Source organism: Sander vitreus, chromosome 20 (assembly GCF_031162955.1).
Source record: "Sander vitreus isolate 19-12246 chromosome 20, sanVit1, whole genome shotgun sequence".
NCBI classification, from domain to species: Eukaryota; Metazoa; Chordata; class Actinopteri; order Perciformes; family Percidae; genus Sander; species Sander vitreus.
The window spans coordinates 20,646,590-20,771,700 of NC_135874.1; the positions used below are offsets into that span (position 1 = coordinate 20,646,590).

A 125,111-nucleotide genomic window follows, 5' to 3' on the forward strand; every position below is an offset into this window, starting at 1 on the left:
TAAAAAGAATACAATGCAAAATGTTACCCTAAATGGGCAATGTATCTCAGGAGATACAGAGTGTAACTTAGGCCCTGTTTACACGAATATGCTCGCAGGTGAAAACGAAAAAATATTTTATCAAATGTGCCTTTCGTTTAGACAGCGACGGCATTTTTGGGGCTTAAAAACGCTAAAAAGTGAAACCACCCTCCAGAGTGGAAATCTTAAAAAACGCTCCACTGTCGTGTTCCCGTCTAAAGGGGTGTGTGTGTGTGTGTGTGTGTGTGTGTGTGTGTGTGTGTGTGTGTGTGCGCCGTGTGTGAGTCTGTGTGTGCATTGTTTGGAGCAATAACTCCACCTCCTCGTCTGTCCAGACAAAATTGTCAGCTTTTGTTGTTCGCTTCGAGAGGGAGACAAGTACAAGGAAGGTTCTACGCAAGCGCGCAGACTTGGTGGATCGCATTTCACACACTTTTGCGTCACCATATGCACGCAGAAAAAGTGAGAACGCAACGCCACTGTTGCGTTTTCTCTTCAGATCGTTTCCGTCTAAACATAGCCTTAGAAAATAAAGATCATATTTTTGAAAAAAAACATGAACTTGTGTCATTTTAGTCTATATACATTATAAAATAGCAATGAATATTTTTTCCATCAAATTTATTTATGCTTGCCCCTTTAACGGTTAAACAACTAATTCTATTGTTGTCTATTGTTTGCTGAATATACTTAGGCAGTTTGGACTTTCAGGACTTTCATCCAGGAGACTGGTGTTTGTGTCTTGTGTGAAACCAAAATTCAACAGACGTTTTTTCATCTTAAAGCAACACTATGTAACTTTTCCTGCTTTGGTCCCCCTACAGGTTGTGTCATTGGAACTACAGCTTGCGCGGCTGTAGTTCCAATGAGACAACCTGTAGGGGGACCAAAGCGGGAAAAGTTACATAGTGTTGCTTTAACCGACTTTGTTATGAACCTAAGTCCGTGACTTGTTTTAAGCCAATCCATGATCTTTTCTTAACCCTAAGTCTTTTTGTTGCCTAAACCTAAACTTAAGTAGTTCCGTTTCACAACGTTAAATAGAATGATCATGTGTTACGGTGACATGATTACAACTTCCACCGAGGTCGCATGTTTAAAACTGCCAGTGTGACCGTTAAATAGAACAATCTTATATGTCATTTTTGGAGCCATTGGGAATTGCCCTGTCATTTAGATATGACAGATATAGGGCAATAAAAAAATATGGCTTCCTCCTTCTGGAAAAAATGTTTTGGCGCCACAGCTCTACTTCTTGAGAAATGTGAAAGTAAACATTTCCTGATAATAATCAGCAATCCAACACATGGCAATCATGGCTTGAGTAGGAAGACTTTTGGCTGTGAAATGGAGAGAGAAAAGACGTTCTAGTAAGCAACAGTGAAATTAAGGAATAACAACATGCGGGAGAAGCATAAAATGTTGAAATGAGGAGTCAAAGAATAATTGTATGATACATTTTGATATGTGAATTATTTTCTCTAACTTTTACTTCTCTCACTATTGTGTGGCAGTTGAAACATTATATTAAATATCTCTGACAGTTAGTGGACTGAAGTATGGATATACTGGAACCTATCATCAGTTCTTTCCTCAGTTCTTTGTATTAAAATCAATTATTGCTAATTCAAAGAGGACAGCTGTTGGCTGCATCTCAACTCATTGGCTAATTTTAATTTTGAATCATTACTGTAATGACAATCACAGGGTATCTGTCATCTGTATAAGTCTATGTGAAGAAAAATGGACCTGACCTTTATCACAGTCTCAAACCTTTTGTAAACACTGGCAGTCAACAGCCAGATGGTAGTGCTTTCGTTTTGCAAGCAGCCAGTACTGTTAATGTGACAGCTTTTTGTCTTGACTAATAATTGACAAACAGTAAAGATCGGATCTGAAGATAAATGTGCATATAATAAACTCATAAACAAACCAGATCAAAAAGAGTTCATGCTAAATATATGAACTCTCTCTCTGTCTTTCTCTTTTTTCTACTGTAGCTTAGAGCCGTTCTAGATCACGCTTCAGGTGACCACAGCCAGTGTTTATTCAAAGATAAAGGCAAGTTGTTCCTTGTCAGCCAAGGTAGCCTCAGGCATTTACAGACAAAGCCTTTCCATCTCTTACCTGCAGGTCCAACCACACGTTCTCTTTCGAGTTGTTGAGGTAAGATCTTCAAAAGTGGTTGATTCAGATTTCACATTTTAGCAGATTGCGGCATATTGACATATATCCTAGCATAGTGCAATAACTTTTGCTGCAGAGAACCAGGCATAATAACAAGTTCTAGTTTACATTTTAAGAGACTGAAGTGTTGTCTATAGTGACAGGGTAGTCTAAGGAATAAATGCTGTACGTTTGCACTTTGCACTGTATGTTATGAAGATATTGTTTCAAATATACTTTTATATCTATATCTTCTATTTATTTTACTAATAGTATTAATGGTAATATGTTTTATAAATTACAGGAAGAATAGTTTTTCTTTTGGACTGCAGTGATTTTTGTATAGTTCTAAGTCACTTGTCTCTTGAAAGAAGTTGTTACGTATCTGATACAGACAGGTGACAAATTAAATGCAGATGTTTCTACAGGTCACTGAATAGTAATAAAATAATATGAATATGAAATGTTGGACCTAAGTGAAAGATGATAACAAAAAAACTTACTTTTACTCCTCCTCACAACCGATTTATTACATTTCTTATTACTTAAAAATAATCCTAGACTTAATTTGATTAAGAAAAGATCCTAGATGGCTGCAGTACAAAAACAGAGGTGTGCCCATACCATCATAATAATACTATGATGACTAATATTCTTGCTCATAATATATAACTTTTAAATACTAATTTGAAAGCAATAGTATTTTCAAATTAGGCTAGCCTATTATTTGCATTTCATTTGTAGATTTGATACATACAATGTGACACCATTTGTCGTCTATTTTATTTTTTTTAGGAGCGCAGACAACATTAATTTAAGTGGCTCAGTGGTTAGACTACAAGATCTGATTGATATTTTTTAACAAACTGTAAATAAAATATAACTAAGACAACCCTTTGCACTAACACTAAAACGCTTATCAAAGTTATAGTATCATTTTGTAAAAGTGTGAAACATTGTTTAGGCAGAATATCAGAACAATTTACATTCTATTCCTAAACCTGCCAGTTTCTGACCTACTTATTTTCCTACCTTCCCATCCACCTATCACTATCTGCCATCTGTGCTGTCCTATTTTATACAGTCTATGGTGCAGTGAAGTCGCTTCGTCTTTTTTTTCTGTTTATGGCGGGTGGCAACCAGAGTTAAGGTGTATAACCACCACCTAGACTGAGGTCGCTGACCAGGCTCAGTAGCTTGCAAGCAAATCCCTTTGACAGAAAAAAAGAAAGCCCCGTGATAGTTCTGATTTCCTTTGATTTCTCAACCATCTCTCAAATTTGTATGCAAAATAATTGTAAATGTCAAAATGGTTCTGGATCTTATTTTACTTAACAGAGCCCAAACACTGCAGCAATGCCTCCTCCAGGTGTGTGTCTGAACATTATGGAGGCTCGTCAAAAGCAAGAGGGTTATGGTAGCTTCGCCAACCCTGACAGGTTCTTCAACCAAAACTACCAGGAGCTGATACAGTGCTGTGTCGCCCAAGGAGTAAAATACATCGATCAAACGTTCCCCCCGGACAGGAACTCCATCGGCCAAGGGATACTGAAACCCTCTGACCTGGCCCGTGTTGTGTGGCTGAGACCAGAGGTGAGTGCTTTGCACGGGTTACACAGAAGCAGAAGAGAGCCCATATAACAATAAATGTTTAATCACGTATGTTATTAATCGTAGTCTGTCACCAGCAGGCCACTAAACTGATACAGCCAAGATAACATCTTTCAGTGATTCACTGTGTAGCATTTTTGACTCAGGTTCTGAGTTCAAAATCAACCTAATTGACAGGTTAGAGTGAAAATGGCATGTTGTCCCTCTGTTCAAATGATTTGCCTCCCACAGTGCAAACACAGGTAAGTGTCTGGCTATGTATGTTTTTTACATTTTTTGAATGACTGCTGTACTAGTTGCTGATTGAGGCTATACGAAAACCAGAAGTTCAAAAAACAAACTTGACATTTCTTCAACACACCATTTTAATAGTGTATGTTTAGGGACCGTACTGTACACAAAGGATTGGTGTCGGGTGGGGGGGGCTAAACCTCGTATTTTACATTTTAAAATGTCATGGCCCTCCCCACTATTATTACAGTTTCTTTGGTACTTCCTCTGACTTAGAAAAAACTGCAACGCCATCCCTTAAATATCCTAAAACGATAACAGTACAAAAATAATAATATCCAATCATTAATAACTAAAAAACTAAGTGTCTTGGTTGCAGATTAGCTAGCTCTGGAAGAACAAACGATAAAGGATGTGTGGTCAGATCTCCTGTGAAATAAATCTTATCTGATTATATCAGCAATAGCTAGCAATATTAGCAATATTCTTTTTATGTCTATGCTAATAAAATACTCACATGCACATTTCTGCATATAAAGAATCATTAGTAATTGTATTGTATTAGGATATAAAATGTGAACCTATCCTCTTTTTTCAAAGTCATTTTTGACTGTTAACACTCCCTCCGTTTCAGAAAATTGCTCCTTGTCCAGCCTTCGTACTTGATGGCGTCTCCAGGTTTGACTTTGCTCAAGGAGTACTTGGTAGCGAAATTTCTTTATTCATCACTTTTTACTGTTATGCCTTCTTGTCTCTCTAACAACATTTTTTTTACTCAGGAAACTGCTGGTTTCTTGCTTCTATTGGAGCTCTAACATTCCAGAACGACATCCTTGGACAAGTTGTTCCTCTTGAGCAAAAATTTGATGAGAAATACTGCGGGCTGTTCCACTTCAGGGTAAATACTAACATATACTAGCATAACTGGTAGTTATTTTAAGTACTATATTTTCATTGAACATTGATTGAAGTCAGACTTACTGTGCTGAGTATGTGATGTCACTTTCCACATTCTTATGGACTGCATTTAACATTTTTAACATTTCATTTGCGGAAATTCATTTTTTACTGTGAATAATGTGAAAAAGAAATATTTTTGCACACCTAAAAATAATGACTGACCACACGTTAACATTTAACTTCAGTCATGACACATACAGTGCCATGCTTTACTTGTAAATGTATCTTTTTTTTTTTTTTTTTTGTACTTGTCAACCTTTATATTCTCATCTTTTTTAACGAATTCAGTTCTGGAGATTTGGAAGGTGGATGGATGTTGTCATTGATGACATGCTACCGACAATCAATGGGAAACTAATCTTTGTTCACTCTAAAGACCAAAATGAGTTCTGGCCTGCTTTGATGGAGAAAGCCTATGCCAAGTATGAAACAAAAGCACATTGTTTCTCAGACATATTTGTTTTGTTAGCATGAGTGTTGTCCTATATCTGGAGTATCTGTAACAATAATATCACATCCATTTGTGTCAGAGTGTGTGGTTCCTATACCGACATGAATGCTGGAACTCCTGCAGAGGCTATGATGGACTTCACAGGTGGTGTTCACATGTGTATCAATCTGTCAGATCCCCCTGCAAACCTGTGGACGCTAATGTGCAGAGCTGGCCTATCCAAGTCACTGATGGGCTCTGGCACACCCCAAGGGGTAAGCACAAATATACCACACAAAACCAACCATGGCTGGTTCTTTTGTCATCTCACTTTACCAAGTCACTTGTTTCCAAATGCTCTTGTATAGTTTCTATTTTTTATTCTACTGGAACAAAAGCACCAACATATCACTGACAGTATGATAATAACGTCCAAAACACAAGATTCACTTTCAGTGGTTTCTGTGATGACAAATACAATATATGAAAAAAATACTTTCAAATAACAAAAATAAAAAATAAAACAGCTAAAATACACAGAGCTACCTATAGCTGTGACATCGTGGACAAAGCAACCGAATGAGTATGTTCTTCCAACACATTCTCACTCTCCCATCACGTAAAATAAGGACGCTTGGTCATTTGCCTTTGGCGTTTGTTATTCAGGCTAAAAGTCTCCTTTAGCGTCGAGACTCTTGACGTCCCTTTGGCGCTCTGGGTCGGGTCGTACGTACGTTTAACTGACATACGGCACAAGAATGGGACAGTTAGGTTTAGGAAAAGATCGTGGATGGGGTTATGCAATGTACGTTTCAGTGACACACAGCACAAGAACAGGACACGAACCCCCGTCTCCTGGGTTAAAGTCTTATGTTGTTTGACCCATCCACCACCCCAACCACCCTCCTTACGCAGCATTTCGGTCTTTCATGCTACTCGCTATCGTTGTCGCTCTTAATACTACGTCATCTTACAGCGCCGAGGTCGTGCTGCTGCTCTGCCCGGTGCGTTCCATACATACGCTGAAGGGTGCTTTTTGCGTCGTACCTGATGCTGAGAGCCACCGACCAAGCGTCCGTATTTTACGAGTTGGGAGTGAGAACGGATTGGTACTTCCGCTTATGCACAGGACGTCAGTTGAGCAGGCGGTCCTTCAATGTGGCCAGGACACATTGGCATGACCACCTCAGAATGTGGTCTGAGCGATCGGGTCTCAATCCATCCTCAATACATCTCGGGTAATATTCCCACCTGTACTTAGAGCTGTCCACTTGTGATCACTTAGGAAGCATGTTATTAGCAGGTCTGAACAGGGCCATAGACTAGTTAGAAAGATGCTGAAGAATAAACTGAACTTCAACTTGAACAAAAATACATGTTGAAATTGAAGTTATATTCCTCAAGTGAAGAGCTGCACTGGAGGCAAAAAGAGCCAGAGCAAGCCTGGTCACTTGATGGGTTCATATTCTTCCTGCACAAATTGTTGAAGAAACATGTTTACCTTCTTTGTGTCCACACTTACTTAGCCATTAAAGCTGAAGAAACTTTTGGCGGAAAGAAGAAATTTCTTCTTCTCAAAATTTTTTTACCACTCTCATTTCTGTCTATGAAATATGAAGCTACAGCCAGTAGTTGGTTAGCTTAGCTTAGCACAAAAACTGGAACGGGCAAACAACTAGCCTGGCTTAGCAAGTTTTTATTTCAAAAATTGGGCGCTATCTTAAGGTCCAGTATCCAGTTCTCATGGTCGAGAGCATCCTGTTTCCAGTCTTTGTGCTAAGCTAGCTGTCGGCTGTATCTTCGCATTTAAGTACAGACATGAGAGTGTACTATCTAACTCTAAAGCAAAAAGTGGATTTCCCAAAATGTTGAAATATTGTTTAAACTGACCTCAAGTTGTTCGTAATTTAGCCATTAGCTAACGTCCATTTTCGTTTATTGTAACGGAGACATGAAAATCACTGTTGTGTCTACAACACATATACTGCATTGTTTTTTTGTCAGTCAACTTTTATTAACGACAAATGTTTCTGGCTTGTAGGAGACACCTGCCAACAATAAACTGCCAAATGGGTTGATCCAAGGCCATGCCTACACTGTCACGGGTGTGAAACAGGTGAAGAATTATACTTAAGATTGCACTTGGAATTGGAAGTTACAACACAACAACCACTTATTAAAAAGTTATCATGAAGATTGTATGATCAACAGCTAGCAATCAGGTTTTTAAACTTCTTCAGAAGCATACCTTTGCAAATGATTAATGGAATACATGCTGTTATGATTGCTGGTCAGGTGATAAGCCGAGGGAAACCAGTAAACCTGGTGCGTTTGTGGAACCCCTGGGGCCAAGGAGAGTGGATTGGAGACTGGAGTGATCGGTGAGTACGACTGCCACTCAGTGACTCTCTCACAGAGACATGACTCTGATTTTCAGAAATATTTTGATTATTTTCTAATGACAAGATAAGTGAAGATGTATTTATTGTCACGTCATGTCTTTAATATTCTTATCATGTACGCAACAATTGCAGAGAAGCAGTTGTTGGCAATGAAAATCTTAGGCCTCAGACACAACCCAGCAATGCTCATTCTTTCATTCATCTACTTTTAGCTGAAAGCCAACAGGTTGGTAACAGCGAGGGGTCATCTGCTTTTCTTTTACAGTACACATAAAAGACTTAAACAGGTCATTTGGAAGAGGTGCATGAGAAGCCTGTGAAACTGTCCTGAAAATCTCCCTCCAGTTATTCTAAACTGGTTTTGCCATTTACAGTGAAGTAATCTGCTGTAATGGCCTGCCTTAAAGGCAACTTAAAACAATTTTGTTTTCATTCACAGAAAATACCACCTGTACTGTATTTGCATACTGTATGTGTTGAGAAGAAAATTGAGAGGCAGCGTTTTCTAAGCCTCAGGACGTATGTTAGAACTTGCCTCTGAATGCTCCCTTCTTACTTCACAAACTGTCTTCAAGGTCATCTCTGTGGGAAACCGTGAGTGCTAAAGATCGTGAAATGTGCCAATCAGTGGATGATGATGGAGAGTTTTGGTAAGCAAATTCAACCCAATGTTGGAAACTTTTCTAAGCATCTGGATGTTTTCTGTCCCACTCATACCCACCATACAAAGTAACTACTACAAAACCGTGCTATGTATTTAAAAAGTAAGATATTCCCAAACAATGCTTTACAATGGCAACAAATAAAACAGTACTACTTATGTAGCATTATAAAATATAACATATTTCAACATTCGAGAAATTGAGCCAATTTCTATTGTAAATAGATTTTACTGTGGTGGTTAAGATATATTTCTGATTTTAGTGTGATGTCACACTAAAATCACAAATATATCTAGCATATGCTAGGTAAAATGCAGCTTGCATACTGTGTAGAAAAGAATGACAGTTGTCCGTTACAGGATTGTGAAAATATTGTGAAAGCACCTTGAAGAACTTGCTTGTTTGTCGTTCCTTCACAAACTCACTAATTCACAAATACACAGAGGGAGCTGTCGTTCAGTAGTAGACGTACAGTAGGTATGTTTGCTGTATTGTGAATGTAAAATATTCCATCTACACTCCTAAAAAATTGAAATTTCCCAAGAGGGATTAATAATAAAAGTACTTCTAACCCATACTGAAACAGACGGAATATATTTATCTTTATGAATCGTATACTGTATTTCTCAAGGTCAGGGTTTCAGCATTATCCTAAATCAATATCTGATGTCAACAGGATGACCCTGGAAGACTTCTGTAAGTTCTACTCAGATCTTGACATCTGCTCCCTATATCCCAACTTCCTTGATGGAAATTCTTCTCACTGGAAGACCTCCATGTATGAGGGCAGATGGGTTGCAGGAACAACTGCTGGAGGTTGCATGAATAATAAAGGTACTTCCAGGATGTCTGGACTCAAATTTAATAAGAACTGATATTATTTGTCATACCATGTGTTTGATAACACTATAAAATACTAGTACGTGGCACCTGCCATATCAACATTAACCACAATCTGTCACTGCAACAGACGTGAATATCCTTTTAACCCTCTTAGATTTGCATTTGCCTTTTGTCTAGGAGGTTACTTATTCAAAAGTAAAAGCAAAATGCAGCAGGGGAGAGTTCTGCACAGAGAAAGCTGGACTAAATGAGAGTGGAGCAACAACCAAATCATCCTTCATATTCCCGACTCCCTTCGAGCCTTCAAAAAATAAATGAATAAACACTAGAATAAACCATAATTAAAAATTATAGAACACATTGTTAATAATACAAATAATAATAGCATGTCTGTACTGAACCAATAGATTATCACTGAAATTCTGCACCAAGGTGTTTTGGGCAAGGGCCATTATCCACACTTAATATTTATAAAAAACACAGTTCTCTTCTTATCTTATAATATATAATGCAATGTATGGATTTATGAGAAATCCATGTTGAAAAAATTAAGAGACTAATCAAGGCTTTAAGAGCCCGGATGCTCAAGTTATCAGTGCAACTGTGCAGCACTGTCAAACTTGTTTTTATTTCTGTAGCTTCAGCCATTGCTTTTTCAGTTATGATCCCAGCAGAGTTAGGACCGAGATCTTGAAATGCTGTCACTTACAACAGGTCCAAGGGGGCGACAAGTTATCAAATTATCAACCTAATTTGCTTTATTAACAATTCCTCTGAAATGATACATATGTTCCACACAGTTAAGACTAGATTAGATACGGACCTTGCTCACAGTCACATCAATAATTAACATCATGCTGTAAAAGCAGGACAGTTTAAATTTGGATTTAGAGCTGGTAGAGAGGAGAGGCAGGTGTGTTTACGCGAACAGCTAACTTTACAAGAATTTGTTCAAATTTCAAGAATCGCGGCAGACTAAGATAAACAAAAAAATAAACTGACAGCTTTTATTTAAGATTGTTTGTAAAAAAGAATCGCTATTTGCAGAGTAGCATGCTGTTTGTGTAAATTACAAAACTTATACAACTACGTTACTTTGTTATATAGTACAGAATATAAAAACTCACAAATCCTCTACTGCTGCAAGCGATGATACTGTAGATTCAATAATAGATAAGTTGACATTTTGAGAACAATTCAAACTTAGTGAGATTGCTGAGTAAGACTTGCTTTGCTTTCAATTTTTCAGTTCATTAGTAATAACTAAAATACATTCAATTTTAAACCTGATAATCAAATCACTTACCCTACTCTTTGCCAAATGATACAATGCAAAAATATGTTACTCCTCTCTTTGTCTTCCAGACAGTTTCTGGACTAATCCTCAGTTTCGGGTCAAGATTGACGGTGAATATTTGGAGAGAGATGGAGAGAAAAACGTGCTGGTATCTCTCATGCAAAAGTCTGACAAGAGGAACAGACACCTGGTCCAAAATCTCCACATTGGTTTTGCTGTATTTGAGGTAAATATTAGCCTTTGTAATATTATATAAAATATACCCATTGTGTCTGACACATTATGAGGACTATCATGGACAGTAGATATAAAAGGTAGCTGAAGTTGTCAGTTTAAGTAAAAAACAACACAGAATTTTGGTGTAGACCACAGAGCATTTAGTGCCATGTTGAATTTATGGGAATACTACTGCTGGAGCAGAGAAAATATCTAAAAAATAAAATCTAAAATAGAATAATTATACCCCCTGTAACCTGGAATACTGGACAAAAACATCCTATTTAGTTTAGGCACCAAAACGACTTGGTTAAGATTAGAAAAAGTTTGGGTTTTTGGTTTCAAATAACTACTTCTTGGACACAAACACCGGTCCCCCATGTGAAAGTCCTGTGTTTTGGGACACCACCCTGACGTCCACCTTACACAGAGTTTGGCGCTCTAACTGTATACTAAGTGACATGATTTCCTTTTTTGCTCCTGTCATAATAACTACGGATGTGGGATGACCAGGATATGTGCCTGTCACAAAATGCCAGCTTCACTTGTATGATACCACACGTGTGGCTCTAAGTCAATAAGACTAATTGTGGGTTGTAAGAATTTCAGAAGAATAGAAATAATAAGAGAATGAATAAGTGACTTAATTAGGGTTAGAAGGCTTAGGAATTATATTCTAGGACATGCGTTTGGCGGAATTTGCTGCAGCACCGGAGCAATCGCGGAAGTGAAACGTCAAAGATATAGACTAGACAACAGTTGGCTAGCAATGCTAAAGGCTAATTCAGAGTTTGCTTTTTATTTGCCGGAACTGTATGTATGCATACAATAATAATACATGATTTTAACTGAAAATTTGACACTCATTTATTGTTGTTTTTTTGTCCCTAATATGAACTCATCTTCCACTGATTTTCCTCAAGGTGAAGGACAACGTAAGAAACATTTTTTTTTATCTTAATCTCTATCCCATAGTAAACCTTCTCCATCCACATTGTGCAGCTCAGGTGAATGATATAAACTGCAGAAAACTGAAAATAATATATTTTTTATTACAGTACAAGGCGCAGAAGGGAAAATTCCCAGCCTCTTTCTTCAGCAGCCACGTGCCTGTTGGCCAAACTAAAACCTACATGAATGCACGTGATGTGATGGCGTTCCTTTTGCTAAAGCCTGGTGAATACGTGATTGTGCCGTCCACCTTCAATCCCAATGAGATATCCTCCTTCATCCTGACCATCCTCTCCAAGGAAGAGACCCACGGCTAGTATGCTCACTCTCTTCACCACCCACTGCTTGTCTCACTGTTTGTATTAAAAATGACAGACATGACACCATAATGCAAAATCATCCCAAAATAATCTGCATGGCATATGTCACAGATTACTGGTGTTTTATATTTGGTCTTTCCTGACAGTGAGAATTCTGCTGACCATAAGCATGAGCCAATCAGGAAGGTGCGCAAAATTTATATTCATATTATACTGATATTGTGCTACATTTTCTTATACTTTATGTGAAATAATGCTTTGACAGATTTTATTTGGGGTAAAATGACTTTCTCTTTCAATTCCTCTTCTTTTATTTCCCAGTTCAAAAAAGTCATGAATGTTCAGGAAGACGAAAATAAGAGAAAGCTTTTCAGCCAATACTCCGACAAGGTAATATTTGTATACTTGCTAACTAGCACATTTCTATTGAGTTTGATTACTACTTGGAACCTCTTATTAAAAATGTATTAAAAATCTATCCATTTTCTCACTGCAGTAATCAATATTTTTATATGAACTCAGTCAAATAACTATGTATATAGTGTACTTCTTATCACTAATGTAATATATATATATATATATATATATATATATATATATATATATATACAGTATATACTGTATATAATACATACATATAAATAATACATATGTGTGTGTGTGTGTGTGTGTGTGTGTGTGTGTGTGTGTGTGTGTGTGTGTGTGTCTACTGACTAATGAAAGCTTAAAAGAAAGTTTGCCACAGTGTATTATACCTTGTTTTTATTCATTTGTAGTATGAAGAAGTGGATGCTGAGCAGCTTCAAAGGCTTCTAAATGAAAAAATCCTGAAAGGTTTGAACTGTTAAATAACAACCCAAATAATATGAATAGCATTGGCAAACAGCATAAGAGCTCAACAAATAAATGAATGAATACATTATATGTGCATTGCTATATTGCCAGGTTTAGGCCAAAGTATGTCTCATACAAATTTGTCTTCTTATTTTTTAGGAGACTTGAAATCTGGAGGCTTCAGCATTGATGCCTGTCGCAGCATGGTTGCTCTGATGGATGTATCCTGTTGTGATGCATGTGACATTGATTATGATTTGGTATAGCTTACCCTGTAAATAATAGATTTATACTTTTTTTTTTAATTTTCCTCTATTCAAGCTGCTTAAATGTTAAAAGAAAATACCTCACAGTGATTGTAGCTACACATTACATAGAATATATGTAATGTATTGATGTCAGATTTGTGAACGAATTGTTCTTTTTTTTTACTCTAAAAGAGAAACTTTCGCATTGGGCTGATGGCTATTTTGCTTGTGTTTTTTTAAATAATTGTGGCATGTTATTACAGAGTTACCCATCTTCTTATGTAATGCACATGAAAAACAGTGCCAAAACCTGCCTGCCCTTTTGTCTATTTTAAACACACAAATAGATTTAAAGTTTAGGCTAAGACATGAAACAACATATACAGCGCTTATACCTTAATGTTGGGTTAGACATCAATCACCGGCAAACTGAACGGTGAGGAATTTGTCCGTTTGTGGAGAAAGGTCATCACATACAAGGTAACATGAACCAAGTCCAGGTTAAACACAACTGTTTTTGCATTACTGTATAGCAGCCTCTTAATTCTACCATTAATACACATTGATATGGAAGATTGGCCTGATCATTGTTGGTGTTTTCTCTTATTCACCAGGACATTTTCTTCTGCACTGATGTATCGCGAACTGGAACACTGTCACTGAATGAGCTGAGGAATGCTTTCTTAGCTTCAGGTAGACCAGTTTAGGATTCATTCATTCCCTTGAATATAAATATATTGAATGGCTTACAACAACAGAAGTAAATGGCTGTGCCATTTACAAGTCAGTGCCAAACAACACTGGGAAACATAACAAAGTTGACCAAAATGACCAGATTTGCAGCAGCCTACCTACCTACAATTTGCAGCTGGGAAATCCAGATTGTTTAAAAAAAAAATTCTATATAGCATCTTTCAGCTAATTGTTTTGGCTTAACAGCCTGCAAACTTAACGTTTGGGTTCAGTCTTGCTACTCTCATACTAGTCGTATTGTATACAACATCATCACAGTAGGCAGCTGTTTTGAGCAAAAAATCTCTAATAAACCCAATTTACACCACAAGCTCAGCATTAAACAGCAGACAGACAAAGTTAGCGACTAGCTGGTTAACATAGTGGAGCATTTAGCGGCTAAAGAGCCAGATATTTTCCCCAGGAATTGGTGGAGACCAAAACAGAGCTAAAACGGATTAAATATTTGACTTACATGTGCCAGGTGGCCAGAAACACAATTCCAAATAACTGCTCCGTATCCACTCGATGTGTCAACTGTGTGGCAACTGTTTGCTAACAAGGTGATAATAATTTGCCAGTAATGTGTTCACAGCTTGTTTCTGCTGCTAGGAAAACAAACTCCTTTCCACTATTGTTACAGTGATGAACACTATTTATTTTGTCTTGTAAGTGTTTCTTAAGCTCATTATGCAAACATTTATATAATCAGAAAGTATTTATTCCAGTTTGATAATTGTTTGCAGAACATTGTTAAAAATGTTGCAAGACCTTGTACATATTGCTGGGATTTGCAGAGTGCCAGACCACTGACAGCATAAGACTGATGTATTTCCAAACAATGGTTGAATATGTTTGTGTTTGATGCTGACATGCATTTGTGGCTAATTGTGTAAGATGGAACTTGGCTTGTGCAAACATGTGATTTTACCCTAAAATGCTAGAAGAATAAACTAAATTCCAAAACTTCTCCTAAGCTCTTGCTGTGTGTATGTTTAACAGGAGTCAGTATCAGTGATGACATGCTCAATTTGATGGCTCTGCGCTACGGGGCCTCTTCTGGACACATGACGCTGGAGAGCTTCATCAGTCTCATCCTTCGCTTGGACTGCATGTACAGTAAGTGAAGTCAAGTGGGACAAATTATGACAATAAATGACACTATGTACTGTAAGAAGTAACTGTCCACCACTCTTGCTGTGTAAATATGTTAAAATAAAATACATATCTTCATATTGGAAAGATTAAAAGTTGTAAAAAAAATTATTACAAATGTATCAAGCTTATGGCATAAGGTGATGCAATTTATTCACAATTTGTGTGTTGCTCAACAGAAATCTTTAAACAACTGTCTAACGGAAAAGCCTTGAATCTTCAAGAGTCAGAGGTAATATAACTTCTACTTCTTGTCAGAAATTCATGTTTGAACTTTAAACGCGCAGCTGTTGATCTAGAAGACAGAGAAAATAAATACTTGTCTTAGAATTACACAATTACATAATGTAACTTAATTATATGTCCTGTGATAAAAGGTATATCATTGCTTATATGTTCTACTTCATTAATAACCTGTCTCTTCTTTATTTTCAGTGGATCTGCATTTCAATGTACACTTAACCCAACAAGGGAGATGGATGGTACAAAATCATCAGGAAATACAGGAGTACATATTTCAAAAGAGTGTTTTCTTTTCATTTGCCAAATTGCATATTAGAAAACAAAGATGTATTCCTCTGTGAATGAGCCATTAGACCCTATTTAACTAAAGAGCATTTTCTTTTTACTATTTTGTTAATGCATTGCATTGTGAAAACATTACATAACCAATCTTATAACAAAAAGCAGAATCTTATAACATGTTAAAATGATAGACTGGGTGAATTATAATTGTAACGTTTGATTATCTCATCACTAAGTGCTATAGAAAACGAACACATTATACAAATACATTTGAGATTTCAGTACAAACTATACGACATGGCTTTATTTTTACTGCAAAAACTATGTAGACTAAAAATATGTGAGAATGTGTGTACCTGTAAAGGGTTGGAGTGTGATTTGGACTTTCACCTTTATCATACTGTATGTCAACCGCCTGTTTTCTGCAATCAATTATTAATTATTAGTAGTAGTTCATTATTAACAAATTGATTTTATCACACAGAAGAATATCAACCTTTAATCACATTTATTCAGTCGAAACCCAAAGGTCTTTCTTTTTTTTTATTGGAAAAGCATCCTGGTCCAGTTTACTAATCACATTAGCATGTAGTGTTTGACTTGACAGTGATGGGTAAAATAATTCATCTAAATCATAATGAATACTTTCTTGCTCCATGAGATTTTTCAATCACAAAGTGTTACAATGTAAAATTAAACTACATTGAAAAATGCCCATTTTGTGTGCTCTTCCAGCAAAGAATTGAGAAGTATGATGTTCTCCTCTCAAACTATTAGATGTTGCAAACAAAGGTTCAAAGGTGGAAGTCTAGCCTGGTTAGGATAAAAAGGTGTATAATTCAAGTTTTCATAAAGACTGCTCTCTTGTGGCTGAAAACAGCAAGGGTACAATCTGAAGATTTTTATTTTTATTTTTGCTTTATTGGACAAGTAGGCATTTGACTCTGGCTTTTTGTTGCTCTCAGCGTACACACACACAACATACACAGAAATGTACAGCTAAAACAATGGCAACAAAGCTGAACAAGGTAAACAAAATTTCCTACTATGTACAGATATAAATATGAATAAAAAAGTAAACGAGATGAAGTGCCCTATAGGGTGCCCTTCTAGTGGAGAAAACGTGGTAAAGCGTCCTTACAGTGCCCTACCATTCTCTAGCGCTGACACAGAACTGTGGAGATAGGTCTGGCAATGTGAGATACAATCTATTCCAACTTCTCCAACTCGAATATTTACAGATAGAACATTTGCAAATCGAAGTACACTTGTATATCTGAATACAGATCTGGAGTTTTTGTTTTTTACACATTAACCAATCTGATTATGTCAGGAGTGGGGGACAGAACTCAAGCGCAGAATCAGATTTTATTGAAACAGAGTGTGAGCTGGCAGTGGGGGTGCTGGGTCCGAATATGGCTTGTGGTCTGGGCTGTGTTCCTCAGTGCGGCTGCAGACTTGATGAGCCAGTGCGTGGCGTGGCTTATTTGTAGCAGATGATTCCGAAGGTGGGTTATTTCTGAGGACAGAAATCTTCCAGTTAGACACGTCAGGAAACAGGACAAGACAGGTGAGTACGAAGACAAAAAAAACTAGACTAGGCATAAATATCAAAGGCTGGTGAATGCGCATACGCAGTGGTAAGCAACAATCTATCAGGGAGAGAAAAGTCAGACTGGTATTTGAAGGCAGATAATGGCGCAGGATGGGTCTGCAGGTGCGCTGATTGGTGCCAGGTGTGGGGAGAGTCAGCAGTAGCGATGGCAAAAGTACTCACTTCCCGTACTCAAGTAGAAGTACAGATACTTGTGACAAAAACGACTTTTCAAAATAAAAGCTTGCGTCTGGTTCGCTATGTTTTCGTACTATGTTTGGATGTTTTTGAACTAAACAGTACGGCAATCATGCTAATGAATACAATACTTTAAGCAGATGTCTTAGTTACAACACGATGGAGCTAGCAAAGTAGTTTTGTATTTATATGTGCGAGCGGGAATTATTCAGTTTGGGAAATCCCACGGTCTCTAAAGCTACAGTTCAAATTGTCTGGCTGACTAAACAGGGGGGACCCATCTGTTAGCGATAGGGGCCGAGACTGAGAGAGCTACATGGAGCTACATGGATAAATATGCACCAAACAAGCCATTTTGATATGTTGCTGTTCTCATGAATACAAAAGTTGGGTGACCCTCTCTTAGACTAAAAAAATGGGATGACCCTCCCATCAACAAAGAATAAAACGACATGACCCTCCCCTATTTTCCACCGGTGGTCCATTCCATAAATACCGAACGGTCCCTTAGTTTGTAAATACATTTGTCTAGTCCGGTTGACTTGGTCATCGAGTGTATACATTTGTTTTCGTTAACTTTCATACACTACTGATATACAATTGGAAGAAATATTTTGGCTATAGAGTATACATACACATTTTTTTACCGGCCATAAGCAATTTATTTACAGTGGGTAAATGTGTACTGTTAATTAGAAGCCAGTTGTTGTTGCTCACCTTTTGTTGTTGTCCCTGTAGTGGTCAGGGTTGGCATTGAGCTGCCTGTGGTTCCTGTGGATGAGATCCAGTCTAGTTAGACGGTGCATTGTAAAACCAGTCAACATCCTGCAGTGTTACTTCATGCACATTATTAACAAGAAACACCAAATCTTGTGGGAAATTGGCCAGCTATGGGAGCCATGCTAAAGATATACAAGGTGAATAATTTTGACATTGTCACTAACATTCTTGTTGTCACTAAAATGTTCACAAACATAGACTGATGCACACTGGTGTCCTCCTGTAGCACAAACTTAGATACATAAAGTGCTAGCTTGTGGGTCCTTGTAGGCAACACTTTTAATTAGTATGCTATTTGTTTAGTCCAGTTGACTTGGTTACAGTCTATAAATGCATCCTATTTGTTAACTTTCATACACTACTGATATACAACTGGAAGAAGTATACAAAAGCAATTTTTTTTTTGGTTTCTACTCCAGGATTAGTTTGCTATGTCACTGGCGAATCAGAATTGAATTCATGTTATTTTATCCAATCTGATTGATTCTCGACACCTGTTGGGTATATGTGTGTGTGTGTGTGTGTGTGTGTGTGCGTGAGTGCTTGCGTGCATGTGTGTGTTACTGAGAAGATGTGACTTCCACAGAACACTTCTGAGGGTGGGAACGTGTGTACAGCAGCAAAATTCCCAGTTAGTGACCAGAGATAACATTGTGTGTGTGTGTATGTGTGTGTTAATTTTTTCTTACTTTCTTGGTCCTTACTTCTTCTTCAAAGCCCTGCCCAGGGGAAGGTTGGTCTATTAACAAAGAAAGTGCCTAATCAAACTTCTTGGGAAAACACTTGTGTGTGTTCAGCAAAGAAATTACTAGTCAGATTCATCGCTTATCAAAATAAATCTCATTGTAGGCAATATTGGCATCACTGAGTACCTGTGTGTCTACCAGTGTTGTTAAATTATTTTGTTGATAATTATTGATACTCTGGTAATAATGGCAGGAGGAGAGACAATATTATTTATGGTATCAAATAAAACCTTGGGGTTTCTCTTGGAAGAAGAGATTAAATTAGAAAAATAGGCAGACCTGGATTTCTTGACTAAATTATTAAAGTCCTGCATAAGTTCCTTAAGAAACAGACGGTGTGCTTCAAGCCCAGTGGATTTCCACAGATGTTCAGTCATGCGGCACCTCCTCCTTAGACAACGCACATCGTCCATCATCCAAGGCGAGGCATTACAAATGGGCTTAGATTTTATCTTTAAAGGAGCCACTTCGTCCAACACAGAAGAGCAGAGGTTGTTAAAAGACTGCATTAACAGCTCAACATCATTACTACCAATAGTATTAAAGTCACAGCCAAACCGAGAGATGATTTGCTTGACAGTTGTTTGAGTAATAATGTGCAAATGTGCCAGACATTTCTGGCAGGGGGGCTCATTGTTTTTGCTTAACAGCCTGCAATCTTAACGTTTGGGTTCAGTCTCACTACCCTCATACAAGTCGTATTGTATACAACATCATCACAGTAGGCGGCTGCTTTTAGAAAAACATTTCAAATAAACCCAATTTACACCACAAGCTCAGCATTAAAGAGCAGACAGGCAAAGTTAGCGACTAGCTGGTTAACATAGTGGAGCATTTAGCAGCTAAAGAGCCAGATATTTTCGGCCGGAATTGGTGGAGACCAAAACAGAGCTAAAACGGGTTAAATATTTGACCAGGTGGCCAGAAACACAATTCCAAATAACTTCTCCGTATCCACTCAATGTGTCGGCAACTGTTTGCTAACAAGGTGATAGTAATTTGCCAGTAATGTGTTCACAGTGTGTTTCTGCTGCCCACAGGTGGCCTTTACTTTAATGCTTCCCACCATGCCATGTAGCACTATCGAGAAAAACACCTAAAAGTTATATTTACATATTAGATTTGAATTAGTTCAATAACTTTAATTAATAATGGTTAATCGGAGTGATACATAGCCTAGGTGCAATCACTGTTTGACATGACAAGTGCTAGGGAAACAAACTCCTTTCCACTATTGTTACAATGATGAACAATATTTATTTTCGGAGATTGAAGCCTGATTTGTATTTGACTTGTCTTGTAAGTGTTTCTTAAGCTCATTATGCAAACATTTGTATAATCAGAAAGCATTTATTCCAGTTTGATAATTGTTTGCAGAAAATCATTAAAAATGTTGCAAGACCTTGTACATATTGCTGGGATTTGCAGAGTGCCAGACCATTGACAGCATAAGACTGATGTATTTCCAAACAATGGTTGAATATGTTTGTGTTTGATGCTGACATGCATTTGTGGCTTCTATATTTATACAAGGGTGTTGCGTGACAGCAATGATCATACACAGGGGTTTTAGTCTTAGGCCTACAATGAATGAAACGCATTTGGTCCTACTGGCACTATGTTTGCAGATTTTGCTGCGCTAGGCCAGAATAAGCATGTAGCAGAAAATTCTAAAGGAATGTTTAGTAAAGTTTGGCGAGTGTTTTATTGGCTATACTCCCCAACTTTAATTCCTCAGGTCAGGAGTAATAATAGTACACCAGGCTTGTCTGTCAACTATAAAAAATACTGAGCTGTAGTTCAATTGTGTAATGTTAATCACCTGCTTTGTGTTTAACTGACATTGATGATGAACATTTATTTACTTAAACAGATTCCAGCCACTTTTAAATCGTTCAAATGCAAACACAGGTGTTACTAATCACACTAATTATGGTTCTATTCACGTGTCCCAGTAGGCCAGTGACAGTGTCAGTGTCATGTCTTAACAAATTGAAAAATAATCAGCAAATTAGTTTCAGCCCTAATATAAATCATACTTAAACTTTTGTCCCATATACGTATGTTGTTCAGGAAAGAGGATCAGAGATGACATGCTGAATCTGATGGCTCTGCGCTACGGTGCCTCCTCTGGACAAATAACGCTGGAGAGCTTCATCAGTCTAATGCTTCGCTTTGACTGCATGAACCGTAAGTAAATTTAGGCAGCTGATGACAGTAGAAAATAGTAAAAAAAAAATATATATATATATATATATATATATATATATATATATATATATATATATATATATATAAACAAATCATTAGCATTTAAAGCTACATACACAGAAATGGCACGTCCCTAAGGAAAGCTTATTGTGGGACCGGCTCGTAGTGGCTGTAATTCTGCACCAAGGCTGAATTTCGGGAAAGAGACTTCAGATACAGTATTAGGGGACCACTAAGGCCTATATAAAAGAGACTTCAGATACAGTATTAGGGGACCACTAAGGTCTATATAAAAGAGACTTCAGATACAGTATTAGGGGACCACTAAGGCCTATATAAAAGAGACTTCAGATACAGTATTAGGGGACCACTAAGGCCTATATAAAAGAGACTTCAGATACAGTATTAGGGGACCACTAAGGCCTATATAAAAGAGACTTCAGATACAGTATTAGGGGTATACTAAGGCCTATATAAAAGCATCCAAAAAGCAGCATGTCATAGGACCTTTTAAAAGGAAACTATTTCAGGACTTTGTTAGTTTTGGTTTATGTTTTTCTATATATTTAGGCAGGTTTATCAGCAACAGAAACATAGTCAGATCAGGCACACAAACCGAAAAGGCAGTTCACATAGCCTACATGATCTGGGTAAAACTAAGTGTGGACTGTCCGATACCTACCTACCTACCTACTCAGGCTAATTGGTGATGAGGCGCAGCTGGGTAGTGAGGTGATTAACTCAGGTGATAGATCAGACTACTTAACGGGAGCTGCTAGTGGGAAGGTAAAGACCAGGGGTCTCGTTTATAAACGTGGCGTACGCACAAAACGGGGCTGAAAATGTGCGTACGCCACTTCCCACGCAAAGGTTGTGATTTATAAAAAACAAACTTGATGGGAGAATGTGCAGTCCTCCACACAAACTCTGACCCATGCGTTCACACATTTTGGAGACAAAATAGGAATTTAAGACGCAGATGGTGAGGTGGTGAACTGAAGTCAGACTGCAGAAACTAAATGGGGGAAAAACGATTACTCGTAATATTTTCAAGTATTGATATGCCTCACGCACATTTTTTCACTCTATCATCCACGTTACCATGAAGATTAAATCCAGCAGTGTTATTTGCGCTTGTACTTAGTGATACTTGTTCCATAAACACATTGTAAAATCCAACTCAAATCTTTAATAAAAATGTGTTCTTAATGTTTAATTGGCGCTGTCTCGCCGTCACGTTGTCCGCTATGGAGCGCAGGAGGAGGGGATAGCCCGACTGCATGGAATACAGGATAGCATCAAATACCCTTGCATTAGATAATTGCAGAACACAGTGTAAATAACTAAATATGTCTTTAAAACTGTGCATATATCATCAAATGTCAAAGTCTAGAAATACAACCGTTAAGCTCTCGCGCAATCGTTACACTTATCGGTCCTAACTTTAATGCTGTTCGTGACAAAACCTGCTTGAAGAAAAGTGTGTTTGCCTATTAGACTTTCTTTCGTCTTCAAATTGTATCTCGGGGTGGGGATACCACTAGTTGATGCTGTGTTGGCAAGGTGTTAACAATCACAAATTGTTGTAAACAAATACTGTGGTGAACCCATGCGTAATGCTGCATGATGGCACTGCTGGGACTGCAGGAGGACGACGCTAATGGAAGAATCAGGAGAGAAAGAGACTTCAGGGACCATGACGATGACTGGCTAATATGCCGATTTAGATTCCCTAAAGCTGAGCTCTTGGATCTATGTATTGAATTGGGTCCAGTAGGGCAACGCGCCGGAACCGTGCCATCCCGGTCCAAATACAGGTCCTCGCCACTCTGGGGAAAACTGGCTGTTTCCAGAGGGAAATGTCAGACAGCTAAGTGTTTTTTTAAAATAGATATTATATATATATAATCTTCAACTTGCTTGTTTGGATATAATATATAGATCAGGTTTCCCTACACTGTGCAAGAACAGGCCGAAATTATAATTCAATTTGCAGCAATTTCTGAACGTCTGAGAAGTTTTTTGCTTTTTCTCCGCCAGTCATCATGATTCGGTCTAACAACTACCAGTGTCATTCATATACTGATCAGCATTCACGAGGTGCTTTGCATTGACTATTTATGGTTAAAAATGGGCGTGTACAGGGCGGGATAAGAGGCGGATTCAAGTACGCACACTTGTAGGTAATCTCTGATTTATAAAGGGAACTTTGCTTACAGGTGTGCGTACACACGGTTTTATAAATCAGACTTTTTTTGGCGTTCGTCATTTTGGGCTTTTGGGCGTACGTACACTTATAGTAAGGATCCTACGCACAGTTTTATAAATGAGACCCCTGCAGAGAACAGAATATGTTAATGTACAAGACTGTGAGGATCTGGATGTAGATTAGTGAGGAGAAGCTAACACAGCAGCTGGAAGTGTTTCCATTATTATTGTGCTACATTAATTAGTGATAAGATGTAGCAAAAGAAAAGTCATGTGAAAATGCCACTAAATATTGTCATAATAAAGCCAGTTTGACACCCAAACATTCCCAGACATATCTTATTTATTCATTCATTTAGTCATTCCATTGACAAAACATGAAATGAATGTCTGTCAATCCAGTGCCACCATGAGGTTCACATTTGTGGTTTAAAGTAAAATTTCTCAAAAACCTTTGGATGGTTTGCCATGAAATGCGGTATATACATTCATATTCCCCGCAGGATTAATTGTAATTACTTTTCACATCCTCTTTTTATTCATTTGTGCAGTGCTAATTGGCAAATGTTAGCAAGCTATCACACTACACTAAGATGCTGAACATGGCAAACATTATACCTGCTAAACAGCTGCACGTTAACATTGATTGACTAATGCACTGCCTGTTCAAAACGTGCCGATTGTACCCCAAAATCACTTACAGAAGGCCCCCAAAGCAACTCAACTGTTTACTACTGACTTACTGTGTACTGTTCTACTTCAGAGGAAAACATTGCCTATTTGTTCCGCGTAGTGTGGTTATGCGGATGTCGGGGACAATATTAACTTCTGTGATGGCAAATGACAGACATGTCTAACTCCCACTCCTTGCCTTCATAGTTTCTGAAGTAATAAGAATTTGTGTCTTTCTCAATAGAAATCTTCAGCCAGTTGTCTGACGGGACGAACATGACTCTTCATGAATCAGAGGTAATAAAAGTTCTTTAGATGTGTACACTAGGACACATTCTTAAAACGTGTTGGTAATTTAAGTTTTTAACCAATCACAGCCTGCACAGCGGTTGATCTGAAACAGAGGGAGGAACATGTCTTATTGGTAGGCTAATGGTACTGATGCAAAAAAGTCTTTGTTTCAAATACAATCCCCTTATTGTGTTGAAGGTGATGTTCTAGGAATTATGGTATTCTTGTACTACATTATTAGTTTTCTGTGATAAAATAATCCTGTTTTTAACCAGTACTACACATACATTGAAGCGCAAGAATAATCTAACCCTTTTTAATTTGCAGTGGATGTACCTTTCAATGTACACCTAAGAGAGGATGGACTGCAGGATTCATTTGGAATTACAACAGTAGATGATGTAAAGGAAATACAAAAGGTGTTGTTCCGCAAATTAACTATTACCTGGTATGAAACAGGGTATTCATTTCTAAATTTGCTAATATTAGGGGAGTAACAAACATTGTGTCCTCCTCTCTGACTTGTTGCCTTTCCTGTGTCTCTCTTTTCTACTGCAAAGTAGAGTGGAAGAACTGGAAGGAACATGCACAGTGTGGCTACTTTTGCTTCCCTGTTATAGATAGAAAAAACTGATACTCTTCTTCTCTCTGTTAGTATTAAACTGTTTGCATAACAACTAGCCAAAATACTGCTGACATTCTCACGAGAAAAATCTTGGGAGCCACTTCCTGACCTTGCGGGAGACAACAACATCATTTCATATTATGACTTCATTTTCACTCATAGAAAGCTGCTGTAGAAGGCTTTCGTCAGTCATTTTTCTGTGCTTATGCTGTGAAGTGCTGTAAAATTTGACTCTACTTGCAAGTTAACGAACTTTGATTTGATCAGTGATTCTGTCTCTTGATAAATAATTATAACAGTACCCAAAATGCACATAGCATTGAATACTACAAAATACAATTTTTGGACTGTATCTCATGAGTGCGCTGTTATTCTAACTAAGGTTCAAAATGTTACATTTGTTACAAATGCTGTTTAGAAGTGAAATATATTTTGTTACTTAAAGTGAATACAAGTGTAGGGCACTATAGCACAGTGGTGTCAAAAACACAAGTGGATCATAAACACAAAAATTGTATGAACTCAATATTTGTTTTTATTGTTACATCCCTAGTAAATGTAATGTTAAATAGAAAATATGTCAAAATATGACCCTTTTTAAGTCTAACTTTAAGTCTCTCAGATGTAAGCTACTTTTTTCACTCTGTACTTACTTACAAAATAAAGACATTATGCAAACAGTTGTAGTATATCCATATTTCTTTCAAACCTTATAAATGCCTTACAGACAAAAAATGGGCTTCATAAATATGGAATACACACGTATCATAGCTTTGGAGATGTGTAGTTTGTTTTCAACAAAAAGGTCAGGATTAAAAAAATGAATGATGATGTGTTGCCTTTTGATCAGACTAAAAAAACATTGTCACTAGTGTCCAAAGTGACAATGCACACTGTCTTCTTTTTCAATGCACACTCTTTGGAGACTATTCAAAAGTAGTGTTGGATTTGATTGTTGTAGGTCAAATCCATAAAAAATCAGGTCAGATATATTGAGATATACCATCGGCTCCAAGAGACTGAAACACAAATGTCCAGTATTTATCTGTATGCATTTATTTATTTCAGCAATAGCAGTGCCGTTTAAAGTATAATCATATATAATGCAGTCAATTTAAGAAGTTGATTTTTCTTTCTTTTTAACTTGACATATTAATTGAAAGTAAATGTTAGAATTAGCAGTGCTTCATTTAAAATTATTTAAGTATAAATAGTATAATTCAGATCACCAAAACACTTTTTTTTAGATTTTTTTTTATTTATTTGTTGTGTGTGATTAATTGCGTTAAATGTAAAATAAGATTTGTATTTTTTAAATGTTGTGTAATATGAAGTAATGTCTTGTGCGTATGGTGTGTAATGTGATGTGTAAATTGTATTGTCACATGATAGATTGTAGCACCCCAAGAAGAATAGCTTTTAGCTTATGCTTAAGCTAATGGGGATCCAAATAAAACAAACAAACATGTTTACAACATGACGAGATAGTTATGTGGTAGTTAAGCAGTTGCAATCAAGCAATTTTCTCTAGGCATGGATAAATAACTATCAATATTAGTAACTCTCAAGATGTAAGCTTTACTGAAAAATTGATTAGTGTTTTGATTAGAATTGATCGATTAGTTTGATTAGAAGTCACACTGTATTTAGGCTGGTTGTTGTAGTATTTGCAGCACAGTTGCCAGCAGTGCAGTCAGGAATATGGATGTAGGGTGTTTTGCAAGCTCTGCTACCCCACTAGTGGTATCAGCTAGAAATCAAAAGCTTTAATTTATACTGTGATTACATCTATCACATAGCAGAATTGTGTTCTCATCCGTTGAAAATATGTAAAGCAAAGATTAAGCAAATAAATGTCAGTTAAAGCAATGCCACATCATTTATTTACAGTGGGTGAACTTAAATTAGAAGCCAGTTGTTGTTGCTCACCTTTTGTTGTTGTCCCTGTAGTGGTCAGGGTTGGCATTGAGCTGCCTGTGGTTCCTGTGGATGAGATTCAATCTAGTTAGACGGTGCATTGTTAAACCAGTTCAGCTCACAGCAGTGATACTTCATCTGCTGTAAATCCACTTTGTTGCATATCCTTAAATAGATGTGAATTCAAATGGTGCCATAAACAATAAACACCAAATCTTGTGGGAAATCTGCTATGGGAGCCATTCTAAATATATACAAGGTGAAAAATCTTGACATTGTCACTAACATTCTCGTTGTCACTAAAATGTTCACAAACACAGACTGTTGCACACTGGTGTCCTCCTGTGGCTGAAAACCGAACAGGGGGAGGACGCTAACATTTATTAAGTCCGGTTGACTTAATTGGTCATAGAGTGTATACATTTGTTCTCGTTAACTTTATACACTACTGATATACAATTGGAAGAAATCTTTTTACCGAAGTACAAAGACATGTCACCAAGCTTGCCCTCATTTCTACAATGAATTTGGAAATGTAAAATGTCCTCCCAAAATGAAATGTGAATCCTTTTATTTCGAGAAAAACATCACCCTCATCAGAAATGCAGGTGAACGAGACACCATCTTGAACCTGACCTTGATGACCCTGAATTTGAAGAATTTTAGCCTGAAGACTTTGAGCGGTGGTTCCAGGTCAATTTGGCTCCTGTGATGGCGAGCCTCCATCCTGGCAGCTGGGTGGTGATCCCCAGTAACATCAGCTGTGCATCCTGCGCAGCTATGTAAGAGTTGATATTTTTGAAGTCCACAGCTAGACATTTTGAGTTTGCATGATGGTGTCAAACTTTGGCTCCAGAAAAGTCACAATGATTTCTGTTTTCTTCCTTCAGACTCACTAGTCTTCTGCAAAGTTCGGAATCCCTGCCACTGCAGCTTTCACAGGGTGTGAGATCAAGCATAAAGTCGTTCAAGGAGACATTCACACGTACGTGGCAAAATGCTCTGCTAACAAACCTTTTCAGAAAAGCTGATTACCAATACTGTGATAATAGCTGTATTGACGCTATTCCTTCATTTCAATTTTCCCTCAAACAGGTTGCTCGGTTCCAGATTCCTTAATGGTGAGTTCATTTCTATGGGTGTATGACATGGATAATACAATATTGGTTAACAATTTACAAGACGCAAGTTTGGCACATTAACTTTGTTAAGACATTAAGGTATTTTAACTTTAAGTAGCTTTTGCAACTTTACTAACAATTATGCGCTTGTCTCCAGTGCAAGGAGACCCCGTTGGATGGTAAGTCTGTAAATTACCAGACATTTAAACTTTGACAACAAGATTGCATTCTGAAGGTACAATATCTGATACATGAATATTAATCTTTCCACAGAGGACCTAATTTGTGCTGCAGTCGATAGATAGGTGAATTACTGATTTGTCCGGTGCTGAGTTTGTGTAGGTAAAGTTCTTTTACACAATGTAACTGAGTTGACAATGTTTATCGTTTCCTCAGATCACAACTCGAACAAACCCTGTCTGTTGCCAATTCCTCTGAAGCCCTGTGCAATTTAACCAGGTAAGCGACGGACAGAGCCACAGTGCCTCTGCAAAATAGCCTCGGGAAGGAACTTGTTTTGGTGGAATGTGTACGTTCAAAAGTTGTTTTAGTCGTGCAACAATAAACTCAGATTGGACAGATAGTCTAGCTAGCTGTCTGGATTTACCCTGCAGAGATCTGAGGAGCAGTTAACCATAGTCCTCATAAATCCACCGGAGTTTAAAATTCCAACACAAAGAAAGCAGAAGGTAACGGACATCCTGGCGAGCATGGTCCGGCGGAATTTCCGGCAGCACCAGAGCATCCCGGAAATGGAACGTCGTGGATGTAGACTATGTGCGGTCTAATAATACTAATTATGCTTAGACTTAGCTTATTCTTTTTGACACCAGAGAAGATAAATATACACACTCAATTAGAAGCATTAAAGTGCAGCATGACCGGCACCTTCATTCCCCGTAATTTTATATCTCTACATACATACTGATGGTGTGATGATGACGCAGGATGACAATCACCACAATCAAGCATACATACATACAAGAGAAACAAAACTTAAAAAATAGATAACTTACAGTTATGTCATGTTCGGCTCTCAGGTTACACTGCAAGGCAGACCAGGACACAAGTAACAGGAATAACTTTCCCGTTTTTATTATAGGTGGTTTATCAGATCATGTTTCTGCTGCTTTATTAGCAATAACTTTTCTGAAGAAAATATTGCACGATGAGCTAGCGTATGAGAACTATCACAGTGTCATAGTGATTTATTAAAAATGTGCGAAAATGTTGTTTTCGGAAGCTGATATCGACATCTTATAAAAAAAATAGTTATGCCATGTTAAGAATGGTAAAAGCTGCACTGAAAAAGTCATTTCAAATAAAGCCTTGTATAAATTGTGCAACGTACTGTAAGAAAAGAATGACGAAAATGGCTGGCATTTAAAGTTAGGTGTATATATTTTTATTGAGCAAAATTCAACTTACTGCAATTAAAGTTAAAGTCTACCAAATATAAAACAGGTTAAAGAATAGTAGCAGTTAGTATTAAAATTAAAATAAGGTTTGATTTAAACAAAAATGTCTTATTCCATTTTTAAAGAAAACATACTGTTAGTCAACAAAATCATTTTCCAGCAATGTTTTCCTGAGGTTTCTTTTGGTTATATAACTTGAAGCATTTCTTGATCCGCTGCATTCTCAACAACTTAGTGATGATTCCCTGTAAAAACAAACCTAATGATAGTGATTTCAGTCAACCATACCATAACACGAACATGTCTCTCCCCTTAGCTTGCATACTTTCATATAACTCACAAAGACAGACAGAGGCTGTGTTGTAATGTTAACACCCAACTCACCTGAGTAAACTGAAAAATACATGATGTCTCCAAAGAACAATTTGTCACTGGATCCCATGCATTAAGATGTTTGTCGTCGTTGATTTAGTATTGAATTGTGTAACCCTGTATGTAGGGTGATTCAGTAACAGTAGTGCGGTGAAACCTGCTATACAGTACACAGAAACCTAACTAAGAATTATGAGCGACATTAGAATTTTTCTCCCTCACTGTTGCGAAATAAAATATCTTGTAATTTAAAATAAAAATGATATTTGGATAATCAGTAACAAGTAATCTGTCAAAATGTTGTTTATTAAAGACCCATTCGCTATTGGGTGTTGCTGGGAAAGCCCTGGGATCCAAGTGAACTTTATGCCAGCTGTTGATAAAAGCAACAGTTCAACAGGAAATAAACTTGGAGCCATCAATGTTGTTTGTTGGGAAATTATCTACGGGAAGAGACTGGCAGAGTAATTTCAAGTAGATCGAAAGCAACTTTGTTTGAGTGCCTGAACAATTTGAGCGACTTCAGATGCCCAAGCAATTCTGACGTATTAAAGATCTGCCTGTTTCTCAGTGACATCGATGACGATCAATCATCAATAACAATGCCTGACTAAGGAGCTAGTACAAGCTCAGCTTGTCAAATCAAGGTTTGTGATCATTATTTGTGTGCTTGTTTTTTTTTCTTTTGTCATCATTATCTCATTGAAATGTAACAATTAACATTCATCTCATAGTTTCCCTAGAATTGTTTGGTCAAATCATTATGAAAAATGTCTCTTTAGTGAACGCAGTGTGATTGCCTAGGTTTTTATATTGATTGATGGATGTGATTTTTCCACATTCCCACAAAGACCTGAAACCACTATCGAAAAAAGGTTTTTAAATCAATCCCTGCTCTGAACTGCGTTACCACTCAGTGATCAACCTTTACTAAATTTGAAAAGACATTCTGTTTACTGTGATAGATTGGCTGCTTGAAAAGGTGGTTAAACTGATTCACAATCTCTTGCCTGACATGAAAAATGGGTGGCATTCAAGTGCTGCAGGTGCGATTTAATAATTGCAGAGACTTTGACTCATTGGCAGATGGTTCAAAACTATGGTTCAAAATCATAAAGCAGCCGTATTCCCAATATTTTTCCTATTGGAACATTTACATTTCTCCATCAGTACCAGCAGATGGCAGTAAAGCTCCAGTCAGACAAGAGCACTAAAGTACTGCATGTCCAAGGATAAATGTGTGCTGGGTTATGATTGTGGTTTATAACCAAATCCTTTCAAGGCTGATCTGTATATGTTTCAATATGCAGCAGTTCATACAATCAGGATAAGATAGCGGACACTGGAATTTCCCTTTTTAAGTTAAACTACTTCACATAGACAGCATGGCAGTCATTACAAACAAATGGTATGAAACAAATCCATGGCAAAAATAGTTCATGTACCTTTACATTGTGGGGCTGGATCACTCCACCGATATCCCTCACAAACTATTGCAGCAGCACCCTTTAACTTGAAACCATGGTAACAGGAGTACAAAGCGACCAGTTTGCCATATGCAGAGGACAAAATAAAATCCCCATTCTTTATCTTTCTTGGAGTACCACACTGTTCTAAGTCTGGAATTGAGAGATAAAAGTTTTTTTTGTTTTTATGTTAATGTGTAGAAGAATAATAGAATTCAAAGAAATGTATATGAATATTGGGACGAGGACTAGCCCGAAAATTTCTTAAGCCCACCTTGACTCTTCTCCTCTCTCCAGGCATCCAGATTAATTGATGGCATTTGATCACAAGAGATGTAATCATAGGGGTAATTCCCAAACCTGAAAGAATCAGGAGGAACTTCCCTTATGTCGCTGTTGTCACAGATGATGCGAGACAAAGAACCTTTAATAAGCTCAGCCTTCTGTTGCTGGCTGAATATTCCTTCAGCCTCCCACCAAAACCTGAAAAATACAAACGGTTTATTTCAAATCAAACATTTCAATAAATCTTCAAAAGGTACACCAAGAAATTTACTTTAAAATATGGTACAAGTACACATTTTGGTACAAGTTGAGGTTCATAATAATGATAAATAGCATTTTTTTTTTAAATCAAGCAAATATTTATGTACCTATCCCCATCACGAAGTGCTTTCATTTGCTTTCCAATCAGACAAGCAAAGAGGGGACCAGTTCTTGAGCCTGGCGACATGTTCTCAACAAGCCCTCCAAGCCATACATCGATATTGTCAAGATGTTTGTATATTTGTGCTATCTTCTCAGCAACCCTGTTGTCTCTTACAACCTCTTTGAAACCATCCAGTGTCTTGATGCGCTTCAGTCCACAGAATGATCTCCAATCATTGTATCCTGAAAAGTAATTTTATCACAATACAGTTTAAAAGTAAGCACACTAATTTGCTTATTTTGTCATTTGCATTAACTAAGTTGTGGTTGACAGAGGGTTATGTGCTGGACTAAATCTTGGCTAGCACAGATTCAAATTCAAATCAATTTTGATGCAGCAGAATCAGATAGGTCATCTTCTTCCTTGTCGAAACCTGGCACCTACGTTACCCAAAAGACCCGCTTCGAATGGGGTGCTCCACACCCCCAGTTTTTTTTAGCAATTTTCAAACTTGTAGTCTTCAGCCCTAACCTGCTGACTCAAGTGATAATCACTAGAGGCAATTTTTCAGACTTCACACAGCTCCCACTGGAAATAAAAAAGGCTTCTCTTTTACATATAATGTAGTAACGTCACTCCCCAGGACCTGTAAACAGACTTTGATGTATGAAATTGGTCATTATTGCGAATAGAACGCTGACAGGGTGATGCAGGACCCCAACCCCAAGCGGAGAGGTCTTGAATCAGCCCAAAAGGGTTAAATTTGCAATAACAACAGGCTCGCTCTAGAATATCCTACTTATTACACACTGCTTATAACACACCTCATTTCATGGCTACTCATAAAGAGGTTACCCACTGATGACGCCTGCGACCTGGTTAAACTTAACCAGGTCACCCCGGTGAGTGAGCTAAACATAGAGCTAACTGATGCTCTGTTTGCACTGTTGCCATTGGCGCTCCTCCACCCTCTCTCTCACTTTGTAATCTGCTGATAGATATATATATATATATACTGTATATTTAAAAATAGTCCGCCAGAGTCTATGATCACAAGTCAGTCCATTCTGTACTGTTATACAGTACAGAAATAGCAAACCGCAGACCAATCACAATCAAGGATTTTAAAAAGCCATGTAATAAGATAATTTATAGTTTGAGAACAGACGACAGTAAGTCTTAAGTTAATATGTGCATTTCCCAAAATGTGAAACAGTACTTTTCAAAATCAATGTGAATAGCTTTTCAGTCAGTCAGTAAAATGGATTCTAGGAGTTCTGTAAGTAGGCCTACACCTGTTTGTATGACGTGACCATCAGCTCATAGTCAATTCTGTTGAGATAATAGTTGAACTGTTTTTGTGGATTTTTTGTCCTCCAATGGGGAGCAATTTCAAGCTGTTTGTAACCCAGTTTAGTTTGGTGTCTTGTGACCTTTGAGCTACAAAACTGTTTACAGGAGTTGGCATAGCATTGTTTAGTTGTTCAGTTCCCATTATCATGTTGTCTACTACTCAAATAAGTGAATATTTCCTCTAAACATCACCTTGTTTGTGAATAGTTTGACAGACAAATAGTTTGTCATTAAAAACATATTTAAGCGTGTTAACAAAGGAAAGGATAAGGAAACTGGTTTTTATTCTTAGGATTAAACGGCATGGTTGTTGTCACTCTGATTTGACAGGCATGACTGGATGGCACTGACTCAGCCCAGCCCTTACCTGGGAGAGCGTGATCACGTCCTCTCTGCAGGTTCAATGAAGCCAGGTCCATGTGCTGTGACACGTTCAAGAGTAACAGCCTCTCTGTTAACTCCTCTGTCATCAGCATGTTTGCGCTGACAGCTGATGCTGCAGTTCCAATTGAACCTCTCAGAGTTGGTTCAATTCCACCTAGACACAAAAACAGAAACAACATTGCTTAATTGCTTTGCATATTCAGTAGAAAATTAATTTCTTTACTCTATAATCCAAGTGCACATAACAAGATAAGTTTCTTGTTAACATTTCATTTTTGAAAAATGTGGACATCAAAACTAAGAGATCAAGTGAGTTGGTGTCACAAAACTGCAAACGGCATCCCTTATCCTCAACAGACAAGAAAACCATAGTATATATTGTTTGTGAGTACAGTTTTTTGCTGTTCAGAAAACAGACTTGTATACCACTCCTTAGTTTGGATTTTCTGCTTCCCCTGGGCTCACTGTTGTCTAAACAATTTCATTTGAGCAAACATGATGAATGGGCTGTTGGGGATAAATACACTGTTTACCATAACACATAGTTTCATAAAAGGAATAGACCTGTGCTCAGTGGTAACAATCCTGAACACATCCCTTGGTATCATTGCAGCAAACATGCACCCATGTAAAAATGTCAGCCACTGAAGGTCAGCAGAAAATCCCTGTGGTGTTAGGTTACTATGTAAGGTAGAGGAATCCATTTAAATGTAAATGATATTATTTACATTCTGTAAAAGTTAAGAATGAACCACTTTTTATTCACAGAGATAATGCATCATGAAATAAATAGAGAGCAATAGAAGAATCATGTACAGTATGTGCTGGCACTTTTAACCTATCCTATTCATAATCTCAAGGACAGCTACCTTGTGACATGTGTTATGGAAATAGCACAATTGCATTGCATACACAAACCATTTTCTTAAACTTCCCAGGCAGTTTACCAGTGAAGAAAAGAAAAATGGAGAGATATAAATGCAACATGAAATGAACTTGAAATTATTTTTTAAGACATACCATACCACATACCATATTTTCAATGATACTTTGAACAATTGAAAAAGTTATATTACATAGTACAAATTTTCAAATTTCCATCTACTCCTTTCTCTGCATTACTGGGTTTTGCCTCAGAAACAGCATTTCTGATGTCACCCCACAAGTTTTCTATGGGATTGAGGTCTGGGGATTGGGCTGGCCACGCCATAACATCAATCTTGTTCATCTGGAACCAAGACTTTGCTCGCTTACTGGTGTGTTTTGGGTCATTGTCTTGTTGAAAGACCCATTTCAAAGGCATTTCCTCTTCAGCATAAGGCAACATGACCTCTTCAAGTATTTTGATGTATTGAAACTGATCGATGATCCCTGGTATGTGATAAATAGGCCCAACACCACAGTATGAGAAACATCCCCATAACATGATAACATGTGGCTTGAATTCAGTGCATGGGTGTTGTCAGACAAACTGTTTGCGGGCCCTTGACCCAAAAAGAACAATTTTTCTCTCATCAGTCCACAGAATGTTGCCCCATTTCTCCTTTGGCCAGTCAATGTGTCCTTTGGCAAATTTCAACCTATTCAGTACATGTCTTTTTTTCAGCAATGGGACTTGTGGCTTCTAGCTGATAGTTTTGCTTCACATAGCCTTCTTCTGATCGTAACAGTACTCACAGGTAACTTTAAGTCTTCTTTCATTTTCCTGGAGCTGATCATTGGTTGAGCCTTTGCCATTTTGGCTATTCTTCGATCCATTCGAATGGTAGTTGACCGTTTTTTCCTACATCGTTCAGGCTTTGGATGCCATTTCAAGGCATTTGAAATCATTTTGGCTGAGCAGCCTATCATTTTCTGCACTTCTTTATATGTTTTCCCCTCTCCAATCAACATTTTAATCAAAGTCTGCTGTTCCTCAGAGCAATGTCTGGAACGACCCATTTTGCTGAGTATTTCAGTGTGAAACGCACTATAACTAGCATGCACAACATTTGCTTCCTTCCTTCCTTAAATATGGGCCATAATTGACAACTGTTTCTTCACAGAATCAATAACCTCACTAATTGAACACAACACTGCTATTATTTTGAACATGCCCCTTTCAATTACAGATTCCATTACACAGAATGAGTAGCATGCATGTCATGACTGTTGGGTCAGTTGGTTTTCTATGACTCCACAACACTTACTAGTAAATTATTTGCCATGTAGAAATATCACTTCTACCAAAAAAAATTTATTTATGAGGTAAGTGATGTTGGACTGCTATTATTTTGAACACGACTATATATATATATATATATTTAACAGTATATATATATTAACAGTGTTAAACTCTGCAAATACAGTACATCAGGGAAGTTTATTTGGTAAGCTTTTGGAGGTTTGCATTAATTGGTCACAATAATAAGAAATGAGGTTAAAAGAAATCACCGTTCTTTGCTATAAGTACGCCTTTAACTGTGCATCTCCTGCATATGACAGATAAAGTACTGTCTTATACATAAGTATGAAATAAGTAATGTATATTTATTGGAAAAGGTCCCAGGTGTGTTAGATGAATTATTGCACCTTGTGCAATGAGTCTCCTATGACTAGGAGCACACGTCATAGCACAGGCAGTGCTAGGCTATTTTTAGGGGTGCTGAAGCTCAGCACCCCTGAAAAATAAAGTCCTTATCATTGTGATTTTGCGAAATCGTTTAGTGCTCAAACCTTATTACTTTTGCAAACCTGATTTTAGCGATGGAATAGGATAAATGACGACAGACTCAGCTCAGTTGAAGCCTAAAGTCAACAGCCTATCTGCGATAACCTGAACGAGGGCGCCTCGCCTACTGTTCAGTCTGCGCAGATAACTTTGGGGAATTCAGTCGTCAGAGTATGGCTACTTTCAACCACTAAAAAGGTATGGCTAATGGAGTGAAAATCTAAATCTAATCGAATGAACACGTTAAGTAGGCTACAGGTGTAGTATTTGTGGAACCAATCTGTGATTCCCTGATCACAATGATGGCAATCATATCTGAGTTAGCCTAGCTTATTTACCACAGAGTCCAATTTTGTTGTGCAACGTTAGACAAATTGCTAACTGTAGGCAAATGTAGCTTAGGAGTAGCCTACAACGAGTTTTTAAAGTGTGCTATTAATAGCCTGCCGTAACGGCTTGAGCGCCAAAACAGCCTAGCGCCGCCGCTGCAGTTACCTCCCTACCAGACACTTTCTTATTTTTAACTGTCAATGCCAATGAAAAATAAATAATTCGACCTGACGGATCATCAGACTCATTCATATCAGAACTGAAACACTGGAACAACAAACCCTGACTCACAGTCCGTTTCCCCATAGATGGATATACGTTTCTTTTTTTTAAAGAAAACAGCCAGGTTCAGGTGAGAAAGTATAAGATAAGCCTTTAACATTATCCCACTGCACTGAACAGCAACCCCATATTCACATATGTTATAAATAGGTGAATGTATAACCTTTGGTAGCCTACACGATACATTCTCTGTTGATTAGTTGATTACATTTGCCTTCTGGTTGACAGCACAAAGGAGTGAGGAGAATAGAGAGGGAGAAGGGCAGAGAGAGCAAGATGAGAAAATGGCTAGGTAGCCTATAAGACATATACATATATATATATATACATATATATATATATATATATATATATATATATACACACACTACATATACATATACATATATATATATATATATATACATATATACATACATACATATATATATATATACATACATATATATATATATATATATATATATATATATAGATAGTAGGACTACTGTGTTTTCTCTTTTATTTGAAGATTATTTTCTAGTTGATTACAAAATGTTTTGTATGTGATTGTCAGTGATATGACGGAGGGAGGGGGATAGAGGGAGAGAGGAGGATGGAGAGAGAGCAGGATGGAGAGAGAGTGGACAAAGAGAGGGACTTGGAAGAACCAGGTGAGAAAGTGGACATATATTGTACGGGCAAAAACACTTAAAAACACTTAAAATATTCCATTCACATTATAATTACATATGCATTTCATGAAGGACTAGTTTTTTGTTTTTTTTGCTATATACATCCTATTCCTGTATTGCATAATATTGTTTTGTGGCTCATCATTAAAGTTGGTCTTTTCAGATTTATTGATGTCTTACTTATCATATAATGTAGTTGTTGTATTAGAGTAAATGCTTTTATTATCAGGCCCAGGCTCTTAAGAAAAAGAGATGTTGGATTTTCCCCATCTGGTTCAGAGGCATTATTAGATTAGATTATTCATCATTTAGCTGTATAACCATATCAGTTTCTATCAATGATGTAAATGAAAAAGTTGAAAATGAACAGCAGAAAAACATGAATAATCCTGTCTAAAAATATGTTAAGGCTTATTTTACCAGTTCAAGGTATGTGCAGGGGCGTAGCTAAAAATTCTGGGCCATGTAGAAAGGCATTTTCTATGGGCCCCTCCCTGCATCCACAGCTATTCATTCAAGCATATTTTTGGGCCCTCCTCACATGAGGGCCCTGGGTACTCAGTCCCCTTTTTCCCCCCAGTCCGACGCCCCCGGGTATGTGCTGCAATAATCATGCTTAGCTGCTAACAATTGCTCATTAGGGGCTGAGCCCCCCCAAAGGTCAGATCCTAGAATCACCCCTGCGTCATAGACTGTACTAGGTCAGTAGAATTGCATGCAAGTAATTATTACACTAAGACAGACATTAATGCTGAACAAAGTCATAAAAAAGCTGACCTAAACAGAGTATTGTTTAGTGTTAAGTGCTTGTAGGATACATATTTAATCCCAATAGACAGCTCCATAAGAGTGTACTGACCTTCTTTGACTATTCTCCATGGACTGAAAAAAGTGTCGTCCAATCTCAAGTGGGGGAAGTGCTCATGCTTCTGGAAGCTCTCGTTCAGTCTGCTGAGGATCGGAGAGATGGTAGCGTGGCCGAACCTGAACGCAGCGGTGGCAAACACATTGGCGGCTGAGGGGTCTGTAGTTGGATCATATCCACCATAGGGTCCAATGTAATGTTCAAAAGCCTCCTGGCCAATTATTTTTGGAATATAATCTCGCATAGTTATGATCTGGGAGTCAGAAAAGAGAGAGGGGGATCACAAAGAAGCAAAAAGAATGTCTCAGATAGTCATGAAAGAAAAATGTTTGTAACAAACATGCCATGAAGTCAAGAGAGATTGAATAAGAACGTGGTTCAACAGATTACTAAAACATATGCCACCAGTAAATTATTAACAATATATTGTGGATGTGTAGGTCTACAGCTAAAAGAATTTCCCATAGGTTTTCCATTAAGATGAGTATTTCTGTAATATCCCAAGCTTGAACAAATGATTGCACATTTGTTCCCTCACAGTTCACTGCAGAGAATTTCATCCATCCTCATCACTATTTATGAAGACCTCAGTTCACCACCTGAATCTTAACACTAATGCACACGCACACACACACACACACACACACAAACACGAGTGGGATCACATGATCCTACACATCATGATACTAATATTACAACATCTAGTAAAGGCAAGAATCATGGCATACACTGTGTAATTTAACTGCATTAGCTGAATTGACTCACTGAATAGCAAGAGTCTCAGACTGCAGTGTGACTGAAAAGGGTTTGAAGTCAGACTTTCAGATTGATACAATTAAAAACAGTCCTAACTGGAAACCTGCAAAGAGAAAATATATTCTCTTAAAATATATTAAAATATAGCATTCTAATATGAGTTTATTATGTTTTAGTGACATGCAAGCAGCATTCTGCACAAACTGAAGCCGAGCCACAACATGTCAACTGTAACAAGAAAACACAGCTTAGACTGACTCAGTCCAAAGCCACAGTTGTGGAGATAATCCTGCTCCCATTCGAGGAGCAGTCAGACTGCAATGTCAGTCTTTCTGAGATGAGCAGTCTTTTTATTCCACGATTTAAAGTAAGGGGAACAGTCATGGATGCATTGGTGGAAAGTTACTCAGTACATTTACTCAAATACTGTATACTTAAGTACAATTTTAAGTACTTGTACTTTATTTGAGTATATTTATTTTGTGCTGCTTAAATTGGGAATATTGTAGTTTTTCTCCAATACATTTACCTGACAACTAGTTACTTTTCAGATCAGTGTTTTACATTAAAACATTAAACATGTGATACGCTTATAATATTTAAGATTAAACCAGTGGTTTTTGGCTTTGACCCCTTAAAAAATGTCTCGGAAAGTGTCAAATTTGGGGCCCTTTCTCACATCTCAGATGAGTTGTACGCCTTCAACTTTGCATCCCCCGTATATGGCAGATGATTTATATTCTATAAATAAGTATAGCTATAGAGAAGTATGAAATAAGTAAAGTATTTAATGGAATATACACTCTTAGGTAATTAACTGAAACACTCCAAACAGAACAGGTTTGGTGCTTAAAACTGTTACTTTTAAAGCTTTTTTACAATAATCCTACTAACAATAATGTCCTGAGCACTTAAAAACTAAATGGAACCTATCATGTTGTCCCCTTACACTACAAACTGAATAAGAGACAGCCTCGACTACTGTGGACCAAGATTGAGATGCAGGTCAGCATTAAACCAGATACTGTTAGTTGATCATTTTTATTTCCTGTTTCCTGTAAATAATAGGATTTTACTCTGTACTAAAATGGCTTCTGACCTTTCCATTTGTTTTCAGCAAGCCACGTAGAGTGCCACATTCCCCCACTGTTTTCAAGAGGTTTCACCTGCCTGCCTGCCTCCCTCCCTCCCTCTCTTACTCTCCGACCGACTCGAGGAGTAGGTTACTTTTTATACATGGCAAATATATAATGCTTCAAATAATAACAGAAAGCTTCTTGCTGACACTAACGTGTACCCATGATGCTATTTAGGTGGTAATTTATGCATAAAGAACAAAACAAGCATTCATGGATTAAAATGTTCCCTTAGTGACCTATTTAAGTGTTAAGTGCATCAAAACATAGCTACTGTGTCTTTTTTAATTATGCAATAGCCAATGATAAAAGCAACAATTGTGCCACAAGATGGTGTAACACGTTGGGTTTGGGTTTTCAGATGTTACTGTTTGAATTTGTGACGGTTTGACCAAACAAAAATATCTGTATTAATATTAATTTTTTAATTTTATATATATATATATATATATAAATAAATGTGATTAGATTGTATTGTAAATGTTTTTTACATTACAAGCAAAAGGAAAGATCCAATAGTACTCAGTGTATTGTATTATATTCAACTAAACTCCTGGGCACTGCCAAGGTGCTCTTGAGCAAGGCACCAAACCCCCAACTGCTTGGGGCGCTCCTCCAAGTAGCAGCCCCCTCACTCTGACATCTCTCCATTAGTGTGTTTAGCATGTGTAGGTCCTGAGCATCTTAGTAATTCAGGCCTGTGTTCAATGTGTGTGTAACTGTACTAACAAAGTGAAAATTGTTTATTTCCCCCTTGCGGAATAAATAAAGGCATTCTTCTTCTTCTTCTAATAGATTCTTCAGAGAACAGAAGTTTGGTGTCTGACATACAGTAAACCTTTGAAGTTGTGTCTGACATACACAGTAGAAAATTCCATAAACAGGTACACATCCACGTCATAGCACTAGCATGAAAACACTTATAACAGTGTAACTTTTTAATTTCCTGCCTAATCACACATTACCCTTGGCCAGTAATTATACTGCCATAGCACGTATTTTAATGCATTAAAGCAGTTCTTTTACAGTAACTTGTCAAACAGCATTCAACATTACATTCACCCTGTGTGAGCTTGTTTGCTGGGAACAGCTGCCTGAGGATTTAAACGAGGGGGGGTGGGGAGCTGTTGGGATTCAACCATATGGGCCGACAAACCACAACAATGAGCTGGAAGCTGCTCAGAGCTGTGAAGGGCTGCAGAGTTGGATGTTTTTTTTCTAAGTGGAATTGGATAACTAGCAAACTTTTCTCATTACAGGCAGACATTTCAACATTAATTATAAAATATTATACAGAAACCCAACTAAGCTACATTAGGCATCATCATCTAATATTTTGTTATGTTTATGAATTAACAGTAGTGGGGGGGTTGTTATTGGTGTAACATGAGACGGCTTTCTGATTGGAACCCAACATCGTTGGTAGTTAGAGTCATGTTATTATCATGAATGGTGGTTTAGCTTAGTGGGTGACCACCACAATGCCAAGTTAAGTTAATTGCATTGTTTAATTAGTTGAGCTGCCGAAGAGATCCTGTTCTACTAATAATTGAACTCACCTGGTTTATTGTTGAGTAAGAATGAAATGTTGCATACTTTGGGCACAGTTTTGGGCCATAAATATGCCTGGTATGCTTGTATTTTAATCATAAAATACCATGTAATCACATTAATTTAATTTATACTGTTTATTGATCCCCAGTGGGGAAATTACAATTGACACTATTTGTTAGAAATCACTACACACAGGCCTGAAATACACACACACACACACACATGCTCAGGACCTATTCATGCACAAATGGAGAGATGTCAGAGTGAGTGGGCTGCCAGTGCCCTGAGCGGTTGGGGGTACGGTACCTTGCTCAAGAGCACCTGGCAGTGCCCAGGAGGTGAACTGGCATCTCTCCAGCTACCAATCCACACTCTGTACTTTTTTTGGTCCGTACTGGGACTTGAACCGGCGACCCTCCGGTTCCCAATCCAACTCCCTACGGACTGAGCTACTGCCACCCCTAATTACCATAACTTAGTGGTTTAAAAAAAAAAAAAGATAAGAAAAAGATCCTGTTGCTTCTCTAAATTAGCTTGTTGTTCTGAGCATCTAATCAACAAATTCTCAAACTAACTGAACTAACTCGTCCAAAGCTGTAAATCAAATAATAAAGCTAAAGGCAAGACTGTTTGTGTTATGCTCATTTTATCATCGCACATTGGAATTCACCTTATCAGAACAATCACTTTTACACGTAACATTACTGGATCAAATTCCACACAAGCCGTTTTATCTCAACATCTCAATTAACAGTAGTCTGCCATGATGGTTTTAGCATTATTTGACTAACTGGAGTTTTCTAGTAAGCCTTTTTCATGGCCATTCCTGTGTTACAGTAATTTGCGTCCCAGAACAATGAAATTTGCATAGAAATGAAATGCACAGCCACAAGGGGCACTGTCTGTAGCTTACCCTGACCTCACTGAGTGGAGGGGGAAGACAAAGAGATAATACTGTAACAAAATGGAAGATGTGGGGGAAAAAAACGGAGCTTTAGTGCTTCTTTAAGTCTTCATCTCAGCTTTGACTTTTTCTATGAAAAAAAATCGATAACGTTACAGTCTGCTGGTTTGCAGGCTGGTCAGACCAGATAGTGCCTCACATTTTACTCCACTTCCAATACAGGGATTTTCCAAGCTGGTCATGGTTATAGCTACAGTATGTAAATCCTCTACCTGCCTTTAACACTTCATCCTCACAAATTATTTAAAGAACCCTTCCACCTTAGACCCATCTCTTTTTAATTCTGTAAATCTCTTTCATTTGGCATTGTCCCTGAGTCACCTGAAAAAAGCAGTTGTTAATCCACTGCTGTGGTCAAATGTCAGCCCCCAAAGTCTGATAGATTGCAGACTTATTTTTACTCTGCTCAGAAATGCTGTAGAAACTGTAGAGCCGTGTACCAGGGTCCCCTTGTCCCCTCCACTAAGCAATAAATCATTTCCATTAAAACTTTCCATTCAATAATTATTTATGTAGAATTTACAGTACCCAACATTTATTTCACCTTTAATAATGCCCCCAGCCTACAGCTAATAGAACTTCTATCAACAGTCAGTCCAATCAGTCATCGCTGCACAACCTGCCTCCAATGCATCACTACTAAGAGGCTGACAACTACAAAAAGGTAGCAACAAAACCTACCTTTCTACATCAAGAAATAAACACAGAGACAATAGCAAGTTGACAGAGAAATCCTTTGTGTTAACTGGTATGACACTTGAGTGTTTTTTTTGCACAGAGACTGTTTATATGATGGATTAGGACTTGTCTCCACTTGGCTCTGATGGCTGCCCTGCTATGAAGAGCCTCATGTTATCCAAACAAAAATGCGTCTGGGTTTTTCACTGAGCAAAGCAGAGCCACATTAGCTGCACTCTGGTTCAAATGGATACACATAACTAAGAAGAAGAGACCGTTCAAAGACACAAATTAGAAACCACTGAGGTAGTTGTTTCTGATTTACAAAAGAAAAGAAGAAAAATATACAGAGAAAGGGAAAAAAAAAAGCCAAGGATAACTAACACAATGTCTACACAGGAATAAAAGAAGTGACTTTTTAAGCCAATCCCTGATGTTTCACTATCCCTACCCAAGGTATTTTTGTTGCCTACACTTAACTAGTTCTGTTTCACAACGTTTACTACGTGTATAAACTGTGCGTGTTACGGTAAATAGAAAGGTCACATGACTACGGTCACATGATTTAACCGGTACCATGTGGCCGTAAATAGAGCGGTCGTATGTGTTGTTTTGTCTTTTTGGAAATCAACCTATGATGTTTAGGCATGAGGATGTTTTGGTTCACCAGCTAATTTCTAACTGGGTTTCTCTGCTGTTTAGTGTTGAGCAGATAGTGTACAGTGGGTTTTTGGGCCTTTTTCTGTGAAAACAGCTGCCAGCTGATGCCAAAAACGATGCTATGATAGCAGTGATAGTGAACTAAAACACTAACGTTTAGGGCAGTAAAAACCAAAACAATGAGTTTAAACCCTCAGTAGAGCTGAGCGGAACTGCTTGGGTTCGTCACTACGATTTTCACCATCATTGTTAATACAAAAATATTGGTTAAAGCTCATTTAAACAATAATGGGCTCATAGAGGAATAGTTGGAAGCCAACTTTGCCTCCAAGTTTAGAAACTACACCATCATCACTCAGGTGATTTGTATAAGATCCTTCTGAGAGTTTGCAATGACAGCAAAGCAGTGGGTTCCACGGCTGGCTGATTCTTACAGTCATCACACTTAAAACTGTTTTTTTCCCCCCATACAGTGAAAGTAGTTTTTCCTTCTATCCTTCTTCCTCCTATCATTTCTTGATCAACTTACATGTGAGTTGTCATTTTTATACATACATGTTACTAAAACTTCATTCATCACACACTTTAGCCAGCATGTGTGTAATCAGTTTCTGTTCGTTACACTGAACAGGCTGTTCTCATGAACCATTCGTACATATAGCTACGAAAAGTAAAGCCCTGTTATTCGTATTTACTCCACGTATTTATTGTTTGCACAATGTTGAACAGTGGTGTATAAGACCGCTCTGGACCGCGTAGGCAGAAGGTTAGGGTGGATGGGTGGCTCATAAAACAGAGGGTTTTCAACGAGGGGGAGCGGAGTTCGTGTCCCGGGGAAAACACAAGACTTTCACCCAGGAAACGCTTGTTCGTGTTCCGGGAGTACTTCTTAAGGAGACTGGTTGTTTTAATCCAAAGCACAATATTTTTTCTAAACTTAACTAGTCGTTTTGGTGTCTAAACTTAACTGTCATCGCCGTTTTGTCGGTTGAACTTAACTGTAACGGCCACTGAAAGGACCTGTCACCTCACAGTGCTCTGTAGTTGTGCACGATTCAGAAAATGTCACGATTCGATATTGATTTTCAGGCTCAAGATTCGATTCAAAATCGATTTTCGATAAAAAAAAACGATTCACAGTATGTAAATGTAATTACTTTTACCATGTAATTGCAGTAGACATATGATAAAAAAAGAAATAAAAAAAATGAATCAATTTTTGGAATTCTATGAATCGATTTTGAATCGGTAGAGCTTGAATCGCTCTACGATTTTTTTTAATCAATTTCTTTGCACACCCCTAGTGCTCTGTACCCGGCCCAAAGTCACCTTTTGTCAGCTAAACTCAACTGCAACAGCCTCTGAAACGATAGGCACCTCACGGTGACGGTACCTGGCTCACAGTTACATGTGAACATTTGTCAAGTGACCAGCCAGCGGTCACCCATTTCATAGGATATCATACGAATTGTTGTGCATAACTTTTCGTATGTTAATATATCTGAGGTTCAAAGTTATTGTCCTTGGAATCTATTCAGTAGCTGCTCTAGAGCGTTTGATCATATCATCTGATCATCCTCAAAATATGTCCAGTTTTCATTGAGTAGTAGATGGTTAAATTTACATTTCTCTAAAACATTTTAAGTACTTTTTGTCCAAATTGGCTCAAAAGCTGTGGTTCAAATTGACCATTCTGAAGAAACAGGACAGAAAGTAACTGAAATAAAGATGCTGTTCTGAGGCTAAAGCTAGTGAGTGTTTTTCTTTTGAATTTTTTTACAAGTTTTGCATGTATAGAAAGAGGTAATTATGTGGTCCCTCAAGTGATACTGAGAATGTGATGTGTGAAGTACCTGACCCCAATTCAAAACTAGGTGAATAGCCGGCTTTATGAATTCAACACATCGGCACAGTGATTTAGTAAAGCTTTACTGTACTTCATTTCTGTGCAATTTACAATCAACAATACATGCAAGAGTTCTTTTTTGCAAAAGCTCCAATCAAGGCTTATTTTTCTCTGCCTTGAGAACACTGTAATGACCCTAAGTCAGTATTCACCTCATAAGAGAAAGAACCTATTGATGTCCTCACTACATCTTACATCTTATCAGTCTGCCTTTCTCTAATAACATGTAATTGCCACATGTGAGCACTCCTGACATCTCCTCAATATAAAATCACCACGCTCATAAATGCTAGATTAGTATGTTTCCCCTCAGACATCATTTGTGTTTCTCCAAAGAAACATTGGCCTTTATTTTCACCATGTGTCTCCTGCCTTTTCCAACAGTATCTACTGTGCAGGGAGAGCAACAGCAATGGTCCAGCAGTAAGGAATGTCCAGATTGTAGGGTACAATATGACCATAATCTGCATTATAGACTTTATATATTTAGTAGTAAATAGCAGGTCTGTACAGTTGTGTAAAACCAGTCCATGGTTAACCTCACTGCAGCACAGTGACTACAGACGTTAGAAGAAACACGGAGTGATGACTGCAATGTCACTAAAGAGACGTTCTTCCACCAACCACTGCCGTCAGAAGTCAGTGATGTCAGTGGTTGCAGCAGGAAACTACTGTAAGCTGCCACAGCTGGTTGCCGCAAGATTGTGAACTATACATTATAGATTTACTAACCCTAAGAATGTGACTACATGGGAAGAAGGATGGAAAACACATTTTTTTTCTTCTGTGACAATCTCAGGTAACGAGATTTGAAGCATTAAAATAGGGTACATAGGCTGTTTTATGAAAACTGAAGGCTGAGCAAAAGGCACTTTTTTTAAAGAAATTTTTGCCCTTAAAAGGTGTTGTACTCGAAGTAATGTCGCGGCCCTCCGCGTCAGATACCGCCGCATAAGGGACACCCGCGCACGTGCGGCAGTAGGACCAGCTATCAACACAAAGAAGCTCAGATAACAACACGCGCAGAGGGAGTGTGACTTTATTCTCTGCTGAGGACGTCATTTCTCCACCATATCTTTACATAGCATTACATCGCTTTTTGCTCGCAGGTTTCTCTATAGAGCTCCCCCTACAGCTTCGGAATAGATATTTGGCAGCTCCTACATTTACTTGTGTCTGACTCCTCACTCGGTCAGTCTGCCGTTTCCTCTTTCTCTGTTCCTCCAACAATGCTTTCCTAGGTTTCTGCTTCTTTTTTGGCGGCTCAGCCATGACGATAGTGTGAAAAACTCCATCGCTACCTTGTTAGCCGGTTCCTGAATGGGCGTATGTGTGCAGTGCCGTTGCATCGCAAGACCTGATATCACGCGATACTTCCTGACGCTGAGGCCAGTGACTCGCCGGCCCAAAGTTGCAAGGGTGGTTTTTCAGCTCACAGGCGCTAGGGGGAGCGAGACGACCACCATTCAACTCGAAAAAAAGTCATATAACCATTCCAATGACTCCGAAACTGTTCAGTAAATTAAGCTAAAAAAAACTGCATAGTTCCCTTTTAATGTAATGTCTAATTTTCTTTTAAATGCATTAACTTGTGTCACACTTTTGACATTTTATAAACAAAATCAAGCAGATAAATAGATAAGAAAAAAATGTATACTGGTAGTTGTTGCCCTAATTGTGTCAGCATGTCAGCCCAGTGCAGTTTCAGTTCAATTAGCGTAAAGAGGGTTTTACTTTGGCATACTGAAACAATTTGAGTTACTAGTCACATACCTGATGCAGAGCTCCAATAATTTTACGAGTTTCTTGGTAAATAGTCTCTGAGTTCCAGTGACCATTAATGTGTTTCAGTGCCTCTGCAATCCGATTGTGTTCCCTAAGCCACAATGTATGCAGAACGATCAGGGGAAGATCCTCATTACAGCGAGTGTCTCCAGCATTGAAACAATCCACTCTCTCCCCGTGCGGGTTCTGGTTGCAGGCTGATGGCAGAGAGGCTACGAATGGAAGGTAGGGTCTTCCTTTGGGGTCTCTGAATTGATCGTTGACAGCAAGATTCCCATTGAGGCCAGAGAGGTCACGAAGGAAGCCAGCCCGCCTTGGAGTGTCGCCATACACAAGTGAAGCATCGATGAATGATGTGATGGCATTTATCTGTTGTAACTGCAGAGCTTGACGAATACTTGATCCAAAATTGACTATGCAGGCTGGTCTGGAGCGATGAAAAGGCATGCAGCCTTGTGCACCAGTGATAGTATCACCTGTCTGTGGAGAACACAAAACTATTTATCACAAGGTGCTTCAAAATCATTTTTAACTTCTGATCTATCAAATCAAATGTATTGTTTTTGTGATTTAAAAATTGTATATTGAAATACGCTTATTTGCTTTTTTGCCCAGTTAGACTCAATTTTTATGTTTGTCCCTTTAATATGAGACTGGAGCCAGCAGTTAGTTAGCTTAGCATAACGATTTGAAACAGGGGGAAACCGCTAGCATGGCTTTGTCCAAAGGTGACAATATTCACCTATCAACCCCTTTAAAGCTCACTAATTAACACTTTATATCTCGTTTGTTTAATCTGTACAGAAAACGATTGTGTAAAATTGGTTTGATGTGGTTTACCGGGGTTATGTGCCACGTTGTTCCGCCTAGTCCATCCTACTGTGCTGTGATATTCTTGGTCAAGAACAGAGCAGTTTATATTCAACAGACACATTTGAGAGTGGTATTGAACTTCTCATCTAACTCTTGACAAAAAAGCAAATAAGTCTACTTCCCAAAATGTGGAACTAATTCTTTAAATATAGGATTGTTACCAGAGAGCAAGCAAGATACAGTACATGTACTGTACCTGCAGGAAAGCAAAATGTCCATACAATGTTAAGCTTTTAGTTTACCTCAATGGGAAAGCATGGATGCACATTTTGACATGTGTTAAAACAGTCCACCTCAGCACTGCCTTTGCTTTGAAGGGTAAAGGTTATGTCATGGTCGATGTACTGGCCCCAATCCACCAGCATGTGAGAATAGACATCATCTGGCCGTTTAACGGAGCTCCTCAATATTTTCTTGCTGACTTCCCACGGCTGTTAACACAGTAGGAATTGTTATTTGGGATGACAGTGAGAACTACTTTTTACAGTGTGCAATTGCATTTCCCCCCAGCCATCTCTGCAGTGACTTGCCATTTATCAGTCAGTGTTTTTCTTATCTCATCATTAACAGAAATGAACATATTTTCTAGGGAAGGCCTATTTTGTCCCAGTCAGGGGTTATGATGGATGATAGCTTTCTTGTTTGTGTGACCTAGTTCATTCTTTAATTCATTAGGTTATGTTATGAATAGAAAAATGGCCTAAACTCAACAAAGGGGCTCCGACATATTGTGGAAAACCTAATTTCTCCAACATTAAGGACTTTGGCAACTGATTAAAAATGAGGTATATGCAAGATATTATTTAGTTGACCTGTTTTTATAAGAAATCGATAGTTAGGATCAAATATTATTAATGATCTAAAACACTTAGTAATCATATCACCTATACAGTGCATGGAGGTACAGTAAACTGCATGCCGGATACAACTGATGCATATTTGAGGAGTTCCTCCATTACAAGCCCTCACTCTATGTAATGAGTGCATGAATAAACATTGAAATCCAATGCAAATATCAGTTCACGAAATAATGTTTATTTACCAACTTCTTTCAGGCTATAACAAATAATGTATTTTAAAGCACAGGGCACAACATGCAAATGCAACTGTAATCTGTGTCATCTCACACACACTTCTGCTGTTCCTAAATTGCTGTGGACTTTATCTGCTGTAAAACAGGTTAGAAAAATAAATGGAAAGCTACATTAACTTGGGTTTGCAGGGTGAGCTCGCTTCATTTCTAATTTCTTCAGCAAGACGTTTGTGTCCATCAGACCAGCATTTTGTAGATTACCGAGGGAAGTTGGAATCCATTATGGAGCCGTCCTCGGTTCCAACCCTTGGGTTCTCTCCCTCCGTCTTCATATTCAGCTGGAAGCCACCTGACCAAGGGAGTGTTGGCTGCTCCCCAGAGAGGATTTTGCCTGACAAAAAGAATCATGAAGCGTGTCCAAAAATACTGCAATACAAAACCGAGTGTGCCTTCACTGAAAGCAACATCATCTGTTTTTCTCGAAGGTCATCAAGAGTTCAGGATACTACATTTTTACCAATACGCAATAGTGATTTTGGGTGTAGTCGGTTCATGAATGTGTTTATTGGCTGTAAGAACAGGTTTCATGTTCTGTGTCCTATGTGTTGTGTTAGGTTTCAGCAGCAAAAGCATGTTGGTTGATTTTGAAGATTAGGGAAATAATGGGGTTTGGGTTCAATTTTAATAAACATGCTTTATCTTGTGCTTCAAGTCACTGTGGAATTTTCTGTATTGAACTACAAAAAATAACTTTCCCCAACCTTAACCTGTTAGCTTATATTGGAAAACAAATTAGATACATTGTCAGTGAAAATTGTACAAAGTTCAAAATAATGTTTTACAACTTGCTAGATACATTTATTAACATTTTCTAATTATGTTGATCAAGAACGTAATCCAGACTGAATTGTAACGTAATTTCAAGGAGACAGGCTTGGGTAGAGGCAGATTATACAGTAGCCGATAGGATCTATGGAAGTTCATAACTGTCAATTTTAACATGAAATTAACATTTTTGTATGTAAATTATGTATGACACAATCTCAGTTTAATTTAAAAAGAATGGGTTTACATTAATTTTGATGTTGTTTTGATGTGTTGAAGTGAAAATGCGTGGTGTGGGTTGGGGTTACCAAAATGGTGAGAAGTGGCTTTTACCTCCTCTCACTTTTCAGAACTTCCTTCATTAGTGGTTACCAGATGCTTATTTATTCACTTTACATCGGTTACCAAAAAAATGTATTAAAGTAACAATATAGTCATTGTTATTTGACTTTAAGGTAAGAATTTACCTGTTGTTGCAGATGCCAGATATAGAGCGGTACTTGTTGAGATGACTTTGCAGACAGATGGCTGGATGTGTTGGAGGAGGACAATGAGAAAGCTCTGCAATCAGCTCCACATCCTCCCAGGAAAGCAACTCTAGCATTGTGACATAAAGTTAACACAAGAAAAATGTGATGGAGTGTAATTGAAAATGACCCTCTTTTGACTTTTTAAATTTCCTTTATTAGGACTTTGGTGATCGATTAGTTTAACCCTTGTATTGCCGTCCCGTCGACCATGCACCCGTTTTCCTCTTCTGTTTTGCTTTTTTACAAGTATACAGTATATATAGTATAGTATACATTATTATGTGTTACTCCTTCTTAGCCACCTTTATTCTTACAGATTACCACTAGTGTTACACTTCTTTTTGGAATACATGGTCAATAAACCTTATATATATATATGAAATCATACAACATATTTGAAATGATGAAGTATTTTGACTAATAATTAACATCAGAGGAAGATTTGTTGATGGATAATCACAGACTGGTATACATCAAAGTTTAGTCAGGATACTGTTCGCGCCTTGGTTTGCCTGTTTGTAAGGCGTACTCATAAAGTATCAACCAATTCTGTGTTAAACGTAGGCTTCTAGCCAACCTCATTGTCATTTTTGGGCAATTTGGTTAAATGAAACCCAAATTTCTGATGGAGACATTTTGAAAACAGATCACATTTTACCCAAGGACAACAGGAGGGTTAAAGTATCCAGTGTTTTGGTGGACTATTAAAATGGTTAGAGAAAGTGGACCAATTAGACATTTTGGTTATGTTGAAGTTGTTTTGACTCTATGGTGTCCAACTACCTCTAAAGGTTTCTTTCAAGGTGAGATCCTGATAGTTGAGAAAAAGAAAGCAATTCTACCTGTTGCCGTGACATCCCTTTTATATCTCTGTCTCACGCTGTTCTTCAGGACTTGCAGAGTTGTTTGAAAAACCTCTGCAGCTCGGGAAATCTCCAGGGTCTCAGGGTCAGGTTGTCGAAGGAAAGTAAATACATGCGTGGAAGACGAGGGTGACTTTTGTCTGGGCGCAGAAATTGTCAGATAAAAGGAAGAACCTTAAAAGTGATTCTGTCCTTTCTTGGACAGGTTTTGTTTCAGTTAAACCAGAGACAGACAATTTGATAACACATTTGATAGTGTATTACCGTTTTCGAGTGTGGAGTGAGGCTGCGTCTTGATATGAGGCGATAAGCAGTTCTCTGACAGAGCGGGCTAGAAGATATAGAGTATCAACAGAACAGCATCAAAAATCTGTGACTAGAGTATCATCTATATAAAGTGGTGGAAAGTAAATATTTACACACAGGTACAGTACGTGTACTTTACTTGAGAATGTGATAGTCTTCACAACTGCTTCTACTCTACATTTGGAGAAACATATTGTATTTTTTTTACTATCAGATTATGATTTTACATTTTTTTTTTTTAAACACTGGATAAGTCTATAAAATACAATGCACTATGTTATATATAATAAACCAGTTGTTGAAACCTTTTTGTATGCCTTTTTTCCTGGTTTTCACTGGCAATATGTAAACAAACTGGCATTTAAAAGATTTATGAATATTTGGTGGTGATGATCAGGACTGATGTGGGTTAAATATATTATAAAACCTCTATTTTACTCAGTAAAAGTGGAAAATAGTATAAATATATAGCATGTATTTGTATGGCAGTTTTAGGATGGGGACATTTCTGTCTTCTAAGGTAACAAGTGGGAGGTGTTTTATTACACAAAAAATGCACAAGAAATTAAAATGCATACAAATCTGTGTTGTTGCTAATCATTGACATATCCCAGACTGGGAAACATATAAATATAAATAATAAAAAAATCCCCCTAGCACTTAGTATATAGAAAATAATTACATTTTTTGGGATGCAGGTGAGTAAAAAACTTTTGATGATCAAACATTTGAGATGAAAATAAATTTAAGCAAAAAACATTTAAAAAAAATGTTTTACTTACAGTTTATATGACTGGCTTCATCAGTTGAAAACCTTGGGAGAATACTGCAGAGCAACGTAACAAGGGAAATTAAATTAAAATAACAAGCCATTTTTTTTGTGGGCAGTTTACTACAGAAGAGTCAACTTTCACATATAAAGACGTATCTAAGTGCTGTGTGCACTGTCAAACCTGGCCTTATATACAGATAAAGCAGGAAGCACGTTACGGAGGTTAGGTTAACCAGCCCACATTAGAGTAACTCAGAAATTCAGTGTTTCTCTTGTCCTTGGTTGACTGGTTTGAAGAATAACATTTTTTTTCCCGTCCATTATCTCAGCCACTTGGATATTTGGCAGGTCCTGCCAGCAAATCCACCAAAAGCAGCAATTCCGAGCGAATGAATAGATTTGGCCGCAACATTCCATTGTTGTAAATAACAATGAATCCCACCACTAATTAAATAAATTCAAACTTACAGTGAAAAATATTTTAGCCCTTGGATAGTCTTTGGGCTACTATTCTATGTACTATAATACACCTTAGTCTAAAAACGCTTTTGAGTGTAACTATTTATTGGATTTTTAGGACTTCTCCCTACCCTTCTGTCACACTTTACTTCAAGGACATAAAACAAAAGAGCAGCAGCAGCATTCATTGCAGTCTTTTAATTGGTTTGTGGTCCAGCTTCCTTCGATGTGCCTTCATCCTCCCAAGCCTATTTTCAAAGTTTTAGATGCAGACTGTAGGGATTACTAATAATGAGAAAGGCCATGGCAGCGGTCCTGAAGTTGCCCTGGAAACTTCCTCTCATCAAAAATACTTCAGTTAGCATCCAGGGTCTGATGCCGCCAGCGGAGTCAACTGTGAGAGTCACGGCCCATTGATAGTTGAGCAGTGTACTTGAAATTCATGCTTGACATGGTGCTGATGCAACTTGATGATGCTGTGTGTGTGTGTGTGTGTGTGTGTGTGTGTGTGTGTGTGTGTGTGTGTGTGTGTGTGTGTGTGTGTGTGTGTGTGTGTGTCAGCAGCAGCAGGCTGGAACTTCAGTTGTGGGTGTCTTGTTGTGGGTGTCTTGTTGTCATGGTGCCTGGTTTAGCTTCAACGCAAAACTGTTTCAGACAAACTTTCAACAAATAAATCTCAGTGTGTAGAGTATGAGGCAAATGACATTGGAAAAAAAGTTATGGCATATGATATCTGAATATTTTGTGCACAATGTGGTATCAGGCAGACCATTTTGAAATACTAGTATGAGTATTTAAAATTATTTTTAAATAAAGGATATACAAAATAACCCCCTGTACAGTATAATGCAATTTAATAGCCTACTATGCAGGTGCAATAAATGCTACCTTTCCGAAATTTTTTACTGTGTCAGTAGGTGTTGAATCCACTTCAGAGACATTTCTGCTATTGTAGTCTGTTGTGTTGTTATTGCTATTACAATATCCCTTAAAATGTCCTGAAGTCAGTTTTGGTGACAGCCTCTTTCTGACCACGGTTGCTTTTTGCAAAGACTTGTGAATGACATGACTTGGAAAGTGAATGTTTAAGAATAATACACCCGCATCAAGCAGCAACTCTCTGGCCTCTTTGTTAACCTGTAAGTTGCATAATGATGCCTTCAAAAAAAATCACAACTATATGGTGACTGAAACCTGAAGCACACTGCAAATTGGTGCTCAAAAAAAATCTGCTTGTCTCACATTGCCAGACCTTCCTCGACAGCGCTGCAAAGGACGGTCTGGCTAGTCCACACAGCATTCCGGGATGGGAGAAAAACATGCTCTGGTTTATTGGCATTTCTTTAAACCAATCACAATCGTCGCTAACTACACATGTTCCACCAAAACAAGTTCCTTCCCGAGGCTATTTTGCAGCGGCACCGTGGCTCTGTCTGGCGCTTAGCGCCACCCAAGGATATTGTGATTGGTTTAAAGAAATGCCAATAAACTAGAACGTTTTTCTCCCATCCTGGAATGCTGTGTGGACTAGCCGGACCCTCCTCCGCAGCGCTGTGGAGGAAGGTCTGGCAAAGCGAGACTAACATCAGTACAACAGCATGCTGCGTATTAAGTCTTTTGCACATGCAGGTAAGATAATGGAGACGGACTGACTCACAGAAATTCCTACCTTTACAGTGGGTGCCTTTTAAACCGCTATATACAATAAATGTATTTTTATTAGGGCTGTCAGCATTAACGCGTTAATCGCGATGTGATTAAGGGCCGAGCATAACACGTACATTTTTTTAAAATCGCATTAATCGCATGCCGCCATTTATTAATTTATTTTACACTTCACTCAGCTTCTCGTTGTGCCTAACAGGCTACTATTTTGACCCTTTGCCGCACCGTTACTTATCATCAAGCTGCCATACTAACTCGTAGCACATCCTACTGCTGCAGGCTGCAGACATGATGGAGACCTCAGTCTTAAGGGGGGCATATGAAATGCATGGGAGGGCACAATTATTATTAGCCTACAGTACGTATATTTATAATAATCGTATACGCTATTCGCGCATCACGTAATCATCACGTTAAACATAACCAACAGCAATATGACCAGGTAGCCTATAGCCTACACCACATTACATAGAAGCAATGTTATGAATATCCATAAAACACTTGACTATACAACATATTAGATGTAAGAAGCATCTCTCAAACATTGCATTTTAAAGCAGTCAACAGAGGGATATGCATTGCCATGAGAGAGAGAGAGAGACACACACACACACACACACACACACACACACACACACACACACACACGGTACTTTGAGTGGAGGCAGCGCTGTCCTCTCTCCAGTCCCTCCTGTCAGTACAGCGGGAGGCGGCGTTTCTCCGAGCAGAACCTCCTCATCAAAGTATCCTTCCACTCGGACTTAAACTTGTGAGTGAGGTCCTTTTCAAAAGCAAGCTGAATCAGCTGGGCCTTGCGTCTGTGCAGCATACTGCGCCAATGCTCTGAGAAGACACTTTTGAGCGTGGAAAATGAGTTTTCATTAGGGCTGTCAAAATAACGCGTTAATTTCGATTAATTAATCTGAGAAAAAATAACGCGATAAAAAAATTAACGCAGATTAATCCATTCCATATTGACGTTTGCATACAGACGCAAATCTGGTGCCACTGATATGTCTGCGCTTCTCTCTGCTGAAACAGACGTTACAGGAAACACAAACACCGCTGTATGTGACGCTAGTTAACACAATACTCAACAGCAGCTAACGTTAGCCTACCGCTAGCTAGTAGCTGGATTAAACACGGTTAAAATGCTGACAGCTAACGCTAAACGGTGTAAAGTTTGACTGTGTTTTACTGTAGAGCAGGGGTGTCAAACTCAACTTTACTAAGGGCCACATTGGAAAAGGAGAATCGCATCAAGGGCCAGATATATAGAGTTTATTTTCATGCTTTTATTTCGAAAAAAGTCAAATATCTTTGACTGTATTAGTCCATGTCTCATATAGTCTTCTCACTTACAGTTTGGTCCACATAAAGCCCTTAAAAAGGCAGCAAATAGTTCCTTAGAAATCTTAGAATTTAGCAAATCAAGCAAAACAAAGATTACATTTTAAAAGTCGACTCACAGCAACCTGTTTCCCAGCTTTAATTTCGAAAACTCTCTTCTGTGGGAATTTCTGGGAGTCTCAAAGTCGGCAAATCTACCAAATTCTGCTCGTGTGTCGTGTTGTCGTTTGAAAAACAGTTTCCTGTCTTTTTGTTTTGGTGCACAAATAGGCGGGCCAACATTTATTGTGAACCTAAATTGATATGCGGGCCTGATCAAAACCTGCCAGGGGCCGGGTTCGGCCGCGGTCCTTGAGTTTAACACGTGCTGTAGAGGATTCAACACCGGGATGTAACAATCTGCAGCTGCCGTCGGAGAAACAACACAGACGGTGCGTTCAATGAAACTGGTAAACTACAGCCTCGTGGTGCATTTGAAGTTATTGTAAATGTCCTTTTCCTATCTGGTGGTTGTTTTTGTCGTTCAACAGCAATTTACTAGTGAAATAAGTTATTGTTATTGTTATACATTATTATTATTAAATCATTTAATTTTGACCATATGGCCTTAGCAATAAACAAGCCGTTCTTTGATGTCACCAACTGTTGTTTAGTACCCTTTTTTTTTTTCTTACTTTCTTAAAAAGTATCGGTTCAGGCACTGTTAGTTATGTATGCGATTAATTTCGATTAATTAATCACAGAGTATGTAATTAATTAGATTACATTTTTTAATCGATTGACAGCCCTAGTTTTCACACATTGCTGTGGAAGCTCCTAAAGTTAGGGCAAGGGTGTAGGCTGTGAGAACAGTCGGCATAGCCTGGAGTGCACAGTTGAACGTGCTGAGGATGTTGGCTATTGTCCATTTTCCATCTTCGGGGGGAACCGGGGTGTCAGTCATTTTCTTCACCAGGAACTCACAGTATATTCAGATTCAACCACATCAGTTCCAGCTAATACCAGGAGAGGGGTTACCTTTGATGGGTCCAGGAAATTATCCTCGGCCTCTGGGTTCAAAGCAGCCAGTGCGCCAATGAGCTCGCTACTGCGCTCTCCAAAACGCGCATTCATCTCTCCTTGCACAGCATCGATAACACTGTAAAACAATCTCATGAACTCAGTCTTTTCGTCTATGTCACTTTGTGGCTGACCAACTGTTTCTTCAACTGCAAATCCGCGGAGGTTCTTGTTAATTGTGCGTCTTCTCTTGCTTGGACCAGGGTCGGTCACCGGCACAGCCTCGGTGGCCGATGCTGGAGGAGCGCAGAGATCCCGCAGTGCAGAAGCGCTGTTCACAAGTGTCACCGCAGTGAACAAGTCCATATCTTCAGCCTGCAGTAGTCTGTTAGGCGGCTCGACAACAGTGACAACAGTTTCATAACAAGGTGCGCAATGAAAAGAAAACTGCGCTGTGGAATGGCACGAAGCAGCCCCGTTGCCTCGACGCGCACCTCCGCTCCAAGGCCTCGTGCATTTTCCACCTTGGTCAGTAATGTGGATATGTCGTGAAAACTCTTCACTACAACTTTGACCGTTGCCAAGTGGCCAGTCCATCTCTGGTCCAAGAGACGTTTCAGGGTATCGCCTTTGTACAGAATAGCCACGGTTAGCTTCCTGATGAAGTTGTAGAGCATGTTGCATACTCCAAAAAAGTCCTTGACCGCTGCTTCACTGGACGTGGCATGAATCACGACCAGATGAAGTTGGTGATTAAAGCAGTGAATATATGGTATGTTACAATCCAGCTTGTTTTGGAGCAATTTCCGCACACCACCATGCCTGCCAGACATGAGTGATGCGCCATCATAAACCTGACTCAGGATTTTGTCCGTGCTGAGTCCGGCGCTGGTGAGCTCATCAATGATGACACCTGTCAGAGCCTCTGCATCACCTTTCTCAGATGTGGCCATTACCAAGAGGCGCTCTCACACACCATAGTTTTTCGTCAACAAAACGCACAACTACAGATATATTTTCTTGGCCTAAAGGATCCCGTGTGCCATCCACTTTAATTGAATACCAGCTATCGCCAACTTGTCTCACTATCTCCTCTGTCACAAGTTTGCTCATCATTTCAATAATCTCGTTTTGTATCTGTGGGCTGGTATAGCGTGCATTCTGTGGGATTGTTTTCGGAATCCTTGTCAGTTCGGGATCTTTGCGCATGGTGTACTCAAAGAGAGACAAAAACAGCCCCATGGAGCTATTATCATCTAGCACATTGGCAAAACCAGCATTATCTCCACGTAACGGCAATTGATTCACCACTAAAAACTCCAGCATATCAATTACGGCTGATATCTGTTGCGAGCCAGTTGCTCTGGATTTAAGAGAGTGGAAATCTCTTTTCCTGTCTCTCTACGTTTTTCTGAATCTCTCCACATTGCTTCACAGGCTAAATGTTCTTTTGAAGCTGCATGCTTATTTAAGCCCTTGCCCATTTCAATTGCATGTTTCCAATCATTAAATCCCTTAATGGAGAAGGTCGCGTCCAATGATACAGATTTGAATTTCCTGCAGGCATAACAAAATGCGGAGTCCTTTTCCACCGAGTACTCAAGCCAGTCCCTGTTCAAATACCAGCTAGAGGAAAATGATCGTTTTTTTTAACCAAACATTTGTGACTGGATATTTCCTCAACACAACCTGTTTGGGTTTGTCTGTGCCGAGGTCACTCACACCCACTGATTCAACAGGCAGTTGTGGCCCAAATGCTGCCCCAGTCGTGGTTGTACTTGACCTGCAGGTCTGGCCAGGCCCAGGGTCGGGATCCACGGAGCTACTAGCATCAGGCTCAGACTGTCGTCCAGGGTCTCCTTCTCCAGCTACATCATCAGGAGGCGTCGGTGTATCCAATTTGGCCGAGGAGACTGTTGGTGGGCTTTTCAACCACTTACGAATATCCATGATGAACTGAAGCGCGTAAGCCGGTGAAAACTCATCCAGCTTTCAAAAATGCGCGGTAACTGTTGAGCGGCTACACTGACGTAGGCTACGTCATGTACGTAACCTAACTTTCTTTTTAGAAAAGGCCGTGATAGGCTGTTGCAGTGTAGATTCCCATCAATCAAACAAAATCACACCATTGTTTCTTTATATTTTTTATGTTTTAATGATAAAAAATGCAATATTAATGCAACATAAAATTAGCAACTATGATATTATAAAATTAAAGTAATTTTTTTAAGAGATCTGTACCTCAAGTGGGGGGGGCACAAGCATTTCTGGGGGCGGGCCCGGCCCCCTATGGCCTGCACATAGCGATGGGTGTGCATATATAAAATACCCGTTGAAAGGATTTTCAGTATCAACATATCTGTGGGAAAACAGAGGTGAGTAATGAACCCATCAGACAGGTTTGAGCATAACTGATCCAGTGTTATGATCAATCCTTTGAGCTACGTCTGCCGTAATTCATGACTTCCAGGCTCATATTTTTGTGGGTGACAGAAAGAAATGAACAGCCACTGGCAATGACACCCAGCTGAATGTTTCTCGCCTCTCTTTGAATTATTACAGAATTAATTAGAAAATAATGCAGTATTATATATCATTTTCTGCGAACACAGCAGTGTTGTGACCAAGTTATCGTTGCTCAAGTCCCAAGTAAGTCTCAAGTCGTTTGGTCCAAGTCTCAAGTTATTTTTTTGAGTCCAGTGCTGGCGTGATGGGGGGGAATAAGGGGGCAATGTCTGCCCAGATGAGATTTTGTGCCCCCCCCCCCAAAATTCTCAAAATTAATTATATTAAATTACATTAAATATGTTAAACATAAATTGACCAATAATTAAAACATGTAAACAAATAAGTTAAAAATTACATTCAATAAAATTATGGTTAGGCCAGAATCAGGTATGCCACCCTTTCCTAAATGAAATTCGACATTGGTGCTGCCTGACTGGCTGCGCTGCTAACATTAGCCACACTGCTAAGTCGTTAGTTACGGGAGGGGGGTGGTGGTACTGTACAACATTGTAAACTGGGCTATATGGATTATCAGTTTTTGGCAGAATGCCAGAATTAGAAATGAACTGAGGACTAATGTGAGATAAGAGACTTTCTCTCATGCCTGAATTGAACTGAAAAATACACTGGACTTTTGCTGATATCGTGGAGCATTTCGCACGAGTCGTGGAACTACAGTTGTGTTCAGAATAACAGCAGTGTGTTTAAAAAAGTGAATAATGCTCAAAATCCTTAATAGCTTTTAATTCCATAATAACATTGCATTGGGAACACTGCACATTCAATTCCAAATCAAAACATGACCAAAATTGATCAAGTTTGTGTTATACCTTTACAGAAAGTGGAGAAAAAGGAATATTAGGTTGTTAAAAAAATAGCAGTATTTGCATTTTTCTTTACAAACTCAAACATTTACTGTATAAGCTGAAAAATGTCTCAAGGGTTTGCTTTACTTTGAATCACTGCACTAATACTTAGTTGCATAACCATTATTTCTGAGAACTGCTTCACATCTGTGTTGCATGGAGTCGACCAACTTCTGGCACCTGTGAACAGGTATTCCAGCCCAGGACCATTGAACTACATTCCACAATTCCTCTGCATTACTGGGTTTTGCCTCAGAAAAAGCATTTTTGATGTCACCCCACAAGTTGTCTATGGGATTGAGGTCTGGGGATTGGGCTGGCCACTCCATAACATCAATCTTTGCTCGCTTACTGGTGCGTTTTAGGTCATTGTCTTGTTGAAAGACCCATTTCAAAGGCATTTCCTCTTCAGCATAAGGCAACATGACCTCTTCAAGTATTTTGATGTATTGAAACTGATCCACGATCCCTGGTATGCAATAAATAGGCCCAACACCACAGTATGAGAAACATCCCCATAACATGATTTTTGCACCACCATGCTTTACTGTCTTCACAGTGTACTGTGGCTTGAATTCAGTGCATGGGTGTTGTCAGACAAACTGTTTGCGGCCCCTTGACCCAAAAAGAACAATTTTTCTCTCATCAGTCCACAGAATGTTGCCCCATTTCTCCTTTGGCCAGTCAATGTGTTCTTTGGCAAATTTCAACCTATTCAGTACATGTCTTTTTTTCAGCAATGGGACTTGTGGCTTCTAGCTGATAGCTTTGCTTCACATAGCCTTCTTCTGATCGTAACAGTACTCAGAGGTAACTTTAACTCATTTTCCTGGAGCTGATCATTGGTTGAGCCTTTGCCATTTTGGCTATTCTTTGATCCATTCGAATGGTAGTTGACCGTCCCACGTCGTTCAGGCTTTGGATGCCATTTCAAGGCATTTGAAATCATTTTGGCTGAGCAGCCTATCATTTTCTGCACTTCTTTATATGTTTTCCCCTCTCCAATCAACTTTTTAATCAAAGTCTGCTGTTCCTCAGAGCAATGTCTGGAACGACCCATTTTGCTGAGTATTTCAGTGTGAAATGCACTATAACCAGCATGCACAACATTTGCTTTCTTCCTTCCTTAAATATGGGCCATAATTGACAACTGTTTCTTCACAGAATCAATAACCTCACTAATTGAACACAACACTGCTATTATTTTGAACATGCCCCTTTCAATTACAGATTCAATTACACAGAATGAGCAGCATGCATGTCATGACTGTTGGGTCTGTTGGTTTTCTATGACTCTACAACACTTACTAGTAAATTATTTGCCATGTAGAAATATCACTTCTACCAAAAAAAAAGTATTTATGAGGTAAGTGATGTTGGACTGCTATTATTTTGAACACAACTATATATATATATATATATATATATATATATATATATATATATATATATATATATATATATATATATATACACACGTTTCTCTAATTTGTGGTTGAGAGTGGCTTATCTGGTGTATATTGTTTATGAGCTGTTGGCTTTGAGTATATGCACTGCAAATCCTGTGTTGTTGAGATAAAGGTGAATTCATTTATTTTGCTGGGTTCAGGTAAATCCTACTGAGATATGCATGTCTTGCACCTCTCCCTCCGTGCTGTTTGCTCGTTGCATTGGCTGGACGAAGTGTGAGTCTTATTTTTGTTTCAGAGCTGGAGTTAAATGTCAGAGATAACTTTTGTAGTAGGCCTACTATAGTGAGTAGTTCTTGTCCCCAACATGGCATCGTATACATACCCACATACACTGAGATCCCACTTCTGTCTTTAAGATAACGCAGCTCATCGTGGCAATAACTTATAAAAAAGATGCCCACTTGTGAAAACCCTGTGCCCCCTTATTGACATTTGTCTGACCCCGGCGCAGGTCGAGTCATTTGTTAAGCCAAGTCCAAAATCAAGTCACTTTTTAATCACCAGATTACATTCAGCAGTTCGCTTTTTTTCCTTCTTGTGTGTACATTTTAAATCCAAAAGTGATTACTCGTGGCACAGATGCAGCCATTGTGGTGGTCTGGTCTGACTAATGAGGCTTCAACAGGGGTCAAGTCGACTCGAGTCCAAAACACCAAGTCTCAAGTTCACATCTCTGGAATACAGTGCAAAATATGACATTTTTAATGGCAGTGTCGTATACCATTCTCTTTAATTTGGCTTGTGGATTTTAAAAAAGTCTTTGAAACAGAATATTCTTTCTTGACATTTTAGCCAATGTTCTTGCTTTGTTATAAAAGTTCTCTACATTGCTGGAGGCAGTGTCTGCCATTTCTGCCAAATATGCAAATGTACTGAGAAAATGATGCATGTAGGGTAAAAATCACAACAGAAAGCCAGGGTTCAATCTCCTGCAGCAACACCTTAAGCTTGGCCAGGTGCCACTCACCAGTGGGAGATCATGTCCTTCATGGTTCACTAGCAACACATAGCCTGTTGTGTCAGACTGACTCTGGAGAGTTGGGACGGGGGGGTGACCAGAAGCAGCTGGTGACTTGTATCAAAGGAAAATCATCCCAGACACCAACAGCAGCAGTTGGTAGCACCAAGGACAGTAGGAAGAGAAATATTACAATCCAAAGAAAATAAATAAATACACACCAGGGTTAATGTGCCCTGACTGCTTCGGTTTGTTTTTAGCTTACTTCTTAGCATTGACTACAATTACGTTACCCATCTTACTTCTTAAGATATCGCTACGCTTACGAAACACGTACCGAAAGAATTGTCACATTTTAACAAATACGCTTATTTGCTTTCTTGCGGGGTTATATACAGTAAACCATCAATACCACACTTGTATCTGTCAATTAAATATGAAGCTACAGCGAAGAGAGGGTTATTTCATCTTAGCATAAAGACTGGAGTGCCTAGCCTGGTCCTATCCCAATTGAACAATATATTAATCTGACGCGCCAGAATCTGAGAAGCCCTCATTGGAAACTGTTTGGGAAAAGGGCAGGCACTTTCAAATGCTTGGCAGGTGAGAAGAGTGAAAACACATTCTCCGTCGAGAAAAGCCTTCAGTGCCGATTTTTGCTCTTCTTTCAATGAAGAAATACTGTCCAGTTCTGATATGACTGATGCTATTGTACCATCTATGCTAACATCTTTAGGAGCCATCATTGTTGTTTCGAACAAACAGTTGCACACACCTAAACCACGACCCTTGCTGCCAGCCAGTAGCTCCTCACAGGATGCCGATTAGTCGTAACAAATGGTGGTTCGGACACAAACGCATTGTGCAACTGAAGCCTGACAAGATGGATTTTCACGTGATCTTGTCAGAATCCAGAAAGTCGTGCAAGTTAAACAAAATCGGCCTACCAGCCCCTTTTGAGCTCATGTCTACTTTAATTCACACAAAAACCAAAGTGTAAAAACAACAGATTATGGTTTTACGATGGGTTATGTTGAGTCTCGGGTTGCCTTTCAACCTTATGGTGACAAAGCAGAAAGTCATTGTGCCCGTCCAATCAACAGTCCAGCACATAGCCCCCGTAACACCTGTGTTATTGTCAAACTAATGCTTTAAAATAAACTGTAAGCTAATGTTAAGTACAGAGTGGAATGATAGAAATCACCTGGATGAAAGAAGTACTACGTGTCAGCTCAGCTCATTTTATACCAAAAAATAACTAATAAATGACTAAGACAGACTCATTGAGTACAATCAGACAAACTCAAGCAAACAAATAATGTCAACTTATATTTTGAGTTTAGCAGCCAACAGGCTAGTGAGGTAGCGCTAAGCAGAAGATTAGCAGTTTAGTGGCTGGGCTAAAGCTACATCCACCGCCACCCCTCCACTTTCAAAGCAGCTGTACAAACGCACAGGGAGCTGTGAGAGGCAGTTATGCTTTATGAGCAATTTATTGGAAACACAGCAAATATGCATTTTCAGACTAAAACCATTACAGAAAGCAACTGAAGAAAGACAGTGTGTTCACTGTATTAGAATTGGAGTTGATAAAAGTGGGAATTTAAAGCTATAGTGCGTAATTTCTGTCGCCCCCATGAGGAATTCTAAGTAATGAACAAAACTGTCAGCGCAGGCACATGGATTACACTGAGGATTAAAAAACATGATGGACTCTTCAGAAGAGGTAATTATTTCGCTCGAGTTTCTGCGCAGGAAAGTCACCAGACGCCACAATCTTCTGAACATAGTCGTACTGAGAAATACAGAGAGAGTTGTGTGGAGCTGATGGTCTTAATTAGCTTTGTAGCAACTGATTTGGCAACGGCTTGAATGTAACGGACGTTCATTAATATCAAAAAGGTACGCACTAAAGCTTTAACAATCCTTTGAAGCTAAAATGTCACATTTCAGTCAAATGTCCTCATTGGTCAGAGAGATTGTAAACTCAGGAATGTAGCCTTTATTAGATACAAAAGATGGTCACAATAGCACAAACATCATACAATTTAATCTAAGCCAATAAAGTAGCCCAAATGCTGACTTATGTTCGATTTGAGTTGGGACCATATCAGAGAGGTGTTGATTCAATGCAATGGTTATTTGGAGGCTTATTAGACGGCATTCTATTGTAAGGTGTTTGTGTTCACAGACATGACAAAAGACTGGGAACAGAGAAAGGTTAGCATTTTCATTTCTGTTCAACTGTAAATTCAAAATAAAATAAATCTCTGTCAAAGACCTGTGGCAAATGTGAGTCTCCCCCCATGACAGTAAACCAGCATAAGATTAATGTCTGTTAAAATGTACTTACTAGATTTAGGTACGGCATCATTATTCTTCATAGATACAGCATCAGCTGAGAATTTCTGCTAGAAACAGTGGCAGTTGATATGTTTAGCCATTCGTGTCCTGTTGTCAAATGTATGGCGGTTATACACCATATGGTTGCACGGGTGATGCCTTTCAAAGTGACAAGTAGACAGATAACCTGCGATCAGAATCAATGTCCATTATGTAATGGGAGAAAACATTAAATAAATGGAAGAACTGTGAATCCGTTTGGATTGTGTTTTTTTTTTCCTACATGTGAAAAATGAAATAACATCTTCCTTCCGCCATTATTTTTCACACATTTACCTTTACAGTCTTTTACAAATAGTAGTTCATACAAAAATAGCAAGAACAAGATATACATTTCAATTGGCTCTGTGCCCAAAATACTGCCGATTTTCCACAGGTGCACATGACGATGAGGACGAGTCAACTGTTCATGTAATTTCCAGGGAAGGGAAGGGAAGGGAAGAGAGGGTCCATGGAGGCCACTTTGGCAGCGATAAAAGAATGTATACAGTGAAGGACGGCTGTTAAATTGGCAAACTCTAGTTCCTGGAAAGAAAAAAAAAAAAAAAAGACAGAAAGACATCAATTAGTACATCAGGTTCATACTTTAAATAACAACTTCAAACTTAAGATCTCTTAAAAAATGTATTTACCACACTAGTCACCAGACACTTGGGAGGAAAAGTCTCTCACAAGATCTTCAGTAAATTTGCGTGTTAGCTCATTGGTATCAGCGAGCAAAAACTGGTGTAAAATATAATAAAAATTCGACAGGTCATTATCTACCTTTGATGTTGATGTAAAAAAAACAACAACATGTCATTACCTTCATCTCTATTTGGTTGCTTTCAGCATTCTTGAAAAGGAGTTTTACCCTGGTTTTCCCATCATCAGAGGAGCCTTTAAGTTGAGAGAACTTATAACGCCACAGTGCGGTCTACAAAGGAGGAGGGGATTATAAAGCACAGCAGAACAGGGATTTCAATAATGAGGACAGCATTTAAATACCATGTCTAACAAAAGGAAATCAGTGCTGTAACATTGTTGCAGTGATTCAGTGACCACCCATTTAAAATGTAGTGCACTCAGACAGTTGTATAGTACATTTTATTGCAGAAAACATATTTGATATCTGTGACCTCGTAACACTGTTTTGCGCAGATGCGCTCTCTGTTGCCGTCATGTTAAATAAACAGAACAGTACCCAAGGACAGTCTGAGTAAACAGGACGGTTGGAATACTAAAATTGGGATGAGACCATCCTGTTATTGATTAACTAAGGAGCGGAGGAAAGAAGTGGGAGGGGAATGACACCATGTAACATGTTCCTGTAACCAGTTTAATTTAGTTCTTTTTTCTGCAGAGAAAAACTCAGGACTTTGTGTATACAATATTTTTGTGTGTGCAATAAAGTACTTAGGGGGTTAGGGTTAACTTTAATTAATGACACCACTGTAGCAAGGCTGCGAAAATAATCTAACAATGTACCTTTTCTAACAATAGCATACCATTCTCTGAAGATACAGTAATTCTCCACTTTATTCTGGAAAGTTCATTGTGACATTTGAGATACTCTCTTTATATTTCAGAGTTATTTAAAATATGTTTTCAAATATAATGGAAGCCTAAGTGAATAAGGACAAGTACAATATAAAAATATCAAGAAGCCAAACTGCAGGAACAGGAGCTATTAAGGGAAGAACATAACAGAACCAGGATGTCAACAACAATTGATCTCATTAATACTTCACCTTTGAAGTGCCTTCTGAGCAGATGAAGCCTAATCCAAAATCTATGGTGAAGCACAGCACATTCCCCTGGCTGCTGCACATGTAACTTTTGGACTGTTGAGAGAGAATTGATAACCATTAACATATTGATTTCATATTTCTGTAATGACATACTGTGCAAATATTACTCTCTGCATGAACAGCCAAGACAACAACCATACAATAAGACCATAGAAGCACATATTATACATATTACTTAAGTATGGCTGTTCTGTATGGAAATCAATTGTACCTTAATTGTGTTCCCTATTTGTGGAAGCGAATGCAGCCCACTATTACCAGGGGATGAATATATTATTCACTTAGTATTCTTCAAACATCTCAGTCTTAGCCCTCATTTACGGTCTTCTTAAATAACACAAAATATTTGTTTCCCCCTTGCAACACTGTGACTTGTTATAGCAGAAAAAAAACACAGGTCTAACTATTATTTACAATGGCTATATTTTATTTAGGTGTGTGAGAGTAGGCCAAGCCAGTGAGGCAGCGTTCATAATTGCACTGGCACACCTGAGTGGAATGTTATTAGTTAACAACTCAAAATGTCCACAGTGGCAGAGGTCTATAAGGAAGTTATAATTAATTGAATAATTAGGCTGAAGAATGAATTGTAAAATGATCCTTCATTTCATTGAGGTACCAACGCGTGGTCACACCTGAATGTGAAACAGCAAAATAAAACTCATTTTGACAACTTTGCATCGTTGACTGATGTCTTGGCAGAACTTGAGAGCCCAAAATGGAGAAAGCTATCGATTACTAGCTGTGTTGCTACCGTTTAAAAAAAATAAAAATACTCATACCTTTGTGCCTACCTTCATTCAAATTAAATAATGCTGCTTGAGGCTGCATAAGTTGCTTGGTTTTCATTACTACCACTATGGAGGCAGCTACTGTATGTGTGCAGCATTTGAGTGCAAGACAAATTTCCATTCGGGGACAATAAAGAAAAAAACAAAAAAACAAATATGATCTTGTATCATCCATCTTTATTTATCCTCCTCTGCTGGAGTATACTGTACACTTCTCAGATTCGGATGCAGAAAAATGAGTTACCTTGCTACAGCAGCCTGGACAATAAATAATAATAATGTGCAGTGTTTTAGCTAAAATAGACCCTCTAAATAATAAAAACAAACAACCTAAAACCTATAATAAATAGAATACTTGTCAACACTGGATCTTGTATATTGTGTACAGTTGTTCTTGGCACTGAGTGTAAATACACAGAGCTACAGGAAACATGAGACAAATTCCTGGCATGCTTACACATGCTTGGCCAAAAGGTTATGTATTATCGCTTATCCTCCCATCCCTTTTTTGAACTATGTTAATGAAGCTTCACAAACTAGTTTGGCATCCATAAAGCAGCAAGTTCAAGGCAAACCGTCTATGTTGTATTCTATTCTGTGTAAGTAAAAAAAAAGAGCAGTAATATGTGAACCCATTTTGAAGAAAGCAACCACTAATCTAGTAAACATCCATTGTTTCATCCAGCTCTCAGCGTTTGAACAAGTTGCTGTAGGTTTGTGTCTCGGATCCCCATACAGACAGAGTGTGCTTGTCCTTTTAATTGTATTTTCTGCTCATACTATTCTTTTTTTTTAATACTCACAATATTATTTTCCCCATATATACATATAATGTGTTCACATGAGAGTTGGAAAAAGCAGCATCCTAATTATGACAAGACACATGACAGAGGAAACCCATTATGGACGCCATAAATCGTTACCATTTATTTTGCTGCTACGACACAAACAATATGTCTCACAATTCTTTTCACAGGTCTTTTGAAAGCACTGATGTGTAAGCTTTCTACTCTCTGTGGAGCAATATCCCTCTAAAGGCTTTTCTTGCCACATGACTTCATTTCTGTGTCATCCACTCCGTTGGAATACCAAGAAGTGTACGCCAATTTTTTGTTCCCGTTATACATGCCTTTTATTTCCACCTCTGTTTTTTCTTTCACTTGAGAACACAGCGGGGACATGGTGATTTCAATTATAGAGTGCAGTGGAAATGGCATGGGACTGTACAGTCCTTTCACTGAAAGTGTTTTCTGCTCACAGCCCTCAACCCTACTGTCTCTAGTGGTGTCGGGAATTCAGCTGTGACGGGCATAAGAAACAGCGGCAGGCCAGCCGCTAAGTTCTTCCTGTCACCACATGCAAGACTGTGTTGTGACATGGTGAGCTGTGACTACACTTCACTAATTGGAAGGGATTTTTACTGGGGGGGATTAGCAACATGAAATGGCATTTTTTAAGAAAAATAGCTAAGTCTGACAGAAGTATAGGGCATGTGTAGGAAATAAAGCGGGTGTAGTATTGCACTGCATCGGTCTTTTCATAACTTGGTCACAAAGAGTGAGACAAAATAAAAGGTAAGGAGACAGTTAAAGGTAGGTATCTGGGATGTGAGACCCACAGCTGCATCTTTTGAAATTGTAAAAAAGGAAGCTAATAAATACATATTGATATCTGTCGCACCTGGAGACACACCCAACAATGTCCCGAGCACTAACCACAACTGAGGAATTTGCGTGTCATCCTTGCCCAGGGGCTTCATGCCTCTGTATCGATTCCAATTTTTGGAATGCACTCTGTGCACCTCACCGCAGCAATATGAGAACTTCAGGCACTGGATGTCAGCAAAAGACATTCTGCTGCCGTTAAGTTGCTCTTAAAATGCGAGATGGGCTATTATTTACATTTCTTTATCTCGGTTCCCCACTGATACTAGCTAAAATAATTGTGTGAAAGTGAACTTACACCTACCATAACGCACTGCGCTGCACAGGACCAATAAACACTCCCTTTGTTGGGTGTCATAACGCGAGCACTTCACAGAATCAATATGGTGGCCAGCTGGTAACAAACAGTTAGCTAAAATATGTTTTTGAAAAAATTTTTTTTTTTTTTTTTTAGACATTTAGACGAGAAACAGGCAATGCAGTAACATAATCTTGGTTTATATTTGATCGGTGTTGCCTTGTTTTACAGTTTAATCTGAGTTTGGTCTGAGTTTAAGAGAGAAGAAGAGAAGGGCAGCTCTCTCTCTCTCTATCCACTTCAATACTCTTTGTGTCTGTACACGGATGTAGAATCTGTAGTTTGATCAACAGCCCTTAAGCCAGCGAAAGCGTTTCGCTACGGAGATCTGGGCGCTGGCAAGATGGAAGTAAGTTTACCATTGTTGCTTTACACATACTACCCACATTGTTCTGATACAAAGCGTAAAGCGCAAAGTATCCCTTTAAGACTCGTAGAGGAAGACAAGCCAAGGTAATACCTTCTACCGTTTTAAGAAGTGCCACCTGTTGACAACCATTTTTCTATTTGTAGCTTCTGTGAGTTGGTATTATACGCTATATCTTAAACCTGTAATAAGTACGATTTTTGCCACTTGAGGGCAGTGGGCACAAGCTGTGAAGACAACACTTGCCTGGTAACAAACAGTTTATTTATACATCCAGCTCATACAGAGTTACATTTATTGGGTTTGGGGCAGTTTATCACGTAAAGCTTTGGGCTCAGACTGGATCTTAAATTGTAACAGACAATTCTGTCTCTCTCTCACTGACACTGCCATTCGTTTGTGTCCCATTCAGAATCATTATGCATTAAGCATTATGAGAACAGTGGGACTGAACCAAAACAGAGTTGTGCGGGCCGTAAACCAGAACAATGAAAAACATTGTAAAGCTTTGTAGAGCTAATGGGAACTGCAGGGTAGGGTGACAATTCTCTGGTAGTTTGTCACTCCAAGCAAATCCTTTCACAGTAGACACAGTCATTTGATCCATTGTTATTATGAAATTATTAATAACAGCCACTAAACTTTTATTTATATATGAAAAATATATATGAAAAATATGAGCTCAGTGTCCGTGTCAGTCTCCTGCTGGAGTGTTGTGCTGGTTATTTCAAAGACAAAATGAGAGGGATCTTAGCCAGAGACCCCAAAAGTGGAATATGAAACAACGTGACTGCTTGCTGTGAGCTAAAAGACCCCATCAATGCCATGTTGGGCTCCATCATCTCCACACACAAAAAAGAACAAAAAGAAAATAAGTAGGGCAGATGAGAGCGAAAACGCAGGCTGGACAGTTTTGTCAGTTACACCCCCTACTTCTACCCCATCAGCAATGTTTATGTAATGCTCACATCCAGTCAATGTGAAGGTTATCCTAAGTTGGACTGTGCTGCGTGTTCCTTAGAAGCCACAGGAGGCCAGCCTAATTGGCTGGAGAACATAGAATCACAAGCAAATTGAAATGCTTCATCACTTTCATTGGTTTCCCAAAGGATGGTGTCCCACATTTGCATCATTAAAGACTGAAAAAATGCTACATTATCATATTTCATACTTTTACTGGTAAGGGGGGGAAACTGCCCATGCAGATCAGTCTTAGTTAGAAGTGTAGTCACCTACAGAGGACAGAGTTATTAAACACCACTTCTATTATTGATGTGGGCCGATCATGAATGTTGACTGTATTCAGGATGCACAAATCATTAAAACACATTCAAATACACCCAGAAGTCAGATTTTGCGACGTTAAGACGATCTGGAATACAAGTAACTGTGTGACTGCAGCATCAAACACTTTTGCATAATATCATTCCCCCTTTGAAGCTAATGTTGTTTTGTGCAGCAGAGGAGTTCTGCATCGGGACTTGATACTGTTACAGCAAAAGAGAAAAAGGGTAACATGTCCATCCTTTACCTGCTGCTGCAGCTTGTTTTTGCCTCTGTTCTGGAAAAACACACCACCAGCTTTTGCTGTTGACAGCAAGCGATGCAAATAGATTAACATTACCTAAACACACATCCAACCAGTTCACTTGGACTTTCTGACTGACTTTCTTCCTTTCTCTCAGGAGGTAATCCTTCATCCAAGACTCTTATCGTGGTGAGTGCTTTGCTCCTGTGCTTCTTTTTTTTATCCTACTGTACTGGATCCATATATCAAGTAGCACACAAGGTGCACAGAGGAGACAAACTCTGGACAATCTAATTAATGTTCAGTTACTTGGGGGTCCACTGCCAAGTTTACAATCTAATCTTAAGATGGCAAATATATATTATATTTCACCATTAACATTCTAATTAATGATAAACTAGACTGCATTATTTTATGGAGACTTGGCTAGCGTCTGACAGTCAAGCTTCACTAACCACCCAACTCCAACTTTGCACAAGCAAATGAAAATTAAAGTATAAGATTTCAGCTTTCATAAAAGCACCTACATGGATTACCATAAATCTAGTTATTGGAATTTTTTATATTATATATATATATATATATATATATATATATATATATATATATATATATACATACATACATACACACACACACACACACACATTTGTTGAAGGCCTTTTGTGGTTCTGTTGTTGTGAAGCGCAACTGCGAGTTAATTTCTTCAAACATTAACTGCATATGGAATTTTGTAAATCCATTGTGAAATAGCTTACTCATAAAATAAGAGTTTTAAGCTTTAAAATCGATGGTCTGCCCTCTTTACTTGGTTGGTTTGTGAGCAGTACATTTTTTTCCCCATTCACAGTGCTGAGGGAAATTACAGCATGCAGTGCTTGGATAGTGCAGTGCCCACAGAGCATTGAGCATGAGGGAAATACAATGTGTTTGTAGCTGCTAAGTCAACACATCAATTAAATATTTTGTTCAGTATGGAGTTATATTACTATCTTTATTCAAGAGCGCATTATTTCAATTTCTCAGTGATATTACGTTCAGATTTCTTGCTCTCACACTCAAATAGCCACTGCTCGCGCTTGGATTTGCTCTGCTTGTGCTCAAACTTTCTGCTTCCAAGCAAATCCAAGCGCGAGCAGTGGCTATTTGAGTGTGAGAGTTATCCTCTATTTATGACTCAGAGTACATTTATAGGGTGTCTACAGTACTGCAGTACCTTCCTCCACAGCGCAGCGGAGGAAGGTCTGGCTAGTCCACACAGCATTCCTGAATGGGAGAAAAATGTGCTCTGGTTTATTGGGATTTCTTTAAACCAATAATCGCCTTGGATGACGTGACGGTGCCTCTGCAAAATAGCCTCGGGAAGGAACATGTTTTGGTGGAACGTGTGTACATTCAAAAGTTGTTTTAGTCATGCAACAGAAAACAGATTTGACCGAGCTAGCTGTCTCGATTTATCCTGTAGAGATAGCAGTAAACCATTGTCCTCATAAATCGAGCAGAGTTTAGAATGCCAACACAGAGAAAGCGGAAGGTGTGGGACATCCTGAACAATCCTGGAAGTGGAACGTTGTCGATATAGACTAACAGTACTGTAATGGCCATTACACTGGGTCTTCAAGAGTAGGTTCTTAGATTGAATAGACATTTATCAACAGAACTACCCTCAGAAAGTCGATGGCTAAGGTCAGTCGGACAATTTGACAAAAAACAAACAAACACAAAACTACAAAATAGGCTAAAAAAAAGCTTGCCACACATAAACAAGACAGCAGAGGCAAATGTAGCATGAGAGATTAGAGCTGCACAGATTAATCGATTAGTTGTCAACTTTTAAATTAATCGCCAACTATTTTGATAGTCGATTAGTCGGTTTGAGTAATTCTTTAAGAGACAAGTAAAAATTCTTGATTGCAGCTTCTTAAATGTGAATATTTTCTAGTTTTCTTCAATGCTTTTGGGAAACACTGATCCACATTTTATAGACCAAACAACTAATCGAATAATCGAGAAAATAATCAACAGATTAATCGACTATGAAAATAGTCGTTAGTTGCTGCCCTATAAGAGATATCAATAATTGTTTCTGCATGAGGTTAGTTTCACTTGTACACTAATACAAATGTCATGTTGCTGTATATAAAACATATAGGTCCCCTCTACATTTAAACATGTTTAAGATGTAGGATTAGCATGTGCAGAAATAACTAGAGGATGTAACTGAGTCCAGTAGAATTATGACTCTAAACTCTCAGTGACCACATGAGCCATCTGAACATAAAGGGATTATAAATGGCCCAAAAGACTTTGAGATTGACGGTTTTTGCTAAAGAGCCAGTGTCCCGTGCCAGAGTCAACCATGCTGCTAGTATAATACTCACATACTATTCCAAAGGACAACTGGTTAAGCCATTTAATTATATTTGGCTCCCATGTTGACCCAGAAAGGATTTTGGTCTGCTAGTGATTGGAATATCTTCTGACAGGTGCTCTGCTGCAATATTTATAAATCCCTTTTTAAAAAGGGTCCTGAGCACCAAGGGCCTCAGGCTTCATAGCTTTTTTAGCCTTTATCTTTGGTTGGCCGCACTTGAGGAGTGAAAGGGTGGGAAAGGGGTTAAAATATAAAAGGCACCGCTGGCCATTTCATCAAGAGTCTGATCTGACGTGTGATCATGGCAATGTGGAAGCTTAAAAAGCTAATTACCAAAAATAATTCCAGTTGTGCTTTTAGCAAGGAACCCTACGTCTGTGCTTATGATTGAGCTACTTACAGTAGGTGACTCATTAAAAAAAAAAGGAGAAAAAAAAAAAAGTCTACCAATGTAGCTCTTACCAGCTTTGTCACCCTTCCTTCCTTCTTCCTTCCATTTCTATACATGTTTGTATTATTGATGGTATCATTTTTCTTGTTGTCTTAGTTTAGTTTGTATGTTCTGCTATGTATATTTTAATTATGCAGTTGCAAGTTGTAGTGTTTTATCTGTCGTGTACTCTTTATTGGTCAAATAAAAAGTTGATTACAAACATGTATATACATTTGTAGAGATTAAAATTGACCTACAATTTGTTTATAATGATCTCATGTGTGTATTCTCAGACTTAATGTGTGAATGTCATGAGTTAAGTCAAGAAGTTCCAGCTCCATTATTTACAATGAATACAGAAAACCTCTAGGCAACTGTAAAGACTAATCAAGATGTTTAGCGTAGTTAATTATATAGTCAGAGGGTAATCTGCTTAACGAGATACATAACACATATCATAGAAGCTTTAAGGATATTTACACACACACACACACAAATAAACTGGCATAATTATGTCGGGAAAGAACAGGAAAATCCATGTACTGTATTTGTGTAATTTGACTGCTGTGACATAGGGAATGAAACCGTGTAATAACCGTGTATGTGTACTCCTAAATTAGGCTTTGGAAACAAAAACAAATCACACATATACTTGTTACTATTGGTATGAGGTATTTCCCAGTTGTATTCACAGAGTAAGTGTGTACTGAAAGAAGCATCAGAGTTTTTGAGCGAACTGACTTCACGGCAGTTAAAAATAATAAGTAATAGCACAGGTAGACAGGTATCAAGCATAAATAATAAGTCATAAATTGTATGCAGGCTAATTTAACTGCAGTGCAAGGTGGTGTGTTTGGCCATGCATGTAAGTGCTGGACTGTAAATGGAAGCGTAGTGAAGTTAATAATGAAAAATTAAACACAATCGAACGTGAAGACAACGAAACCTGGAAAAATAATCCTGGACTCATATATTTTACAAAGAGTGTTTGTGTTGGAGCCTATTGACGGACACGAGACAGCTGTTGCTGAGAACTGCTTAACAATGCACTCCACAACAGTTGATAGCCTTTACACTTTTAAACATATTTGCTTAAGAGGCAATTTAATGGCTCATTGATGTGAGGACTAATTCTTTAGGTGACTTAAGCTAAATACATTTAAAGTGACAATAACATTTATGGAAAACTGAGTGCTGCCTAGCTGTCAATTTTAAATTCAATTAATTTCTTAATAAGAACATTTAAAAGCACATAACCTATGATGTGTCAACAGAAAAGACTTTTTGTCACATGAAATCACTTCTCACTGATGAAGCATTAAATTGGTAGGAAGGAACATTACTGATTAGGAATGTTCTGAAAAACTGCCTGCGTGGCGTGAGCGTGGCTTTTCGGTTGCGTGTCAGTTGCGTGGCGGCTGCGTGGCGTTTTCTATGTCTTTGTACACCAGAAACGTGTCTGACGCGGCGCTGCTGCTGCTGCTGCTAGCCCTGTCTGATTTACTGCACTCAAGCAGTAGTATACTTCATGTTAAACATAAATATATACTGGAAAGACAAGAAAGTCCAGGGTGCTCAGGAAGTTCAATCAAATGCTTGAAGGTGCTCTTTGGGGTCGGGAATTCAATTGAATGTAGAGAAAAAGAAAAATTACTTAAAAAGCCTTTATTTTACTGGCTATTTCATGATAGAAAATTGAAAAGACATTGGGAGAAGCAACCATAAATATATAATGATTTGATTACAGCAAAGACAACGTCGGCAGTATCGACGGCAAAATAGGCTACATAATATTTCATTCTGTATTAAGAGGTGCAATATTTGAAAATCAATAATTTTCTTCTTTTTTTTTAAGTTACATTTATATCTGCAAAACCTAGAGACTTTCAAACATCAACATGTCATTTATTAATATGCAATTGTGTCAAAATGACATATAAACATCTTTTTGTATTCTATTTTGCCTGGAAACGCTTCCAACTAGAGGTGTGAATCTTTAATGATCTCCCGATTCAATTATGATTATCATGTCAGCGATTTGATTTGATATCTCGATGCATCACGATGCGTCAAACACATTCCTTTGTTAAAGCCATATAGGATATTTAATTCATAGCTTTTCTTTTTTTAGATTATTTTTGGGGGCATTTTTAGGCCTTTATTTCCACAGGACAGATGAAGACATGGAAGGGGAGAGAGGGGGGGAATGACATGCAACAAAGGGCCGCAGGTCGGAGTCCAACCCGCAGCCGCTGCGTCAAGGAGTAAACCTCTATACATACGCGCCCGCTCCACCAACTGAGCCAACCCGGCCACAATTCATAGCTTTTCAAGCTTCAAAAACAAAACATTCTGCAGTGCTCTAATACTAAATAAATTGGATACATAAAACTACAGCACTGAGCACATGGCACTTCCTGCAAAACATAACAGAATATGTAAACAGAAAGGTTGTTAGGCCTACATTAAATTGTAAACCGAAATAATCGATTATGGCCCGGCCGATTATCGATGCAGCATCGTCCATGTCCACGATTCGATGCATCGATTTGATTAATTTCAACACCTCTACTTCCAACACGCTTGCGTGTCGTGTGAAAAAATAGGCGTCGGTCCTATTTATAGCATGCACGCGTTTCCGGCGCGAGCCGCGCCTGAGACGTGCGTGTCATGCAGGCAGTGTGCAAACTCTAACCTGTTAACATGGGAGCCGAAATAAAAACTGACACGCCAGGCAGCTGACACGCTCACGCCACACAGCCAGTGTACTATGGTTAAATAGAGTGTAAGCAACACTATCATTCAGAAAAACATCTTAACTTCAACACTAACTAAAGTTTATATAATGGCTGGTTTGTTAGCTATATTTTTTTTTTCTTCTAATATCTAATATCTAATCTGCTTTTTCATATCAATGTAATCAATCAATCAACTTTTGTTCGAATTATAAGTTGCAGTTGATAATTGTACTTTTTCCTGATAGATTAGCCAATTTGTGACATAATAGGGTACTGGCCAGCATAAGGCTAAAAGGGCAACACACATCACAGAGCTCGGAGTCAGCCGACGGTCATTACATAGAAGTAGTCAAGTTACAGCACGGGGGTGAGCCAGGAACAGTTTTTACAAATAATTGTCACGGATAATATTTATTCTAAGTACAGCGCGTCAATACCTGTAATGTGACAACGCCAGCCTCCCTGCCATTAGGTGTCCCTGTTTTGTTTTGGGGTCTCTGCCGTGTTGCAGGTGCTGATTGCCACTGACGAGCTGCACCTGGGTCAGGGTGCTACTACTGGCTCCTGTTGTCAGCAGTTGTTGAGGGCAGGCCTGTGACATGATGGCAGCTGCATGTTTCCTTATTTAGTCCTATTGTTTAGGCTATGTTTCTTATGTTGATTATTAATTTGGCTATAATAAACACATTTGTTTGATAGCTTACCCTCGTGTTCTCCCCGTTTTTGTCGCAGCCTAGGAGCCGGGCTGGGACAGAAGAAAAACTGATCACCTGATCCATGATAGTAGGGGTTTAGCATTGAGTGAATCCACTTTAATTGTGAAGTGCATCTTGCACCAGCCAATATCACACACTCACAAATAAAATCTCTACACATCTGTCCTTTGATGAAACAGCTGACCACAATCTGAACGATGAAACAGCAGTAGCTGAATAAAAAAAGTTGACCCCATGGAGACAATGGGGAAATAAGACTGGAGAATCTGCACGCATTGACGGACGTCAAGCCGAAGTGACTTGTGTTGATTCGGTGCCAGGGTGTAGACCTACCTACAGAACAATGGCATACCCTTGCCCTAATGACAATTAAAAACTATTTGTGTCTGTACGTGCTGGGAGAGGAGTACGAAGATCTGGGTGCTTGCAACATGGGGTGAAGTTTACCATAGCTCATTCACACATACTAACCACATTGTTATGATACAAAGCTGGTTAAAAATCGGCAAAGTATATCTCTAAAGCACACGTAGTGCCGTGGTCTTAAGTTCCACCTTCAAGGCTAGGAAAAGGTGTTGGTCAGAGGCTCTCCTTCTTTGAGAACTCATTTAATCCAGGTAGTATTTAGCAAGTTTTAAAAACCAACATCTAAAACAGGTTGTCTCTTAAAGGGATATTTCACTGTTGGAAAGATGAATATATCTTTAAATTGGGTCACTTATGTAGTAGAAATGTGAACACTTTTTAGAAATTGGTGGCTTCTAGGCCGAGAAAAGCCAGAAAATGTGTTTTTGGCTCATGTGGATGAAAGACACCAAATCCCAGAATGTACTTGCTTCGCTGCTTTAGCGTCTACTCCCAAGCCACACCTACCATTTACAGACAGACAGACAGACGATCAACTCAACAAGTGTTTCATTGTCATTTCAACCATATACACGAAACAAAGTTGGTTCAATTGGTTACACAATTAAAATATATAAAAACATTATATAAAAACGACATACGAAACAGGCTACATTTAGTGCACACACATGATATGCTCCGTAAACTTCAGCTAACACATAGCTACTAGCATTAGTGCTTGGTGGGCTGTATCACCGAGTATAAAATATTGCGTGGAATGTAGAATGGTTGGCATTTAACAGTCACAAACTCCATCAGCATTTAGCAGTTAGTTGGATACAAGCACCCGCATTTCTGCATGAATAAATCTACCGTATCTATCTATCTAAAGTTTTGATGCTGAGAAGCCACTAAGGTACGCAAGGATTCAAGATGGCCGACACTCGTTTTGGTTCGTGAAATATCGGAGAATGCCGACAGTCCAACCCCCTATGGGCGGGTTGGAAATATGCGGAAGTAGGGCTGTAGTCCATTGCCTCTGGTCGTTTTACGTCATTGGAAGATTTTTTCTAGATCCACAATACAGAGATCTCTCCTCTCAGGGGAACATGAGAGAGGGACGCACGTTCATTCAAAAATACTACCGACTAAATACTATCTACTGAGACAAAGCTTAATGCTAAATCAGTGACATATCCCTTTAAGTTTAGCAACCGAAGAATTTGCCATGTTATACATGGAAATACTCACTCGTATTCGCTGCACCTCCAAGAAGACCGCTCTTTGGAAGGACTTCTCCCAGATAGCCAGGTCCGTGGCCAGCTCTACCCTGAAGGTGTGGCTCTGGCCGTGGCCGACCAGAATACTGAAGCACAGAGACTCATTGTCTTGCTGCTCAGGAGAATGTTCGAGCCCCAAGTAGAGCCTCGCCTGGAGCCAGCAGTCTTCTGCCATCCACAGCTGTAACACATTTTAATTATTACATGTTGGGAAAAAGATTTTGCTGTCGCTTTACTTTTTTTTAATGCATAATTAAAATAAACCTTAATTCTCAGGTTAAACAAAGGAACCTTCACTGTGTACATTCCCTTGTTTGTAGATCAGGAATATCACATCAGGTCAAGAGAGGCTCCCTGAAACACTATTCTATCTGATAAAAAGCAGCCATCTATACGGAGATAATAAAAAAAACTGCAGCGATCAAATTTTGATCATCCCTGATGCACATCACAGCACCCTGCCATTAACGTACCTTGTGGACCTTGAAAAGAACCTCATAGAGGTTATATGTTGTTTCAGCTTGTCCCCAGTCAGCGGCACTGATCTAAGAAACAAACATCAAGGAATGTGAGATGGAGGGGCAGCATATCAAAACAAGCTGTTTTGCAATTGTTAGCAGTACCTCCAAATACTAAATGCAAATAAAAGCTCCGCAGGTAGATTGGCTGCGTGAATGCCTGGATGACTGCCAGTGCCAGGGAACAAAATAGATGTATCCTGTTGCACTTTGCACAGGTATATACACACACATCATATATAATAACACATTTTATTTATATAGTGCTTTACATGGTACTCAGACATTTTACAGTAAAACCAGCACATATAGCACATTAAAAACAGACAATTAAACCAACACATAAAACAAGCATATTAAAAGCAATTAAAAACAATGAAACCAGTAACTATCAGGTGAGAAATGTAAGACTATTGTATGTGGAAAGCTAATCTGAAGAGGTGTGTTTTGATTAGTGTTTTGAATGTGTCCAGGTCAGTACAGTCACGGATGTGTATGGGTAGGGAGTTCCAGAGGGAGGGGGCTGCAATGGTGAAAGCTCTGTCACCCCAGGTACAGTGCTTAGTCCTGAGTGGTGGGGAGAGGAGGTTTGCGTCAGAGGAGCGGAGGTTACGGAGGTTACGGAGGGGGGATTGTGGCGGTGGAGCAGGTCTGTGAGGTAGGAAGGAGCCTGGTTATGGAGGGCTTTGTGGGTGAGGAGAAGGACTTTAAACTGGATGTGTTGGGAAACAGGGAGCCAGTGGAGGTTCTGAAGGACGGGAGTGATGTGATCACAGGAACGTGTGTGTGTGTGTGTGTGAGGAGACAGGCAGCAGAGTTTTGGATGTATTGGAGTTTATTTAAGGCTTTTGCAGATGAACCATAGAGGATGCTGTTGCAGTAGTCAATTCTGGAAGTGATGAAGGCGTTAATCAAAGTTCCGGCAGCTGTGAAGGTAAGTGATGGGCGGAGACAGACATTGTTTTTGAGGTGAATGAAGGCAGTTCTGGTTATTTGGTTGATGTGGTTTTAAAAAGTAAGGCTGCTGTCGAAGATGACTCCCAGGTCATGGATGTGTGGGGATGGAGACCGGGTGGAGTTGTTGACAGTGAGACCAAAGTTGTGGGTGTTCTTTGTGAGGGATTTCGGGCTGATGATGATCAAGTCGGATTTATTGTAGTTGCGTTGGAGGAAGTTGGTTTGCATCCAGGTTTGAATATCAGTGAGGCAGTTGGTCAGGGTGGAGGATGTAGCTGTGGTGATGGATTTGGAAGAAATGAAGATCTGGACATCGGTGTAGCAGTGGAAGTGAAGGCCATGTTTGCGTATGATATTTCCAAGTGGCAGGATGTTAAGGATGAAATACATTAAGAAAGTAACATTTGCGTTATCTACAAAAACTAAGGTATCCCAACAATGTAACAAGTAACATACATGTATAGACACACAGTACTATTGTAGTAACACAACTTATTTAAAAGATCCCACATCACATATTTTTTACTATAGAGGGATGTGTAAAAACCAGGTTTTGTTTTAGATGCAAGAAAATCAAATCGTCAATCATACAAACATCTTTAGGTTAAAATGAATGCTAAAAGTTTGCAGCACGCTACAATGAGCACTTTCTCTTTTATATAGCACGCACACTAAGACAAGAGGCCACTCAGAGGATTTTGTTTTTTCCAGGGCGTGTTTCATTTAAGCACATGCAGTTATGCTATTCTTTTATATATTCAAGTCCTCTCTGCCTCAGGGATATTGGCTAATGCCATATTTCAACAAAAGCCGGTGGACAGTTCTGGCATTACACAACCCTCCAGCTGCATAATGCTTTCAGTTCACGGAACCAAAATTTCAACGACTTGACAATGCATCCATTATGTTTAATGCAATCCATTAGAATTATGGCTAATGACTTCTCTCACTAACACCTCGTCAACATGATTTGTTAGTCCCGTTTGATTGGTCTGTGTCAAGTAAAACAACTGCTCTGCATTCACATATTTTACTGCTGCTCTCACCAGATCCCAGTCTTTAGTTATGTTCTTTTTAGTTAAAGCTACCAACAAAAAAGTACCAACTTCACAGACTTTAGTCTCTGCATCGGAAAAAAATAAATAAAATTGTTGTCTGTGGCATGTTCAGTTTAAAAGAGAAATCAGAAACATTTCCTGCAGCAGTTAGACAACTTTTGTACCATACATCACTCCTTTAGGAGCATTCCTTTATGTTAACATGTGTCTTTGAAGAGATGTTGATGCTGGTTTAGAAAGAGCAATAAGGAGTTTACTTACAACTAAGTATGCACATTAGTACATATATTATGTACATATATAATAATTTTTTTTAACAAAGGACATTTAAATCCAACAAGAATGTGGACATTTTTGTACAGTACATTGATAACTGAGGTCCCTCAGAATACACCGGCACCACCCACAATGCTGTTAAAATATCTTCAACATTGGTAGTTTTCTCTTTGCTGTGGCGATGCCCCATGCAGAGCGAAAGGCAGCCTGCCTCCAAACTGGCCTGTTTGATGGTATCAATAAGCTCAGTTTGAGAGTCTGCCACTGAACCAAACAGTTGGAGTTAACATCTCTAATCTTACACACAGCAAAAATATGTAGAGAGAGAGTTGCCAACGTGTGCCGTACTGACAGGCGTCCTATTCTACACAGGGAAGTCATTGGTAAGCCAGTGTTGGAGACTGTTGAAGAATATAAAACTCAAGATGCAATGCGTTGGTTCACAGCAGGCACATAATCCATGTTCACTTACGTTACTCGTGGATACAAAAGTTGCATCAAGCATTCACGTTATCCTTGTGAGACGAAGCACTTCATTTCCTCCAAAGAGGACAGTGTCATTGGCATGTAAAAGGGATGGATTGGCAGAATTCGCCAAAGGAAAATGGACTGCTGGCTGAGAAACAGCAACCCTCTTAGCTCTGTGTCACAGAACCCATGAGGGGTCCATCTTTAAGAAAGGTTTGACATTTTGGGAAATGTGCTTTCTTGCTGTGAGTGAAATAAGATCAAAACCACGCTCATGTCTATACGGTTCATATGAAGCTACAGCCAGCAGCCAGTTAGCTTAGCACAAATACTAGAAATAGGTTTCATATTGTTAGTTTCATCCGTAAGAAAACAGAAATGCAAAAAACCCCTCAACTTATGGTTTTCTGGGTGATGATGTCCCAGACAATTTGTTTAGGCCGGGCACAGTAGCTTCTTCGTTTCGTTGTCACCATGAGGTTGCCAGGCAACCAGTGGAGACTGCAGGAAGTAACTTTGCCCAGTTTTGCTGAACTAAGCTATCCATCCCAAGCAGGGCCTTTATATTAACAGTACAGAAATAAGAGTGCTATCATTCTCTCAGCAAGAAAGCAAATAAGAATTTTACAAAATGTCTTACTATTCCCTTAAACTAGCAATCATCTCAGATTAGTCTCTCTGAAAGACTGCACATTGGATGGCCATCATCCCACACTATTAAGGCCATGAAATTTGAGTTTTCATTTTTATAGACCAATCATCTTTATCATCCTTGTCAGCTTTCCTGATTTAAGAGGGTAGAAGCAGCATCATATCCTTGAGACACTGAGGTGAGAGGTCCCTCTTGAGAGACAAAGTCCTGAAAATTACATTGACAGAACCTCACAAAGAGTGATAGGAAACACTTGGGCTGAAGTCTGCCCTCACCCTACAGTCACATTCGCTACGAAAGAGAGCGACACGCACTCGCTTGTGGGCGCTCCTGGGTGTGCCTAGCCTACTCCTGGTTGCTTGGCAACAATAAACCGAAATTCTCCAGTCCTTCAAGCACGTTTTAAAAGTCACTTCAGAGGTATAGTTAAATCACAAGAACGATGTTTTTGGATTTAAAAGCATTTATTTCTCGATAGAAGTAACAAAATATATGAGATAAAATGCCAAACATATCAGATATATACAGAAATATGATCTCCTGAAGCATTTGCGCCATCTTGAATGATTTTCTTCGACTCGAGCAACCAACGTACATACGTCACGCTGCCTCACTCCGATTGGCAGTCGTTTTGTCGCATCGCTCAGCATTTGCATAAAATAGACTTGTCTATTTCGGCCCCGCCTTGCTCGTGGCAGCGGCAAGCTCGTCGCTGGTAAACGGCCACTCCAATTGAAAATGAATGGCAGCCTGTTGCTTTGTCGCTGTCTCTTGTAGCTAATGTGACTGTAGGGTTAATGTGCAGCTTAGAGCATCACTGAAACCCGGTCTTTAAAATCTACAAGAGACAAATAGGCAGACAAAAGCTGCTGGGTAACCTTCAAAACAGAGAAGGTGAGGCATAATACCTTGTCAAACAGTGTTAAAGTATGACAAAAGCTCTCGAACAGGTGGAAGGATAGACCAACAGAGACTAAACAACTAATGTGCACAGCCACCGTGGCACAACAAATCACAGCGTCCAGAGAGTAAACATGATTAACCTGTGGAAACACTTGCCAAATGAAGTAAGAAGATGAAAGAAGCACATTTTGGACTACAGTGGTTTTTATACCAATGGGAGAACAGAGCTTATGTCATATCACAAACTAACACAGCACAAAAGGCTACATTCACTTTGTTCACTAGCTGATACTGAACCTGTATTAAAAGGAACACGCCGACTTATTGGGACTTTAGGTTATTCACCGTAACCCCCAGAGTAAGACAAGTCCATACATACCCTTCTCGTGTCCGTGCGTGTTGTAACGCTGTCTGAAGGTTCCACTGGTAGCTTAGCCTAGCACAGAACCTGCAGGTAACTGGTTCCAACTAGCCTACTGCTCCGAATAAGTGACAAAATAACGCCAACATGTTCCCATTTACATGTTGTGATTTGTAGAGTCACAGCGTGTACAAATAGCAAGGTCACATGAGACACAGCCATCTTCTAACCGTAAACAAACCGGGAACTTGGCTTGCTGCAAAGCAAATCACTCCGCCCAAGTAGCAGAGCTTCGCCTTTCTGAGAATATAGTTCCCAGTTTGTTTACGGTTAGAAGATGGCTGTGTCTCATGTTAAGTTGTTTTTTGTACACGCTGTGACTCTACAAAATCACATGTGACATGTAAATAGGAACATGTTGGCGTTATTTTGTTACTTATTCGGATCAGTAGGCTAGTTGGAACCAGTTACCTGCAGGTTCTGTGCTAGGCTAAGCTAGCGGTGGAACCGTCAGACAGCGTTACAACACGCACGGACACGAGAAGGGTATGTATCGACTTGTCTTAATTTGGGGGTTACGGTGAATAAGCTAAAGTCCCAATAAGTCGGCGTGTTCCTTTAAGTATCATCTAATGGCCAGTGTCGGCCACTTTGGATTTCTCTCAGACTACTTGGAGATAGGACAGCTACAGCACACTTCATTACTCAAGACTGGCGCCTGAAATATTGTGTTAGACACAACAAAAATGGATGAAAGTCACACAGCAGGGCATAGTAACACTTAAAGACATAATTTCTGCCATTATTCACCCACATTCCAAGAAGCTTTCTTTTTTTCCTCAGATGAACAACAGAACAAGGCCTTTACAGCGGTGGCAAATCTAGCTGAAAGTCTAGCTGACAGGCCTGTCCAGGAGGAAAGCGATGACAGTGACTTGGTGGAGGAGAGTGAGCCCACAGGTCTCCAAAACAGAAAGAGAAGGACCAGGTGATGTCAATGCTGCTGTCCAGTGATGAAGAAGAGGAACAGCTGAATGAAGAGGGCGTGAGGTGAAGGCTTACAGTATATAAAAGGACCACAAAATAAGCGATACAGGACAGCTGGAATGGTGGCAAAAGAACAAGGAGAGATACCCAAAGCTGTCCAGCCGTGAAAAGAATCCACAGCATCCCATCCACCTCCACGACATCAGAGAGTGAATTCTCCAAGGCAGGTTTTATTGTCAGCAAAACCAGGAGCGCACTTCTCCCGGGCAATGTGAACAAGTTGGTTTTCCTCGCACACAATTTGAAAATAACCAAGCAGACAGTGAAAGACTAGCTATTCTGGTTTGTGATTGAAATTATTTCAAAACCTTTTAGCTAGTTTCAATTTGATTTTTGGACATTGTGAAGTACTCACTGCAGTGCTTGGAGCCAGTTAGGTCTCTCTCTCTCTTGTTTTTTTGCATCTTCTGACGACCTACTTGATTTGACTTTTATTTTGTTTGTTTATTTATTTATTTATTTATTTGGCAGGCTTATTCTATTCTGATTTAAGTCTATATTTTGTGTTTGTTTTTTGATTGGATGTTGCTCTGGACTTCACGGCATGCTTGAACACAAATTAAAATCAAGTGAGAGGCAGACACACGCAATTTCAGCCAATTTAAATTTGATTTGCAGACATTATGAAATTGTTGAGCCAAGTGATTATGCCTATCTGCAGTGATCAGAGCACATTAGGTATGTCTGCAGTTATTTATAAGGTTTATCCCATTCTATTTAATCCATAACGTTGTACCTATCTGTTGATGACCTTCTCTGGTTTCTTTTTTCCTGTAAGCTATGCCTTCTATTTTCTAAATGGGCATATCTATTATTGCTATGAGGTCACCATAATGCAGAAATTTGAGTTAAAAAAAGATTGGAACGCATCCAATTGTAACATACATTTTTATGTCAAGTCAAGAAGACAACATTTTTGGTGTTTCAGGTCATCTGTCTTGTGTGGAAAAAAATTGAAGCCAATGTCAAATGAGAATATGGATCAAAACAAGAATTACCACCTCGTGGTTGTATGCCTTCACCAACCAGTCAAGTTGCAGTTACATTGCAGTTACATGCAGGGGGGGGACATTACGCCGTGGGGGTCTTGGGGTCGTCCCCCAGGAAATTTTGAGCGTAAAAGACTTCAATTCCTGCATTCTGATACATTTTTAGGCACCAATTTACAGTAAAAACGGCTATATTTATGGCAAGGAAATCACAAAATTCTGGTTGTAAGTAACAACTCAAAATATTATATTCAGTATTAGAGTAAGGGAGCTTCCACATCCGGGACATGGGCCCGCATAGACTACACATGACCCCAAAGTCCAGTTGTTTAAATAGTAGGCCTATGAACAGGGCTTATGGTCTTTTTTCCTCACCAAGGAGAACGTTTTGCTCCCGAGTTAACAAATATAGGATTGACTTACATTGGCTACTGCTTTCACTGCTAATTTGTACAATAATACAATCATGTTCTGGATACAAAACTTTATGAAGTGTAATGTTTTCTACATTATATTGATAAAAAAAATTATCAGTAATGTTGAGCCTACAGTGTAACGGACCACCACAGTTCATGCATATATGTGAACCATGGATAAATTGCAGAGTTTAACCTTCCTAGCGAAAAAGTGACACTACGTGAATGAGGCACAGCAGAAAGACGGCGCAAAACGACGACGCTTGTTCAGGGTTTTCATGAGTAGGCCTACACTTCACATCAGGTGTTAAAACCAACTGTACCAAAACACCAAATTGGACTACTTTTTAACGCGACTACGTGACGTTTTTAACCGTTTATGAAACTGACTCAATTTAATACTGATACTGTCAGACAGTCGCACGGACAGACAGCAGTCGGAGCTCCAGCGGAGCGTTTTAATTTAAAATAGGGCTGTCAAAATAACGCGTTAATTTCGATTAATTAATCTGAGAAAAGATAACGCGATAAAAAAATTAACGCAGATTAATCCATTCCATTGACGTCTGCATACAGACGAAAATCTGGTGCCACTGATATGTCTGCGCTTCTCTCTGCTGCTCTGAAACAGACGTTACAGGAAACACAAACACCGCTGCATGTGACGCTAGTTAACACAATACTCAACAGCAGCTAACGTTAGCCTACCGCTAGCTAGTAGCTGGATTAAACACGGTTACAATGCTGACAGCTAACGCTAAACGGTGTAAAGTTTGACTGTGTTTTACTGTAGAGGATTCAACACCTGTATGTAACAATCTGCAGCTACCATCGGAGAAACAACACAGACGGTGCGTTCAATGAAACTGGTAAACTACAGCCTCGTGGTGCATTTGAAGTTATTGTAAATGTCCTTTTCCTATCTGGTTGTCGTTTTTGTCGTTCAACAGCAATTTACTAGTGAAATAAGTTATTGTTATACATTATTATTAAATCATTTAATTTTGACCATATGGCCTTAGCAATAAACAAGCCGTTCTTTAATGTCACCAACTGTTGTTTAGTACCCTTTTTTTTTCTCTTTTCTTTTTTTACTTTCTTAAAAAGTATCGGTTCAGGCACCGTTAATTATGTATGTGATTAATTAGTCACAGTATGTAATTAATTAGATTACATTTTTTAATCGATTGACAGCCCTAATTTAAAACGATGCAGTTTAGCGGTCTTCTCAGCGCCAGCCGCATGTGTAAAATATATCAGCTGTGGATGAGAGCGAGGCTAGCTGCTGAAAATCAGACGTTTTGGCGATTTTCTTTTTTGTCTCTGGCTATAAAATTCTCTCTATGCACGAAAAACCCTGGAGACTTGGAAGCAATTTAATAAAAGGGTATTAAGTGATTTTTTTATGTTTCTGAATCCGACCAATTGTCTCCCCCTTCTGTTCCTGAGGTATGGCCTTGAATAATAGCCAGAAAAGCATTCATGCAGAACATTATGATTTCACAGTGAAGTTGACCTTTTGGTTTTGAAATGTTATCATTTCATTTTATCCTATTAGACATTTGTGTGAAATGTTGTCGTAATTTGGGTACGAGTTCTTTAAGTTATGGGCAAAAATAAGTTTAGGGGAGTCACCGTGACCTTGACCTTTGACCTGCAAAATCAAATCAATTCATCCTTGAGTCCAAGTAGATGTTTGTGCCAAATTTGAAGACATTCCCTCCAGAGGGTCCTGAGATATCACAGTCACCAAAATTAGCGGGACGGACGGACAACTAAAGCTTAGATCGGGCCCAAAATATCAAGCCCGACCAACCCTGAGCCCGTGCACGTTGTGTCCGAGCCCAGCCCATTAACTGTAAATATGAGCCCCAGCCCGATTTAAACCCAAACATTTTTTAATACGTGGGCCGTTATAACCGATAGTGACAACTACAATTCCTTTTACTTGTGAGTAACAGATCAAGGCAGCGACATAATCAAAGCCCTGGAACCATATAGGAGACTTTCTTGTCTCGATCACCTAATACTGTCCTTCGGCACGGTCTGCGATCTGCGGTCTGAGACCATATCTGCTGCTTAAGGACTAGCGAGATATCTGAAACAATCTAGCCTGGTTGCTCAATTATCAAAGACAGTACTACAGATGGGGGAGACACGATTTAGCACAGTTTACCTCACACTCAAGTCAGTGCAGGACATATAGGCTACCCAGAGCTACGGAAGAAGCTGGAGAGGCGTCGCTTTCTCCCCACCAAATTAGGCTAAAAAAGTAATGATTAAAAAAACACAAATGCTTGATCAAGGGCCCGGCCCGAGGATAGTGGCGGGACATATCGGCCCCGGGCTCCGGCAGAGAATCTAAACCCTACGGACAACCCGAATGACAACAACAACATATAATGACTCAGACCACAGCTGTTGCTGATTCGACAATAGGCAAGACTTCACCAATCAGGTTAACTATATCAATTCTTAGTTGGGAACACCCCTATAAATTGTACAATAAAGTTTAGGTTCATTTCACATTTGATATGTTCATTCATATTTAACAATGCATAATATATTTGATATCAGTGAGTCTCAGGTCTCAGGTCTTCTGACAAGTTAACCCAAAAAGGATTTATTTAAAGTTGGTTTCAGTGGAGATATAAAGTATCTCATTGTATAAAACTTACAGGCTTAGAGGCTTTTCCACCCCTGGCAAGAGTATAAATTGTAAGGTCCTCAGTGAATACAGTTTTTGGCCAAAACTGGTCAAATGTAAATACAATGAATATTAGACATATAATATTGCCCATCATAGGCTATAGTCTAAAAATATATACTCACCTAAAGGATTATTAGGAACACTTGTTAAATTTCCCGTTAATGCAATTATCTAATCAACCAGTCACATGGCAGCTGCTTCAATGCATTTAGGGGTGTGGTCTTGGTCAAGACAATCTCCTGAACTCCAAACTGAATGACAGAATGGGAAAAAAGGTGATCTAAGCAACTTTGAGCATGACATGGTTGTTGGTGCCAGACAGGCTGGTCTGAGTATTTCACAATCTGCTCAGTTACTGGGATTTTTACGCACAACCATTTCTAGGGTTTGCAAAGAATGGTCTGAAAAAGGAAAAACATCCAGTATGCGGCAGTCCTGTGGGCGAAAATGCCTTGTTGATGCTAGAGGTCAGAGGAGAATGGGCCGGTGCTGCTGGTGGTGTAATGGTGTGGGGGATGCTATCCTATCAATATGGGCCAACATTTCTAAAGAATGCTTCCAGCACCTTGTTGAATCAATGCCACAAAGAATTAAGGCAGTTCTGAAGGCAAAAGGGGGTCAAACACGGTATTAGTATGGTGTTCCTAATAATCCTTTAGGTGAGTGTATGTACTTGCTTAACCATGCAAAGACTCATTAAGCCCATTACAAAAACTCATGAAATGTTTTATACATGTATTGTAACCACATTTAAATATTAAGGCTAGAAAATCCTTGAGGGCATTAATTACTGTGACTGTGGGTACTTTGATGATGAGCTGCATCTTGCACGTACTTTACTGCGTCACCATTGTCGCAGTGGTGAACACTTTTTTGAATGTCAGGAAGGACAGAATGCAAATGCAACCAAAAAAAGTGATTGGCTGAAACTATCAGTGAGATTAAGTTACATTAAAAAGGTTTTAGGCAGGTTTTAGCAATATTTCCGGCAGTCTAACTAAACACTGAATCAGCTAATACTACTTATCATTAATATTCAAGCCGGTATAGTTTAGCTGAAAAAAAATAAACCCTGCAATGTGCTAGGGGCCTTTAATACTTAAACCTCTTGCTTAACTAGTAATTCAATGCATCCACTGTGATACATGTTGACAGAGCTTATTAACATTATATTGTAAAAATTAAAACAATGAACCTTGTTTCACTGTCACATAACAGTCAGCCATGATCACAACAAATATAAATTCAGCACCAGTTACTGCATGCCTGTCTTCTCTTATTCAATGATAACTGAAGCATACAGTATTTTACAGATGCTGCCAACTTTCTTCAACAACACAGACCATACAGCACTGTGGGGGACAATCACAAATCAGTGAGCAGCAGCATAAAATCATCACACTTGTTACGTTCAAAAACAATTTAAAAAAGGCCCTGAACACATTCTTATGCTGAGCTGAATCCACAGTTTAAATCATTTGAACAAAACCTTTTCAATGAGCTTAAAATCAGATCTGAATAAAAAAATTAAAAGTTAATCAACTAGGAAAATGATTAAAACAAATAAAAATATTTAAAAAAAATAAATAAAAAAACTTAGTTACCGGGGGGCTTCTGAAGATATAAAAATATGGTCCTCTCAGTGCCAGGAACTTGAATGCTGAGGTTCTATCAGCAGCGTTTCCCTCGGAGCTTTCACATGCCCAGCCCATGTGAACAATCTGCGGAGATGGAGGATGAGATTGACACGTTTACTATTTGAGAGAACTTTGAAAAAAAATATACATCTGTACTTGCTCAAACAGACCAGAATAGGAAAATGTGAACAATCGAAGGGGTTGACTTAAAGAACTGCAGTGAGGCATCTTTGACAGGATACATCTAACAGATACTGCTCACATTGGTGCTGCAGTCTCAGCTGAAATGCAACAGTTAACCTCTTATCTACCTCAGATTGACTTGGAATGTTTCTCTGCTTTCCTTTTAGCAGCATATCTGTGCTGTATGTGCTGCTTCATCTTCCTTACTCCATCTACACTACATCTTGTGATGAATAATGCACATCAATTTCCACATGCTGGTCCTGACTCCTTCCTAACTATCTGACTGAATAAAGGCTAATTTAAGGTTCTGCCGAGGCTCCACACAGAGCTTTCGCCGTAGCTTATGTAAGTAGCCCGAAGTTTACACTTGTGCATTGTTGTGTGCGTCGATCTCTTTAAGAGAATAGCAGGGCCGGCATGTGTGTGTGGAGACATTTTTTGAGACGTGCACGTCAGGCTACGGCGTAGGGTTGGTATCTCCACGTACCTACATACATACCCACGGTGTCGATTTAACGCAGAAGCATAAATCGGCTTTAACTGTTCCAAAATTGTTTCCAAGCTGTTTATTGCCTATGGATACATTCAGAGCTGCCAGGACAGCTGCGGTTGTATGCAGATGATGCAATTTTGTACATGTGTATAACATTTCCTGCAAAGAAGGCTGTGCAGGCTATGAGTGGACAGCCTGAACAGGGATCTCCACCATATCTCTCCATCTGGAGATATAAATTAAACATTTTCTTTGAGCCATTGAGTCAATAAGTCCATGATACTGTTAAGGAGAGATTCAATTATGACCTCTCAAAGCCTTTCCTGTCTGATTCTCTACCAGCAGTACCAAATAAAAGGTATACTTAGAACTGCCAACAGTGATATAATGTGACGGTTGTAATTATGCATCTGGTTTCAAAAAGATATGTTGGACTGGTATGCCGAGTTAGGCTACTGTCAGCATACCTGATCATCTGAAGTGCAGTATTTGTTGACGATTTTTATCTGTAAGAGAAAAGAAAAAGAAAAACATTAGTGACATATGAAGTTTTCCAAAAATCTATTAAATATGCAATTACATAAAAGGTATCTTCCTGAACCCGTAAATCATCTGGGAATGATATGGTTGAGAGATAGTCATGAGTTAGTCATAACACACCATCACCACAACCTAATTATACATTTTTGCTATGAATCTGCAGATCTAAAGAAGCTTGACAGATAAAGATATAACAATTTTCAATTTTGTGTAAATAATTCACACATTTATGTATATATTTTGTCTATCCAGTGAGTTTAGGTTTGCTAACCACTTGAGTACTAAATAGCAACTAACATTCATTTCTACATGTGAAATTTTGTGCCATAATAAAATTCAAGTTTTTCATTTAATTTGTTTTTTAAATATAATGGCTAGTATTAATTCAATAAAATGCAATAATCTCTTTAATCTCAAGTAATAACATTTATTTGATTGTACTGTATAACATTTGACTATTTAGATTAAAAAACCTAAAAGACAACAGTGCATGAACTGGCAGCAAAGAATTACCTGGGAAAGCAGTTTCACTAATTATACACACACACACACACACACACACACACACACACACACACACACACACACACACACACACTAGTAGCTGTGTAGATTTCTCGCAAATTATCTAGACTTTACAATAAGGGATACACAAATAATGGCTAAACATATATACAGTATAATATAGTATGTACAGTATATAAATGGTTATGAATATATGCTGGGGTTTTTTCATTTAAAAAAGGTTCAGTCAGCAGAAAGACTTAAAAGTTTGTGAGATGAAAAATGTAATGTGAAAACTACCTTGAGGCTCCAAGAAAGTATAAAGTTAGAGTCTTAGAAACATCATTTACCTTTTGTAATGTGTATCTTGGAGGTTATGATGATGAAAAATGTTGCAAACTAGTGTAAAACATTTTCAGACTGAATAGAACCCTGCTGTGTCAGCATATCACGCTCAGCATGATCTCTGCTCCTGTCTCGCCTCACCTCAGTTACAAAGGGAAGGTAAATTGTCACATGAAATCCTTATATAATTAGGCTCTAACAAGCTGTCCAATTCGTTCTGCTTTAGTCCATCTAAAAGAACATCAAACCACATAAAGTAGTCCTCCACCCTGCCAGATGACAGTCATCCACATAAAAAGCACATGACGGACCCCAAGGGTGTCACAAAGTCTATTTGAAGGTTGAAGGTCATTAAAACAAAAGTTCTGCTCTCTCCCAAAGCCGGCATACAATTACATCCTGATTGGCCATTTAGCAATCACACTCCACGTCCGTAATTAGGTGATGCAGGCATGAATTAATCACACTTTTTAAAAAAGGCAGCTGTGCAATCGACAAGCACGGGCATACAGTACGTCTGCATCCTTACCAAAAATGCATCACATCATCAGTGTGATAATCAAAGTGAAATAGGAGGAAATGAGATAGAGAGGCACATGCAGAATGACTACTTTGCAGTCATTAATTAGGCATGAGAGAGGCTCTTTTTTGTCAGCAGAGAGGGAGAGGTGCCACTGTGACTCAATGAGTGCTTGACAGGAATAGTCTATTAAAACCATGTTGCACTGTTGCCTTTGTGGCTATGAAAAATCATAAGGGGAAATAACCTGTAATAACTGTGGGCAAAACATTTATTGTATGCTTTTAGGTTTTCTTTATTAAGATGGTGTTATCGACTTTAAAAGGCCACAAGTGGATAAAAGGATGAAATTCACTATCTGAAATGTTGTAATTCCATAAACTAATAATCTGCCCATTGTGATTATGATAGACAAATCAAAAGATAGATAGATAAGATACCAGATTCTCGAACAAACATAAAACTGAAAATAGACTACATTACCCAATGTTATGCCAGTGATTATACTGAAATTATCCCCTTGGTTAAGTTAATGGATGTCATAAGAGTTTAATTAAGGTCACACATATTTAAAATAATCACAAATAGGTGAACATTCACCTTTATTTTCAATAAAGACTCACAGGAAGATCCAAGCAAGCCGCTAGTGTTTAGAGATGGACTTACGTTCTCCTGTGTCAGGTTATTGATATTTGTAGATATTGCTTGGAGCCAGTCAGTGCTTTCTGCTGCAGTGCAAAATTGAAGAATATTGGTGCTGGCTCCATCCAAGGTGAAGACTTCAAAACAGTTGGACCTGGAGGAGGACAGAGGTCAAAATTAGACAGGAGCGGTGCGGAAGATTGAAAGACATCTTGCACAAAGTCTAGCTCGAGCTGCTCGTTACTTCTGTCAAGTTACTTTAAGCGGTAAGACTTGTACTGCATTACATGCAGTGGAACATCTTTCATGAGCTTGATAGGCTTTTGACACCTAGTTATAAAATGTCTTCCCAACAGATGCTCTGGAGAGGCACTTCATGAGTCAATTATAAGGAAACATGGACAGATGCTGTCTGTTTTAACAGTGTGGGAGCGCACATGAACATAATGTAGCTGAAGTCAAAAGCTTAAAGGAATAGCTCAGCATTTTATACGCTTTCTGGAAGAGAGTTAGATGGGAGATCAATACCACTCTGGTGTCTGTATGGTAAATGTACAGTAGCCAGTTAGCTTAGCACAAAGACTGGAAACAGGGGGCGACAGCTAGCCCAGATCTGCCCAAATGTAATAAATCCCAGTTTCCACCACCAGTACCTCTAAAGCCCACAAATTAACATCTCAGCTTAATTGTTTAATCCATACAAAAACCAAAGTGTAAAAAGGTCATTTAGCAGTTTTACAGAGAGTATCGCTTAGCTGAGAGCAGTAACTTCCCGGAGGTTCTACTGGTTGCCTTGCATGCCAGATTTTGTTGTAAATCTGACCTGCAAAATCCTGACAAATCTACTAAAAAAAACAACTTAACAGAACTGAAGAAAGCCCCCTGCATGACATCTCCAAATTGCCTAAGAGATGTCAAATTATACACCTTGCAGTTCCATTTCAAGAAGAAATGAGGATTGCATTATTTTACAGCGCAAGTTATTTTGTATTTGGCATCATTTGGGTAAATGTTTTGGATTCTGATATCTCCTCAGTGTGCCTTGAGGTTAAGTGCAGTGCTTTTCTGACAAAATTTAATTCCAAGTAGATGGGGTGCGGCTCATCCTCATCTAAAGAGAGATTGCACTCATCAGCAAAATAAAACCCTTTTTGACATTTCATTTCAGTGCATTGGCACGCTGCCAATACATTTAGACTCAGAGATAGTTGTCACTAAACATGGACACCCTTATGTGATGGTTAAGCAATCCCAGAATTGGCAACATTAGGAATAATTTGCATAGGAATGTTGAACATTATGGTAGTGCATATGAGAAGCAGGGAGATGTTGTGCAGGTTCGTGAGGTGAAGGCTGATAAACACAGAAACAACAGGAGGCATCGAATGCAGAGCATGAAGAGGGAAATCATCTAAGACAGCTCCCAAACCAAACAGTTCTTCCTTCACACACACACACACCCACCCACCCACCCTCAAGGTTAGCCGTTAGTCAGCATTCCTAACAAATCCTCTAGTGAGCGTGACTTTTTATACTGTATGTGCAATAGGCTTGTTAAAATCTTAGGTTCTGCTGCCTGTGTACTGACCCAGCGCCTCTCCAGGAGTGAGTCTTCACTGGACTTAAATTATATTTTTTGCTTAAACCAAGGGTGCAATTTCATTGTGTCAGGCAGTGTGCTTGACCCACATTAACATTGTGCTGTAATTTGTATGACTATAAAGCATCTCTAATTGATGTTCGGAATTCTTAAAAAAAATGCTCCAAGCACAGAGCATCTCTTCTACTGTACTGCAGAGATAAAGTGAGCAACTGATGAAATGACATTAGACAGAATGTCAGTAAGATCCCATTCAATTAATGCAAAAACCTTTGAGAGCATGCAGTAATGGGAGCAATGTAAGAAGGGATGAAAGTGCAATGAGTGAAGAGCTACAAAGACAGCAATTTATCAAAGTGACATACAGCTAGTGGATCAATGTCAGGAGAACACAACCCTGTCAGATGTAGCTGCTAAAGTTCTTCCACCTTCAGTGAGCAGGAGTGAAATCCTCACTGAGAAATGGGATCTAGTGAGATTCTTTCATACATCTACAGCGCTCCAACGGCACAAACTATGCCTGCTGATTATGCAGTTCTAAATCCTTTGAGGCAGACCAGATGCATCACCTGGTCAATATGCAGGATGATACATGAATATATGGGGGGTATAAGTGATTTTGGAAGGAATCCAACTGTTAGTTATAGTGCGCATGGCAATGAGAGAGAAAATGTGCCATGTCTACTGATTAGTGAGGCGGGGAATAGGCATGCTTCGGGGCATTTCGTTTTCAGCATAATTAATGACAGAAACAGGTTTACTTTGGATTTTCTACAAAGAGAAAAGAAGTTCAACTTCAAAAAGCATGATACTGATCAAACTACTAACACAGCTGAACTTAAGACATAGGACTGGATCATCAAAGTCTAACATCATATGCTCTTAATATATATTTCAGTTTACCGATGGCTACTACTGTATGCAAAATGCCTACTTCTACATAAACTATTCATTTGCAAGTTTCATTCCCTTTCAAATATATCCGTTTTGACAGCCTAAACAAAAGGCTGAAAATACCTCACTGTCAGACTGTGGACCTGGTCTGACACCTCAGTGTTGCCATGAGAATCTGTGCAAAGGAAGGAAACAAGGTCTGTTCTCTGCCTTTTCACCATCAGCTACATGTGGCCTTCTTTTCAGACTCCTTTTAAAAAAAAATAAAACATGAACATAAGAACAATTCCCCAGTTCCCCTCATGGAGTGGATTTAAATTTGGGTAATAAAAAGAAAGACTTTGAGAAAAAACTATTTGTCATCCCATCTGGGAGCATCACTAGCAAGGATTGCTAGAACATTGTATATTCTTACAGACATAATTACAACCGGGTCTGCAGAGTCCACATCAACATTGAGTCAACAATACCTTTCTATTAACACTAAATGGTAGCTCCTCGTGCTTTCCCTGGAAGGGGGACTTCTAGTGATCACAACTGACACTCTTCAATAAGGAATGATTTATGACTTTAAAAAGGTACTTTAAGGAACCTTTAAACAGGGCCGTTGTCTCAGACTCGTCTTGGACAATCATTTTGGCCACAGACACATCCGAATTCAGCTAGTATGAATTCTTCAGGACAAGTATTAAGTTCAAGAATGGGAACATTTCCATTTTATATTTTAAGTAAATAAAATGGCCTAATTTAATCCTATAATGTGTTACTCTGCACTTGCTTTTTGATTATTACAAATAATAAAGCAAAATGATCATCTTTAAGTAGAAGATATACTGTGTCTCACGTCACATAAATTATGAACAGGTAAGTAAGTGGTCTTGAAGAGTATTCTTTTTTTTCCTGTCTCGGTATTGACTCATTTGGACTCAGTCTTGTCTTGGACTCTAACCTCTTCGGACTTGGTCTTGAAACGGCCTCGACTAGTCCTGGTCTTGGACTCGACTAAGGTGGACTTGACTACAGCCCCGCCTTTAGGCCTTGCACAGCTGCTTGGAAATGTGCTTATGTGCTGGCAAATGTAAAAGGCAATTGGATTTTCAGTGTTAAAGCCACAACAACCCTCAGTTGTAGTTTGTAGCGGTGTTCTACAGTTCAAATAGATTTTTTCATTACACATTATTTTGTATGTCACTGATAAAATGAGAAATGTATTTTAGCCACAGATCATAACAGCACTAGATTAAATAAAGAAAGGAATAAAACAGTACGTCTCAGCATGTTCCTCTGAGATCATCTTGTCAAAGATTCAGCAGTTGACCCGTTAACATCCACACTGATCTGAATTTGTGAATTCTCATATGACATCGATACAGTAGTAGACAAGTGAGTACATTTCACAATCTAACATTTGTATGGATCTATATGCTATAGAATTACAGTGAGTTTGTGATCATTCAATTTATTAATTTTTTTTATTCAACTTTATACATTTGCTTTTGCTCCCTTGTGTGAACTGTTCAGTGCTTCTTTAATTTATTATTTCAACGACTGAATAATTGACTCAAGAACAAGAGACCAGTGTTGCTATTTAGGGCTTAAAAAACACAGAAGAGAATATATCAGTTTTACAGTAATAGTTTTGAATTCTCTACAGTTATAAAATGCACTGCTCCACTGACTTAAAAGCGCAATCAATCAATCACATCAAATTATATTTTTCAACGTAGCTACAGTATATGGTTCCATTTAATGTTTGTCGGCTTATTGATACATGACGATGATGGTTATTATAACTGTTACTATAAGTACAATTATCATAATTACTATCATTATCAATGATCCAACATTTGCTTGGAGCCATCGCCTCTATTCTATTGTACTCTATTGTAAATGACTTTAGTACAAGTGTAACCACAGGTTGTAGTGGGGCTGCTTTGACTGCTGTAATGGACCACACCATGACAGGAGGACAGTCTCCTATAGAATATGGCATGTTTCCTTATCGTGGGCAGCTGCCTAAGGTTTAAAACGAAATAACACCAATAAATGGAGGTGTCCAATAAACAAGTTTAGCAAATGCTTCTAATTAACTCAGCAGTGCAGAGTTCCATTATTTATTTATCATTATGTACCTGTAATTTTTTAATTGTGCAACTGGAAACCCCCTCAAGAGTAAGAAATGATAAGGAAAACTGACTAAGGTAAATCATTTCTAAATTAAAGTTTAAATTATATATTTCTTTGGGCTCACCGTTTGCATGAAAATGGTGTGACAAACACACTCTTATCAATACTAAGAGAAATTAGGTTTGGCCTTCCTCCTGATTGTCAGGTGTCTCCAGTAACAAGTCACAATGTAGAAATTCTGCAAGTCTCTTCATAAACATACCTGGTTGGTGTTATGAAAGATGCCAATCTATCATGGACTCCATGGATTTGTAAGAAGAAACAGCAGCGCATTTACTTTCCTCGTAGACTCTGATCTTTTGGAGCCAGTAGGAGGACTATTTTCTTTAATTAGTGATTCAGAATGTCATGCTGTACTGTAGCAGGGCCTGGCTCAGCAGCCTCTCTGTTAAACTTAAAACTATATAATCAAATCAAAATGTGTACGAAGATTATTGGTCAACCTGTGGCACACTCACGTTCAAGCAACTCACAGCAAGAGCATGCACAGACTTGCTCACAGCATCTCTTCTGACTCCTCGCATGTAAACAGAGAATACCAACTTCTGCCCTCCAACAGCTGATCCCATCAGTTTATCCTGTCGCTAAACCAAAATCCATGTGCTGCCATAATGATGATGATGATGTGAGGACATAATGCGATATGTTTAATTGTCACGTCTGTTAGAATGTGTTTTGTACGTCTATGAAAAGGGTCATATGTGTAACTGTACATTCAACCTGTGTGTAAATGTCTTGATTGACCAGTCCTTCCAGAAAAATGCAGAGTTTTTTGTGATTGTTGCGGGCAAAAATCCTTGATTATGCGGCACGTGTTCTTCAAAAAATGCGATGGAATATGCGGGATATTTATGCAATTTTATGCGATGAAATTGCGGGAACTTGCAAAAACTGTGGTTTCATCATGGCTTCATCGCGGGGTTTGCAGCTTTCCGATGATATTCACGTCGCGTAATTACGTCACTTCATAACGTTCCCATGGCAACAGGGGAAAATGGCTGCTCTTGTGTGAAGTAAACGCAACATTTTTCAACTTTCTGCTAAGATATATGTGACTTTTTTGCAACAAAAATGCGGGGATTATGAAATCATGCACGCTCCGCATATTTTGCGTGGAAATCGGCAATTTATGCGGTGAAAGTGCGGCGTATTTGAAAAAAATGCGGACTTTGGCTGATTATGTATTGAATTATGCGATCGCATAATCGCGTTTTTCTGGAGGGACTGATTGACAATGCCTAAGGATGCAAAATTAAATTTATTGTAAACTGCCAATGCAGTTGTATTGTAACGTAACAGTTTAACTTTGAATATGAGTACATTATTAAAACTAAACTGTCACAATAATGTTGGAGGCTCAGTCGTCAACGCAGCAGCTCTGGGTTGCTGCATCTCTTCCCCCTTTCCTGTCTACAGCTGTCCTGTCTACTGAAGGCTAAAATGCCCCCCCCCCAAAAAAAAAAAATCTTCTAAATCATCTTTAAAAAAAATATATGATAAAACTTATGTTGTAAAAGGTGATAATCTCTTCATGGAAGACTTTAATTACAGAATTGTTATTACCAGTCACGAGTCTACCACACACAAACAGGAGGGAGATATATGGGCTCTGGAAGTTATGAAAATATTAGTAGCACCATTGGTAATTTCTGTAAAACAATTCACCTCTAAGGTTTTCTTTTGTCCCACAGTTTAGAAATAGAAAATGCTTCTAAAAAGGAAAACAACTGTGAAACTACTGTACACATGGAAATCAATACAAAAAGGACAGGCGCAACAATCAAATGCATTTACAAGTTCGACCAGTATTTTCACAGTCACACCTTCTATACCCGAGCCTCACAGCAGCGGTGACCTTTTAAGCCGTTTATGCCTGTGCATAGATATTGGCATTAACGCCCTCTCGCTTAAATGAAAAGTGCTTGCTAAGCCAACAACTGTGCTCAGTGAACTGTGCACCTTCGAGGTGAATTGTATCATGCTGGATTACCCTTACCTTAATTTATCTGTGCCAGCTTTGTATCTGGAGACTCTGGCCATCAACAAGGGCAGGGAGACGGCATCCAGCCAGCGCTTCTCATACTTTGGTTCATTAGCAGAGGGCGACGGGGGTGAAGGAACCTGCATGGAATACATGAGCAACGCAATGAGCTTTCTGCCCCTTTTGGTCATTGAGGATGTATTCTGCACCATTTGCATTAACACATAATTCATTTCTTAACCCTGGTTAACCAGCTGTACAGTACGTAAACATCAAAATGATGTACTTTGACACCGAGAATTCCTTTAAGGATAACACCTGCACTTTGACCATTACTGTCTAGTTAAAGTCCTGAGCACTTGTAATTTTTCTCCATGTGAACAGAAGTCCCCTTCTTTCCTCCCATTATGAGTCATGTGTTAATGAAACAGACAGCAGAGCCGGACTGCATTTTCTACTCCGTGCTTAGTCAGATCTGCATTAAAATGGGGTTCAAAAAGGAAACTCATCTCTGGCTACAGTTCTGATCTTCTCCCTGGTTTAGAAGACACACATTCTACACACTTTGGTATTGCTGCTTTAGCAACTGTATTTTAAGCTGCTGCTATCTGCAGACAATTTATGTTGGTGTATATGGTATTTAGTACCTTTTTTTCTAGTTTTCATCAGCTACCAATCAGGCCACTGAGCAATTTGAGGCAAGTCAAATCCAAATGCAGAACAATCTTTACGAGAGTGCAAATAATATTTTAAAGAAAATATGAATGATGAAAAAGTAGGTTAATAAAAAGGACCAATATCCAATACTAGTTGGTGATAAAACTGACAGTCCTGACAATGGATGAGATCGTAAGCATGAATTTTCAGTCTTCCCTGTGCACAGATACATCAATTACCACCTTGCTGTTATACGCCTCTGCCAACCAGTCGAGTTCTAGTTTACATCCATGTCCCTCTAGACTCCTACTATATATGTAGACTTTAAAAGACTTTAAAGCAATTTAATAAAAAGGTGTTAAGTGTATTTTTGGCGAAATCATGGATGCTTTACACACATCTTCAACCCCCAGCACAGAAGATCTATACAATCTCCACAGTTTCAAGGTGGGCACCCAAGATAAGCGTCACCAATTCAGTATCCGACCAAATGTCTCCCCTTCTGTTCCAGAGTTATGGCGCTGAATAATGAATAAAGCGTTTTTTGCAGGACATTGTGATGTCGCAGTTGAGTTGGCCTTTGGCCTTTTTGGGTATAAAATATCATCACTTCAACATTTCGTCCCATTAGACATTGAGTCACAGTTCCCTTATTCTCGCTTTGCCAGACCTTCCTCCACAGCGCTGTGAAGGAAACTTGTTTTGGTGGAACATTTGTACATTCAAAAGTTGTTTTAGTCGTGCAACAGAAAACTCAGATTGGACAGATAGTCTAGCTAGCTGTCTGGATTTACCCTTTGCCTGCAATAAACCTGTAATAAAGAGTGGTCCTCAAGTTCCTGTTGTCTGCAGTCTCTTGCGTTTAGATTACTCAACTGTGACACTTAATGGATTTTTGTAAGAGGAGGATTTTCATAGGCAGTAATAAGCATTAGAAAAAAACTCAAATTGAAGCTTAGTGGCAAGCAAGACTTTAAATTACTTTAGAATGCACTTTTCAGCACTATACAATCACTATAATGGCCAACACTTGTATCCCTACATTAGCAGCCTACTATGCTAATATTGTGTCCGTGCTCTTATATTCAGTGGCTTGAAGTGGTGCATAGAAACTGAATGCTGCTTCTTTGTGTTTAGTTTTGACTCTGGGGACAGTAAGCAGACTTGTCCCAGACCTGAGAGGTCTGGACAGTTCATAACGGAGCAGCAGATCAGAAATGTATTTTGGCCCGAAACCATTCAGTGCTTTATAAACCAAGAGTAGAATTTTAAAGCAAATTCTTTGCATGGCATATGATGACACAGCAGCAGTCTGATCTGAGACCTGTAAAGACAGGGTTACAGTAGTCCAAAGAAAAACGCATGCACACTTTTTCTAAATCCTCTTGAGACATAAGCCCTTTAGTTTTGGATATATTTTAAGGGGATAATAAACAGATTTTGTAACTGTCTTAATGTGGATGTTAAAAATAGGTCCATGACTACACCAAGATTTCTGTCATGGTTTGTGGCCTTTACTGTTAGCGACTTAAGCTGAGCAGTTGTGTCAAATCTAGTTATAGCAGGATACATGATCAGAATCCATGGCAGTTAGTTAAGAAGTCATTTGCTATTTTTAGATCTGAACCCAGATTGAAACTCATCAAGAAGACGGTTTCTAAATAGATAGGCTGTGAGTTGGCTAGCAACCACCTTTTCTAACCGCTTGGCCATGACGGCGAGATCTGGTCTGTAATTGCTTAAGTCGAGGACAGAGGTTAGGTCTTTTCGTTGGAGTATCCACGGCCATTTTAAAAGCAGTGGGTACACAACCAGAACTGAGAGATTTATTAATGATGCTGAGCAGAAAGCTTCCTAGCCGAGTGAACAGTTCTTTTGTAAGGTTGCCTAGAATGCTGTCGAGAGCACGTGGTTGGTTAAGAACGTGTAACAATTTTAGAAAAAGTGTGGTAGAGAACATTTATACGCAATCATTAATTCCATGATTATTGCAGTTGGTAGAATTGTGGCTTCACAGCACAAAACACCTAATTGTGGCATATTTCAGATGCCTCTACAATGGTTCAAAAATCTCTCTGGTACTGATGGCAAAGCATCAAAAAGCATTCAAAAGGCACCATAGGTTGACAAAAGCTTTGATAGCTGGAAGAGTGCCACATTTAAATGCAAATCACACCGCACTCAATGAAGAACAGATGCATTACACATTATCAAATGAGTTACAAGCCTAGGGATCAAATGAGTGAAGCTTTAGCGCCATCAAACAGTGAATCATTCCTGCAGCTAAAGATCATCTGTCAGCACAAAATCCCCAAACTCCTCCAGACAACTGCAAACAATCTGATGCAGCCCCTGTAGCATTATACACACAGTACAGGTAGACGTGTTCATCATTAAATGCATCACCTGCTTTTCCCTGAATTCAAAATGGCAGAACATATTACCTGAGCATTAAAATAGCCTCAGGGATGAATGTAGTCAACAGTGAACAGCAGAGTAAAACGGCCTACCTTCGTAAAGTGAAGCACATCATTGCTGAACTACAACATGTTGCATGCAGACCCCTGTCGGCTCCTCACCATGCAGTGATTTCTGAAGAAATGATCATGCTTTGCTCCATTTATGTCAAACCAGAACAAAATGTTTTAGTTAGGTCTCTAAGTGGAGTGCTGCAGCAAGTAGGTGAGGTGGCAGGAAATGGAAAACTAGCAGGCTGTCAGAGTGGATTAACACTGGCAAAGCACCTGCTTCAACTGAGGAAACTGGAAAACAGGAACTCAAGCCACAGAGTTCTTCACATCAGTCAAACACTACTTCTTGAATATGATACTTCAGAGGTGAATGAAGCATAATAATTTGACAGCATGAAAATGAATCGGGGAGGTAAATGGTCCTGGGTGCAATGAAAAGGAAAACTATCAGCCTTTTCAATGTTGAGAGAGCCCACTGAAGACAAAGCTTAGTGAATTTCAATCACCTACAGGGGAGGATGATGCTCAAGTTGTGTGAGTGTGGCAGCTAGTATTAGGCTAACGTTACTCATTAGCATGTCAGATGTTGAAATAGAGTGTAATGTTTTCACCATCATAACAACAGACCTATTTTTAAATTACAACCAAGTAGTGTAAGGTTTAATAGATCATCTTAATGCCAAGCAATTTGAAACAGAGGAGACAACTCACACTTCCTGCAGTCAGCTGTATTATTAAATCTAGTCACCTTTGCAGGTTCTGCCTAAACTAATATAATTAAATACACGTAGTTTTTTGTATTTTCAGATATCACTGCTGTCTGCTGACCGGTGACGTCACATCGAGTCATAACTTTTTTTTTTGCATAGGTATGCATGTTTCAGGGTCTATTTTGTTTCTCAGATAAACCAAGTGCACATACTGGAATTTAAAGAAAAGCAGACCATGAGAAGGCCTAGGTCCCAGGGATTTCTGCATCCTCCGGCTCCTGCAAGGAATTTAAATGGAAATACTTTAAATCTAGATTATCTTTGAAAGGTTAAAGTGGCCACCTGCTGTCCTTCATGCTTTCTCTGAATAATTCATGTGAAATGACGAGCAAGAGATTCTGTCTTTACGTCGACTCCTTTCATTATAGATTACCATATTAATATACAATTTTCTCAAGCCTTACCATTCAAAAAAGTGAAATATTGGCTTTAAGAAGAAAAGAAAAAAAAACACATTTACATTTTTTTCCACTACTACACATTCATTATAAGTGTGGCCCGTTTTCCACTGGCCATTTAAAGCACTCACAGATTTATTTTGTCTTTAATGGGAAAAGTTACAGTCGGCATTCATTCCAGAGAAAAAAATATACAGTAGTCACAGCTATTTATCTGCTACGATCAGCAGTGATGAAAACATGACACCCAGGTGGACCATGGATGTATGAGGAGAAATGGACACAGGGTATGAGGCGGGGCCCCGTCCATTCATATGAAAGTTGCTCAGCTGCGCATAAAGCCAAAAAGTTCAACTGCGATGTATAAAACTAACCAGATGATCGGCACGGTTTCCGCACTGGGTGGCCCATAGAGCAGGCGCATTGGAGACTTTCGACGGAACGAGTCCCTACTTTCAGTTAAGCGCTTTGCTAACTGAAATGGGGATAAAATGATTTAACCGTGCGGCTTATTTAGACTTTTCAAATAAATTTATCGGACCGAACTGATCAAACTCCGATAGTGAAACAAGAGGGGTTGACATCTCATTCGCTATGGAAGTCTATGGGGAAAAGTCTTTTCATGTGACGGTAGTTGCAATTGCCTGGTTTGGCCACTATGTCAAATTGGCTTTAAAGCCCGGCACCCTTCCTAGGGGCTTGGGGTGGACACACTAATTTTCTGCCCCTTTCCGGCGCGATGCTATGACGTGCTGTTGGTAACTTCTGTCACCACGGCCACAAGCAGCGCTCCGATATCATTCCAAATTAGTCGGACACACCAGAAAAAAAAAAGCAGAAAGGCATACTTGCAATAAGAAAAGAGTCCATCGCCTATTTTTGTGTATTTGTGTATTTATGTGATTAAAAAAAACCTGCATATACATGCCAATTTTGGTGGGAAAAAGATATGTAATGTTTGGCTGGAAGAGCTCTAGCTCTTCATATTTGCAACACAGTTGTAACTATGTACTAATAGATATAGTTGGTGATTAGGAGCGTTACCTGGGCCATTCCTCTAGGATGGGCAGCATTACAGGTCATTTATCATATGTTTTTGGAAGCTAGAGCTGAATTTGTCCCGTTTATTCGGGTGATGAGTTGTCTGCATCACACTGTGCTTTGGTAAGTTTGAAATGCCCCTGTGTGTAATCTGCTGCTACTACAGGGAAACTGCTCCCACCTATCATCCCAGTAGTACACACTGTAATCACAGCCATCACCACTCTAAGATGAGGCCAGCTCAAGGAGCTAATAAAAGCTTTGCAGAATAACAGAACAAAATGAATGATTTTGGACATTTCTTCTTCCTTGTGATCTGAGACAGCTGCCCATTGGACTGTTGTGTGGTTTTACACAGGAGGCATTTCTGTTGCTGTATTGCTACTGTGACACACATATGTGGCTGTAGACATGAGGCATGCAAATTAATAATGCATTCAAAATGTAATCAATACAACTAATGAAATTGTTTTTTGTGTAGAGCTATGAAAACAGGGTACAAGTTTGTAGATGAAAAATATAGTATAGACCTAACCCTAGTTACTTAGATCACCCTCTGACCTATTTGGACATCAGTGGAGGGTGGAAGAACAAGAGGGGAGGGAGAGTTTGGCTGAGACAAGTTTCATTACGGTGTTTGTCCAAAATATGGGTGCCAATAGTACATGCGTAGAGGACATTATGGATTACTTCACATTTAATAACATGTCAAAGTCAAAGGGGATTTATACGAGCCACAGTCCAAAGAGGGGCAGATGCTCAGACTGAAGCCGATAGTGCTGCTGCTGCCTCTCCAGTGGTTAGCCCTACTGAGCTAGTAAAAATAATAAAGTCCCTATAGTTAATGAGAGTCGATTAGTATTTCTGCCCCTGCTGCCCTCCAATGCTAAGTAAAATATAGTCCCTAATGCAGTGAGCTTCATTGTAAACTGCTGGTTTTTAATCGGATTTGGTCCTTCTACTTATGTTTCTCATTTAAAAACACATTTTACTAATTACTCAACACCAAATGTAATTACTAGTGACATTACTTTTGTAACAAAAGGAGTCTTCTGACAACTTCAAAGTCTAAACAACGACATGTCACATATTCTGTATGTAAACAGAAAAAGAAACAAACAGCTAGCCTACAGTTACAGTAGAGCAGGGCTTAATTTGAGCCGGAACATGTTCCGGCACCTCCGACATTGGATCCGGAACCTTTTTTATTGGATCTGGCAGCTCCTGTGTCACTATGAAAAATTAATCGCCTAAATGAAAAAAATTAATTATTGTTTGTGTAGTGTTCAATGTTGTTATCTGTCTTGTTAGTCTTTATTCCCCATCGAAGTTCCACAAAAATCTTGTGTTTGCATTTTCGATGCGTTTTGAGGTGAATTTTCAGGGTAAGACAGAGGGGGGGGGGGGACGGAGGGAGGGGAGGCACTTCAAGTGACACATGCGCTTGTGCTGGTTGAGATTGCGGTTAGTTTCACTCAGGGGAAAAATGTCAAAAAGACAACAAAGTTTGCTTAACTTCTTCAAATACGCTGGCCAGTCGGATCCCAAACAAGCAAAAATCTTTTCCGCCGATCAAGAACGTGGAGACATTAGCCTACATTTCGTACCCATGCAGTGCATGTTCTGAAATTAAAATAAACACTGCACTGATGTACACACAGCGTTGTTTAGGTTTTTTTAGTCAGAGAAGCTACGTAGGCAGTGTAATTTCTTTTTGGTTCCGTTACCTCCAACCCACGTTTTGAGTCGCCGGATCCACCCCCCTCTGCGCTCCAGGACCTCCCACTTTACAAATTACGCACTGCAGTAGAGGTACTAACTGACGATCAACAGCGATCCCTGATAACTAGGGCTAAGCGAGCTGCTAAGATAGCTACACTGTCATATGGTAAAGCTGAAGGTTTCACACACCCTGCAGCACTCAACAAAACCCAGGTATTTCCTGAATGCAGGCTTACCAATGGTTAGCTGGCAAGCTAAGAAGACGTAACAGGTAAATTATCAAACTATGAGTTACTGGGAGGTGCAATTCGAGGCTAATCACCTCAGTTCATCTCCAGCCCCAGTGCAAGGTTAAGTAATGGTTTACTCAACCCGCTGAGGAATTCAACTCCATCCAACTCCTGGTGAAACGGCAAAGCTCACCCCCCAAAAGGTTTGGAATTGGAATGTTACTGGGAAAAAATAACTGCAGTGTGTCACTGAATTTTAAATTGTTATTTCTTACACTTCTCTTATCTAACACGTTACTAAGTACAAGATTAATGCCCGTGTGTTTTCACTTATGTTGCCCAATTAAGACTAGGGTTGGGTACCGAAACCGGGTTCCACTATGGAACCGGTTCCTACGTAAACGGTAGTATTCGGACTGGATTAGAACGCAAATTTGGGTTCCTCATTTCGGTTCCGACTGAAATATTTTCCCTCTGTCGCTCCGGACAGCGGCAGACACTTTTTTCCCCCCCTTTCTCCCTTTTCTGCTGGGTGGCGCACGTGCCTGCTTGCGGTGTGAAGCGCGTGTCCGCGCTATTCTCCGACATGAACTCGACAATCAGATGTAGGCTACTTTTAAAATGCCATATTTTCCCTCTGGGCTCACCAAAACGGACGTTAAAGCATATTAAGCATTCACTGCACGTGATCACTAGTAAACATATTACACTTGCTCTGCCCACCCTGTAGCCTGGTGGTGGGGAGGAAGTGGGACAGCCTCCCCAAATTGTCTGCCCTTTCAAACTCATACCTGTGTGTACAGGCCTCTTGGACACCATCTGAGAGAGTTTTCTCCTGTGCAGGACATGCCATAAGTCAGGAGAGCTGTGGTATCTCGCCAGAGAAGGCAAATATGGTCATTTTTCTGCAAAAGAACTGCTAAAGTTTGAAGATGGTTGGCATACCAACTCAACATTTATTTTGTTGTTACTTGTTAATAGTGTAACTGTTATTTGTTAAATTATTGTAGTTATGGGTTAGGTGACTTAGGTTTACTTATTATTTATTTAAGTACTTTAAAATGTTACTGTTACATTTAAATAATTTTCAATAAAAAAAAAACCTCCATAAAAAGAGCCTTTCTTTAATGTCATTTTTCAGTTTTTCAAGAATCTGTTTAGGAATTGGTTAGGAATCGTAATGGTTTTAAAAGTAAAATCGTAAAAATCCAAACGGTACCCAACCCTAATTAAGACCACTTTACAGCCTCTGACTTTACAGACCTTTTTCACAGCTGACTTTTTGACTTGCAGGAAAAGCACAGGTGAAACAAATTTTGGTAACGATGGCTTTGTTGTGTTCCAGTGAGCCGGCATCTACAACAAAAGGACCCTGGAAGTAGCTCACCTAAACGGAGTGCAGTCGTTTTTAATGTTATCAATTACACCTCCAGCTATGACATGACAAAATGTCTTGGCGTGTGTGACTCTTCTGACTTTTTTGACCCTCACATGAAATCCCAGCATCACTTCGCCCTCCTTTACTTTAGCAAGGGGTCTAATGAGCATGAATGACAGACCGACATCCGTGTACAGGGTTTTCATTATATGATGATGATGATGTCATTATTTCCTCATTAAAGATTGCACTGGAATGAGAAGAATCAGGCACATTTATCTCGCGATTGTCTCGTGATTTTTTTTTTTACAATTTTTACATATTGTAATTTGGGTATTTTTTTTATGATCAGATTATTTTTATGATCCTATTTATTTGTATTGTAATTTTTTAGATCGTTTAGCTTTTAAATTTGTGCTGTAATCTGGGCGTCACTGGAAAAGAGAGCTTGCTCTCAATGGACCTCCCTGAATAAATAAAGGTTATAATTGTCTATTACTGTATGTGATATAGATCCAGGTCCAGATGCAGATTAACCATTTCTATTGGAATTTAGATTACTATGATGTATGCGTCGTGTACAGCTGCTAACCGTTCTTAGTTGGAAGAGCCAGGTTGAGATAGCGGCTTTTTCCCCTGAGCCTTCAAAACCACACGTAAGGTACTCAGATCAGTTTGAGTGTTGTCTTGTAATGTGCACATAAATGATAACATGAATGGCTCAGACAGACAGTCTTAATGGACTCTTAATGGGCTTAATGTTATGCTGAAGTAAATATTTAGCAGTCATAATGCATACACACTGAAATCTCCATGCTGACAAAACACACTGCAGAGTGAAGGGGCTACTTTCAAATATACATGCAATACGAAATGGATCTCTCTTACCGTGTTGTTTCCATTCCCATTTAAATGTAAGCCACTGTCAAACAACGGAGAGGATACTCGGCTGTGAGTGGACGGCCCAGGAGAACCTGAGACAGAAAGGAGAATGATTCATGTTCTTTACAACGAGGCTTTTGAAGAGTCACGGTTAAACATTCAGTCCAACTTCCTGCCGTGTTTTTATTATTATTTCCTTCCTTCAGAAACAAAGAAAATAAGTCAAGAGATCTCAGACCTAGATCTCAAACACATAGTGTTAGGTTTTGATATTGACTTTATTTGGTTGCCCTGTCTTTAAGCCATACAGTTAATCTCACGGACAGCATCCAAAAGAGACCAATGCTACTCTTTGATACGATATTAGCTTGGCATTAGAGGACCTTCTTTCTGATTTGGTCGTACTCGGTAAAGTGTTGCAGACTGCTCCTGGCCACCTCCAGCTTGTCATTTGTGCCATGGTGAAACAAAGAGCAGCTTAGAACCTTTGAACCTTTTCGTTCTCAGGCAACAAAACATCACTCACTGGCCAAACACCCTACAGCAAAACCTGAGCGTCTCTGCACTGATGCCTTCCTATGAATGTTAACCACAAGATATGAAGGCTGGATTTCTCACAGTTGTCCGTTTGAATTTGTGAGATTGTGGTGGTTTATGAAATCAGCTTTAAATATTCAGGTACATATATATTAGTATTATTTTTCTACATCTGTGGGCTTCATAATTAGGTACAGTAAATGATACAAAATGACCATTATGGTTGCAGGTGGAGACTGAATTACATGTTCTTCATTCACTTTGTGCATATAGCTAATTCATAAGATTAGAAATTATTGGTGGTTTAGCTGCACGTTTGTGTTTAACACATGACTGAACCGATGAAGCCCCAGATGTAAAGTGTCTATGATCCATGATGCACCTTATCACATTTGTCTTGGCTATGTAACTACGGGTTTAAAAGGATTTTTTTATATATATTTTTTTTATTGAAATACACTTATTCGCTATCTTGAGAGTAAGATGAGAAGAATGAGGAAGCATTCTCATATCTTAATCTTGAAATTAAGCTGGAGCCAGGGTTTGGTTAGCTTAGCATACAGATTTTAAGAAGGGAGCTAGCAAAGCTCTGTCCAAAAGTTAAATCCGCCTATCAGCACCTAAAAGCTCACTAACACATTATATCAGTTTTGTTTAATCCGTCCATAAAACTGAAGTGTAAAAATGACAAGATGCAAGAGTTATGTGCCAGACTAGGCGTATTGTGTTACATTGGACAGCCAGGCTAGCTGATTCACCCACTTTCAGTCTTTAGAGTAAGCCATGCTAACCGTCTACTAGCAGTAGCTTCATATTTAGCATACAGACACCGCTTAGAAAGAAAGCAAATTTTAAATTATTCCTGTAAAATCAAATATATACGTTTTGAACATCATGCTGTATTTAAGACTTGAAAGTAGCGATTGAGACCATAAACTCATTATCAAAATGTTTACTGAGGCAATAAATCAAGTAAGAAGTAGGGTCATTTTTTCATAGACTTCTATGCAAACAGACTTCTTTTTACAACCAGTGGAGTTGCCCCCTGCTGAAAAATAGACAGAATGCAGGCTTAAAGGCACTGCGCATTGGCTTCACATTTCAGGCCCGGCAGCTCCGTCCATTATTTTTTACAGTCTACAGTGTCATTTCATCTCTTCAAGCTGCTGGAGGTAAATACAGGAGCAGGGGGATTGCAGCTCTGGGTGTTTCTAACATTACTGCTTGCCTCAGGCCACTGAGCATAACAATTTATTATCTTCAAATAAATGCTCATCTATTGAACTGTTTTAAAGCACCAAGGCGCGCAAAAAGACAATCTCCCATAAATGTGTTCCCTTATTGCTAAAAATGCTCAGTGAAATGAAGTTTATAGTGAGATTGCATGGCATCCAAACTACAGGACTCTTACCTAGAGGCAGTTTTAGAAATGATGGAACTTCTCGCAGGTAGCGAACAGTGATGGTGACCTCATCTCCTGCAGTGCGCAAGAGGTGAACCTGACAGGAGAGCAGGAGGGAAAGAGAGATAGCGATTGAGATAGATAGCGAGAGAGTGAGAACAATTGTGAGTGATACAGCAAGATAAAATGTAATCTTATAAATGAAACATGCCACATTCACGTCAAGCTGTACACAAATATAACAGAAGATGAGTAAAGAATATGTAGTCAGAAGTTAAAGCCTGACAAAAGTTTCTTCACTTAAATCATCAAAGGCAGAATTGAAGGCCCGCGTTTCTCTTCTGACAGGCGGCAGCAAAGTGACAGCTCACACCACAAAGTAATTATGCTCTGAATGTCTGATTATCTGATGTGTAAGTGACAGAAAATGCGTCCTCAAACATGTCGAGTCCAAGTCTCAAAGAAGCTTTCAAGCATGGTTAGGTTTACAGGATTCATATATTACTTCTGTCTTCAGTGCATCTTGGAAAAGCGAGAAAATAAAAAAAGAGCAAAGGAGACACTTGACTGTCACATCTAACATGCAAGGTCACTTCTACATACCCTAAATGCACATCTGCCATCAGATCCCTTACTATCCTCTCCTAACATTGTGCGGTAGCCTTACTTTAACTGCTCATTATGCCTTTTGACGCTCTGGAGGTGAATATAGTGAACAGCTGTTTGGGGCTGCATGAGGAGACAGAGGCAACAGACATGGGAAGAGTGTCTGCTGATTGTGTGTGTGTGTGTGTGTGTGTGTGTGTGTGTGTGTGCTTTGTTAAATATTTAACAAAGTTAGAAGCTAAATGCCAAATAGTAGCATCCTCAATTCCTGTGCAGCTTTTAACACCAATCTACTCTACTCTATTTGTCACTTGGTAAGCCAAAAGGAAAACAGCCTCCTGCCAAGATGACAACTCCGATTGTTAAGGCGCACCTCTGTGTTGTTGATAGCCACTGGGATTTGGTGTTAAACCTGAAAGGATGGAACAGCAATCGATGGATGGAGCAGAGTATTGGGTTTTCACAACAGTGAATCACAAATATACTTACAACTTCCTCATGAGTACAAGGCTCTACATTTATACCATTGACCTAAAGAAACCAACAGAGAGTGGAAAAGCAAATAAGTAATTTTATAGTGGAGAAAGTGTGAAATTTAGCAACTCTATGCTCATTTCGGCCAGATGGGTGGCCAGGGGTAGAATATGATTGGTAACCCCTGGTAGCCCCCCACCAGAGTCAGAAGGTAATAGGTAGTTGGCTTGTTAGTATCATGGATGGATTACTGAATGATAGGGCTGCAACGTTTCCTGTATTGGCACCAAACAGTCACGGAACGGTAAGATTAGGACGGTGTGTGTGTTGCTCCACCGTTGTAGGGTATGGGAATGGAAATGCATCACCCAAATGTGCCAATCACTGGGACAGGGAAAAAGCAACCCATATTTTGTGTTTTCAATTTCATAGAATAAGACATGCTTTTCAGTTGTATAACCTATTGTGATCTATTGCCTTTTGGGAAAGTGTTTGTTCAGTGTTTGTACAGTGAAATACAGGCATTTTAAAATGTTCCTTATTTTTATAATGAAAATAGTTTACCAAAGTTGCAAGTTGGTAATATGTTACGTCAGTCCCCAGCAAGAGGCTTTTGTCTGTCTTTGACACTTGCACTACTGTCCGTCAAAATAAATGAAAACAAACAGTATTTTTTTTTTCGCTGCAACAAACTCACAGCAAACAATGACTCCTAAACCGGGGCATAAACCGAACTGTGACTTTTGAGACCATTACACCCCTACTGAATGGGCCTACTGGGGTCCACACAAAACGACACAAACAACGCAGAAATAGAAGCAAAACAACTGCACACAAAATAACCACAGAGACGCGAATCAATCAAAAAGAGACAGAAAACGACTGGTGTTTGGGGTTTCTTGCCCCCAACGGCGCAATCCAGGCAGCGCGGCAATGGTTTTGTTTAGGGTTAGGGTTAGCTGCCTGGAAGGCGCCGTTGGAGGCAAAACACACCATTGAGCAAAACAACCACACCAGACACACAAAATGACCATGAAGAGGCACAAAACAACCACACAGAGACGCAAAGTAACACACCAAAGAAACGCAAAACAAACACACCGACACACAAAATGACCTCAAAGAGAAGCAGATCGTCCACAAAGAAACACAAAACGACCACACCACAATGACACACAAAATGACCACAAAGAGACACAAAATGACCATGAAGTAGGGCTGGGCGATATGGAGAAAATCAAATATGATTTTTTTTTGATAAATAATCATCAACAATGTGGATGTAATGACTAAGTGGGTAAAGGCAAATAATAGAACAGCTAGAACAGTCTGGTAAGTTCAGAAAATGACATAACTTTACTCTAATGCAGCCTTTAAAACCAGTAAAAGACAACACTTATGTCATATAGCGATATTACAATATCCCAAAATCTAAGACGATATCTAGTCTCATATCACAATATCAATATAATATCGATATATTGCCCAGCCCTACCATGAAGCGATTCAAATCGACTACACCAGAGATGCAAAAAAATAAAAAAAACGCACCACAGAGACGCAAAACAACCAGACAACAAACGGACACAAAACGACTAGACCACAGAGACTTTTACATGTCTTTGTCTAGGGGCTCACTGTCTCATAATCTGTATGGCTGTGGGCTATAGCAGCTATACATTGATATCGTTTCATATTGAAATACGTTTCTAAACCCACCCGCTTTGCTGCCTCTCCTGCCATGGCTTATAGTATGCAAATAGATGCAATATTCTGCTGTGTGACAATTGAAAGTCATTGCAAATAAATATGAAACTGTGGTGATCCAAAGGTGGAAGCAATTGCAATTCAATTCATAATATCATTCAGAAGAACTTCTAATATGAGTGTTAATATTGCTTGGCTGTCCAATAAATCTACTTAATATTATAGATAAACAGCACACCCAATAAACCTGCCAGACAGATTCAAATTAACTTTTTTAAAGATTAAATGAATATCATTACAAAATACCAGACACTTTTGGGTTGTGATCATGATTCTGATGAACAGAAGCTATTATTTGTTGGTGACCTTACGATTAATCTACCACAGAATCTGACAATGAGATATCCGTTTAGTTTAATTGAAAGTGTGTGTGTTATGATTCAAGAAGAATATATTTGAGCACAATAGTATCTCTTCAAACAAGGAATAGAGACATTAAAAGACGCATTTGATTAAAATCCCACAGTTCAAACGTTAAAAATACCCTCCGTCTTCCCATTTTCTAAATGAAATTACACTACGTTAAAAACAGAAGAGGGTTGAAATTAAGATGCAACAAGTTGCCACTCTTGGCAGTGACCCAAATCAACCTCGAAGCAAATAAGTCACAAACTCATGTACCAACCTGCAACACAGCGTCCCCGACGAATAGCTTCCCCGTCTGATCGGCTGCAGGCGTCAGTTGTCAAGTGTCAGAGGTTAATGAAAACATTACAAAATAATTGCTCATTTCATACATGGTAATGTGTTGGAAATAGCAATCAGTGTCTCTGTCTGGCTAATCTCTGACAACATCCTACAGCTCAGAGAAAGAACACATGAAAGCATGAAATTTGAAACTAATCAGGATATAAAGTCATTTGCAGTGGCACGGGAGGAAACAATGAAAGCTCTGTTGTGAAAAGATTTGTAAAGCTCTGTGAAAGGGGCTCTTAACGTCTCCAGGGATAAGAGGACATGATTCCGTCGTATCCGAAAAAGGTATTAAGAGGGATGTGGGCAAATAAGGAAAAATTACAGGGAAATGATTCACTCACACGATGCTCTGATATTGCATCCTAACAGGATAGTGAGATGTCATCAGTTCTTACAATTTAACTGACAAACATGATTCAAGTATTTTCTCCTCCATCCAGCGAACAGCATTGGTGCATTACTCTTCTAATCTGGCGACTGTTTACTTCCTCTCAGTGTTTTTCTTTTATGTTACCTCCTTGAAAAAAGCGAGTTGAACGACGACAAATCAAGTAACGGAGTCAGTGTTAGAGGAAGGCATATTTTTGAGAGCCAGGCTAAATGTTTCCCCACGTTTCCAGTCTTTATGCTAAGCTAGGCTAAACACCTCCTGACTTCAGCTCCATGTGTAAAATCTGTGCCACTTCATGCTCCTTTTTTAATATGAAGTTTAGTTTACTCGTCAGGAGGAGTACTGCTCAGTCTGTGCAGTTGTACAATATAATATCTTCTGTAGCACTGGAGGGAGTTTTCCGAAGTCTGAGGAAATAACCCTGATGACGTCATCAGGGTCGAGACTACACATTTACGACAAAGTCTGTGTTACAAACTGGGGTTGAAAAAGCATTTTTCCAGGCATGGAGGGTCTAATGGAAGATGCTTCTTAATTGCATTATGGGATAAGCAGGCTCTGCTGCTTTCATTTTTGACTACTCCCTTCTCTCACAAATATTCCCAATTTTGAGATTGATATCAAAATTCTCACCTCACCTCACCTGAAAAGAATGTTAAATTACATGCTAAATTTGAATTATTCCTCTCCCTTCCAAACTGGACCAATTTCATCACTCTTCTGAAATTTCCATAATCAACATGATTAATGACATTTCACACTGCACTGAAAACCATTGCCAAATTCACATTGCAGTATTGAAAAATGAAACACGTTCTTACCTACTTGATCTTTGAAAATTTTAGAAATAACCACAGGCACGTTGTGTTCCGCACCTCCCTGAAAAGCAGGGGAGAAAGATGAGGATCAGCGATGTTGAGTGGTGGTGAAATTTGCTGCCAAAACTGCTTTCTCAGACAAACGGTCATCTCTGCAACCCAAAGCCTTTTTCATTTCCACTTTAGTCCCTTCATAATCAAAACATATCTGCTTACTTTGATGCTTAAGCCCAGACCGCCAGTCGCCTGTCTTCGCAGTACAACAGTTCTGTGCTTTAGAAAGTGGGAGTTTTTTATTGGCAATAGGATATTGTGAACATTGAAACATTATTCTGAAGTTATGCGGCATGAATTACAATGCAAGTCTGGAGCCCTCGGGCGCACTTACATTTACTTGGGATTCACTTCCACTTGTGCAAACCACATCCAGCTTCTGTATGGTTAATACTTCTTTGATCAATTTTAGGCAGACATCGTAGGTATTGTTGGTCTCCTCATTGTACAGCAAAGCAATTCCAGATTTTGTCTGTTGGAATTGAGAAGAGCATTGACATTTTGCCTAGCAGAGCAATTATGTACACAGTGGACATTTGAATCCCCTTTTCTCAATGTGTCATTTGTGTACCCCATTCTTCTGGTGTAGGTTTGGGTTAATTGGTTTTGCTTGACATTGTGAAAGCGTGAACCTTTGTTTAATAGAAAGAAGAAAAGAAAAAAAGGAATTGCATGCTTTGAATTTCATATCTTTACCTTTTAAGAAAAGGGATGAACAAAAGTTGACACTCGCATGAGACACTTTGAGGACAGATATGACGACAACAGAAAACTCAGATAAAAAGAACACGGCGCACACATCACACTAGGCCTATCTCTGAGTAGGTGAAGGTGCCACGGATACATGTAAACAGTGCAGAATTCCATGCATTATTCTCCGATTTTTCCCTGCTCTAAAGTCACACAACCAAACCATTAAGCAACTCTTATTAATAACCTGGACTTTTTTTGTCTATAGAACAAGCAAATGACTATTATGACTTTTAATTAGGGGTGCACCGATAACAGCGGTGAGATGCATAATTCCCTCAAGTTTTGACATTTTTAATATTGAAGTGGTGAAGTCCAATATTTCCCCAAGATTCCTCAAACTTGAGTCACAGGAGGTAATACAATTGATGGATGATCGGACATAAACAAATGAAACGACGGACCACGTTTGATGGAAAAACTATTGCCAGTTTAACTGAAGTGACTTGAATGTAAATTTAGGAAATGGCTTAATATGCAGAGAGTGAACAAATTTAACAGCAACATACATATAATGCAGTCCAATACATCCCAAGCAATGGCCTCAAAAGTTACTATAGACTTGAATCAGCATGTTTTTGACAGTCTCACCAGAAATGGGGATTAAAAGCATCACATAGATATGATTTATTGCAATATGCTTCTGTTGTATTTCAGCTATTGTGTCCACCCCCTCTTTCATTTGATACTGAAGTAGGTTTTACTCTAGGTTTCTCTTTTGGCTGAAGCATCATCAAATGCCTCCTACAACACTGTTGATAATAAGTAGTGCACGATGTAGAGTACCTTACCTTTTTTAACCATTTCTCAATGCTTTACATTTGCTCATCGTATGCAGAAGTGAACGATGAAGGTTGTTTCATTACAACTGCATTTTGGCTCATCCATAGTTTTATTTGTAATGATCAGTAGAAGATAAATACAAAAGGTTAGTGGTTTGTCATTCTTTTGCAGGCAGACTTCTGTAGCAAAGTAGCAGAAGATTGACCTTTTTATTGATGATGTACTCTTAAGTGGTCAGAGTGGGTGAACAAAGGTTAATCAATATATGAGTGAGGTCGACCAATTCGCTTTTAAGAGACTTTGGAATGAAGGTCGTGCTCCGTTCCTTCCAAAGAAGAAGACAGCGTGTAAATTAAGGCTTCTGGTGGGGGAGCTTTGTGGAAATATGGATGCTGGGCAGCACAATAGATACATTCAGGGGACACAAAACAAGTCTAAACGTTTGATGGCACACAAAGACATTGCAAAACTAGTTTATTGTGCACTTCGTATCAAAGATGTTCTTAGCAGATACTTAGTCCCAACTGTGATTTTAACACTTTGTTCCGTGACGTGATTTGAATCACAACACATAGTATATGAGGACTACTCATTGCTACGAGTTTGACTGTTTGGTCATTTGCCATAAACCACAACTTGACCCATGAAAAAGTGACAGCTAGAGGTACTCTATTTTATAGCCAATAACTCAGCAGGTGTTTAAATGACATGAACAAAAAGTTAGTTTGAATCATTGAACATTATAGGCCTTTTAAAAAGGGAAAAAATTAAAATGTTTGAACTGGAATAACCCGTTTTCCACTTCTATAAGCGCAACAGACCATTTGAAATAGTTTGCCTTGTGGTCTAGCAGAAGATGCTCTTAAAATACCTATCAGTAGTTGAAAAAAGTGACACTCCTAATCAACATGCATAGGCTACACAGTAGGACATGCTCCGGTCAGTAATGCAAAGGAGGTTGACAGTACATCTCCTAGCAACGCCGGCTCTCAGATGTTAGTCACAGCTGCCATGGAAAACGCCCACCCATAGGCATGAAACTTACGACACTGTTTCCAGTTTTTAATGAGAAAAACATGCACAATAGTCTTTTATTTTATATAACGTATTTATACTAATCTACAATGATAATACATCGGATATCAGAGCTCAAAGACATATCACATTTGCTGGGCTAACTAATTAAAAACCAGTGAACTGACGCTTGCTTTGGTGCTTAAATAATGGTGGGAATTATGGCATTTGACGGAAGATCTGGCTTGGCTTCATTAATGAGACACGACTAGATTGACAGGAAAAGCTTTAATGGGTTTCCTTATTTAAAGACCTAAAACAGCTCATTACCAGTATGTAAGTATGTTAGTATGAGGAGTCGCGGATTTATATAGTGATCTGGCATAAACAACTTTTTGTGCGGTTCCGGTTTCCGACCGACCCTGTCAATTACGTGCGACCCAAATTGATTTTATGAGCTTGGGGAAGAAATAACACAAATTAAGTATACACACAAATAAAAAGTTTGACGCGAACTATAATTACGTTTTTGTACAGCACCATTTTTGTACAGCACTCTTGCGATGCAAGATGCCTGCTGTCCTCCAGCAATGCTAACAAATGAGGCAGCTACACGGTCGTTCACAAAGACAATCGTAGTCACTTACAAAAGGCACTGGTAACTTTTGTTGTCTTCTGAATAGTCGCCAGTAGGTGGCGAGAACGCAATATGCACAGTAAATATGTAATGTGTAGAAGGAGAGTAAGTAAGAGTTGGTGTTACTGGAATGCCCCGTGTGAATTATCTTAGTTAATATACAGTAAGTCTAACTTTAGTCCAGTCCTTAACGTATCAACATAATATTATTCTCTCTTTTACAATGATGGGCATGTCTAATGTGTCGATTATTTGCCCATGCAACACTAGCGTGTCAATCAAATTATGAGATTGGGTTTAAAATCATTTGAAAACGTGCTTCAAGAAGTCAAACAGTGCCCTTGTACATTCGTATCAGTAGCCGGCAAAGTTGACAGAGCTGACAAATGGACGGACGTCGCCAGTGATGTGGTGTCGACCCCCACTCAGCAGCTTGGTTCGCTTGTCAGCGGCGTCATGTCTTTATTTCAGTTCAGGTATTTAGCACTGAAGTGCGCCCCAGAGCCAGAATCTGTGCCCTCCACAGCTCAAAGTACCCCGACTCCGTCCGCATTCGAGATGCTGTTTGGTGCACAGCAACTTACCCATTTGCCCCCCGCCAAAAGTTGTACAGACCAAAAAAGACGAGCTGAAAAATGACATTCTGGGGAGCCTGTGGACCCAGGGAGTAGGCTTTTCTCTTCCAGAGAGCACAAACCCAAGGCTCATTTTTGCTGACGGTTTGTGAACTATAATATTTGAATTATGGTATTGTGACAAAAAGTACACACATTTGTGTGTGTGTGTGTGTGTGTGTGTATATATATATATATATATATATATATATATATATATATATATATATATATATATATATATATATATATATATATATATATATATATATATATATATATATATATGTGTGTGTAGGCCTCATGAAGTAGTTGCATATTTCAAGTATTTAGTGATGAAGCCCTCAAGAAAGAAATCCAGTGTGGTGAAAATGTGTGGGAAGTGGGAAATGATGCCCCTGAAAAAGTTACCAGCTCTTGGGCTTATCATTTATCAGCACTGTGCTTCTGCCAGCCTGTTCATGTGTGACTGTGTACAGGCATATGGGACCATAAAGCATATTCTAGTCACTATGGTGCCGTCTTGCAAACTCATCTCATTTGTGTAGATTGAAAACAATAGAGGGGATAAAAGCTGCCTTGTGGGACACTTGTACAACAATCTCGTTAAGACACCACGCGCGCTGGTCGCATACTCTCCTTAGGCAGTCTGTCAAAATGTCTTTATTCCAAGGGGGGGGGGGGAAAAACCTTGACAACATTCAAATCACACAGCTGCTGCAGAAGCACATGTTATTTGCAATATATTCAAAGCTGAATTGAGTTAAAATCTTGTGACAGGTATATCATATTCATTGTGCTGACTTTTGTCAAATTGTGTCCTCTTTTTACTTACACCTTACAGCCAAACTGTGGTGGGGGGGGGGCGCAAAGCTGACAACCTAATGCAATCCACTATAACAGCTCTGCTATACATCACGTATTTGTGAAGCTTGAAATGTCCAGTGAGACGGTTGGGGAGGTTTAGATTCAAGTCATGGTCATCTGTGAGGCTTGTTTGTAATATGTGGATGAATCATAGCTGCTAAAGTCAGATCAGTTTTTCGAGAATTGTGAGACCCAAGTTGTTACATTTACAAAGCGCTGTGATGAAGTGACCTTTGACTGATGAATATTCTTCATGGCAGCCTAGCTGTTAAAAGGTGCCATAAGTGATATTTGAAAGAGCCATTTTATCACCCGTTTAAAATAAGGGTGGGCACCCTGGTAGCTCAGTTGGTAGAGCAGGCGCCCACATATAGAGGTTTACTCCTCGACGCAGCAGCCGCGGGTTCGACGCCGACCTGCGGCCCTTTGCTACATGTCGTTCCCCTCTCTTTCCCCCTTTCATGTCTTCAGCTGTCCTGTCAAAATAAAAGGCCTAAAATGCCCCAAAAAAAAAAAAATGAAATAGAGCTTAACATTCAAAATCTTCACAGATGCACTTGGTTCCTAGTATCCAAGACTGGACAGTTCTTGCATCTACATGGTCAAACCACCTCATTTCATTAAAATGATCGGACAATGTTTCGCGAGAGACGTTCCTACGTCTGCTCTGGTCACCGAGACTTCTCTCTGCTCTGCCGGTGTCTGTCTCCAATTTTAGCGGCAGCTGGTTTGACCACGGAGATGCGAGTGACGGACGGCAAGCTCGACCGCCGTCTATTTCTGTGAAAGGAACACTGCAAGCTGCTGTAGTTTGCTGCTCTGCTGCATTGCAGATTGCTAAACACACCTGACTACAGGAGACTTTTTAGGAAAATTAGCTCAGACTTGTGGAGTATGTATAGTTGGTGCGGTTCAAGTACGCATCACGTTCTTACCACAAAACGAACCGCTCCAGAGTTCGATTGAAAGCGTACCGAGACTAGCTCTTCAAGCAGGTCTCGGTACGCTCGTTTGGTCCGCTTTTGGTGCGCACCCGAGTTTGATTGCCGTGTTCTCACCTGCCCAAACGAACCGCAACCGAACTGAACGAGGCAGGGAGTGAAAGCGCCCTTACACAGATATGTCCATGATGGATAATTGCACTTGCACAGGATAATAATATCTATAAAACCAATGTGTTTGAGATTAAATTGTTTACTAGAGCACAAACTTCTTCAAAAATCTAGCCTCTTAATTTTGCTCTTTCAAAGTACACAGATTGATACAAGTAACTTTTAAAATGTACAACATTTTCTTCTGGGAGAGCATGCCCCTGGACCGTCCTAGAGGGTGAAAATTCCTGTAGGATATTTTTTTCAAATCGCAATATATGTCGCAGGAAAAACAATATTGCAATGGCAGTTTTCTTCAATACTGTATCGTGCAGCCCTACTCACTACCATTTACAGTTGAGGGAAAATTGTAAAAAGTCCGCCAAGTTGACTCAAAAGATTTACAGAAGTCACCAAATCCTCCGTGGCATAGAAGGGAATCTATGTCCAAAATGTATGAAAAATCAAAGCTACACTTCTAAAGTTGTCTGTATACATTATAGATTGTGAAAGGACGAATTGTGCCAGATGGTGATCATGTATAGTTAATTTGCTTCGTTAGAGGCTTCAAGATAGATCTTCACACAGTATGTGAGCTAACTCAAACAGCGATCACAGCATCAGTCATACGCACTATAAAAGGTCTCACTTGTTCTCCGCAATTCACTCCAACACAGCGATATAAATTATAAAATACAAGTAAAAATGATTTTCAAAAAAAAACATTTTAGCAATTACCAATCGCAGCATTCACATGGCTAGTTTAGGGACATTCATCATGTTAAACCATTGAAAGGTTTTGTTTGTAGTTCTGTTTTTCGGAAGTCTAATACGACTAAAAACGTGTAAGGGCTCTCCTAAAACATACTTGGTTCACACTCTCAGTCCTTTGTGAATTGGAGTGCAATTTGACCTGACAGTTGGTGATTAGCCAGATTTGTCACACTGGCTCGGAGTGCTTATAACCATGTCTGCAGTGGAGATCACATCATGGTGCGTCTG

General features: G+C 39.0%; 3 protein-coding genes and 1 long non-coding RNA gene across 4 annotated transcripts; 1 reads left to right on the forward strand and 3 right to left on the reverse strand.

Moving 5' to 3' along the window:
- Nucleotides 1-2,101: 2,101 nt before the first annotated feature.
- On the forward strand, nucleotides 2,102-16,317 carry LOC144535618 (calpain-8). Its single transcript, XM_078278155.1, has 21 exons — nucleotides 2,102-2,187; nucleotides 3,526-3,780; nucleotides 4,664-4,733; nucleotides 4,809-4,927; nucleotides 5,278-5,411; nucleotides 5,520-5,694; nucleotides 7,461-7,535; nucleotides 7,715-7,800; nucleotides 8,397-8,471; nucleotides 9,160-9,317; nucleotides 10,692-10,855; nucleotides 11,892-12,106; nucleotides 12,257-12,296; nucleotides 12,432-12,500; nucleotides 12,887-12,944; nucleotides 13,104-13,165; nucleotides 13,604-13,672; nucleotides 13,807-13,885; nucleotides 14,927-15,043; nucleotides 15,259-15,311; nucleotides 15,515-16,317. The coding sequence occupies exons 2-21, from the start codon at nucleotides 3,544-3,546 to the stop codon at nucleotides 15,539-15,541; spliced, it is 2,082 nt and encodes a 693-aa protein (XP_078134281.1). The 5' UTR covers nucleotides 2,102-2,187; nucleotides 3,526-3,543; the 3' UTR covers nucleotides 15,542-16,317.
- A 16-nt stretch (nucleotides 16,318-16,333) lies between these two features.
- LOC144535619 (uncharacterized) lies at nucleotides 16,334-18,920 on the reverse strand. Its single transcript, XR_013503678.1, has 3 exons — nucleotides 18,866-18,920; nucleotides 18,114-18,167; nucleotides 16,334-17,123 (listed from the first exon to the last, which is right to left on the reverse strand). It is a non-coding gene; the product is annotated as an uncharacterized LOC144535619 (long non-coding RNA).
- A 10,429-nt stretch (nucleotides 18,921-29,349) lies between these two features.
- On the reverse strand, nucleotides 29,350-53,286 carry tpo (thyroid peroxidase). Its single transcript, XM_078278246.1, has 13 exons — nucleotides 53,122-53,286; nucleotides 52,298-52,364; nucleotides 52,013-52,173; nucleotides 51,108-51,237; nucleotides 50,077-50,206; nucleotides 49,025-49,213; nucleotides 47,898-48,389; nucleotides 38,465-38,723; nucleotides 33,593-33,763; nucleotides 31,877-32,114; nucleotides 31,498-31,706; nucleotides 31,203-31,376; nucleotides 29,350-29,630 (listed from the first exon to the last, which is right to left on the reverse strand). The coding sequence occupies exons 1-13, from the start codon at nucleotides 53,210-53,212 to the stop codon at nucleotides 29,617-29,619; spliced, it is 2,325 nt and encodes a 774-aa protein (XP_078134372.1). The 5' UTR covers nucleotides 53,213-53,286; the 3' UTR covers nucleotides 29,350-29,616.
- Nucleotides 53,287-65,329: 12,043 nt separating this feature from the next.
- On the reverse strand, nucleotides 65,330-118,929 carry sntg2 (syntrophin, gamma 2). The gene is made up of 16 exons (XM_078278151.1): nucleotides 118,925-118,929; nucleotides 118,516-118,567; nucleotides 118,303-118,360; nucleotides 117,020-117,063; nucleotides 114,643-114,684; nucleotides 113,557-113,644; nucleotides 111,615-111,700; nucleotides 102,075-102,199; nucleotides 95,422-95,551; nucleotides 93,314-93,352; nucleotides 92,135-92,251; nucleotides 80,649-80,720; nucleotides 80,147-80,356; nucleotides 67,522-67,614; nucleotides 66,597-66,707; nucleotides 65,330-66,316 (listed from the first exon to the last, which is right to left on the reverse strand). Exons 1-16 carry the CDS (start codon nucleotides 118,927-118,929, stop codon nucleotides 66,191-66,193), a joined length of 1,398 nt encoding a protein of 465 aa, XP_078134277.1. The 3' UTR covers nucleotides 65,330-66,190.
- Between the last annotated feature and the right edge of the window lie 6,182 nt (nucleotides 118,930-125,111).

Excerpts from the sequence above, each read along its gene's own strand:
- tpo (XM_078278246.1), bottom strand. The coding sequence starts at position 53,212 with ATGGCTTGTTATTTTAATTTAATTTCCCTTGTTACGTTGCTCTGCAGT. Across the intron at positions 50,207-51,107 it reads TCTGGCATCTGCAACAACAG|GCAAAATCCTCTCTGGGGAG; the intron begins GTAAATTCTTAC and ends TCTTTTTGTCAG. Across the intron at positions 49,214-50,076 it reads ATGGATTCCAACTTCCCTCG|CCGTGGGAAGTCAGCAAGAA; the intron begins GTAATCTACAAA and ends CTGTGTTAACAG.
- sntg2 (XM_078278151.1), bottom strand. Across the intron at positions 111,701-113,556 it reads ATTTCTAAAACTGCCTCTAG|GTTCTCCTGGGCCGTCCACT; the intron begins GTAAGAGTCCTG and ends TTTCTGTCTCAG. Across the intron at positions 80,357-80,648 it reads TTCTTTTCAAGGTCCACAAG|CTGTGGATGGCAGAAGACTG; the intron begins GTACGTTAATGG and ends AATGTGTTACAG.
- LOC144535618 (XM_078278155.1), top strand. The coding sequence starts at position 3,544 with ATGCCTCCTCCAGGTGTGTGTCTGAACATTATGGAGGCTCGTCAAAAG. Across the intron at positions 13,673-13,806 it reads GAAAGGTCATCACATACAAG|GACATTTTCTTCTGCACTGA; the intron begins GTAACATGAACC and ends CTTATTCACCAG. Across the intron at positions 13,886-14,926 it reads GAATGCTTTCTTAGCTTCAG|GAGTCAGTATCAGTGATGAC; the intron begins GTAGACCAGTTT and ends TATGTTTAACAG.